Genomic DNA, 144,179 nt, shown 5'->3' on the forward strand with positions numbered 1-144,179 from the left:
GAGAGAGAGAGAGAGTGTGTGTGTGTGTGTGTGTGTGTGTGTGTGTAATTCACTGAATCCAGTTTGTGCTGCTCATATACTCATGGATGTGGGTCTGTCCACTGGACTGTAGGTCAACCTTCCAGGGGCCACACCCCGAAAGAGACTCTTTCTTCTCCAGAAACCATCAACTGTCCACAAGATCAGGGTTGGGGCTCCTAAGCCACTGTGCCTCCATGCTGAGACGTTTCCTGGCTCGATCCTGTGGAGGTGGCCCCAGGGCTATGAGTTCATGAGTGCAGCTTTCCTTTCATGTCTGGAAGACACTGTTTCACTCCAGACCTCCCTGACCTCTGACTCTTATGATCTTTCCATTCCCTTACCCCATCATCCCTGAGCCTTAGGGTGGGGGAGTGACATAAATGTCCTGTTCATGGTTGAGCACTCACACAGAGTCTCTGCACTTGGACCAGTTGTTAGTTTCTGAGTTAGCCTCTGTCCACTGCACAAATAAACTTCTCCAAGGTCTCAGAGCTTCACTAATCTATGGGTAAAGAGATAAAAATTTAGAGAGCAGTTTGATATTATGTTTATTTAGCAAAATAATAGTAGTAGATTTGTTCTTGGCCCCATGAGTCTCCCAACCTTGGGCTCTTGGCCTGATTTCCAGTACCAGGTATATGTTACCTCCTATGGGGCAGGTCTGAAATACAATCAGAGAGTGGTTGGTTACCCCATGGCATTTGTGCCACTCTTGCCCCACTGCTTGTTATTGTAGCTCTCAGGATTTACAGCTGGGTAAGACCCTTGGTGACTTTTCTCCCCCAGAAGCCTGCATGGCCTCTTCTAGTACTGTGAAAGATAGCCAGCAGGTTGATGGTCAGCTTCCTGGTCAGTACCAGCTTGATTTTCTGCATGTCCTGTGATCAAGGTATGTGGAGGTGTCAGTAAAAGGGTCTTATCATAAAGTTCTGGTGAGCAGCTAAGTAGTAGATTGTATTGTTTTGGGGTCTCTAGGATACCCCTGACCAACAGCTTATCTTACACTTGATGTTGGGCTTTTTGTTTTCGTGACCTATGGCTTATAGAAGGAACATTATCCCCTGTATCCAGTACCTACAATTGAACTCTTTTATATGAATATTCATTTTTCATGTATGTTTGCATGTTTTATTTGTGTAGATATGTATGCTTGTGTGTACCTCAGGAATTTGTGTATTTGAGACAGGGTCTCCCAACTGGAACTGAGGGCCAACTGATTAGGCAAGGCTGGCTGGCCAGCAAACTCCAAAGATGTTCTCTGGCTTGTCACATGGGGGTTTGGGGGAGGAAAGAGGTCAAACTCTAGACCTTAGTCTTGAACAATGGGCACTTCACTGACTGAGCTATTTCCCCACCCCTAGTCAATTGTTTATGTTGTAAAAATTCTACAGTCTTTGCTTTCAAGGAGAGAAACACCAGTTTTCATGACCTGTATTGTCCCTGCTCCTGTTGTTACCAAGAAGGCTTTGCTCTGTTGTCCCTGCATGGATGGATTTCTAAAACATAGTGGCATCTACCCTGACTTATGTATTGGTTAACATGAATCATCAGTCTTTGGAGTTAGTCTGGAGGAATAACTGGTCTGATGAATATTGACATTGTTCTCAGAACCACATGAACCCATTATTTCAGAGAACCAAGGAGACAAGAGTCCAGAAATTCAATCCCATGTTATTTGGAGGGCTATTTTGGACTTTTCAGAGTTGACTCAACTAATTCTGAGTTGTGAGCAAGGATAGAAGTAGCATAAAATAGGTGACACAGGCAGGATCATGGTTGTCTCCTGAGAAGAATGGCCATGGGAGGGTTTACTGTGTTATTCACATGGAGTTGGAAGAGTCTAGCCATGAATGCTGCTGGCACTTTAAATCAGACAGACTAGGTAGGATAGAGGCCTAACTGTGTTTCACAGGCCATGAGACTCCACCAGATACAAAATCTCTTTCTGTTATTTTCTCTCTCTGAGTTGGCATCTATTCATAGACTTGAGAAGACACCTCTAACTGATATGCCCACACGCCATGGGCATGCCAGCATGGTATTATTACTGAAAACAACAATGATCTAGAAAGTTATCCATCTGTGCCTTTTCTTAAAAAACTTTGCAGGCTAAATTACTTTTTATTCACATTATTAAAAGACTATTAGGCAAGAAGCTGGTTCCTTCCAGAGTAGTCCTGTGAGAGGAGGGCTAGTTAATTGGTTCCAGGAAGTGAAACATCAGGAAGGCTGATGGTACTTGATGTTGTGGTCATTTTGTCTAGCAGACAGGAGAGCAGAGATGGTACAAATTTGAGAAGTTCTTGGCCATGTTAATCTTGCTTCTCTAAATTCAGTGAGACAAGAGGAAGGACTGTTCCTGGATCCTCTGCTCCACCACAGAAGCTGACATCCATGTGCAATGGAGCTGTTTCACTTTCGGGATACCCAGTATGTAGGGTCTTTCCATCGGTGGTTTGGAGGGTTCAGGAAAGCTGCTCTGGAGATCTTGGAGGGAAGGGACTTTCATCAAAGCAGGCCTGACCTTTCAGGGTCCTGAACCCAGCAATGGAGGGAAAAGACAGACAATGGCAGCTTCAGAAGGTCCCTAGAAACAGGGCAAAGTTGGACATATGTGACCTCCGACTGTCATGGCTTCACATTTTCAGGATGGCTTCCCAGTGCCACCGAAGTGTGGGAATTAGCCATCCATCAGAATGAAGCCTTGACTGAAGACATATATAGCATTAGCTTAAAAAAAAATGCCGTTCTACAGCATTTTGCCCGGAATACTTGGTAAGACTGGAATTACCTTAGGGAAGAAGCCCATTCCCTGAATTGTGTGTGGGGTTGTCTGTGTTTGGGGGAAGTTTTAGTTGTCTCGCACAGTCTTTGAATGGAACCCTTGGCTCCAGAAGTCTACAGCCCTGTGTCTTTAAGCATGCCATCTGGGTCATCTCTAGCCTCTCTTGCCAGGGCTATCAGTGGGCTGCATCGTCACCAGACTTGGTGCCTTGTCTTTTCTATTTGCATGGAACCTATACAAGTACTTGTTGACAGGGTCTCCTTTGCAGACACTGCACTCAGTGTTGGATGTCACAGGGATCACACTCTAGAGATAGATGGATACACAGCCAACATCATCATTCGAACTTCTTAACTTCTAATTTGCTCATATATTAAATAACAATAACAACTCAGCAACCACTTTGAAAGCATGCTCAGTATGAAAGGAACTCTGGCATATAAAGTAACTTCTTTCCTGGATTGAATGTACCTTTTATGGTACCCAGTGGCTCTCCGGGATCAATAAAAATGTTAGTGGTTAATGTTTGACTCTTTCACTGGAGGTGAAGGGAGAGGCTAGAGGAAGAGAGCAGGTAGAGGAAGTGTCTCCAGGGTTCTCTAGCTGCAGCAGGTGTCTCTACAGCTGAATGGAAGCCAACAACTTCTAAGCAGCATTTTCTTACTTGCAGAAAGGTAAGGGTGGATCATCCTCACCATTGTTTCAGTAACAATGTTTCAGTTTTAGGTGGTGGGGTGGCAGGCATGGAGGGGACTTGAGAAGGGCTGGATAAATGTATTCGTGAAGGTGCAGTGTGCAGAATTACTGGAAAAGGCACATTTTCCTGGTGTCGCTAGCTTTTGGGCAGGACACAGTTTCTTTCTCTAACGACTCCGTCTCATGAGTCTGTATTTCAGACATTCACTGGATGAAGTGGCTTTGGTTGAACTGAGCTTTGAGTGGAATTAAAGGAAATATTGGGTTCTCTGAAGTGTAAATGAGTATTAACAGCCATTAGCTGTAATTAGCATCTACAACTGGGCTGATGACCCTCTAGAACTCCAATGTAGAAATTGGAGTTAGAATCTTATTCTCATAAATTGAACGTTTCTCAGATGTCTTTGAAGATTGTTCTGTCTACTTTTCAGAGAAGATGAATCCAGTGTCTGATTCTTAGGACTGACTGGGACATGGTGGGAAGGGGTGGCAGAGGAGAAAGGAGAAAGTACTAGAATAAAAATTAAAGAGAGAGAACTAGTCCTGCCTTACAGTCCAGAAAGGGAGGCTGCTGTGTTGCTGTGTGTGTGTGTGTGTGTGTGTGTGTGTGTGTGTGTGTGTGTGTGTAACCTTCTGGTTCTCCTCATGGCTTATGAGGGATTCTTGAGATGTCATATGTCACTTGGATTCTTTGCAGTTGTGGTCATGGCCTGTGTTTCTTGATTACAGGTGACTTTGTAGGGATGAAACAGGCTCCCTATAGTAGGGTGTGCCAAGCTAAGCAGACTGTTTGGGCAATGCCTTCTCTGATACTTTTTTCCCTTTATTTTTCTATAAGAATGTAAGTTCAAGCCAGGTTTGTTTAAGAGAAGAGAATATACATTCAGATGACAAGGAGAAGAGGCACCATTGAGGTTTTCTAAAGAAATAAAAGGAATCCTTTCCCCGAGAGTCTACAGTTTGCTGTGGGGCAGATACTTCATGAGTCTCTGGGGTTAGTCAGTTGGGTTGGGCCAGTTTTCTCAGTGACTGACTAGAGTACATGAGGCAGAACATTTATGCCCTCTGAACCCTAATCTTTTCCATTTAGATAACAGATAACCTGCCTAAATGGGGGGCCATGAGGAACACATGCACAGGTAAAGTGTTTACTGCAAGGGTAGACCCTCAGTGAATGTTGACCTCTTTTCCAGGAGAAAGCCGGGTGACTGAACCAGGTAGGGCTGAGGTGTTGCTGTTTGCTTTGTAGGAAAAACAAGACAAGCCCAATGATGCACAGGAAAGAGTCTTTCTAGATGGGCACTTGCTATGTAGTGCAGTTTGTGGCTCTCCTGCATGCTGGGATGATAGCGTGTAACACCACAACCTTCTAGAAAGATCACCCTACATCACACACACACACACACACACACACACACGCACACGCACACACACACGCACACGCACACACACACACACACGCACACACACACAAGCACGTGTACACACACACATAGAGCTATGCTAAGAACCCATGTTCTACTGTCAAAGGAAGGATCTAGAAAGAAAACATGCTCCACTTCCATGTCTAGAGAGCTGAGTCTGGGAAGCAATGCTGAGCATTGTTTTGTTCCTTTCTCACAAGATAAACATGCAATAGGAGTGGAAACATTTGTTTATTTGTTGGCATAAAATTGTGTTCATTCAGAAATCTCTGGTGTTTAATTTAGAATGGGTTTAGCCTTTCTGTGGCCTACCCACCTCAGCTTGACCTGGCTCAGTTATCCCGACCTTCTCCTGGAAAAGAAGTCAACATTCACAGAGTGAATGCCCTTGCAGTAAACAAGGAAAGACATAGAGAATTTTCTCGGGGGCAGATCCATCTGCCATTTGTAAGTTGTGAGAACAAACAGGAATATTTACTTCACTTTGACATATGTTAACTTAATGCAATCAGATAGTCACCCAGTAGCTCAATTATTAATATGTAGTAATTATATAAAAATTATAAAAACAGATATTTTGTGTAAGCGATATGTAACAGATTAATCTGTGCTTGGCAGTGGCATAGGTGGTGAAAGAAAGCCTGAATCTTTCTTAAAAGTATTCTGTAATGATAACAATTTAAATTTTACCCAAGATGTTCAGATTCAATCATTTCTTACCATATTCAAATGATTGTGACTTGTAGTTATGTTTTCTCTCTCTCTGATGCTAGGGATTAACTCCAGGGCCACATGCAGGTAGGCAAGTGCCACATGCAGCTTTTGAGTCAAGGGAATCAGAATGCCTGATCTCTGTTCTGGAGATGTTTAAAGATGAGCATCTTTCTCTCATGCATGCTGCCTAGCTTATGGTTCCTTCCCTGATCTCTGCATTCAGTCAATAAAACCTTTCCTCAACTTCCCTGAGTTTAGTTTCCTGCCTTGTATGATAGTGGGACCCATATCACAGGGTTGTTGTATTTAAACAAATAGATTTTCCAAAGTGCTTAGCTTTAGCAAATGTTTAGTAAACGCACACTTTAAAAGACACTCAATTCATTATAAAGCTTTTAGGGTTAGGTACCCTTCGTTAGGCAGAATGAAGTTAAATTCATTTTTGCTTTCTCTCTTCTGCATAGTCATCAGTTAGATTAACTACCGAAGGGAGACTGTTAGCCTCTTACACTTGAGCATGACTACCTGTTTGCCTGCCTATATATTAGGCAAATTAACTAGTACAATAGCAAATGGTGACTTTTTTTTTTTTTTTTTTACATCCTCCAATGTCTCCATCCTGTGGAATTTAGATTAACTCCTATTGAATTTTGGAAGCCAGCATGTGTGATCTTAGGCTTTATCCACACGAAAAAATGCTGCTTCCCGCAAAAGAAACCTTCATTAAAAAAATCAAGCCATCTTTTATGAGATACAGCGATCCCTACCTCTGTCTTTAGGTCAGAGAGGACCCTCACTGTAGGGGCCTACTATGTATGGAGTCCTTCTTACCCCCTTCCAGGGAACCTGGACTATAACCTGCTCACATCAGGAAATGCAGGGCTAAGTCCTGTCTCCTGGAGTAAGATAGTTGAGAAGCATATTGCTATGCCCACATCAAAGTCTGCATCCCTCTGATGACTTGGGATGCCTTTCCTGGGGCTAGATTATTAGATACTTTCTCCAATAGTTACATTTCTGTTGCTGTGATAAAATATCAAGACAGCTTAGAAGGAAGTGTTTATTGGAGTTTATGGTTTCAGAGAGAGGGAGTCCATAATGGGAGGGGTAGGTGGGGCTTGGCAACAGGCAGCAGGTAGGCATGGCAGCAGTAGCAAGGATCAGAAAGATCACATCTTCAACTGCAATATGAAGCAAAGATGGAAAGCAGGAAACAGCTGTGAACCTCAAGGCTCACCCTGAGTGAGTCGCTTCCTCTATCCAGGCTGTACCGTCTCCCCAAATAGTGACAACTTGGGATCGAATGTTCACATAACTCTGGGTTTCTCATTCAAGCCTCCACAGCTAGTATGTCTTGAGAGACTTGGAGTGGAGAGCCTTTCTTCACAGCTGGACCAATCCTTGTCTAATTTGTGGGCATGGTAGATGGAAAGAAAGCCAACCAGGAGACCATGAAAATGTTCCTCAAAATATTCCTGGGAGCTATATTATTTATCTAACAAAGGTAATTACATTAGTAATTCTATTATTCCTATTATTAATTATGTAAATTTAAATCATTTTAACTTTTCCAGGGGAATTATTTGTCTCCTTGTGAATTCATGTATTATATCATGAACCTACTGATAAAGTAATCACCTCCAATTTTGGATACCTAAGTCCAGATTCTAATATTCAGAGGCTAGATTATCCACACTATGAAGTTTAGTGAGACCAAAAAGCTTGTATGTGTTTGTGGGGTCTGGGGTAGATGTAGGGGTGTCTGCTCCCCTTCCTTCCTCTTTCCTTCTTTTCTTTTCCTTCGGCTCTAAGCAGACCACACTGCCACTTCCCACCTCAGGACTCATCAGTCAGCAGAACTCATTTGATGCCTGGGTGCTTGTTTCTAGCCTATTAAGAATTGCTTTAATTGGGTCCCTCATTTGTCAAGAGTGCAAACTGGTCAGCTCCTACTTAAGTGATGTAATTGGCGCCAATGATTTGTGAGCCAGAGCAGAAAGAAGGGCTTGGGTGACCTCAGCATGGCTTGGTGAACAATGGTGTGAGCCAACTTTTAATCTGATTTTTATTCATATCTGGCCTTGCCTTAAATTTATGCTGCTGTTAGCAATATACAACGCAGCTGTAAAACAAATGACATACAGTCTGTGCAGCACTGCTCAGTTGTGGAGGTATTACGAGTCCAGTCACATCCTTTTCTGCCCACACCACCCTGTGATAAACTAATCCAGTGTCCTTCTCCCACACCTTCCTTGCTTTTTGCATGGCTCCTTTCTCAGTGTTGGATGAGCTATTCCAAAGCTCATTGGTGTCACTCTCTTCCCTCAAAAACCCAACTGAAAAGGACCAGAGATGGTCGACCTTATTTCGGATTTGCTAGCACTTAGCTTTTCACCAGGTGTGAGTATGGATCAGTGTTCGCATGCTGAGTTTCTGTAGGTTTGGAAATTGGAGACTTAGAAAGTCCCTGCAATTACTCCAAGGAAGTAGAGAAATGGCAAGAGTGTCTTGAGCTGGTGGAAAGCCTTTGAGAAGTGTTAGAGACCAGCGAGAGAATTGCTCAGACTTGTGCTTTCAATGCCGCCTCGGGGATGTCCTCAGATGTATAATAACACGTTAGCACTGGGAAGTCTCCTTGGAGGCTCCCTCTGTCCTAGGATGGCAGCACCTTGTTGGTCAGGAATGAGTGGCTGAAACAGAATCCACCATCTCATGGTTCTGGAGCTCATGTCTAAGACCTAGGGGTCTACAGAGTTCCTTCTGAGGTCCACGGAGGAAATTCTGTTCCAGGCCACTCTCCGGTAGATGGCTGCCTTCACGTTCAAGAGATCTTCTTTCTTGTCTATGAATCTATGTTCAAATTTCCCATTTTTATAGGGACAGCAGCCATCTTGGGTTAAGGCCCATCCTGATGTCCTCATTTTAACTCCATTTTCCTTGAAGAATTGGAAATGAAGTCACATATTGAGGAAGTTGGGAGTTAGCACTCTGACATATGAACTTGGGAGAAAGATACATTATTCACCTAATCCCGTTGGGGCTTGGTTAAAGATTGAGAGGCTCCTGGGTGAGGCTCAGAGGGGATGTGAGGAAAGAACAATATACAAATACATTCTATACAAGAGTAAAATCTCTCAGACTGACACAGCTTTGGCCTTGGCATGGTGTGAGGTGTGTGTTAGGGCAGGTGAGTCACATCCGCTCAGGAAGAGGAGGAGCAGCCATAAAGTACAAGAAAACTCTTTTCAAATGTGTGGAAGGATATATAATGGGTGAAAGTGATGCTTTCAAGGTAGATGGCCTGGAAATGATCATGGCAGTGTGACCTTGGCCAAGTCTCTTAATCTCTCAGACTTTTGCCATTTGATATTTTCATCTTAAATGCATGTGGTATCTGCTTCATAGGGTTCCGCTGAAGAAAATCATAAGATAATTCATAGCAAAGTCTCAGCGCCATGTGGCTTGTTTCCAGTAAGTGCCGACCACCTTTGTGTTGTGATCCTACTCAGTTTGCAGGGATGTCTGTGGCTTCTGGGCTGTGGTGGACTCTGTGGAGGCACCTCCCCTAGAGAGATCCACATTCAAGGTCAAGGTCCTGATAAGCCACCTCCTGGGTGAGGTGACTGAGGTCTACTGTTCAAAACTGGTTAAGAGCCCAGAGCCTTTGATCTCTGTCACTGCAGGTACGCTTGACCTTTCAGATAGTCACCATAGCAACTGTCTGAATTGATCTTTGCTCCTGAGGGAGACACTGACAACAGCAAAATTTCCAAGCAGATGGTCGGGTCAACCCTTCAGAGGAGATGCCATTGAGTTATTGGAAAGTCAGCTAAGCTCTGTCCAGGTGATATCTCCCTCCGAGTTGTCCTATGATGTGGGTGTCAGTGGCTTTAGACAGTGTCAGTGGTTGCCTGTCAGGGTCTGATATTCACCTAGTGAGTCATGCTCCCTCGAAGAGGAAGTAAAATCAAGACCCGTCTGAGAGAACAAAGTTCTTGGACATAATTCTCACATTGGTGTAGTTTGCTCTGAATCATTTGGGGGAAAGGCTTCAACTTGCTGTTCCATTTGCCTATTTGGAGGCTGTGAGAGATGTCTGGACCAGTAGTGTTTAAAGATCTGCTGAGAAGTGCAGACCACAGGGTAACACACCCCATCCCAGTATTAACCCTGACTCTCATCATTCTCGGGGATACTCTCACTGCCCTTTGCTTTAAGAGGAGTGACCAGGGCTAGAAGTCAGGGCAGAAGCCTGGCCCCAAACCAATCAGCCTCCAGAGTTAGTTCACATTTCTTACAACTTCATGATATGGAGGATTGCCCTCAGATAAATCATGACACTCTTACAAAGACATGGCAAGTGATTATTTCTACTTCCCACAGGAAACCATCCTGTGAGTGGTAATACTATATGCAAACGACAAGCAGATGGCTTTTCATCACTACCTGTTTGAACACCCTGGCAATGATGAGACATTCATTTTATTAGTGTTTTTATTTAATTATTATTTATCAATAAAATAATAAAATTAATATTTATTAATGATTTTTCTCTCATCCAACTTGTATTTCTTTGCAAAATTCAAGAGTCCAAAAAACCAGTTAAGTAAAAAGAGGATATTCCACCTGCTTCTCAACCATTTATTGGAGCAAAAATTTTACTGCATTTAACAGAGAAATAACCCCTTTCATCAATAAAAAATGAATTGCTGTACTATGCGTTAAGATTAGGCTTTAAATCTCAAATTAGTGAATAGTTATTTTATGAGAGTAATATTTATTCTGAAATCTTAAAGATGAAAACAAATTAATAGGCTTTCCACGTTAGACAATGACGAATCTGTAGAATTCAGCAAACATCTGTTGAGATCTTAATATATGTGAGTTACGGTATGAAGCACTCTGGAGGTTAAAAAAGATCTCTGCTCCACTGGATTTTATTTTTTTTAGTAGAAGCAGTAACACCAATAAATAAAGGATAGATAAATCAATCAATCAATCAATCAATAAATGATAAATAATGAGAATAGGAAGCTCGAAAGGAAGAGGCCTCTGTCTGGAGTCAAGGATGATTTCCTGAAGGAAGGAGAAGCAGGGCCTAGCTCCTTGTTTTGGAGTTTCTGGTATCCTAAGGAACATTTAAGAAGCCTGACTCAGTGTCTCTAAGTAAATGAGTGAGCTAGACCATCATCACCCTGCTGATGTGAGAAGCAGAGGAAGTATGAGAAAGGAGCTTACAACCAGGCTTTGTGAAGCAAATTCCTGCTGGTCATTGTCTATGCTTGTGGCTGGTGGGAGAGCAGGGAGTGCAGGGCACAGATCTAGTGATCTGGGCAAAGTGCACAGTGGCCAGGGTGTGGGGAGGGAGCGGTAGATAAGCCTGGTAGAGCTGGCGGAGCTTGTGAGGATCCTGGATAGGGAGGAATTTGAGGACTACAATGAAGAAAGCAGAGGTTGATAACTGGTCATGTGGATTTTGTTCCTGTAAAAAAGGCAGTTAAGCTTAAGAGTACACACCCCTCAGTAGCCATGAGGATCCCTTTGGTATCTAGGGCATCTACACCTACCAGATTCAGGTCCTTAGGGAAAAGGGTGTGATATTGTGTGTAACTACCCACCTCCTCCCATACATTCCAAACCAGCTTATGCTACCGAAATGCATAATTGGTTTTAATTTAAAAATAATTAACTTTAAAGGCTACTCCAGCTGTTTTCCTGTCAGTCTTCTGGACTGTGTTACTTTGCTCTATTGCCCACACCCCTTAAGATCCCTCCCTTCCCTTTCACAATTGCCTTTCTAATTTCATGACTTCTAATTTCAAACACAAATACATGAGCACATATACATGGACTGCTTTTGGGTTTTTTGTTTGTTTGTTTGTTTTGTTTTGAGACAGGGTTTCTCTGTGTAGTTTTGGAGACTGTCCTGGAACTCTCTCTGAAGACCAGGCTGGCCCCAAACTCAGAGATCCATCTGCCTCTGCCTCTGCCTCTGCCTCCCGAGTGCTGGGTTTAGAGGCGCGCACCACCCCAGCCCAGAGTATTGCATTTAAGGTTAGGTTTTGCACGTGAGAGAAAACATGCAGCGTTTGTCTTCCAGCTCTGCTGTACTTGGCTTGACATAATGATGTCTGGTCAGCCACTCATGGCAATCTTACTGGTCAGTACCACACTTCCTTCTGGGATGTCTCATCAGGCTGAATGCCTCATTCATTGTAAGTGCCATAGGAATCATTGGCATCTTGTCTTATTTTGGGAAGGATAAACAACTTTCTCATGTGTTTAATGCTGGCACATGCCCCCTGTCCATCTCCAATATTTTTTATCTGTGGCTACTTGAATCTGCAGGTTAGGAATTTGTGGATATATGGGCTGCTTGTATTTCCATTCCTACTATTCTAGACTATGGAAGACTCATATTTGTTTCAATGTTTTCCCAAATCAAATAAGCAGTCCTCAATAGTTAAAAAGCATGTCTTGTTTGTATTTAATTATAATGAATTTAATCTAAAATATTTGGCATGCCTACCAAATTTATTCTGTTACAAAAACTAAATTTTAAACAGTCAAGGAATTAATGAATCTAAGAGTCCAGAAGGACTTTAATTCGATCTTTTTCTTAAAATAGCCATGGAAACTTAAGAGTGGGTTATTTAATTTAGATGGTAATGTGAAAACTGTACATTGTATAAATGTCTCCACCTATGTGACTGTGTGTGTGTGTGTGTGTGCGTGTGCGTGTGTGTGTGTGTGTGTGTGTGTGTGTGTGTGTGTGTGTGTATGTGTTACTGCACATCACATAGAAGAAGGAATGGAAAGAAGTTTGGAGTTTGGAGTTCACCTACCTTGTGAGATGTCCACCCATGCCATTTCTTACCCAAGGGGCTTTAGGCAAACTGCTCAACTTTGAGCCCAATTTCCTTACCCATCACATTCCAGCAATTCCTTATTACTCCTTATTTCATGCTATGATTATGTAATCACTAGGTATTTTCCACATGAGGAAACTGGGTACAGAGCAGTGCGATTGTTTGCTTATGGTTGAAATAGGGCTGGGCTGCGTCCTGGGCGGCCTGGCCCTGTGCCACTGTCTGCCCCGCTCCATGCCAGCTTTAAGGACTTGTCACCAGAAGGTCTGAAGGTGATGACACATGTTTTTATCTCCCAGGGATTTTGTGAGACTAAAGTGGGATAGCATGTTCCTATTCTTAAGGGTATTTACATGTTTTGTAATGATTAAAGTTTTAATCACTTTTTTATGCTATTGATATTAGTAATACATATTCAATGTAGAAAACCTGTAGCAAATGAAAGGATGAACTAACCTGGCATCATTCATAATCCCTAGGTATAATAATAAGCTGGCTTGGAATTTTAGTGAAATGAATACATGCTTTGGTTCCTTGTTTGTTCTTTTAAATTTTATTTATTTTGACTTTGGCAGTCTGGTATTATAATAGGCAGCCATGTTCCCTAGCAGGCCAAGGGGGAATTTTATTTATATACTGGAATCAGTTAGTCATGACACATGTCAGGATGAAAGTTAAAATTTCTGTGAAATGTGAAGTTTTAAGGAGGCTGGGAAAATGGAATGTGTTCTTTTGGGGCAATCAAAAGCGCAGGCTGTAATAATATCCATAAGACCAAGGAGGCAGCTGGCGAGGTCTCCGAGGGTTGTAGACGGTCCTGGCTTCCTTGCACTTGAGGAATCTCATGTATTTGCAGCTTTGAACTATGAAAATTCTCTGACCCAGCTCTCCTGGCATCTGCCACCGTGCATCTCCTCATCTATGGGAACGAATAAATACCATAAAAAAACAAACAAAACACAGAGCAAAACTGAGGGAAGGAGATGTATTATGCCTATGATTTTGGATTCTCAGGGGAAGTGAGGCAACTGCAGAAGTGAAATTACAGAGCCCATTTGGAAACATTGACTGGTGCACTGCTAGAGATGGGGTGAGAAGCTTCTGGACGATTGGCCATTCCACACAGGGGATATCTGGCCTCTAAAGACCCTATTTTGCTAGGTGTGTGACAGGATGTTATCTGAAGATTCTGACTGTTGGAAAGACGTGACTTAACAGTCTGGTTAAGATACCCTTTATCTCTGGTTCCCTCACAGGAGTCCAAGTGAAGATAACAAGATGGCCTCCGCCTTGCTCCACTGCCTGTATCTCCTCACACTTTATTTGGTAAGCACAAAAGGAGTTTGTAGGATGTTTTATGATCCTTCTACTCCATACCATGGAAAGAATGGTTATTGACCCCTTTTTAAAAGGTATCCTATCAACATTAAGTCATTGTATAGAATGGATGTGCTATGTGCTCATGTAATGTAGCTAATGAAGTGACTATGAGCCCCATGTTACCCATCAGTTGAAGGAGACACGTTTTTTAGAAGGCAATAAACCATGTAACAGGCAAGGCTTAGCTCAATGTCTGTAGCTTTATTTGTTTATTTTTATACTGAGGCCCAAACCCAGGCCCTTGTACATAGACAAGGGTTATACCACTGAGCTACAGCCCTGAGTTTATGCTCTACACACCTTTCACCTGTTGCCTCTGGCTGAAGAGAGGAATTGCAGTGATGTGTCTATTATTTTTTATCACTTAATCTTAACTTTAAAATAATCATGAAAACCAGCCACAAAAGCACATCAGGAAACAATTTCCCTGTTTTTACCTTTCTATACTCTGTATTTTTATTTTCATAAATGGCTTGGAGGTTCCTAGTTAAATTTGTCTTCTGGTGTAGTATTGGCTGACGGGCTTTGAGCCTGCGTGGGACACAGAGGAAACTGGGCCCCAGCTGTTGAGTTTGGGCAGACAGCAGGGTACTGGCCTGCTTTGCTCACTCGGCTTTCTGAAGTGCAGAAGACTGACCACGTTTCACTGTCTTATGAAGCAAGATTTTAGGAGTATTGTTGCTTTTTTTCCATAAAAGGAAGTGTTTAGATTGCTGCACCTAAAATCCTGCTTCCTTTTTTTTCTGGTACCTCAAAGCAGTACACCAAAAAGCCCCCAAAGCCTCCTAGGGCCCATATAGTTTAAATTTTTTTAAATGTTTTTATTCACATACATTATACATAATGCATACATACATTTTAGCACATGTACATAATGTCTTTTGATCACTCCCTCATGCCTAATTTTTTTTTTAATGTTGTAAAATAGAAGCACACCAAGCCTTCCAGACCGAGGTGGGGACTGCTGCTCAGTTCTTAGGAGAACTCTCCCAGGACCACACCACACGTCCTTAGTTGACCCTTGCTCTTCCTAGCTTCTCAAACATCCTTTTCTACCTATGTTATCATAGGTGGACAGTAAAGTCTGAGCCAGGGTCAAATTTGTGGCTGCCACTTGCCCACAATAGGAAATGGACTGACCGAGTTGCTTTGGGCCGTAACTCTCTGTTTTCTGTCCTTTGGGGTCAAGGAGTAGCACAGCCTAGGCACTGAATAGGTAAGAGCCGTGAGTATCATGGCATTTCAAATGTCCAGCACCTAGAACCACATGGACCCTGACCTCCATAATGAAGGAGGTCATCTTAGCAGGGTTTGCAGCCTCAGCACCCGGCGCAGAGCTAGGAGAAGGGGTGGAAATGAAAGATGTGGCTGTGAATTAGGGAGCAGCATTGAGAGCTAAGAGAGAACCAACACTTGACTGCAGTGCTTTGCTGATGGTGTCTGAGAAGGTGACCTGTTTCTCTCTTTCTGGATGACAGTTGTCTTTTTACCCCTCCACCATGCCATCCATCTCAGCTCCGGTGGTGTGGTTTGGTGACTCATATTGTACACATTCATTTTGAAATCTTTATAGCCCCAATAGTCATATTAATGGGAGGGAAGACAGATTTGCTGCCCCGATACGAGGATGCAACTTTGAACCTTGGAACTACCTCTCCTTTCCTGTAGTGTGCTAGCTTGTCTGTATGTGCAAAGTGAAGCCTTGCTTGTGAGGCCTGTGGGCTAATGAAGTTTCCACTGGTGTGGGTAATTGCAAGGCTGATTGCTTGCTGGGTGGTCTCAGGGCCAAGCCTCAGAGTTAGCTGGTGGAGCCACAGAAAAATGCTGCCCTTGTCTTAGACCCACTGTAGTGACACTGGATGCCTAGGCCAGTTCTCCTTTCTCACCTTTCATAAGTAATGGAGCTGGAGAAGATGTGAAGAGAAGGAAAGGTTCCCAAAGGAAGGACGCTCAGAGAGGAGGAGGCAGCTAAAAGTCTAGAAAGTTATTATGGAAGTTAGAAATGCTTTTAGCTGCAAATAACAGGAAATTGGGCTTCAGAGCAACTTAAGTGGAGTGTTATTTCTCACAGATAAGAGGAAGTCCAAGTGATGAGCTCAGGGCAGAGTCAACCATACCATGGTATATCAGAGGTGGAAGTGTTTTTCTCTACTATTGTTTTAGCTGGTTTGTCTCCTCACAGCTCAGGTGACTGCTCCAGTTGCCGATACAGACCAATTGCCTTTCAGAGAACCATAGGGAAGTGTTAAATGCCAGCCATGCCTGTCTTTTCCCATTAGGAGACAAGCACCTCTTCATCTCCCTCCTCACCTCCCCATTCCTGTCAGGAACAAGAAGTTTGGGGCTCAGCCTCCATCTGCAAGGGAGCCTGGGAGAGAACCCTTGACTCTCCTACCTCTGTGGTGGGAGGCAGCAAAGAGACTGGCAGTGGCTGAGGGCAGCTCATCAGAGGAACTGCCACATGGAGGGGCAAGACGACCAAAATTCAAACTCTCTGTGTTTGTTTGTCACTGTCCTTTATTAGATGAGCAGGGTCAACTAGTCAAGATTGCATGGCTGAGGTGCAGTTTAGACCTCTGCCTGTCCCTTGGGCACTGTTTGGGTTGTTCCCAGGAGGAAGTAGCTTGGTGGTAAGCATCCACCTGTTCTCCCTGAAGACGGGAAACAAATCATCTTCCCTTCAAAACTTACATTAGTGTGTCTGACTGATCCTAACTTAACCCAGCCCACACCACCACACGATGGAGGCCCAGAGAGCATCTATAAGGAAGAGACACCACATCCTGATTATGACACTGAGTTCTGGTCTTGGGTGTAAGGCTGGGTGCCTCTCCACCCACTCTACTCTGCCCCATCTCCCTTCGGGAGCTGTAGTGATGGCAGCCATTGGCTATGGAATATTCTCCAGGGGTTGGGATGGTGGGAGTTACACCCTCAGGCACCCTCCTTACTACAACCAGCTTTCCTTCCATGACTTTTCACCCTCCGGTAGGCAATAATGCCTATGGGTTGAGACGGCTGGTTCCAGAGTTGTGGGTTCAAATCTAGCTTCCAGTTATTCTGTGGGCAAACAACTTTTCTACACCCTAGTCTCAACAGGGCTCACTGCACTACCCTTCCCCAGCAGGTAGGGTCATTGTCAGGATGAAATGTGTTAGGAGGGACTCCCATGAACACCAGCTTAGCAACTGTACACCTCCCTTACTTCCCAGCCTGGATTCCAGTGGCTGTGGAGGCTGCTTAGATGTCTAATGTCTTTGGACTTTAGAACCATGTGGGATCACTGTTTGAAGTAAACACTTCATGACTTTCTTATTTTTTAAATGAACATAAAGTGCTGGTCAATTGTGAGCTTGCTTTAGGCTTTTCTTAACACTGCAGTTCAGTTTGACCAGAATTCACTGTGTGACTATGGGCTGAATGAGCGTTATGCTAAACTATCCACATAGTCTCCCCGGCCCCCCACCCCCTTTAAACCCGACTGCCTTTGAGGCCACTCTAGACTTCAGGATGCTGGGCATGTGCCCCAGATGTTGTCAGAGGGTGTTAGAGGTGGTGGGAGGTGTTCCAAGAAGCTAGTGTAGCCGTGTATAACTGAGAAGGCAGAGTGGCTCCTGGGAGGCCGCACACTTGCTAAGTTAGGTTGCAGCATTAGGTCCCCCCGCCTGTCACACTCATGTTCCACCCTGGGCTTCATTTTTGGAAGCCTCCTGTGTAACATGGGAGTTGAATTCTCCCCGGGGGATGGCAGCTCTCATGGTCAAATGAGGAAAGGCAATGAGAAGCTCACGGCGGACTACTTCGACAGGACGTCCCTTAACGAAACTAGAAACTAGACCACTTCCCCCCTGACCCGCTTTACATTGTTTTCAGCCATTATGGAACCTCTGCTCCACACACTGTTTCTGGAAAGTCAAATAGTAAAACCGTAAGTGACACCCATACACTCACAGGAAGTGCTCATCTTCTCTTTCTTTATTAACAGGCAAGTGGATATGGCCAAGAAGGGAAGTTCAGCGGTCCCCTGAAGCCCATGACGTTCTCTATTTTTGAAGGCCAAGAACCAAGTCAGGTCATATACCAGGTAAAGGCTGCCTTTGATCTTAGCCATCTTGACTTCTCCTGCCCACAGTGGACCTTTGTTCCCAACTCTACTCAACATCAGGGAGTAACATGGAGGCTGGCAGTTCTTATCATCTATGATTCTTGGGGCTGAGTTGCGGAGGTGCGTGGGTGTAGTGCCCCATGAGTTGGATCTGGCATCCTCACACAGGCTCCTTAGTTACCTGTGGCCAGTTCTTCTGTTCCTTCCACAGGGATTTGGCCTTATGGATTCTGCCTCCGCCCTGAGTGGAAAAGGTACGATTTGGGGTGGTACTGGCCTCGTGACCATTAAGACATCTGCTCAATGAGCCTGGCCCGTGAGATGTTTGAAGGCGGGACTTCACTGTGTGGCACAGCCTGACCTCCCCTCTGCCCCTTCTGTACCTGGCTGATGTCCTTGCTGTGGGTTGCTCAAGGCATGCCGGACATGTTAGTCATCTTTTCCGTCACTGAGACAGTTTTCGTTTCATTTTCTGTTTCTGTGACAAATACCCTGACAAACCAACTTAAGGCAGGGAGGGTCTGCTTTGGCTCACAGCGCCAGACAGTATGTCGCCGTCAGGCTATGGAAGATGTGGCAGGAGGAGCAAGAGACCAGCTGGCCACATCACATCAATCCTTAAGTGGAGGAGAGAAAACAGGAAGTGGGGTCGGCTATAAAGCCTCAAAGCCCCATTCTAGTGACCCAGTGATGCACTTCCTCCAGTGAGCTCTACCTCCCAGAAGTTCCCATACACTTCCGGAACAGGGCCACCATCGTATACTGGATCCAGGAGCCTGTGGGTGGCATTTCATATTCCAGTCACAATAATGGGCAGCTACTGGGGATGGAGAGCGAATGACTTCGGGAGAATGGATTTTGACTCACGGTTTCAATCCGTGGTAACTTAGCTCCATTTTCTGGACCTGTGGCGAGGTAGGACATGGTGGAGGAAAGCTGCTTCGCTTGTGGCGGCAGGAAGCAGAGAGAGCAGGAAGGGTCCAGAGATAAGCTACACACTCTAGAGGTACTTGTCCAGTGACCCCTTCCTGTAAGTTCCTAAGCGCATTCAACAAATGAACTCATTAATGGGTTAGTCTGCTGATGATGTTCAGACCCTTATAACCCAGTCCCTCAATAGCATCACCAGCTGGGGACCAGGCCTTCAGCCCATGAGCCTTTGGGGGCAGGTGATTCATATTCAAGCCATAATTCTGGGAGGTGATTAGGCGCCCATGAAAAGCAGTAGGGGCTGGGAAGATGGCTCAGTTGATAAAGTGCTTGCCACAGAAGCATGAGGACCTGAGTTTGGATCCTCAGCATGCACACATATAAAAAGTCAGATAAAGTGCTCATACTTACAACACCACCACTGGAGAGACAGAGGTGGGACAATCCAGGAGTTTGCTGGCCCAGCAAGTCTTGCCAAATCAGTGAGCTCTAGGTTCAGTGAGAGACTCTGTCTTGAAAAATAGAGTATAGAGGGTCTAGGAAGATGGCTCGGTGGGTAAGGGTACTTGTTCTGCAAGCACAAAGACCTGAGTTTGAATCCTGAGCACCCACATAAAAAGCTGGATATGGCTGCATGTGCTTGTAACCCTAGCATTGGGGCAAGGGGTAGGCAGATCCTGAGACTGCACTGGCTGGCCAACCTGCCACAAATAGCAAGTTCTGGATCAGTGAGAGACTCTGTCCCAAGGCATTAAGGCAGATAGCATTAGGCAAAGGTACCCAGTGTGTTGTTCTGGCTTCTTTGTGTGTGTGCAGGGACATAGACACTGTGTACATACACACTCATGTACATGTACCACATAAGGCATGCATCATTGAAATAATGTGGAGAATAAGAGACTTCTGGTGTTGAACCCTTACCACCGCCCCCACACACACTCACACACCATCATGTACACTTGCGTTCACCATACACGCACACAGCATCGGAATGAGGAGTTAGGAACTTCGCTCTCAAGAGCACCAAAATGCCCCGGGAATGCGTCAGAAGGCCCTGGCAGAGCATTCTCTCTACAGATGGTCTTGTCCTCTCTCCCCACTGCAAGCATCTTTAACGTGGGACAAACAGCAGGGACCTTGGTGGGAATAGTTCGGCTCTTAGCTGTTCTGAAGGACACAGTGGTTTTACTCTGGTGCTGTTTTGCTCCCCTTCTCCCTCCCTGTTACAGAGTCAAGGAGGCCAGCTCATTTCCAACAAGTCTTAGAGGACACTTGAAATAAACACGCTGGAATCTGGGACAGGAACCATCCTTGCCCTCAGAGTCCGTGTTCGACAAGCTTTAACGGCATTGACAATTCACCAGTGTCCTGGACATCACAATGGACTTGACTTATTTCCGGTCAGAAAGCTCGCTCCTCTGGTTGCAAGCTGGCCAGGACCAGGGAGAACGCTGACTAGGCATCTCTAGTACAAGTCCTCCTCATTTCAGCCTTGTCAGGAGCGCCTGTCAGAGTCTCCCTAACATTCTTTACTCCTTTCCTCCATATACAATACTTTACAATCTGATCAGACATTTCCACACTGGGCATTTCATTCATTCAAGAAAATTAAGCATAAACAGAATGTCTGCTGCATACAAAGCACCATTCCAGGTGACAGGAGCATCAGTAATTCCTCACCTTGGTGAGCTCAGTGGTTAGAAGCAAAGCCAAGCATGCAAGAGTCTAGTGAGAGGCTGGCATTCAAAGGGCAGTAGAAGAAAGAGTGGTGAGTTTTATTTAGTTTTGAAATCAACAACACTTTTATGTATTTGTTATACAAAGTTTATATATACATATATACATATACATTGAATCGATTACTATATGTATCAGCTCAAATATCATTTTTGTGATTAAAGACTGTAAGAGCAGAAGTGATTTTCAAGGAAGGTGGTAGTGGATGAAGAGGCACGTTTCAGCATCTCCGAACTGAGTGAGTGTTGGAGTGAGGAGATACAGAAGGAAGTAGTCACTGGGGCAGCAGGAGCAGGTGGTAGAGCTGTTTAGCAAGAAGGTAATGGACAGTCCAGAGCTGAGGGGCGGGGCTGGGATGGACAGCCCAGAGCTGGGATGGACAGTCCAGAGCTGAGGGTGGGGGCTGGAATGGACAGCCCAGAGCTGGGATGGACAGTCCAGAGCTGAGGGTGGGGGTTGGGATGGACAATCCAGAGCTGGGATGGACAGTCCAGAGCTGAGGGGCGGGGCTGGGATGGACAGCCCAGAGCTGGGATGGACAGTCCAGAGCTGAGGGTGGGGGCTGGGATGGACAATCCAGAGCTGGGATGGACAGTCCAGAGCTGAGGGTGGGGGCTGAGATGGACAGTCCAGAGCTGAGATGGACAGTCCAGACTGGGATGGACAGTCCAGAGCTGAGGGTGGGAGCTGGTGAATATCAAAAGTCTGCAAGCAGCTGACTCAGCATAGAGTAGGTTGGCCCTTTTTTCTGTGTTTACTGCTAGGTACCACTTGTGATTGTCCAAGCTAACTTGGAGATCCTGATGAATACAGGCTGAAGGGGCAGAGTGGAAGGGTCTTGGGTGACTAAGATAGTCCAATGGGAAGCAACAGGGTACTGCTTGAGTGCAAAAGTGTTGATGTTTCTCCAAATCCATCCACTGAAACTCCATTCCCATGCGATGCTATCAAGAGTTAGTTTTCCTTAAGATTTTTTGGATGTTTATTTGTGTGTGAGTGTGTGTGTGATGTAGGACAGGCATGATGACCCAAGTGGATCCCTGGAACCCACGTAAAGGTGGAAGGAGGGAATCAGCTCCACGAAGGTGTCCTCTGACCCACACATGCATGTTGTTGCACACTTACCCCATCACATCATACAGATATACATACTCACACAAATAATACAATTAAAAATAAAATTATAATTCAGTGGTTTTCAGTGTGTCACAAAGCCATACTACTATTGTACCATCAAATATCAGGATATTTCACTAGCGCCAGGAAAAACCTTGTGCCATAAGTAATCCTTCTTTAGCCCTCCCCTGCCTCAGCTCCTGAAACCATGAATCAGCTTTCAGTTTCTATAGATTTGCCTACTGGGGCCTTCCATGTAAATGAAACCATACTACACGTGGCCCTCTGTGCATGGCTTCTTTTACATACCATAATGTTTCCAATGGTTATTCAAGTTATAGCATATATCTGAACTTCACTTTTGAATGACTGAGTATTGCAGTTATACCATATTTTGAGTACTCATATATCAGTCGATATACATTTGGGTGACTTTTTCTTATAGCTGTAAAGGACAAGCTACTATGGAGAATCATTCATGTACAACTTTTTGTGAGAACAAGTTTTCTATCCTTTTGGAGAAACATCAAATTTCAGGGTCATCATTTTTTCCTTTTATTAAAAATAGATTTTTTTTCTCACATAATATAATCCTTATTAAATTCCCCTCTCTACTCCTCCAAGTTTCTCCCCACTTCTCCTCTGATACATCCACACCCTTTCTGTCTCTCTTTAGAAAACAAACAAGGCTGGGCAGTGGCACATGCCTTTAATCCCAGCACTTGGGAGGCAGAGCCAGGCAGATCTCTGTGAGTTCAAGGTCAGCCTGGTCTACAGAGTGAGTTCCAGGACAGGAACCAAAACTCACAGAGAAACCCTGTCTTGAAAAAAAGAAAGAGAGAGAGAGAGAGAGAGAGAGAGAGAGAGAGAGAGAGAGAGAAAAGAAAGAAAGGAAGGAAGGAAGGAAGAAAGAAAACAAACAAACAAACAAACAAACAAACAAACAAACAGGAAGACCAGGCAGTAGTGTTGCATGCCTCTAATCCCAGCACCCTGGAGGCAGATCTCTGTGAGTTCCAGGCTAGCCCGGTCTATACAGCAAGTTCCAGGACAGCCAAGGCTACACAGTGAAACCCTGTCTCAAAAAAATCAAACAGTCTTCTAAGAGATAATAATGAAATGAAATAAGATTTAAAAAAAAAAACCTAACACATCAGAATTGGGAAAAACAAACAGAAGGAGAAGAGCCCGAGAGAGGGTCCAAACAAGAGAGCCACTCACTGGCACACTCAGGAGTCCCCTGAAACCGCATCTGTGGGGGAGAGAGCAAAACAGTACAGAACAGCCGGGACATGACACCTGAGACAAGGAACCTCCAAATACGCCACTGAGTCAGTTTTCGGTTGGCCATTTGCTGCTGATCATGCAGCCTACAGGCTCATCATTTTATGTTTTACTTTTTGATAATCTTCAAAATTTCCCTCGGTTAACTGAGTCATTTCACATTTCTGTTAGCATCGCCTGTCTGCACCTGCTGCGTTGCTATTATCTTTCTTTTTCATTATAGCTTTCCACGTGTTCACGATTTTGTGATGACTTATTTCTTTGTAGTTAAGGTTTGCTTTTCCCACTATGCTGGCTGGCTAGTTTTTTGTTTTTTGCTTTTGTTTCTTTAAATGTCAATTTGACACAAGCTAGGGTCATTTGGGAAGAAGGAAGAACAGAGAAAATGCATCCTAGGGTCAGCCTGTAGGTAAGCGTGTGGGGGCATTTTCTTGATTGATGACTGACATGGGGAGCCCAGCTCACTGTGGCCTGCACCACTCCTGGCCAAAGGTCCTGATTGGTGTAAGAAAGCAGGCTGAGCAAGCCACGGGGAATAAGACAGTGGGCAGCACTCTTCCATGGTCTGTGCATCAGTCCCCATTTCCAAGTTTCTGCCTTGAGTTTCTACCTACTGTGATACAAAAACATAGGCGAAATAAACCCTTTCCTCCCCAAGTAATGGTGCTTTATTATAGCAACAAAACTTTCAACACCTGAGGGCTAGTGGTGACTGAATGTGTTTTCACGGCTTTTTGTTTTCCTTGGTGAAATGTCTATTCAAATCTTTGCCCTTTTATTAAAGAGCATCACCCTATTTTTATTGTGGCAGTTCCATGTATTTCTTTCTGGGAACCCTCTCTTCTCATCTTGGTCTCCCCACATTCTGTAGACTCTGCTTTCATTGTTGAGTGGTTTTAATTGGTCTAATTGATTTTTCTTCTGTTCATGCTTTTGCTGAGACATCTCAGACCACTGCCTCCTTCAAGGCAAAGGAATTCTGTGTGTTTTTCTCAGTGCTCTCGAGTTTTACTTCCTACATTTAAGGCTTTGTGTGTTTTCAGTTTGTTTTGGTGTAGGCCGTGAGGTTGAAGTGGAGGCTGGGGTCCAACTTCCTCCATTAGCATTTGGGTATCTGGTCACTCCAGCACAAGTTTTGCAAACACTATTTTTGTTTTTTGTTTTTTTTTTTTCATTGTTAAATAAAGTTTATTCTAATGTAAAAAGAGTACCTGTAAATGATCGAAGTCCACAGCATACATCACTTATCTCTCCTTTAAAGTTCACTTTGACAACCCCCACTGGATATTATTGTTAGTCACTACATTATAGATTTAAATTTATCTTCAAATGATTCAAAGTATGAAACTATTTAACAGGCACCTTTTAAATAATTTCAATTCATTCCAAAGCCAATTATGCCTTATTTTTAGTCTCTTACAGAGACAGATTCCTAATAATTGTCTTTTTGTGCAATTTAATCATTTGCATTAATTCTGACTTTTTTTGAGATTATAATATAACTACATCATTTCTATCTTCCCTTTCCTCTTTCCAAACCCTCTCACATACCCCTCCCTACTCTCCTTCAATACGTTGACATCACTAGAAGACACAATCGCACAGTAAACTCCCTGATCTTACAATCTTACAATCTTTCCACCACATCTTCCACATGTTTCCTGAGCTTTAGGCATGGGAGTGGCCAACATTGTTCTTAACCAAATAGAATTACCCTGTCTTCAGGTTATGCTGCTCCTGGAAATACATCTGAAGGACTCTGTCTCACCAGAGACTTGTGCATCCATGTTTATGCTGGATTTTTTTTACAATGGCCGGGAAATGGACATCTAGGTTAGGTCCATTTCCACTTTGATTTAATCTTTAGCCTGTGGTTTATGAGAGCATGTTATTATTTCACATATTTGTAAATTCCCTAATTCTCCTTTATATTGATTTCTAATTTCATCCCACTGTGTAAGTGAAAATATTTTTTGTATGACTTGTATCCTGTAACATTTTTCAAGATTTTGTCACCTGGCATATGATTTATTCTGTAGAACACTCTGTATAATTTGATTTTGTTGGATGGAGTACTATGTTGGTGTCAGTTAGCTTCAAGTTTGTCTGTGGTGTTATTCAAGGCTCTTTCCTTGTTGAGTCCCTGTTTGTTCTATACATTCTTGAAAGTGAAGACTTGACTTTGTCAATGATGACAGTGTAATTGCCCTTAATCTTTCTGTCAACTCAGTCTTCAATGCATTTCAGGGACCATCATCAGGTACATAAATGTTTATAATAGCTATAGTTTCCTGGTATATTAACCCCGTATCTTGTCTTTCCTTTTGAATAGGATCTCATTCTGTATCTCAGGCTATCTTTAACTCACTCTGTAGCCCAGGTTAGCAAGTTCATGGCAATCACTTTTGCCTCATAAGTGCTGAGATTATGCATATGAGTCATCCTGCCTAGCTCTTATTTTTTATCTAAAACAACAAATGTCTTAAGCTCTACTTTGTCTGATGTCATAGCTTAATTTCACCCTCATTTGCAGAATTGTTTTATTTGGAGTAGAAGCCTTACTCATCCATCTTCCTGTAGTGTAGGAGTCCAGCTCCGACCTGTCGAAGGGTTCTTGGGGAGAGGAGAAAGGAATGAGGAAGTATTAGATAGAAATATAGATGCAGATGGAGAGAAAGACAGAGACATAAGATAGCTCCAGGAGGGCATTGGGTCAACACCCAGTCAGCTCGAGATTTATTCTAATGAGCTTTTTATACACTGCCAATGAGAGAAGCAAAAGTTCTCCTCTTTTCAAGATCAAAGCACAATGTACAGCCAAGTGTAGATGCTTCAAAACACCTGGTAACCACACCCCTGGCCAAATCATCCCATTATGCGGTCCTGCTGGGTAAAGCAAGCTCAGATTCTCTGACCTTGAGTAAGGTCTTACTAGAGAGCCTCTCTGGGCCCCCACACTGTAGCACTTGGGATGTGTTATTTCATTGCCTTTGACCTTATGGAAAATTCCCTTTGTTTCATTGAGAAGTTCTTGTGGGTCATGAGCCCTCAATTCACTAAAGTCCTTCCTGCTGGGTTCAAGCTGTTTTGTTTTTCACCTATTTGATTGTGGTGCATCTAGGACCACATGGCTTTGAGTTCATCCTTCCAGAGTTCACTGGGCTGCTTAGGTGTGTTTGTGAATGTTTTAGGTATTGTGTCTTCAAACAATCTGTGTCTCCTTTGACTCTCCCTCGCCTCGTGGGACTCTTACAGCACATGTGTGCATTTGCTCAATTTGCCCTCTGGCCTTTCCAGGCATCCACTTTTGTTGATACTCTTGTTTTCTTTCTGTGTTTTAAGGTAGATAATCCATTTTTGAGTTCTCTACTTTTTCTACTAGGTCAAATATATTTTTAATCTCCTTCAATTTTTTTTTTCCCCTGGAGCTGAGGACTGAACCCAGGGCCTTGTGCTTGCTAGGCAAGCGCTCTACCACTGACCTAAATCCTCAACCCCATCCTTCACATTTTTATTTTGGCTAATATGCTTTCAATTCCAGAATTCTTATATTTTCTTAAAACAAACTTTCTATGTCTGTATTTTCTACTTGGTAAGATGTTGTTTTCATACTTTCCCTAGTCCTCTAGAGATGGCTTCCCTTGGCTCTGGATCTATTTAAAATAGATCATTTAAGATTTTTTAGTAAGTTCAACATCAGGGCTTCTCCAGGAACAGTTTTTATATTTACAAAGTACAATCATGTTTTAGTTGTATGTCACACAGTCATTTGTTGAAGACTAGACATTTTGAATATATAATGTGGCAGTCTAGACACCCTCCTGCTCCTTCCCCAGAGCATACTGCTGCTGCTGCTTCTTTAGTGGCTTTTGTGAGCTGCATCTGCAAAGTCAGAATTCATTGTCATACTTGGCCACAGAAGTTCCTGCTCAGCTTGGTGCCCAGTTAATGACTGGATGGAGATTATTTTTGGTGCCCTGGACCAGTAAATCTCAGCCTTTCCCAACAGGCACTTTGAGCATGTTGGAGCACACCTTCTCTAGTGTGGTTGGCAGTTTACAGCTCTGCCTTTCCCTTCACGTCTGCCTGTGCAGAGTCTCAAAGTCAGCCCGAGGGGAGAGGCTAGTGCCTCCCCAGGCCTTTTCTGGCCATGCTGGCAGCTCTGCTAATGGATGATCCTCCAGGAGGTAAGGACAGCTCATTCTCCTGTGGACAACTCATTCTCCAGTGTTTCCTTTAAATGTTCCACCAGTTTCTCATCTGCTTCAGCTACAGTTCCTTCCTCAGCTTCGAAGAAGCCATGGCCGATAGTTCTTAAGATTATTTATTTTAAAAATATTTTTATTTATTCTTCGAATTTTTACATGTACAATGTATCTTGTAAGCAATGCATCTTAATCATATCTATCCCCTACTCCCTACTTTAATCCCAGGATTACTATCCCAACATATTTCCCAAACAATTCCATGTCCTCTTTTTAAATGTTTATTTTTTATTAATATTATTTTTAATCCCTGAATCCCATTAGTGATGCCCTTATATGTGTGCATAGTATGAGGTCTCCCACTAGGGCACAGGTGAGTTACCAGGGACCAGTCCTCTCCTAAGATTAGTAATTCCCTCCCCACAGCAGTGATCAACTGCCAATATTTCCTAAACTAGGGATGGGCTCCAGTAGCCCTTCCCCCACCCAAGACAGAACTTTAACTCAGTTCATGTGACCAACACCATGCCATGTCTAGAGACAGCGTTTCCCTTTTATCCCTCAGCGCTTACATTTTTTTTTTTTTCCTGCCTCTCTTCAGGGTTGTCCCCTAAGCCTTTGCGGGATATTTATTTATTCATGGCAGGGGCCTTGCGATGTAGCCCTTGGTTGGAGGTGCTCACTATATATCCTAAGCTGGCCTAAAACCTTGCAGCAATCCTTCTGCCTCAGCCTCCTGAGTGCTGAGATTGCAGGTGTGAATTACTGTGCCCACCAACTGCGGACGAGTCTTTTCAATAAGTGTTCAGGGGATATTCTAGTGAGTGAGCACCTACTCCAATTAAATAGGACAAGGGAGACTGGATAAGGCTGGTTCCCTGGGAGTGGCTTTGGGGGAGCCTGCCCCTCTGTCCTCTGCCCTCTGCCCTCTGTCCTCTGTCCCTCTGTCCTCTGTCATACTGTCCCTCTGTCACACTGCCCCTCTGTCTTCTGTCCCTCTGTCCTCTGTCACACTGTCCCTCTGTCCTCTGTCACACTGTCCCTCTGTCTCTCTGTCACACTGTCCCTCTGTCCTCTGTCACACTGTCCCTCTGTCCTCTGTCCCTCTGTCCTCTGTCCCTCTGTCCCTCTGTCCTCTGTCACACTGTCCCTCTGTCCTCTGTCCCTCTGTCCTCTGTCCCCTGTCACACTGTCCCTCTGTCCTCTGTCCATCTGTCCCTCTGTCCTCTGTCCCTCTGTCCCTCTGTCCTCTGTCCCTCTGTCAACACTGTCCCTCTGTCCTCTGTCCTCTGTCACACTGTCCCTCTGTCCTCTGTCCTCTGTCACACTGTCCCTCTGTCCTCTGTCTTCTGTCACACTGTCCCTCTGTCCCTCTCTCACACTGTCCCTCTGTCCTCTGTCTTCTGTCACACTGTCCCTCTGTCCCTCTGTCACACTGTCCCTCTGTCCTCTGTCCCTCTGTCCTCTGTCCCTCTGTCTCTCTGTCACACTGTTCCCTCTGTCACACTGTCCCCCTGTCCTCTGTCTCCCTGTCCTCCAGCACACTGTCTCTTCAGCCCTCTATCACACTCCACTGGTGAGGTCGTTGGTTCCCGTGACTACTTCTGATGTTCAGGAAGGCCAATGGTATAAGGAAGTCAAGCAGCAGTTTGGTGCTGTTGACATGTGGTCGGTTCTGGTTAATTCCAGATGTTCTGACAGTCTGTGGTTGATGTTGACAACTTTCTACCAACATTTTCATTCCCTCTACAGAGGAACATCAGCCTCACTACATCTTTCCCACTGACATCAGACTCATTTTAAAACACTCACACTGACAGGTCTAGGTTTTAATAAACCATGTCATATTAGCAAGAAAATTTGTAAACCCCTTTATCCATGCTGTTCTCACTTCATTCATACACCAGTTGCTCCTTGTATATTTTAAAATGTATTGTCTTGTTTGCTGACATGCACACTTTGGGTTCTGAGACAACCACAGCCTGGCTTTATTCTTTGGTACTTTTGTTATATACACAGTAACTGTACTGTACCTTGTCCTTCATAATGAAACTTTTGCTTTAAGAATTCACAGATTTGTCGATATCTGAGTTTTCAACTTTGCTAGTACAGGAAATAGCTCCTCTTATATCTAAGCATGTAATTCATGTTTAAAAATTCCAAGACAAATTTTGTATAACATTGTTTACTATCAAAGACTACTTTATGCTTCAAGTTTTTCCAGAGAGGTCATATAAATTATACCCATCAATAATATATGTATATCTTTATAATCTAACATCTGTGAGATATATTTAAAGTTATTAATGAAGTTGAACAACTTTTATATATTCTTAGTTCTATGTAAAATTCCTTTTTTTTGCTGTTGTTCTAAGAGGAGCTCCAACTGCCTCAGGAACAGTGGCTGACCAGTCTCCCACACCCTAAAAAGTCACCATGAGATTATCAGTCAGGAGTCTCTCCACTGCAGGCACTTAGAGGTCTTTTTCTTAACGCTGACTTGCATCTTCATCCTCGTCACAAATTTTAAAGAACTGAGTGGCATCTTTTTGTTCCAGCAATAAAGCTGGAATTTCTAATGTTTCTTAGATGCTGGTAACGTCATAGCTCTCAGATAGTCAGTGTGAAAAGGATCTTCAGCCTCAGATACATTCCCAGCATTGCAACCTTCCCTCAGCATGTTGAATATTGTGATACTTTATTAACCTTCCCTCAGTATGTTAAATATTGTGATACTTTATTAACCTTCCCTGAGTATGTTGAATATTGTGATACTTTATTAACCTTCCCTCAGTATGTTAAATATTGTGATACTTTATTAACCTTCCCTCAGTATGTTGAATATTGTGATACTTTATTAACCTTCCCTCAGTATGTTGAATATTGTGATACTCTATTGGGAGAAATGTGTTCTGAACGCTCCATAAAGAATGCACAAACAAGCTTTTAGCATACACTATAGTCAAGGGCTCAAGGTTTCTTATTCATCGTTTGTATAAATAAAAACTGAAATTGGCGACTTTTTGCAGATTCTACCACCTATGTTTCCTCAGAGCCTAATCTGTTTGCTTTTTTTTTCTCAGTTTAAGGCCAGCAGTCCAGCTGTGACTTTTGAACTAACGGGGGAGACAGATGGTATCTTCATGATAGAAGGGGATGGACTTCTGTACTACACCAGAGCCCTGGACAGAGAAACAAGGGCAGTTCATCATCTCCAGGTGAGCCCAGGCCAGTGGGGTGGAACTCCAGCCTCTGCAGCACCCTTGCTCCTGGAGTCCCCCAGCACCTTCTGAAGTAAGCGCACACTGCGATCCTCATATGACCTCCCTCCCTTCCTCCCACCTACCCTTCCTCCCTCCCTTCCTTCCTCCCCTCTAAAACCAACTGCAGAATGATGCGGCTTTTTGACCAGAGTAATCCAATTTACATGGCCAAAGTCCTCTGATGGCCATACTCATTCAGGCACTGGGACTGAAACCCAGCAATAAGCCTCTGGTGTGCACTGGTGCTTGGCCTGTGACTGTTGTGTGGACTCCACACCCATAATGCAGGCAGCATCAATGCTGGGCAGAGCCACTGGGGCCCCAGAATGCAGAAGGAACAGACAGTCAGAGGCCTACTGAAAATGCCCTTCCCTTTTCTTTTCCCCATAGCTTCCCAGTGGATGTCTGAATAGCTAGAAAGGCAGAGAGCTAACTGAAAAAGAGCAAGCAGGCACTGTCTCTCGCTTCCTGCCATGGGCTCTGTGGATTGACCACTGTGCCAGCTCTGAGGAGTCATGGCACACCATCATCTATAGCAGGGTGTGCCCTGGGTCCAGTAGCCTTCATGACTGGCTTAACGAATCGGACCCCTATTTTAGCAGCACACAATTTGGGCTTTTGTGGGTTCTTCTGCAGTCGCCAGGCCATTGATCTTTTTAGTTTTAAGTTCCTTTAAGTGGCATATGATCTCAAGTCCAGGGACGCTAAGGCAGTTTTCTTCTCTTCCACAACAGCTTGCAGCACTGGATTCTCACAGAGCTATCGTGGAGGGTCCAGTCCCCATCACCATAGAAGTCAAGGACATCAATGACAACCGACCCATGTTTCTCCAGTCAAGATATGAAGGCTCAGTGAGGCAGAACTCTCGCTCAGGTACTAGGCAGGAGCCTGAATATGTCTGTGACTGAGGAAAGGGTGTATGATCGAAGAGTGGGGTTGTGTGGCTGACAGTTGTCACTATCACTCCTTAAGAACTTACTCTCTTGTGTAAATTTCATAGTGATCTGAGTATTGTTTGATATTTCCTAGTGCTCTGGACCAGAGTGTCCCATCCTGGGCCCTGTTGAGTCTTGTGTGCTGTAGGATGCTGGAAACACTCCCCCACTCTAAGCTGTGACAATAAAAATGTCTGTAGGGGGCTGGAGAGATGGCTCAGTAAAAGCCCTTGCTGCTCTTCAGAGACCCTGAGTTGAGTTCCCAGCACTCATGCTGGGTGGCTCACAATCGCCTGTAACTAGTTCCAGGGGACCCAGTGCCTTCTGGCCTCTGTGGGCACCTACATTTGTGTGCAAATACTCACCCTTCCTACATAATCAAAAACAAAGTAACTCTTTAGAAGAGTCTCTAGAGCTTGCTAAATGTACTGTGAGAGGCAAAACTATGCTTCTTTTGCGAACTTTCAAATACCATATAGCTCTAGAATACTCAGGAATTGTCTGGAAAGAGGAGCTTGCTCCCCCATAGCTTGTGGGAAGCTTAGATCCACTGTGGTTCCTTTTCTTGTGGCTGTCCCCAGGTGTGGCCCACTCCTCCTCTTGATATTTCCATCCACTCATATCAAGAGGCTGTTTGTGTTACTCGACCCTTTCCTTTCCTCTGTCTTCAGTCACCCTTCAGGGAGAGCAGTACTGTCCCTGTCCCTGTCCCTGGGTGGCATACCAAAGACTCACTTGTAGACTTTGCTATATCAGAATCTTCCAGACAGTAACATCTTTTCTTTTCATGAATCAAATCTTCTAGAGAAGTGATTTTCAAAATTTGGGGACTCAGGACTTCTGTGTTAACTTACAGGTTGGGGGGAAGTTACACAAATTTCTAAACCTGTGAATTTTACCTAGTGGTATCCTAGTTGGTATTTAATAGCTGCTTCTGGGCTGAGTGAGAAGGAGAATGATTTGTGGCATTTGCAAGGTTTCATGGTACAAATACTCTACCATGGCCTATTTCAAATTACCAGTGCTGTTGATAAGTGAGTTTTATAGACCTTGGGTCTGGTTAGTTTTAGTGCATGGTGTTTTTATTTGCAACATTTTTATAATTAAGTTTATAAAAAAATTTAAAAGTAATCGACCAAAAATGTCCAAAACTTCAGAATTGTGCTCTCACAAGGTGACTCCAGTGTAGCACTGGTTAACATCTACCAGCACGCACTGTCTTAGAAATTAAAACAGTTTATTAAACAATTTAAAAGAACACAGAGAACTTAATGAAAAGTGTATTTTTCAAGACAAAAATAATTTTGTCATAGTGGGAAAAATGACATTGTTTTAATCTTAGCAATTTTTTTTCAATGTCTGGAGGGATAAAAAACAATTGGGTTAATGGTATATTTCTACATTCTTGCAGCTATCAGATGCTATTTTGGTTGAAGTAGCATGTGACAAAACCTAGCCTCATACAGATCTATAGTTTAGGAAAAGAATATTTTAATAGTTATTTCAGATATTGTGGAATTCTTTGATATGATATCAAAACTTGAAAAGTGGATATTTCTTACAGATAAGTAGCAGTTGTTAATGGTGTATTTTGTACTATTTTTTTTTTTTTACATTAAAACCCATCAAATTATCTTGGTCTTAAGTGGATCTTAAGTGGATGTGATTTCTAACATCATAAACTTCTTGAAATATGCCCAGGGATTCTCATAGGCTCCCAGACCATATGTTGAAGAAACCCTATTGCAGGGAGATGGAGCAAAATAAAGATTCATTTCTCCACTTAGGAACTTGGCACTTACACATTTCATCTCTGTGTCTCAGGAGGCACACTTGGATACAGATGGTTTAAGCTTTAATTCTCCTTTTTCATGTATGCTTTGTTACCAGGAAAGCCTTTCATGTACGTTAATGCTACAGACCTGGATGACCCAGCTACTCCCAATGGCCAGCTTTTTTATCAAATTGTCATCCAGCTTCCCACAATCAACAATGTTATGTACTTTCAGATCAACAATAAAACTGGGGCAATATCGCTTACCCAAGAAGGTAAGTCAAGGCCAGTCCTTCATGAATCTCAGTTAGAGAGAGGAAGGGCTGTCTGGAGACATTCCCTTTCTTCTTCTCCTCCTCTACTCACTTTAGGATCCCAGGAACTGGATCCAGTTAAGAATCCCTCCTACAATCTGGTGGTTTCAGTGAAGGACATGGGGGGCCAGAGTGAGAATTCCTTCAGTGACACCACATCTGTGGATATTACTGTGAGGGAGAACATCTGGAAAGCGCCAGAGACTGTGGAGATTACAGAAAACTCAACTGATCCTCATCCCATCAAAATCACCCAGGTAGTGTCATGTGACGTCTACAGCTAACTAAGAGCCGTACCTGTGGTGTGGAGACCTATCCTCATTGTCTTCAGTTATTGTTCTACTAGAAACACTTTGCATCATGTAATTAGAAAGCAAATTAAGTAACTAAGGCCCTACATCTCCGTTGTTTATCATCACCAGCAGAAAACTTACACACACACACACACACACACACACACACACACACACACACACAGAGTCAGGGAGGAGACTTCACTCACATTCACTTTAGGAGGAGATGCTGTGGTGTTTTATTGTTCACATCAAGCAGCATGAAATATGGCTGCTTTGTAGCGGGTTTTGTGACGCGTGGTAAACCCTCAGTACATGTTGTTAGTAGCAATATCAGAGAAGCAGGCTCTATCTATGTATCAGGTCTTACTATAGAGTACATTTTTTTGTTGTTTGTAAAATAACTCTAGGGACTGGCAGTTATTTTTAGCTCTGAAATCTTCCAGACTTAAATATTTGAGGGCATGCACCTCATGTATGCACCACGTGTCTCTACAGAACAAATGGAGAAAAGTCTAAGGTAGTGGTTCTCAACCTGTGAGTCAAGAGCCCTTTTGGGGTTGAATGACTTTCACAGGGGTCGAGTATCCGATATCACGCTTATCAGATATTTACATTACAATTTATAACAGTAGCAAAATTACAGTTTTGAGGTAGCAATGAAAATAATTTTATGGCCAGGGGTCACGACGACATGAGGAACAGTATTGAAGGGTTGCAGCGTTAGGAAGGTTGAGGACCACTGGTCTAAATCATCTTCTATTGATCTTAATTCATCTTGACTGTGGGTTCTAGAAGCATATCACACATCATGGTTTAGTCTTAGAGTATCCAGCTATGAAGTACGCTTTGCTTCCTAAGTGGATGTGACATCCAGTCAAAGTTCTGGAAGAAAACAACTCACAGACTCTTCCATGTGTTTGCAAGGATTTGCTTTAGGGAAGGAAGAATTCCCTTGTCTGCTTGTTTTTTAAAATTAGTTTAGTTTGAAAATGAAAAAACAATGTAACTCAGTTGTTCTAAGAAGTCATGCACGCAGAGTTGTGAGAAATTGCGAAGTGGGAAGCAAGATCTATTTCCTTCTCAGTCCGTTTGTCCATACACATCTTTTCTCAGCATTCACTTTGGCCACGCAGGTGCAGTGGAATGACCCAGGTGCTCAATATTCCTTAATCCACAAGGAGAAGCTGCCACAGTTCCCGTTCTCAATTGATCAGGAAGGAAATATTTATGTCACTCAGCCCTTGGACCGAGAGGAAAAGGACTCAGTAAGTAAAATGGAAAGTTTCACAGGCTATCGCCTGTGACAGATCCTATGTCTGCTTACAGTTGAGGACAAAATTAACTGTGCATTGAAAAACCTGCGTTCTAGATCCTAGAAGTTTATGGGTTCTTAAAGACATGATAATTTGATAGCTTTCCCACAAGCCCACCCATTTTCCTCCCCTCCCCATTTCTCAGTACTAAGTACCTGACACTAAGGACAGTGAAGCAGCTATTTCTCTACCTGTTAAGGTGGACGGTGAAGGAGTCTTAACACTGATCTTGATATTGCAGCATGTCTTCTTTGCAACTGCCAAGGATGAGAATGGAAGACCACTTGCATTCCCACTGGAGATCCATGTGAAAGTTATCGACATTAATGACAACCCACCGACATGTCCGTCTAAAATGACTGTATTTGAAGTCCAGGAGAATGAAAGAGTGGGTAAGAAATGAGAGCTGTCCGATGCTGGGAGCCTGTCTTCCTTAATGCTTCTGGACCCCCTTCTAGCCTGGAGTGTCAGGCAGCTCTATTCTGCAGCCCATTGTCCACATCTAGTGCAACACAGAGATGGAAGGTACCTGAGAGTCACACAGGTACAGTGTTTTGGAATAAACAGTGTCTCTAGTCCTCTTAAGGTGGGACTTTTATAACTGCACCAGCACCATTGTTTTAATGACAGTTACCCTCAGTACTACTGTCACTGTACAGCAGAATCCTATGTACATGTCCAGGAGTGTCCCTTGCAAGATTTCCCTTCAGTTATCTTATTTGACCGCTAAACAACTCACTGTACAGAGATAAAACTTCTTCTAACTTGATAAAGAACTTGATCATTTATGTCCACAGTCAGATAACCCACAACGAGTAGGCAACACCAAGTTCAGCTTACCCCCGAGTCTCCCTTTCTAGAAAGCCAAGGGTAACTGAGGAAGCTGGCCATTGAAGCTGAGCCCCGGGCTTAGCTGTCCTCTTGATCTTCCAGTGTTTGAGAAAACTATCTCTCCTGAGAGATTTAGGTTTGTATGGGAACAACACTGTAAGAGTGTTAGTGGTTTCTGAGTTTGTTGTCTCTTCCCCGGATTCAGGACTTTGGTCTTTTGCCTTCTTGGAGTTGAGCCATTGAGTAGGCTGGTGTTTCTCGTGTGTTTGAGTGGTGTGCTTTCTAGATTCGTGAGACTGGCGACTTTCTGTCCTTGTGGTGGAGCCTACCTGTCTAGGGATGGGTGTTCTCACCATGTCTTTGGATGCTTCTCCTCTGGCTGCTCACAGCTTTGACACAGCACCTGCTTTCCTGGTGGCTTGGTGGGTTTTCCTGCCTTGTGGTCCTTCTTTTCCACCCAGGGTTGGATGTCACATAGAGGTTGCTATCCGTGTGTCCTGGGGTGGTCTTCTTTGCTTCATTTATTGCAATTCTTGCTTCAATGGGAAGGGTTAAATCATAGCTTGAAAGATTTCAGTAGATCTAAGAAATAAAGGGACAACTGTATAATGGTGTAGTACATAGTTGTAGTACAGGCAACAAACACTTTAATGAAATCAGGGATGGTCTGTGGTGCCGAATAAAAGTGGAAAAGCTGTACAGACCTTTGTAGATGATACCGCGTGTCGGGTTGCACACACGTTATATTTGTTGTCTATTGCCACATAACAAATTGTCCCCAAATTTAGCAGTTTAAAATGACAGACACTCATCACGTCAGTTTCTGTGACTCATGAACCTGATTGAAGTTCAGTTTGGGCCTCTGATTCAGAGGGACAGGAAGAGGGAGGGAGACAGAGAGCATCAATGTGGAAGTCACAGCATTTCTCTAACCTGATCTCAGAGGTGACATCCCAACACTTGGGCCACATCCGTCTCATCAGGATTAAGTATTGGGCTCCACTCACAATGAGAAGGCAGAAGCTGTGGAGCTCGTCGAGGAGTGTCGGGGCCATTTGAGGCTGCCTAACTCATACGGGAAGAGGATAGTGTAGTTTTCTTAGACTGGTGATGTCATTGTTAGTAACATAAATTGTTCAGGGGCTCAGTATGTTTCCTGTTTCTTAGAAGTGAGAATTTATTTTGTAAAAGTGCTTCATGAAGTCTTTAAAGGAAGAGGAACTCTATTATAAATCCCCTAGAGACATTTTCTATATGCAGCTCGTGGGAGGCTTAGACAATGAGCTTGCTGCTCAGTTCAGCTCTCAAGACACGCACAAGTAGAAACACTAACACACAAATCACCAATTTATTTCTCCTAAGGTCACAGTGTCCTCTTTGGTGTCTAGATACAGTCAGTATCGTATTGGGCTTGTATTCCCAAGTCTTAGTAGTATTAACTGTAATTCCTGAATCCTACCTGGGACCAAGACCAGAAATTGTAGGCTCCCCTGAAGTCTCTCACTTTAAAATATTCCTAGATGCTCTCAAGTGTTTCTGTGTAAGTCCCTGAATCAGCGTGGGTTGCCCTTTGTCTTGGCTTGAGTTCCTCAGAGGCAGGGTACACCTTTCACTTCCGGTTCATCCAGAGCCCCCCTGCTCTCACCAAAGGATGTCTGTGATGCCAACAGTCCTCACTCTACCTCTGGCAGCTGGAAGTTTCCTGTGGGGAGAATAGCCTCACATTCTTAGCATGGCATGTACTTGCGTAGAGGAAATGTTCAAAATGCCCTTCTTGGGAGAACACATGTTGCCACAAAGTTTCCCCAGTTGTGATGCATCTGGAAAGAAGCAGCTGCTGCTACATGAGTACAGATTCTTAGTGGTCCCTGAGTCCGGCCCACATGTGCTGTGGGTGCCCGGTACCACTGCAGATACAGCATTCCCCTTTCTGTCCTCTGAAACCCAACCCAGTGTAAGCCAGTGGAGTAAACTGATGTAAGTGAAGGGTGTAATCCAATCCAAACAATGGCATTCAATTCAATAAATCTCAAGTGGGATTTGTACTATGTGTAAGGAAACCCATTCCCACTTTATGGATCTAGATGACCCCCAAACCTATCAGAACTTTCCCAAAGCTGGTAGGACATAGAATCATACCCACAGACCTCTAGAGCTCCTGGGCCAAAACACTCACAGACATGGAATACACGGGGCCATAGCTTGTGGCGTGTGTGTGTGTGTGTGTGTGTGTGTGTGTGTGTGTGTGTGAGAGAGAGAGAGAGAGAGAGAGAGAGAGAGAGAGAGAGAGAGACCCCTCCTTTCTCAAAGCAAACAAAAGAACAACAAATAAAAAAACAAGGTGGGTAGCTGCTGAGGAATGATGCTAAGGTTGCCCACTGACTTCCACATCCACATGTAAGTACACATACACCAACAGACACACAGGCATGTAGGGTGAGGACTCAATGGTGAGCCTTAATCTAATCTGACTGGAGTTCCTGTGATAAATTTGGATGCCAAGGTACAGAGAGAAAACACACAGAGAGGAAGAAATAGCCAGGGAGCCAGCTTGGAGGAGGGCAGCCTTGTCAACACTTGAGTTCATGTTTCCAATCTCCAGGACTCTGAGAAAGCAGGTTTTTGTTAATCTCTCAATCCATAGTACTTTAGGCCAGCATTGGCTAACTAACCTATCCCAGTGTTCAACCAATCAGACCATGGAAAAATGCAAGGTGCTAAAATAATTCTAAACGTCTGTTCCTTACCCCAGATAGTTCCCTGCATTTTCTCAGAAGCAGCTTTGTGAATCGTCCAGAGCTGACGTGAGTGGTTGTCCTTTGCTCTCCACAGGTAGCAGCATCGGGTTCTTTACTGCCCATGACATCGATGAGGCAAACACGGCCAACAGTATTTTGAAGTACAGACTTGCAGACCAAACCCCAAAAGTTCCCTCAGACGGACTCTTTCTCATTCAAGAATACGAGGGAAAGGTCCAGTTAGGGAAGCAGTCCTTGAAGAAGCAGGACAATCCTCAATACAACTTAACAGTGGAGGTGTCTGACAAAGGTGAGTCCTGCCCCTGCTCTGGTTAGTAGACCCGGTAATCTTCCTTCTACTTTAGTTTCGAGAGGCCGTTCTCATGCCAGTAGAATCCTCTGATTCCTTTGTGAATCTGAGAAACCCAGATGTGGCTGTTGCTCAGGCAACATTTTGTTGCTTTGGTCCTCTGAGAACCAGGAGTCAAGGGGGATTCAGCGACCATCTCTCTCAAAGGGGATGCCTATGAGGAGAATGGAAAGGGAGCTCTGTACTCTTGGAGATCACCAACCAGACAGCAACATTAGCTTGGTCACGACCGGAGGAGCACTGATGGCTCCGGACCAGGACCAGGAGCTGTCTGGAACTCTGCAGTGTGTTATCTCTGGGGATGGGCCTGTCTTTGCATCACTACTGGCTCCGTAACGGGCTGGGGGCAGCCTATGGCAGATGCGGCTTTGGTGCAAATGCAGCATTGGTCACAGCATACCAGAGCAGCACCAGGCTGTTGGTCTAGTTGTTAAGAGTCTGCCAGGCACAGTTTCATGGCCACCGTAACCACACAACAGGAACGCAGATCCCCTCTCCTCATCCTTGCTGTCAGCCTTAGAGTATCTGTGATGTTAGTGGTGGAGAGTGTGTCCTGGAGAGTTCTGCTTTTTCTTGTCAGCTTCTAAGTGCCTGCTAGACAATACAGGGAGACACTTTTCCTCAATCCTTGTATACTGTCAAAGCAGGCAGTTCTTAACCTCTGTTGGACAGAGGAGTCTTTAAGGATCTCATGGAAATTTCCCAATCTCAGACACATCTCCACATCCACAGACAAATGTGCCACTATTTCTGAGGCATTAGGTTCGTAGGAGGTAACTGCTCCATGAAATACTTCTGTAATTGTTTTCTGAGGACCACAGCTTACATAGATGTGGAAGAGAAAAGAATATTGGTCTATATGTATTTCCCATTTTTTGCTTTTCTGTGGGTGTTGATATCCTGGGAGAACTTAAGTTTAGCAGGCTCTAACATAAAATGCCTGTCTGTCAAGTTCCCAGGGAAGCTAGTAACTTGATGCATAATGCGGGTCTGAAGCTGTTTGGCACTCTGTTAAAAGGTGCAGTTAGGTGATTATAATAAATCTCCCTCCCCATGGTGAAGTGGCAGGTCCACACTGTCAGCTACCCATGCTTTCAGTGTCTGATCACCACACAAGGCGTCAGGGATGCCCAGATGAGCAAGACCCAGTGTCTGCCCCTAAGGGAGTCAAGAAAGGTGGACACGCACATCAGTAAGCTGTAGGGACACATACAAGGGGTACATTCATGGACAAGGGGGAGAACAGGTAAGGCTGTCAGAGGTTAGTTTACCTAACCTCCAAGTTTAGGTGAGCAGGTTTTGAAGGATAACTTACAGAAGAGTGGGGATTCTGTTTGCAAAGGCATCAGAGTCCGTAGTAGTTTGAAAATGTAAGCGTATAAGGGGAGCTGGAGAGACGGCTCAGTGGTCAAAAGCTCTCACTGTTCTTCCAGAGGGACCCTGTTTGGTTCCTAGAACCCACAGTGGGTGGCTCACAACTGCCCATGTGACTCTAGTTCAGAGGATCCAGCATCCTCCGCTGGTCTCTACAGGTGTCCGTGTCCAAACAAGTAAGGGCTGTCACATGCATCTGTAATCTCGGTACTGGGGAGTTCGAGACAGCAAATGTTTCCTCAGGGCTCATGCCTATTTGTCATGTTCCAGGCCAGTGAGAGACCCCATATCAAGAAGAAAAAGGTGGATAGTACCTGAGGAATGACACCTGAGCTCTCTCTCCCTCTCTCTCTCTCTCTCTCTCTCTCTCTCACACACACACACACACACACACACACACACACACACACACAAGCACATGTTCACACACATTCATGAATAAGAAGGAGGAGCCTGGTAAGCAGAAAACTCATCACTGTCCCAAACAAGGCTTCTGCAGAGACTAGAGCCAGTAAGCTCAGAGCCTTGAACCAACCCATTTCTATCTGTAAATGTTCTGGGGATCAGCTCCAACTGTCATCGATATCTGTTTGGTTATAAACAGGTTAGAAATTATATTCCGTTTCTTGGGCAATGCATTGAGCACAAGCTCTGGGGTGACTACATGGGTAGATCAGTGAGGACAACAGCTGGAAGTGAAAGGCTTTCTCAAAGGGGGTGGCCAATATAGTTAAAGGACGCACAGTTAAGGGAAGCTAGCAGGTATGATGTGTGTGGGGGGGGGGGCGGGGGTGAGTGGGGACGTTCACCCTGAATCCTGAAAGGACTTCAGGAGACGGGAAGACCTGTGCTCATAGACAGGGATGAGGGACACAGCACCACTTTCTTCTGTCCTTCCTCCCATCTCCTGCCAGCCCCCACTGGCAGAACCTAGCTGTTAGCGGGAGGACAAGGACATCATTGAAGAGGTTGGTCCAGCCTGGATCTGAGCACAGAGCAGAGTAAAAAGCTAGCACAGAATTCTGGCTCTACTATCAGCCATGTGACCTTAAGCAGGCTTCCTAAAGTCTCTACTTCCTGGCTTCTGCATTTAAAAAGTGAATGAGGATGATAATGGTACACACATTATGAAGTAACCATGTCAAGAGATGACAAGGCCTGTCACACAGGCTTGGGACACACAGAACACTAACATTCGTGTTGGGGTGAGGACCTTGGTTTTGTTGTTCTCCACATTGTGTAGATAAGCTGACGGGCACAGAGACATACAATGACACTCCCATGTTCTCACATCTCTGGTGTATGGAAGAGCCAGAATTCAAATAATGGGGTCCCAAATCCCAGTGCATTGTATTATAGTTCAAAAGATGGCAGCATCCTTCTTCCCCAATAAATTACTCTCCTCTGTCATTCTGGCTTCCTCCTAGACAGCCTCCCACACCTGTCAGCTATGCTCATCTTAGACCTAGTATCCAACTGCTGATTCTAACCAGTCTTTGATTTGTCACGCCCCCTCAAAGCCCTTTCCCCGGGGTTCTGTGAGCTACCTCTCAGCCTCCCTTGGAGGTGAATCATGACTTTCTCCCTTACTTGGAGGAGAGGAAAGCTGGTGGCCTTGACCCTCTCCCCTGTGTTGGAAGGGACTATCTGGGCGGATGTACTCTGAGAAGGAAAGACAGCCCGTGGGATAGTCAGTAGCATTTCTGTAAGGGACAGTGTCGCTTTGGACTTCAGAGACTTCGAAGCATACACCTGTCCCAGAAGGGAGGCTGCTTCACAGAAAAACAGCCATCTTGCACGGCGGAAAAGCCCTCCCTCGAATGGGGCAGTGGGAAGCTCAGGAAAGCATCTCAGGGCCCAGTCTGGCTTCCACCCCCTCTTGATGACCTGCTTGTGGGTGAAGTGGGGAGCAGAGCAGCTTCCATTCACATGAAGTGTGAAATTGTGGCAGTGGCTGTCACATCATTTGCCATTTTTTTTTAACCAAGTCCTGATGCTAATGCATGATTTCCAGTGTGAATTCTGTGGTATGACTTTGGTTTTCAGATTTCAAGACCCTCTGTTCTGTGCAAGTCAATGTTATTGATATCAACGACCAGATTCCCATCTTTGAAGTATCAGACGTGAGTAGATGTCACCATTTGTTTTATCTTTAGTTTTATCATATTACTGAACCCTTAATTTGAATAAAAACACAAAGTACCAGGTCAATGCATGAACAGAAACCAGGTACCATCTTCAGCATAAATCCTCAGGGATGCTAGGATGTACTGATAGTACCTGGGAATGTCTGCTCATAAACTCCTGCTAGCAACTCATTTATTCCAAAGGCTGCTTAAAATCTACAGCCAGAGTCTTCTTCAGATTGAAAGGTGAATGGCTGGCTTGTGGATTGTCATAGAGTTTGCATGCAACACACAGTAGGTAGAGAGCTACTTAATCTTCTCCAAGCATTTAGCGTAAAATATTAGCATCAGAAATACGAACAACTTTAACTCATTTTGTATTTAACCAGGTAAGAGGAAAGGGCAAGGGAAAAAAATCTCTGGCTTAAGCCTAGAAAGAATGTGTTCCATATATTTGTGATAATTTGAATTGGGCGTAGAGTAAGAAGTATCAATATAGAAAGGCCATCAAGGCAAATGCTGTAGTCATGGCATGACATTATCATTGCTCCCTTAAAAGGGATGTCTTGATTTATTTAGCTCAAGGGAGCGTGAAGACCATTTGACTAGCGTGTTATGTTAGAAGTCAGTTTTGAGGCAGTCCAGAGCCCTCTGATGATGTTCATAAATCAAAACAGGGACAAAGCTGTGACAAAGAAGGGAATTGATTTATGGTAGGGCTCAGTACCATAAGAAGTGTGATGGGATATATCTTGTCTAACAGGCACTGAGGTTAAGCAAGCATGAAATAAAGAACTCATTTCTTCTCAGCCTCCATCCTCTAGGGCATTTTATCCCTTCCCAGTGTTGCGTCTTCCTGCATTTCACCAGACTGTGGTCAAGCAGATTGAGCAGAATTCTGCAGTGGGGACTTTAAAAGCTTGGAGATGCAAACCTGGCTGGAGAGGAAGTGGGCTTTCTTATTCTGTTGCCAACATCATCTCTTGCACCCTGTCTGTTACCATTTTGAGATCATGATGTGGGAAGAATAGGCTTCAGGGGAACCAGAATGCTTTATGGGAGAGTGAGGAGCATGGGTTTTGGAGGTTTGGGTTTTATCACACCTTGTTGGCCTGGGTGGGGGTGACCATGATCGCCCATAGCTCTTCTGCCAAATGTCACTGGTAGGTTTGCTGCCTCTAGGGTATTTTGCTGCTCATTTTTCACAAGCACTGTGTACCAGGCATTCAGGGGCTTTACATGTATCATCTCTCTTAAAATGGTAGGTTACATTTTCCCATTAGACAAGTGATCAAGCCCATGTCTAAAGAAATGTGATAACTACATCATTCAACTAACAAAAAGCAAGTTTAGGATCAGTGGCCAACTCTGACTTCAGTGTTTTGAGCTCTTAATCTTTATTGCTTAGTTGATTCAAGAATTAGAAGTATCTGTCACATCATAGGCATTTCACATATTATGGCTATTCTATCATCATTATTCAAATAATTATAGTTATTAAGCATGCTGGGTGTTGGAGGGGAAATCTATTTTAGAATCCTTCTAGAATGTCTAAGATGTTATGTTTCTTGGTGTAGACTTCAGTTCATGAGTACAAACGCTGTTAAAAGCAACTGTATTGTGTTCATCAGGAGGAAAGCTGTGCCTGGTGTTAGTGGCAGCTGTGACCTCAGCCCTGAACCCAGGGACACTTGTGCTTTGGCAGTTAAGCTCATTGACAGTGGACATTGTGTTTCCTTTCCCTCCCCGTTTCTCCCTCAGTATGGAAACATGACTCTCCCTGAAGACACAGCCATCGGATCCACCATCTTAGTCATCCAAGCCACGGATGCTGACGAGCCCTTTACAGGGAGCTCTAAAATCCTGTACAAGATCGTACAGGGAGATGCTGAGGGAAGACTGGAAGTCACCACAGACCCCCAGACCAATGCAGGATACGTCAAGATTAAAAAGGTAGAGAGCTCACTTAATGGTTTTTATTAATTAGATTTATTCATTTATTTTTATATCCCGACTGCAGTTTCCCCACCCTGTCCTCCTCCCATCCCTCCCCCCCCATCCCCTTTGCCCCCTCCATTCACTTCTCTGTTTCTGTTCAGAAAGGGGCAGGTTTCCCATGAGTATCAACACAGCATGGCTTATCAAGTTCCAGTCTAAGTTCTTCCCCTTGTATTAGCGCTGGGCAAAGGGACTAGAGTGTTAGCACAGCCCCTGCTACCACTGCGAGGAGTCCTACAGGTAGACCTAGCTTCTCACGGGACCTAGGTTGGTCCCATGCAGGCTCCCAGACTCTGTGAGCTCTTATGAGCCCAGGTTAGTTGTTTCTGTGGGCTCCCTTGTGATGACCTTGACCCTCCCCTCCCGCCCAGCAGAATTCCCTGAGCTTGGCCCAGTGCTTGGCTGTGGGTCTCTGCATCTGTTTCTATCAGTTGCTGGGTGAGCCTCTCTGATGACAATCAATCTAAGAGTATAGCAGAATCTCGTTAGGCATCATTACATTGAATTTTTTCTCCAATCATGTTTGATTCTATCCCAGGTCTCTGGACCATCTAGCCTCTGAGTCCGGGCCCTCCAGGCAGTGTCAGGGGTGGGCTCACTCTGTGGTGACCAGTCATTGGTTGGCCATGCCCACAATCTCCGCACCACCATTTAATCCTCTCCACTCCCTACATATCCCATAGGCAGGACATACTGTAGGTCAAAGATTATGTGGCTGGGCTGGTGTCTGAATCCCTCCACTGGAAGTTCCTGCCTGGTCACAGGAGATGGCCAGTTCAGGCTACACATCTGCTATTGCTAGGAGACTTAGCTGGGGTCATCCTGACCCCTCATGTTCCCATCTTCTCCTACCCCCAGTCCACCCACAAGATATCCTCTATTTCCTCTTCCCAGGGAGAACTATCCTCCCCACCTTGGGCCATCCTTGTTACTTAGCCTGTCTGGGTCTGTGGATTGTAGCCTGGTCATCCTTTACTTTACAGCTAATATCCACTTATGAGTGAATACATACCATGATTGTCTTTCTGGGTCTGGGTTACCTCACTCAGGATAATTTTTTCTAGCTCCATCCATTTGCCTTCAGATTTCATGATATCATTTTTTCTTTTTTAAACAACTGAGTAGTACTCCATTGTACAAATGCACCACATTGTCTTTATCCATTCTTTAGTTGAGCGACATCTAGGTTGTTTCCAGGTTCTGGCTATTATGAATAATGCTGCTATGGACATAGCTGAGCAACACTTAATGATTACAAAGTAAATTGATCTACGTGTGATTGTGTCAAGACCAATAAGGCAAGGTGACATAGTTGCAGTGACCTCTCAGGGATGGCAGTGGATTCCTGGCACATTTTGTCATTCTTGCCCCCTGAAAGAAAGTCAAGGTACAAGTTGTAATCTCTCATTAACTGACCAAGTATTTAATATTGCCAGTTGGGATTCATAAATACAGTATGAAAAAAATTTTAAATATAAGCATGTCTCACTTTATATTACATTTTTTATAAAACTTTTATATTAAAATTTCTTTATCTGAAATTAAGGGACTCTATATATTTCTAAATCTAGCAGCCATGTGGAGTAGGGTAGGGCTAGCATGTGGGTTCACTCCCCCTTTAGGAGGAAAACTCTGATACCAGTGTACCTGGCACAGACTTCTGTTTAATAGGATGGAGGATTGTGAGTTCCTTTCAGGGTTTGATGGACAAGTCTGTTTTTTAACCCCGATCTATCCTTGCTTTGTAAGTGGAGTCCTAGGCTGGAGGTGCCATTCTGGGGAGTCTAGCAAGTGAGGTCTGGTCACCCCTCTGTCAAAACAAACAGTATCAGTGGTGAGAGGCAGGAAAGAGTTTGAACCAGCAGCTGTATGGGGAAACAAATGAGGTTAGGAATTCAGTCCACCTTTGGAGAACTGACTTGAGCTTTAGGTTTACATAGAGGAGAGGACAGGGTGAGAGGCGTGCATAATTAAGTCCTGGTCACTGGAGGGACTAGCTGGTACTCATGTGATGATATCTCCAGCTTGGGGCTGATCTGTTTGCAGTCTACTGTTCCTAGATTCTAAGGTGGCTGTGGCTGTAGGGTTAGGACAGTGACTGGCATTTTCAGACGTCTTTTGGGACAATTTGGAACTGGATGCTGTAAAAACCTGGCAGGAAGATGCCTCAATTCCTCTTCTATTTGTACCTTGAGTGAGGATGGGATTTTAGATTCATTTCTTACTTTTAAGTGGTGTGTGTGTGTGTGTGTGTGTGTGTGTGTGTGTGTGACTGCAAATGTCCATGAAGGACAGAAGAGGTCATCCAGGGTGGGTATTGGAAATCAAACTAAGGTCCTCCGCAGAAGTTTAACTGCTAAATCACTCTAGCTCCAGGGATGGGGCTGTAGATGCAGGCTCCTTAAGTGATTAGCATGCCCACAATGAAGCTCTAGATGCAGGCTCCTTAAGTGATTAGCATATCCCTACTCAGAGCTAAGCAGGAAGGTGACCTGAAGTTTTAAGACAGAAGACACAGATGTGAAATGGAAAAGGGATGGCAGACTTTTATCCTGCTTTTAGCTAGCCTGTGAGTCCAAATGAGGGCTCAATGTTTTCACCAAGAGGAGCTTGGAAGAACTGCAACTCCATCCTTCACGGCATTGCCCTGCTTTCCTCATTTCTAGAAAGACTGGAGAGTTTGGAGATAAAGTAGTAATTCATAGTTCCCACTTCTTTTTCCAGGGTCCCTTTAACTTTCCCTCAGCCTACTCACTATGAACCTGAGTCTTGATTCCTTCTTCTGTAGCTGCTGAATTTGTGTTAGAACTCATAAAGGGTTTACCAGATGTCTCATTTGGAGCCAACACACACATCATCCAATAGATGTTGAGCTGAAGCACTTTTCACAGAGGTTTCAAACCTTCTGGTTAAATGGAGAGAGGTTCAACAGAGAACCTGCTGAAATACTGCCTGTTGGTTAGGGCTACAAAAGAAAAGCCCAGGATAGTTTGGAACTAGAGTAATGGAAAGCCGAAAGCAAATGCCGAAAGTGAAGGCCAAGTAGAGCAGTTGCACAGAAAAGGCAAAGAGCAAAGGTAAAGGTGATCGTGTCTCTGAGCCGAGCCACAGGCCAGCACCTGATGTTTGAATGTGAAATAGTGCCCACAGTCTTGTGTGTTTGGACACTTTACTCTTAGGCTGGTGGTGCCATCTTGCAAGGTTGTAGAACCTCCAGGAGGTGAAGCGTTGCTGGAGGCAGTGGTTCACTAGGGCCAGAGCTAAGAAGTTTTATAGCCCAGCCTTCTTGGCTACCCAGTTCTTTGCTTTCTGGCTGCAGACAGGACATGGCCAGCCACACTTTCCGTGCTGTGGTGATGTGCCTCTCCTTAAGCAGTGAGCTCAAATGGGTCCCTCCTCCCTTACGTTGCCTCTTGTCCAGTATTTGGTCACAGCAACAAGAAAAGATTGCACGGTGGTCACTCACACCCCATGTGATGAAGGGGCCCACTGGGCTCAGCAGAGCTCAGGGTGTAACTCCCAGAGCCTGTTGAAGTCTGACATGTGGAGAAGGAGCTTCCCTTCCATTCCTGGCCAGCTCCACAGAGAGCGAACCTGGGAAGGATGAGGGAAGGGGTGGCCTGCCAAGCATGGTGGTGTGATTTTGTTTCTCCTCTGCCACTTTAGGCTGTTAGGGAAGCTAGGGGGATGCTTGTCCTACTAAACAACTGCCATATGTCATTTTTTTCTTTGTGATATCTTACCATGTACCAATCCCAGCTAACTTGACCATGTGTGGTTGGATCCTTCTGTAGGGGAGGGCTATAGTTATCCTTCTGCATAAACCTTATATGAGGTGGGATTATAGTGGCCACTCACCAAAGTCTTCTCATCCTTATTTTGTATGTTGCTGTACTTCCCATGTCTAGAATATCGCTTGACATATGATACACGAAGATATTAAGTATTGCTTGACTGAATGAATAATTGAAATTTGTTTCATGTGCAATTACTAATAGTCACATAAGCACCTGCTGAACTTGCATGTTAGGGTCCTGAAGTCTCAGCTCTCTGTTCCCCAGGCACTGTGACAACGGAACCCGAATGACAGAATTTGGCAGGCTAATCACTGAAAGGTAATCTCAGAACACAGCTGGAGTCCTGGAAGGCTGACAGGCACCAACTGTACCAGAGGCTTAAACTCCTGTTTGCAATGATCAAGAGAGATACTGCATTTTTAACCCAACTAAGTTCTTAAACACACTCTTCCCCATAGCACCAAGCATATTTCTGCAAGAGTGTTTTGCCAATGGGCAAACACGGTGCTGATGGACAGGGTAGCTGGAGGCTTCTGTGGCTTCCTCTGGAGCAGGGACCTTAGATTAGGGTCTTTGAAGTGCTAAGCAAAACAAACCCTCAGGGATGGAGTTTTGCTTAGGATGTACCACTTTTAGCCCATCAGATGTAGCAAAGCATGAGACAAATGTATATATTCATATTTTGTATGTTGGAGTGTGGATTTGGTGTAAGTGTATGGTGTATACACATATGTGAGGGTGCATCCAGGAGGCCAGAGGAGGGTGTTGAGCAGCCTGCTGTATTACTTGCCTTCTTATTCCCTTGAGACAAGGTCTCTCACTGAGCCTGGAGGTAGGCTGGCAGCCAGCAAGCCCCACAGATATCCCTGTCTCCAGCGACATACATGGCCATGCCTAGCTCCCTCCCCACCTTTTATTAACATGGGCACTGGAGATTGGAGCTCAGTTTCTTGTTCAGCAAGCACTGTTACCCACTAAGCCATCTCCGTACCCTCACCCACTTTGAGTGATTTTGCCAAAGCGGCTTACACTGGTTACAAACTCCACAAGGTGGTTTCTTAAGAACAGCTCAGTCTTGCTTGTATGCTCTTGTTTGTGGCTATATCAAGGGGCCAATTGGCTTCAGTCACTTTTAAACGTCAGTCACTTTGGGGTGTGATTAAACACACCCTTGAACCAGGGGCTGCACCACAGCCTCTTCAGAGGAAAGCCCAGAAACCAGGGATTTTGAAAAGCTTCCTATGCAATGCTCTGGAGTCACGGGGCCTTGGATGATCATGCTCTCAGGGCTCAGCTGGTGTCAGTAATGAGGAATGGTGTTTGTTATTGTTTATTATCTTAGTACTTCCTGGTACACCAGTATTTCTCCTGAGACCTCCTTTCTTGAAATTCGGAGTTTGCTTTGGTTTTTATTTTTATGTATTTTTTTTTTTTTTTGCCCCTTTCCCACTATGGGCAGTCCTTTTGAATTCTTGAGTCATGGATGTTTTAACTAGTTCAGGCATCAGCTGGAAAGCCGGTATGCACATGGTTTCTATGTATCGAAAATGTGAAATGTCCTGTCCTGGACCCTTACTCTTAGCATGTTGTCTGTTTCCAGATAGAATCTAAATACCTAGCTTGACCTTTAAGGCAGTCGGGCGCAGAGGGGGAGTCTGGACAAAGGCAGGTTTTCTGCTTGTCTGATGAACGTGTCCCCGTGGGTCTCTTAACTTGGCTTTCAACTACCATGAAAGCCTGCATGGATGGATTCAGCAGTGTTTGTTGAGAGTTGCTAATTAGTGCCTTCCATTCAAACTTTTCATGGTGTTGCAGCAGGGCTGCTTGGGTGGTAGTCTGATGTGAAGGCTAAGCAGAGAGTATAGCCACTCAGCAGTAAACTCCCTTTGTTTCTTGTCTCTCTATTCACTAAGTACTGAGGGAACACTTCTGAAACCCAACCTGACCTTACAGGTCAAGAATAAAGCCTCACGCCTTTGGCTTGATGTCTAGTATTCTATGCCATCTTTCTCTTTCAGCCTTGTGTGATCTGTTCCAGAACCACAGCTCCTCTTCATCTGTAGACACAGGCTTTCATCGCCTTACCCCTGTAGCTCTAGGGCCGGAGTGGTGGGTGGAAAAGCTAGGCAGGAGACTCAAGGCTTGTGTGGTGACCAGAAAGAAAGGCTTCATTTGCCTAGGTGTGTAGACAGCTGTGATGTCTACTTGAGACTGGGGTAGAGCCACAACTGTGGCAGGCTGGTTATCAAGTTCGAGTCCCATCCATTTCTGTCTTCTTGTGTTGACTTTCTAGGGGGTTCTTCCTTCCTGCTGTGTTTACTGGGCTCTTACCTTAGCTGGACACCATTGTAGTGACCCTCTGGGATTTGGAGTGAGTCCCAGGATTTCTGAGCACACAAGAGTCCTATTAAACCATTGATCATTAGATCAACGAGCCTTTGATGCCCAGCAGCCAATGGGCACTTATTTCTATGAACAGCCTCTCCTTTTATTAATCAAATGTCATTGCTTCCTATGTTTTCCTGCAAGTGACCCTGACTGATGATTCTCTCTCCCAGGATTCTCATTGTGCTTATGAATTAGGGGTTTAGTTGTCAGAATATGTGCATGGGTGAGGGATTTCTCGGGGGAAAGGATGGTCTCTATAATTTTCTCTCCATTGAAACTGTCAAGGCTCAAGCCTTATCTGTGTATCCTCCAGCTGCTATACTATGGGTACTGTGTGTCAGAAAGATGGGAAGTGAGAAGAACACGCTACAGTTCATCCTCTCACAGAGCCGACGGCCAGTGAAACAAAGTAGTAACACAGCTAAAGCCCTGGCTTGGGTGCTGTGCAGCTGCAGAGGAGGTGAAGCTTGTCTGTTTCAGGCTCGATGGTGGGATGAGGGAAAGGGATGAGGAGAACAGTATCGATCAACTCCTGGGGGAGAATTCCTTTGCTGTCAGGATGGTAGGCTGAGTCAATGCATCGTGTGTCTGTCTGTTGCTCCACGAGTGAATATCATGACCTGTGTAGCTGCTGAGAAAATGACATAAGGTCAGGCCCAGATGTCTCAAGTCCTCCAGAGCCGCGTGTCTAGATAAAGTCACGGCTGCTGCTTCCTCCATTTGTAGCTTTTGGCTTTGCTTTGGTCCTCCCTAGTTTTTGAGGTTTAGGTCCTTTTGAGGATCTGACCAGCTGACTGGGGCCAGCAAGATGGCCCGGTGGATGAAGGCACTTACTCCACAAGCCTGACAACCCGTTTGACCTTTTGGACCCACGTGGGAAAGGAGTGAACAGACTCCACACGTTGTCTTTTGATCTTGGTACATGTATCATGCATGTATGCACCAGCATGCATATACACATACATACAAACAAATAATGGGATTTTAAAAGCCCGTATGTCCTCATCCTAAAATAAGGAGCGTGTGCGCACGTGCGTGCACACACAGACACACACACAGTATTGAGATTTCAGTTTTCAGGGGTTTAGAGTCCTATGGGATCCTCGAGTCCAGAGATAGTGGCCTATGGCAGGGGTTATCACCTCTTCTTGGTCTTTCTCCTCTTATAGAACTATGGAATTTTGCTTAGAGGGGGACATGAAGTCCCATAGGGCCAATTGTTCATAAGATAGCTAAGTCTTCCTGTGCTGGCACATGGCCTATGCTTGAAAACTTCCAGAATTGGGAATGGATCACTTTCTGAATCAACTCTTTCTTTCTTAGGTAGCCTGCTGGTTAGATTATCCCACACATAAGCCATGTGGAATGGCTTATTGCTGGTCCTCTCTGGCCATGTGGAATGGGAACACATTCTCTTCCTGTCATGGCCTCCATTCCCCCGCTCCTAGAATCTCTTACCTCGAGTCTTGGTTCTGAATTCCTCATACCATGTGGACATCTCTGTTGTATGAATATTTTTCTAGCTGCCCTTGCCTGAGGAGAATAAAGATTTTGCTGAGGGATGAGCAGGTGCCCCAGGGTTGAATGAATCCAAGGAGGGCTGTGTTAGAGTCCCTCTTTCAGGACAGTCCATGGAGACACTCAGTGCCCTGATTACACCCGAAGTAAAGTTGTGTTTTTGGTTTTTCCCTGTGGTTCTCTTGAGAAGTAGGTTTAGGTTAAGACTGCATGAGTTTTGAAGAAATGAATCCTTTAGGGGGCAATTCACTCCAAGGTTAACTTCCCTCTTTTTTCCCCTCTTCCACAGCCTCTTGATTTTGAAACCGAACCAGTTGCCAGCATTGTGTTCCAAGCAGAAAACCCTGAGCCGCTGGTGCCCAATGTAATGTACAACGCTAGTTCTTTTGCCTCATTCAAGCTGTTTGTGACGGATGTGAACGAAGTGCCTGTATTTCCCCAACTTATATTCCAAGCGAAAGTCAGAGAGGATGCTGCTGTAGGCACTAAAGTGGGCAACGTGACTGCCAGGGATCCTGAAGGCCTGCCTGTGAGGTATGGGACAGCAGAGCTGTGTGGGCCTGCTTGCATGCCACAGCTACAGCCAGGGAGCTAAGGCCGTCTGGGAAGTAGAGAAGCATCATGTATTGGCTTCAGGACCAATGGAGCAGAAATCAGAAGCAAGGTCTCTGGCTTTGATTCAGTTTTTCAGACATGTGGCATCAAGTGCCATTCTGTCCCTTTGTTGCAGGCCTTAGCTGAGATCTAGTAAAGTCAGGAGGTGCCCCCACCCAAGATTGGGTGAGCCACGGCCAGTTCCCGGGTCTGAACTGTTGGGATTCTGGAGAAGGCTCCTGAGGGAAAGTGGACTGGAATTGTAGAGAGGTAAAAGCCCAAGTGAGTTGAGAAGGCCACCTTACAGGCCAAAGGGATTGTCTTAGATGTAGGGACCTTGGGCTCCCCATTCCCCGGAGAGCTAGTCTGGGATAGTAAGACTCATGCCTCTCATTCCCAGAGGGGCTAGTTCTCAAGGTGAGATTCTAACCAATGTGTAAATATTCCTATCTCAGCCATTCTCAATCTCCCCCCCACACATTTTTTGGTGCAACAGCCCCCACATACATTTGCCTCAATAATATACATTAATTAATTTGCTTACTGCATGCACATATACGCATTTGTATAATACCCATATGATCTTAAAGATCACATGGTTAGTAAGCATAGACAGGACTTGAACTCAGGTCTTCTGCTTGCCTTGTACAATACTGTCCAGAACGTATATGGCAAACAAATACTTCAGCATGACTAGCTGGTGCATGTAGTTTCAAAGGACCAGTTTTTAATCTTCTCTACACACTTGAGTGAAGTCTTACTTCCTATTGAGCTATCCTATAGACACTAAGGTTCAGTTATATGACTTAACTGATGGTCTTGCATGGAGTGTGCTACTAGTCTGCTTACTAGAACACAGTGTAAAGCAGGTAACTTTATTTTTAAGAGAGGCAGTTTATTTAGCTCACAGCTCTGGACATTTATGGAGACAGTACCAGCATAGGCAGGTGTGACGGCCTTGCACAATTATTAGCCAACAGCACCACCAGTAAAGGGAAAGAATCACATTGCAGACAGGGATCTGGAGCCGCTGAGGTCTTACAAGACCCAAGGACAGCCCATTTGGCCCTACCTCTCAAAGGTCCTGCACATGACAAACTCACCACCTGAGAATGCGGCTTCTAACATGAGGACTTTTTTGGGCAACAAAGTTACCAAGGAGTGAGGGTTATACTGCATTATTCAGTGTAGAAATGATGCTATACATCCGAGTCACAAGTCATGATGAGATCCAAAGTATCTAAATTCACAGCCTATTATTATCTAAGAGAAGTCTCTGCCTCCTTCAAAAATATTGGTTGTAATTAAAAGATAAAATAAATTAATATACTTAATGGCCAGAGGTATGTGCATGTCAGCACAGAGAAAAAAAAGCATTTAAAGAATTTCCCCTGGTGGGTCAAAAACTGGTATAGAACATAAAACCGCAGAGTTGCAGTCAGAAGATTAGGAGGGTGAAGGGAGACAAAGAAGGGATGTTCTATAAGATATGTTTCTAGACAGCACATGAATGAAGAATAATCAAGCCAGCCCAGATGCACAGACTCCAAAGTTGTGGACTGAGAAGTTAAAAACTCTCCAGCTGCGTAAACTAGATGAGTCCATCAGCACCAGTAGACCCAATCTAGCCCAACTTCAATCAGCATAGACCCCATTGCTGACACAGATCAGAGCCAAGCATTTCTGACTACTTCCAGTGTGGTCCAAAGCATTGCTGTCTCTGTTTAGAACCCAGCCTTTCCCACCAGCCCCTACCTACCCCATTTGAGTCAACTTGTGCACTGCCATCTGCAGAGGCTTTAAAACAAAGCAAGCCGATTGTCCAGCTCCTCTTCAGATCCTGCCGGGGCTTCTCACTTCTGTCAGGGTGAGAGCCCAACTACAAGGAGCTTATGTTTATCACCCACACACAAACATGAATGCAGTACAACTTGACACATACAACATGCTAAAAATACACTGAGGGAAATGAATTTGACTAAATATAATTTTAATCACTCCTATTCCTGGACATGTGGGCTAACAGAATTTTAAAAACTGTAGATGATGTTTTGAAGCCATGCATGTATGTGGTTCTTTAATTCCTATTAAATTTTTATTCAATTGACATTTCCAGCAGTGGGAATAAGTGGTGTCCAGTTATAGACGGTTCTGATGTAACACTTTACTCACCGGTTTTCCTCAGGCAAGACTTGTTTCTCTCAAATTGTCTTTCTACGTCTACCAATAAGTCCTCTTGAAGACAGTTTCATCCAGGTCACTTTTCCACTCAGAACAGCTTGGTGGCTGCCTCTGGCTTCTATGCTCTGGCTCCCCCAGTCTCCATGGCCTCATCTTCCCCATCCACTGCTGCCCACGCAGGTTGGTGCAGTGTGCATGCACCAGCCTGGTCTTGGTCCCTCTGTTCTGGCTTGTGTATCTTTGAGGCACATTTTTGTTCATGTCAACATCTCCTTCCGAAGCTTCTCTCAGTCCATTCAACCTTGTTGTGATTCCAGCACGTACACTGTATCTACCACACTTTACTGGAATTACCCATTCCAGTAAAGACCACTTCAGTCAACTTTGACCTTGGTCCTGTCCACTGAAGTTAATGTAGGGGGTGCTGTACTGGAAGGTTTCAGAAGACACTCACTTCACTTTGACATCTGTGATTGCTAGGAAAGTATAAGCTTTTTGCCAGAGTTTGCCAGTCTGCCATGCACAATAAAACAATCACATAACCATGCTGTCCAGCGGTGGTTCTCAACCTTCCTAATGCTGTGGCCCTTTAATACAGTTCCTCATGTTGTGGTGACCCCTAAACATAAAATTTCCGTTGCTGCCTCTTAACTGTAATTTTGCTACTGTTATGAATCGCAATGTAAATATCTGTGTTTTTCAATGGTCTTAGGCGATTTCTTAGGGGTCATTTGACACCCAAGGGGTGGTGATCTGCACATTGAGACCAGCTGCTGTAGAGCAGCTCTTCTTCCAAAGAGCTATGTAAATGTGATGCTGACTTGGTGACTCTGCTCCATGGTAATCCAAATGATAATGTTATATAGTAGTATAAATGCACAGACTGTCTTTTGTTTTCATTCAAAGTAACATTTTCTTCTGCGCTTCCCTTTACGAAGTTATTCACTGAGTGGTGATAAGAGAGGTTGGCTTAAAATGGACTCCGTCACTGGCGAGATATTCGTCGCGGCTCCGCTGGACAGGGAAACAGAAAGTCTGTATCGGGTACAAGTGGTGGCCACTGAAATAGGTGAGCAAAACCAAGCCAAACCAGGATATTAGGAAAAACATCAATAAAAATAAGAGGGAGGGCAAGAGAATTGATGAGGTTAAAAATCAGTGCTTAGTATAACCATAAAGACGGGTGAGACAGGCACAGAGGTGTGCGTGTATGCGTGCGCGTGTGCGTGTGCACGTAGTTCTTAATGACTGTGTTAGAGAACACCTATGCCAATATGGGCTTCTACCAACAGAGTTTCCCTGAGGCTGGAGAGTATTAGAGATGCTGCCAGCTCTGGTTTTCTGCAGGGCCTAGAGCCTCTTCTAGTAAAGTTCTAGAGTCCTTAGCTAACCTCACTCACCACCTCCTCAAAGGAGATTGAGGGCTTCTACCAAACAGGAAATTCAAGGCCCACTGAGCCTTAAATTACAGCCCTCACTGCTCATGCTGTTTTGGAGCAGAAGATTCTTTATGCAAGGCTGTCTACCAGAAAGCTCATGTGGTAGTGACCTGGAGTCCATCTTTGGGGATCCTGATTCAGCAGGTATCAGGGGACCTGGGTATCTGCTGTTCAGGTGAGGCAAGGTGGACTTTTGAAAGAGATGACAATTGCACAGATATGCCAGGATGTTTGAGCCATCCCTGCACAATCCTTGCATCCTATTTAATTCATTCAGTTGTGATACGAGCTGTCTACTCACTCTGAACATGGAGTTCCAGGAAAATGTTCAGATTAAAGTAAAGATAACTCACAGGAATAGTATGCGAACCAGGAATTAAGGCTGGTAATTAAAACATTGAGTGTCTTTAAATGGAATTTTCCATCTTGCAGTAGGAATTCTGTTGATCTTATGTTGATTAGCTAGTAATGTATCTGCTTAGCTTATTAAAAAGGATGAGAGTAGAACAAATTACTACCAAACAAATACAGTTTTAGACCAAAAATAATAAACTTTAAAAATACAAAGCCCTAAATTAGAGGCAGACACAGGGAGCAGAGAAAGGAATCATAAAAATGTATGGGAAAAGATGGAGAAGACCAGAGTGTCCATAGTCCCAGCGAGCAGACACGGAGCAGCAGGCTGTTGTTGGAAGGGAAGTACAAGTGGACAGGCCTTTGCTGAGACAGGCAGCTCTGCTTCTGTCGCTGGCTGTGCATCCCACTGTCAGGTTGTCTATGTTCAATTGGTGATTTAAAAGCTCCCAGTAAGTCCGAGGGAGGTTTCTGGCTAAACCTTGACACCATGCCCTCCCCCTGAACCCACGAGAATCAACACTTCACTTTGCACGAGTTTCGTAAGTGGTTCTCACATTTTAGAAGTTTCATGGATTGTGACCATGAGCCAAAATCCTGTTACATTTTCAGTTGTTGGCACTGAAATCATAATGTAAATAGACCAAACAACTTCAAGGACTTCAGGGGACTCGTCTTTGCTTTAAGAACAGCCAGAGACATTTCTGTGAAGACAAGCAAGAAAATGAGGCTTCCTGGAACCGAAGCAGGAACCAGAAAAGAGCTTAGGGGACCGGAAGTAGTCCAGCCATTGATGTGCTGTCTGTCTGAGGTTAGGTGAGGACAGTCGGAGTCAACTACACCACACTGGACCTCCTGTGTGCTTCTGTTACTGCCCAAACTTTATGCATAAACCAAAGCACTGAGAAACTGATTTACCCAAGAGCACACGGCTACCAATGGGTCACATGACAGACGACATGTGTGCAACCATTTGCTGTTTTTGTTTACACATGAGACCTTCACAAATCCACAAGCTTCTCAGCTGAAAGCAAATGAAGCTTAGAAAGCTGAGGTAGGATACTTAAGGCAATGGGAAGTGATGGAGAGTTCGGTTGGTAGTCTCCTGGACTAGTGACCTCTCTAGTGTGCATTAGCTGTGTGAACTTAGCTAAGTTACACAGCTTCTGAGTGTCACTGTTACACACACACACACACACACACACACACACACACACACACATACACACACCGTTAGTATTACCACTTAAACATTTAAAACATTTTTATTACATTCTATTTGTGTGTGTGTGTGTGTGTGTGTGTGTGTGTGTGTGTGTGTGTGTATACACATCAAAGATCAATTTATAGGAGTTAGTTCTCCTTCCTCCACATGGCTTTCAGGGATTAAACCCATGTTACCAGGTCTGGCAGGAAGTGCCTTCAGCCACTGAGTCATCTTAGAGGTTCCATTTAAACATTTTTACCAGTACTAAAATTAGGTCTGCAATTCTAAATGCATCTTTCTACTACTTTAATAGACCTGACCATTTAAATATTGATTCTTTTAAGGGAAAGAGAAACATGCTTCCAGGTGAAGGGTGATGATAATGCTTGGAATGATGTTCTAACCTTTCAATTTCTCAGGTGGGTCCTCTTTGAGCTCCACGGTGGATTTCCACCTGGCACTCACGGATGTGAATGACAACCCCCCACGCTTGGCGAAGGACTACACAGGCTTGTTCTTTTGCCATCCCCTCAGTGCCACTGAGGGTCTCATCTTTGGGGTGACTGATGATGACCAGCAGTCACTTTGGAGGTCCCAGTTTACATTTGCCCTTGGCAGAGAAAGCTTACAGAACGACTGGGAAGTTTCCAAAATCAATGGTGAGTTTTCAAATGTACAAGGAGAAAAAATCAGTGATGGATGAAGGAATAATGGCCCCCTCCCTTGGCTGGCTTTATAACTCAACTCAGAATTTTCTTCTTGCTCCAAGAAAGCAGTTCATGCTCTGGAAACACACAGGAGAAGTCTTCAAAGCCCCAGGCTTTGTGGGAAGGGAAATTTGACACCCCACATCCTGGTTGGTGTACATGGATAGATGGACAATTTGAACAATTGTAAATTTCCAATGAAGCCTGAGAAACAGATTTTATAATAAATTTTATTCAAACACAATTAACATACAGCAAATTACAGTTGATCAATGTGTACAACTTTATAATAGTATCTATCTTTCCATATATATCATTACATATATAAGATCAGCACAATTAAGTCGATATTTTGCCACTCTTAAATTTTTATCTTACCTTATTTTTTATTACCCCTGCCCACCCCATTAAGCCTACCCTGTTTTCTCAGCCAGCGACCAACCTTTCTGTTGCTACAAATCTATGTTATTTGTGTAATTTCTTATACTTTCATCTTCTTTCACTCAGTATGATTATTTGGGGATGCATTCTTGTTTCGTGTTCCAGACAGAGCTTCATTTCTTCATTGTGCAATAATAATAAGACAATTTAGCGTTCATGCTCTCGAAGACTGTTAGTTTCTGGGCACACATGTGGACAGGTGTTTGGTAGGAGCATGCTCTTTCCTGTTTCTTAGTTGAACACCAAGGAGTTGAATGACTGCATCATATAGAAGGTTAATACTTTGCTAGTTAAGAAAAGGTCAAACTATTTCCCAGTTTGTTCTTTTCATTTTACGTTCCCAGCAATGCATGAGAACCTCAGCTGGTCCAGCATCCTCCTCAGTGCATCTGCTATGCTTAGTTATTTTTAGCCTCTAGTGGGTGGACATCAGTCTCTATTGTATTTTTGACGGGTATTTCCCTAGTGACTAATGTTCGAAGCCTCTCCACATAAAAAGTGTGGTGAGCTGCCTGCCATCCATACATCAGGGAAGCAGCTGATCAAGTATTGTTCCCAGATTGTTGGTGTCTTCAACTTCTATTGTTGAACTGTAGGTGACTGTGTGTGTGTGTGTGTGTGTGTGTGTGTGTGTGTGTGTGTGTGTGTATGTGTGTGTGTGTGTGTGGTGTGTACGCGTTGTGTACTTTATCAGGAAATTGAATTTTTATAACAATATCTTCTCCTTTTTAAAGATTTACTTTTTATTATATATGTGTGCTTTGTGAATGTGCACTGTGTGTGCAGGCAAGTGACTGTAGGGTCAGAAAAGGGCATCAGAGCCCTCGGAACTGGAGTTACAGTGCTTGGGAGGCAACATGGTGTGCTGGAAACCGACTCTGGTCCTTTGTAAGAGCAGTAAGCACTCTAAATAGCTGAGTCACTGCTCCAGCTCCTATTGCAGTATCTTCTAAACAGCAAATTTGTAAAAATATTAAAACCAGAGTTATTGATTTCTTATATAATCTGTGATTTTTAAATGTGCCTACTCTTTTCTGAAGAGAAACAGAGGAGGAGTAGAAGGAGGCATTATCTTGAAAATCTCAGAAAAATTCAAGTGGAAAAAATCCCTATCTTATAGTACTGTATTGTTTGATTACTATAGCTCCATATAAGACCAGAAATCAGGTGGTATCAGTTTTTAAAACTTGTTTCATCCATTCTAGGTGTTTTGCATTTCAGTGCAAATATCAGCATGAAGTTTGTCTATTTCTAGCAAAATAAATCTGTTGAGATTGGGCTTAGATTCCTCCGAATCTGTAGGGGTGTTCGGGGGTTGGGGGTGCCCTCAATTCATGAACACAATGTGGGTCTCCACTTACTGAGGTCTTCTTTAATTTCTTTCAGCAACGTATCTTAACTTTCAGTGTGTAGCTCTGAAATGACAAAAACTATCTGCTCTTTTAAATAGTGTTTTAAGATTTACATTTGTATACATCTCTAGGGTCTAGACACAATCGGTGATTTTTAGATATTATTCTCATATGACAACTCATTGACATTGTGCACTAATTATTACAGTCTGTGGATCCCGTCGGCTTTCTACATAGGCTGCGTTGTCTATAACAGATAGCTTTGCTACTTCCCTTCCAGTCTTGCTTTAGTACTGGATAATATTGAGTTCAGTCAGAGGAGTTGAAGAAGTACTGAAAACCCAGGTGCTTGCCTTGTTCTCTTAGTGCAGAGGGCAAGTTGCCCATCTTCACAGTAAGTATGTTTTTAGATGATCTGTATCTGATACTTTGGCTTTCTACCTACAACTCGCTGAGATCTGTTTCTCTTCGTATGATTAAGTTGGAGGTTTTTGTCAGCAATTGGGTGGGTTATATAGACTTTTATCTTAGTATTGCTGGGATTATATCTATTTGATGAAATTTTACATAATTTTGAATTTAATTTGTTAAAATTAAGTCTTTTTGCATTTATATTAATAAATCTATATAAATTGACCTGTATTTTTCCTTACAAAGCTTTTAAAAATCCATTTTTGATATCAGCGACTGCTAATCTAATAGAGTAAGTTAGAGGTGTTCTACCAATTCAATTATCTGGAAGCCTATGTGTGTCAAGTTGGCAGCCTTTCTTCCTTAAAATCTGGGAGAATTTATTTGCTGATGAATACATTTAAGATCAGAAAGCTTTTTTCGGTGGAAAATTTAACTGTATACTTCATTTCTTTGTTATATAAGTCTATTCAATTACACATTGCTTCTTGGTTGAGATTGCTAGTCTGTAGTTTTCAAATATTTGCCTAGTTCATTTTGTTTGTCTAATTCATTGGCATACAATTACTGATGACATTCTATTCTCATTATCTATAGATGTATAGTGTTATCAGTTCATTCTGATGTTTCTTTCCTAATCAAGTAGGGGACAGGTTTATTTATTTTGTTCATAGCGTCAAAGAACCAGCGTTTGGATATCAGCTTGCCCTGTGTCTTGTGTGTTCTTGCCTGGGCCTATACTTTCCTTACTCATCCACTGTGCTTTACTAGTTCCTATTTTATGCTTACTAGGGTGGAGTCTATGGCAGATAATTTGGGGTTTTTTCCTTGTTAAGATAGGCACGTAGTGCCATAGACTATCTCAGGGTTACTATACCTTCATTCCATTGTTTAGGAAACTACAGGATTATCTTTTGTGTCCTATGGGTGACTTAGAAATATGTCTACAAATATTTTGCAAATGTACTTTTTTTTTTTTTTTTTGAGCTTAGGATCAAAACCAGGGCCTTGTGCTTGCTAGGCAAGCGCTCTACCACTGAGCTAAATTCCCAACCCTGCAAATGTACATTCTTTTTTCCCTGTTTCCTTGGTGTGCTTCACTTTGGGTAGTTTCTACTTCAGTGTCTTTAGGCTACTGATTTTTCTATCATATTCTGTTCTCCATTTATTCCATCGAGAATATTTTTCACATCAAAACATTTTAGTTGTCAATGCCACCAGTTAATTTGGGTCTTTTTTGGTAGTATTCATTTCTATATGTCACAGTTTTAAATGTCTAACTTCTTGAATATACGATTATTTTCTTGTCCTCATCCATTCTATCACATATTTAATTGGTTAGGTTTTTCTTTTATTATTCTAGCACGTTGACAATTTTTTATTAAATGTAGGGCATTTTTCAATTTCTGCAAATATTGAGTTTTATTCTGAACTGTAAAGTTTGGTTAGCAATTAGAAAAATCAGTCCTGGCCCTGCCTGAGCTTAATGGAGCCCCTAAGAGCTTAGCTGGATACTTTCATGAGCTATAGTGTTTTGGGGTTTGCTTCTGGGAGCAGGAACCCACCCTGTGTGAATTCGAAGGACTCTTCCCTTGTTCTTTCTTTTTCTTTTTCTTCTCTCATAGAATATATCCCCACAGCAGCCTCTTCCTCCCACTCTCCCCCTCTCTCCTCCCCTCTTCCCCTTTCTCCCCCCTCTTCCCCTCTCTCCTCCCCTCTTCCCCTCTCTCTCCCCTCTTCCCCTCTCTCCCCCCTCTTCCCCTCTCTCCCCCCTCTTCCCCTCTCTCCCCCTTCTTCCCCTCTCTCCTCCCCTCTTCCCCAGATCCACTGCTCCTCCATTGCCCTTCAGAAAAGAGCAGGCCTCCCAGGGATATCAACCCAGGACAGTGTAACAAGATGCAGCAAGACTAGGTACAAATCCTGTATCAAGACTGGACAAGGCAACCCAGTGGGAGGAAAAGGGTCCCACAAGCAGACAGTGGCTCTTTCCTGGGCTCAGGAAGTTCATTTGTGTGCATACCCTAACACTTACCTGAAGACTTGGGGACTCTCTAATTTAATTACTTGGAAATTTTACTCACTGTGTGTGCTCTTTGCATACATTTGAAGGGGATGGGCAGGCCAGATGTTGACCTGTCTTTCTCAATTGCTCACCACTGTTTTTTAAACTTTTATTTTTCTCTCCTACCTTACATTCCTACCTCAGTTTCTCTCCTCTCACTCCTTCCAGCCCCTCCCTCCCCTCCCCTCTCCCCTAGATCAGCTCCCCTCCATTTGAGCAGGCTTCTGGGAATATTCACCAAACATGGCATAATAAGTTACAATAAGACTAGGCACAAACCCTCATATCACAGCTGGATGTGGCAACTCGGTAGGTGGAGAAGGGTCCCAAAGGGTCCAAAGTATAAGTGAAAGTGTCAGAGACACCCCTACTCCCATTGTTGGGGGTCTCATAAGAACACCAAGCTCCACAAGCTAAGACTCCATGTTTGCACTTTAGTCACCATGAGCCCTGCTTAGTTGGCTCTGGGCTGTGCTTCCTTTCATTGCTGTGGGTCTCAGCATCTGCTCCCATTGGTTGCTGGATGACACTCCTCTGATGACAACTGGGCCAGGCACTGATCTGTGAGGGCAGGGGGATGTCATTAGGAATCATTTCATTGACTTTTTTTTGCCACTCCCCACCTTGTTTTTTTGAGCCAGGGTCTCTCATTGAACCTGAAGCTTATGGACTGGGTAGGGCTGGCCAATGAACTCCAAGGATCCACCAGTCTCTACCCCCTTTCCTCTTCACTTCCCTGCCCAAGTCACAGGCACACTGCCATGCCTGGCTCTTTAAGAATCAGAACTCAGGTTCTCATGCTTGCACAGCAAGAACTTTGCTCTCTGAGCAGTTTCAGCCTCAAGAGGCCTCTCTAGATCCACAGAGCACATGTGTGCATACTATTCACCCCCACCCCTCCTGTGGACTACAGTTTTGTGTGTCCTCTCCTTATTGAAGTTGCAATATGAAGTTAAGCCTGAGTTCCTCTTCCTTGCAAAGAGATTAAAGAGCTAACAGCAGGCTGGAGGCAGTTGTTGGATTTATGCCATTTATCTTTCTCCCATTAACACCCACTGTCTCCATATATCTATCTGTTATTTTCATTATTCTTGGTTGGATGCTAAGCCTAGATCTTCTTATTCCAGCTTTGCTAGGAATAGAAATTTAAGCCATAATAATTAAATGCAAAAATCTTGTCTCTGGTTTGGAAATTTTCTGAGCATATAGGTGAATAGATTTTGTGTGTGTGTGTGTGTGTGTGTATTCATCTACTAGCTAAAACTTGTAATCAAAAAGTCAGTGTTTAATGAAGCTTTCATACTGACAGCTGCTGTCACAACAATGAAAAGTGTGAGGTACTAGATAAATAAATTCCCAGCCACAGCTCCGGGAAGTGACACTGGCCTGTTGCTTCAGTCTCTTATAACTTAAAGAGTTTTCTTTCTGTAGTCTGTGTTGTGGCTTGTGTTTTCCTGTTTGATCTTTCTGCTGATGATTTTTTCTGCAGACAGCACTTTGCCCTCCTTTGGAGCCATTCTAGTATTCCTAAATGCAAAGACATTGTGATGTGCCTGGATGCATTTTGTGCAGACATAAGTTATGGTGCTGCTGGCCAGGAGTTCAAAGTCAGTGACTTAATACATGTTAATAAGGTAGCTTTCAACAGAAACATGCAGGAAACAAGTTTACACATTTATCACTTGATTAAAACATTGTGATTAAAGGTCATAGGAACTTATACCTTATATTTCTCTAAGGAGCAAAAGTTCAGTATTTATTAATTCAGTGTTTGGGACAAATTTATAGAATTTTGGTTCTACCATGAAACTATGAATTCAAAGCATAAAGGATGGCTTTATTTTTTTAAATTAGTTCTTTGAGAATATTGTTCAATGTATTTTGATTGTTTAACTTAATACTATGTTGGTTTATAAAGATAATAGTGCCAGGTTCTCCTGCTAGAATTTATGAGATGTCTAGCCACAGGTTCTTGGCCCCAGGACCCAATAGCAGTGCTAGGTGTGGGTTCCATCTCATGAAGTGGCCTTAAATCCAATTAGAAAGTGCTTGGGTACCCCCTGACATCCATGCCATTACTGTACCAGTGAGCATGGCATGCCAGATTGGTTGTTATTGTAGCAAAGGGTCCACAACTGGGTAAAATTGATAATTGGAAATATTTTCTCCTCTGAAATTGTGCACAGTACCTTCTATTTATGAAAGCTATCCAGTAGGCATTAAGATTCCAGGTGAATACTAGATTTATTTCTTCATGTTCCATGACTTAAATATGTGGTATATATCCAACAACAGGATCTCACTATTAAGTTCTGGATAGTAACCAAGGGCACTGGCAATAGCCTGTAATGTTTGGTAGTCTATAAGGCATCACTGACAAACAACTCCAATAGTGGTAACACATTCCTGATACTAGGATTTTTATTTGTTAGATTATAATGTCTAGTAAGAGTATTATTACCCTATTATGGGTTATATCCATTTCAAATCTTTATATATATTTATGTATATATAAAAAGCTTTTATAATAGCAGGTTTCCATATATATGACTTAAAGAAAAACTCAACCAACAAACTAATCCCAGATTTACAAATACCAACATAGAAACAAAAACAGCATGAAAAAAAACCTGTCTAGTTCCAAAAATACAAATTTCATAGTAATGGTTCCTAATAAAAATGACATGGAAGGATATCCAGACAGAGAATTAAAAATAAGGACTATAACTATGTTCAAACAACTCAAAGACCAAGAGCTGAAAGAAACAAGGAAATCTGTCTAAGATATGAATATAGAGTCTGAATCCTGAAGAAAACCCAACCAAATGGAAATAAAAACCTCAGTGAAAGCCTCATTGATAGACGGATCGTGCCAAAAGCAGAGTCGGGGTGGAAGACAAAGCAGAGGAGTTGGAAAGAGAGGTTGATGAGAGAGTTTTTTCAGATGAACAAAACATGGGAGAGTTTGGGCATAGTATCTGAAGAACTAAACTTTGAATTGTGGACATAGAAGGAGAATATCATAGCACACTCACAGAAAATATCTTCGGTAAAACAATAGGAGAAAATATCCCAAGAATAGTGAGAGAGATGTCCATCCAGGTTCAGGAGACTACAGAACACCAAACAAATTGGACCAAAAAGAAATTATTTACGACATATTATAGTTAAAAACATATTAAACACACATAACAAAGAAAAAGTATTGAGTTGCAAAAGAGAAAGGTCAAAATCATTTATAAGGGCAGGTTCCACATGTATTTCAAGTCTTAAAAGACAACTCTCAACTGGTACTATTGTGCCCAGCCACACTATCTACTGAAATTGAAGGAGAAACAAAGACTTTCCATGATAAAAGAGATGAAAGGAATTCATGACTACCCAGCCAGCTCTACAGAGGGTACTAGAAGGAATACTTCAATCTAAAGAGAAGGATGAATACAATACACCCACGCTGTCATAAGGAACAACTAGACAATGCCTAGACATGTAATAAAAAGAGATAGGGGAAAAAAACACACAAGATCAACAAGATGACAGGAATTAGCATATAATATTCAATAATAATCATGATTACTAACCATCTCAATTCTTCAATAAAAAGGCATAGACTAACAGATCAGATTAGAAAATGAGATACATTTTTTGATGCTTCTAAGAAATAAGCCTCATCATTGGTGACAGATACAGTCTCAGGCTAGAACAAGAGAAATCACATCCCAACTAAGTGGAACCAAGAAACAAGCAGGTGTAGCTATTCTTTTTTGTTTCTTTCTTTTTGTTTTTCAAGGCAGGGTTTCTCTGTGTAGCTTTGGAGCCTGTCCTGGAACTCTTTCTATAGATCAGGCTGTCCTTGAACTCACAGAGATCTGCCTGCCTCTGCCTCCCAAGTGCTGGGATTAAAGGTGTGTGCCACCACTGCCTGGCAGGTGTAGCTATGTTAATATCTGGCAGAATAGACTTCAAACTAATAGTAGTCAGAAGAGTTAGGGTAGTGGATTTCATGCTCATTAAAGAAAAACCCACCAAGAAGCTATTATAACTCTATATATCTGTGCACCAAACACAGGGACACCTGACTTCATAAAAGACATACTATTAGATCTAAAACCACACATTGATCCCAGCACAGTGAAAGATAAACTCAGTACCACTCGAATTAATAGACAATTCATAAAGACTTAGAGTTAAATGTCATCATAAATCAAATAGACCCAACAGAGAATATTCCAACTAAATGCTAAATAATATACATTCTTCTCAGCAGCCCACAGAACTTTCTAGAAAATTGGCTACATATTGGAGCATAAAGGAAGTCTTAACACAGATGGGAAAAATTGAAATTGCATCTGGCATTCTATCTGACCACAATAGGATAAAGATGGACACCAATGGCAGTAGAACCTAGAGAAAGTACATACATTCATAGAAAGTAAACACAGTACTAAATGGTAATGGGTCAAGAAGGAAATCAAGAAGAAAAAACTAAAAATCTCTATAACTGAGTGAAAAAGAAAACACAACACACCAAAATCTATGGGGCACAGCGAAAGGCAGTTCCAGGAGGAAAGTTTATAGTACTAAGTGACTTTATCAAAATTAAAAATTTTAAAAAATGAGATTGATGTACCTTGGAAAAGAACAATTAACACCCCAAAACATAGATGAGAAGATGGCATACAGAGATGACTCAGGGACACCCAACACACCCAAAAAGTAGATAAGAAGATGGGATACAGATATGACTCAACAGTCCAGAATCAAAACCAGGGTTTGATTCCCATTGCTGATATGGTAGCTCACAACATTCTGTAACTCCAGACCCAGGGGACCCAGTTCCCTCTTCTGGCCTCTGTGCTCACTGCATGAATGTGGTACACAGACAAACTGCAGGCCAAACACCCACACATAAAAAATAAAAGGCGAAAAAAGACAGGAGAGGGTAATTAAAATCAGGGCTGAAGTCAAGGGAAGAAATGAAAGCTAACAAGATTGACCTTTTACTAAATTAGCCAAAAGAAAGAGAGGACCCAAATTAATAAAATTAGATATGCAAAAGAAGCATTACAACAGACACCGAGGAAACAGAGAATCACAAGGACATACTAAAAAAAAGTTCCACCAAACTGGAATCTAAGAGAAACTGATGAATTCATAGATATATGACCTACCAAAGCTAATTCAAGAAAAAATGAATAAGTTGAGCCTTAACATCAAATGAGACAGAAGCACTAAATAAAAATATTCCAACAACAACAAAAAGTGCCCAGGGCCAGGTGGATTCAGCACAGAATTCTGTAAGACCTTTGCAGAACCTACAGCAATATTCAAGTTATTCCACAAAATCTTTAAAAATTGAAAATGTTCCATTTTCTATGAAGCCAATACTACCCTGATGCAAAAGCCATTCAAAGACACAACCAGTATCTCTGATGAACATGGACACAAAAAATTCTCAGTAAAATACTTGGAAACCAAACTCAAGAACACATGAAAGGCACACTGATGAAGTCTGCTTCATTCTAGAGATTTGGGGATGGTTTCACATATGTAAATCAATAAGCAGCATATAAGTAGGCTCAAGGACAAAACCCAATAATCACCTCATTAGATGCAGAAAGGCCATTGACAAAATCCAGCATCCCTTCATGATAAAAGGCCTAGAGAATCTAAGAATACAGGAGCACATCTCAGTATAGCAAAGGCAATACACAGCATGCCCACAGCCAACATCATGCTAAATGGAGAAAAACTTGAATCATTTTCACTAAAATCAGGAATAAGACAAGGATGTCTGGCCCTCCCCCAACTCCTGTTCAATAATAGTACTTGTAAAGTCTTAGAGCAATAAGACAGAAGAAGATAAAGTGATACAAAAAGGCAAGGAGGAAGATAAATGATGTTTTAGTCTATTTTTTAAAGGTAAGTGACATGGAAAATTATAAGTTCAATTAATCAAAGTATTACCTATATCAGACTATTTTCCAGTCTATCTGACTATATACAATTCAAAAATGAGCTTTATTCCTGTTGAGCAAGGGTTTTGAATTCATTTTCTCCCTGTTCTGACAGGCACACATGCTAGACTCTCCACCAAGCACACAAGCTTTGAAGAACGAGTTTATGAAATCCCAATACTCCTCAATGATGGGGGCCAGCCGCCCATGGAAGGCACTGTCTTCCTATCAGGTAGGCACTTTGCATAGGTAACATGGAATATCTGTTATCATGACAGGTTAAGGGGTACTTGTATTTAAAGTGGGATTCAGCAACTATTTACTTGAAAACTTATCCTACCAAATACTGGTCTGCTTTTTAGTTACTTTCTGCAAGTGTGTGGAAGGAAGCTGTTTCCGGCCACCAGGCAGCCATGATGGGATACCCACTGTGGGCATGGCAGTTGGTATACTTCTGACAACCTTTCTGGTCATTGGTGAGTATGACTTCTAGGAGCCAAGGATTCTTGTTGCTGACTTGAATGTTAGTTTATTGTATCATCTTACTTAGGGGTTTCATGACTTGGGTACTAACTGAGGTTATATAACCAGGCAATCATGTTGAAGTGTCCTGGTCAGGAGGTACTATGTCAGAAGAACCCCTCCTTCTGTAATTTCAATCCTTAAATTTTCTGCTGACATGTATACTATAAGACTCTTTGTATTAATCAGCCTTTCTTTAGTAGTAACAAATACCTGAGATAGTCAACTTGACAAAATGTTTCTTTTTGGCTTGTGGTTTCAGAGGTTCTAATCCATGACTGATTGGCTTGTTGCTTCAGAGTCTATGCCAAGGCAGTTCTTCATTGAGCAAAGCTGCTCACCTCCCAGTTGGGAAGAAATGAGAGAGAAAGGGGCTAGAGTCCTACTGTACCCTTTGAGGGCACGTCTTCAAGAGGGCTAGGGGAGACTCCTGCATTGAAGTTCTTACCTGGTAATGCTGAAGTTGGGATCAGTGGAGCACATTCAAGATTGAAATCCTATCAAGCTTTACAAACAAATTGCTGTATTTTGAGCCTGGTTACCAAGCTATTTTTCTGAAGGAGAAAGACGTGCAGTCTCTATACTCTTCTGTGTCAGGCACTGGGCTTGTTGGATTGGTATTGTGATGGTCAAGGCCTGCATGATCCTTTATTCAGAGAGGTCATGGGCTCTTCTGCCCATGTTGGAATAGGTAGGAGTGTTGGCTTTGAAGAGAAGATGCTGTGACACCTGAAATGTTGCCGAGTTTTGCTTTGTGTTTGTTGTGGTGGTGGTTATTTATTTATTTTTTTATGACTCTGGCTCTTTATAATCCAGAGTGACCACTGCATCACAGCCTTGACACTCTACCTAGCTGGATAGCAGTCAGTCCCTCTTGTAGCGCCTTGCCTCCCACAATAGCTATGCTGTCTCTTTGGCTGTCCTCAGTGGTTAATTAGAAAGATACTTGAGTATTCACATGCACATGACTGAATGGCTTAACACAGTCTCATGCTATCTTCTGGAATAATTCCCATTCCCCCTTTCTTTAAAGTCTTCTCAGCTATTCCCTTTATATCTAGACAGTTGTTCTCATGTTACAAGCTGTCATACTGGACTTTAACACAGGGCTCTGAAAGGACTCTCCTTTCCTCCTCGTGCTCTTCAGTGCAAACTCCTTATGACATGGGTGACATGCGAAGGCCCTGGCAGCCTGGCTGCTACTCACTTTATCATGCATGGTGACTGGGTGACCTCCTTGAGAACCACTGTCTGCTGTATATACTTCATACCAACAGAGATGAATTTCCTTTCTTTTGAGAGAGGGACTTTCTTTGTAGTTAATTCTGGCAGGCAATCCTCCTGCCTCAGTTTGAGAGGTAGATATTTCAGATATTATTTACCTAACTCCTTCTGCCTTTATGCCTTTCATTGTTTTTCCTACCCTCCTTGAAAGGATTGAGTTCATGCACCAAGTTGCAATTTTTTTCACACAGTCTTATTTCTATGATCCTACTCTAAGTTAAAGAATGGGGAGTTTTGAGGATATGTAGAAATAGAATTAATAGGCCTTTTTATGTCATCCCCTTATTATTTTCAGATTGGAGTGTGTGAATTATTACAAGATTGTTAGCAAGTTTCTGACCATCTAGTCTTCTCCACCAGGGTGCCTTCTGTAATTACTGATGAGCAATTTCTTTAAAGTAACTCCCCCTTTTCCTAGTGGGCTCTAGTAGTTCAGATTAGTGCTAAAAAGTACAACGTGATCCTATAACAGTTCAGAGAGGTAGGAGAAATCAGAAAGTTCAGGCAGTCCACTCAAGGTCCTTCAGGATGGCTGGCCCTGTTAGGAAGGTACCCAAGGTGTGGATTTGACAAGTGTTTACCACTAGGCTGCATGCCAACCCTTACTGTGAAATTAAAATGGTTTTTAAATCATAAAATGATGCATGTTTGGTAGGTACCATGAAAGTAAGCTCTAGGTAGGTGGGCAGTTCTGACAGCTCCCTGATTCTGATTCAAACCCTTTCTCTAGGGAAGAAAAACTAGAATCAATATTTGGGGACATACAAAGTTCAGACACTTATCCACATACTTTTCCCTCAGAGGAGTTAGGACATTGGCTCCTCTGTTTCCCAGTAGAGATCCTGTCAGCTTCCAGATTAGTTACAACTTGAGATTTCCTACACATTGATAGCAAGTGAGCCCAGAGTTCCATACTCGCTAGAGCGAAGCACCGTCAATCCCACAATGGAGGTTCACAGGTCGTTCTCCACTAAGACACTGGGACTGTGTGAGGACAGTGACAGCCTGCACTTGTCTGACCCCGCGTTTTCTCTTTCCAGGTATAATCTTAGCAGTTGTGTTCATCCGCATGAAGAAAGATGAAGGAAAAGACAACACTGAAAATCCTCAGTCTCCTGAAGCTAGACCTCTGAGAAGCTGAATTTGAAAAGAAATGGTCAAGTTTATGCACCAAGTGCTACATCAATGCCTCAGCTGTTTAATTTCATTCAAAATGTGAACTATAATTGGTAGAGTTTATGTATCATGTGCTATATCAAGGCCCCAGCTGTTTAATCTCACAATTTCATCCAAAATGTGAACTATAATTTGATAGCATGCCACTCTTGTCTTGTAATATTTTATACTGCTTAGATATTTTATGTGCTGTAGACATTAGAGTTATTTTCCATTTCCCATGACATTTTCCTCTTCCACAAAAGGCTTAGCTACATAACCTAAACTTTCCACTCTGGGGAAGATGGGCTGACTATGCTTTCTGTACATTGTTGCTTCCGAGACCTCTCAGTTCTCCATCACCAAACTTCCCAGACTCCGTTTCTTCTTTTTCCATTCCATCCATGTCCCTTCATCTTTTGGTGTTCCATTGAATTTAGAATATGTCACACAAAAGAACAAAGTGAAGCCCCAGGAAGAAGACAAGTGGGCAGCTGTGTTCCTGAGCACAAACAACAGCTTCTCTGTGTTATTAACCATCTGTAATGGAGGTCCTCCAACTTGGCAATGGCACAGACCCTGGGGAGGTATTAAATACAGTTACTCCATTTCCAGAGAGTTTGACTTCACAGACCTGGGCACAGGAACTGACGAGCTGTCTGGGTTTACTCACTGCTATATGCTTACATACATGCTGCACATGTTTTATTTGTATGTTGAAGTTTTGTTATATATTTATCACATGGAGGAAACAAGGAAGCGTGGAGGTGGTGAAGAAAATCAGAAATAAATGATGGTTTCAGTTGTTTTTATTCCCCTGATCTATGTGTTTTATTTAATTTGTGTGTGTGTGTGTGTGTGTGTGTGTGTGTGTGTGTGTGTGTGTAGAGAGAGAGAGAGAGAGAGGCAGGTAGGTCCAGAAAGCAATGGTTATTGTTTTTCAGAAGTTTCTGCCGCCTATGGAGTAAGTGAAGAGGAATGGTGGATAAACTTTAAATCACTGCATGCCTCACCTTCCAGGCACAGGGAACCCTGGCAGGTGCTGTCCAGACTTCCCACAGACATACTGGGACTTGGGGAAGGCAGAGGCTCTGCCAAGGAGAAAGTCGTCCCTCCACCTAAGAGATCCTTCATCCACTAGCAGCCTGGATCATTCTGCCACCTCCAAACCCGTGAACCCCATGATGTAGCACAAGAGGCACTGGCTCCCCCATTCCTGCTGTTCCCTTGCTGTGGATATCACTCTGTGTAAATAAAATTCTGATTGGCCAGTGGCCAGGCAGGAAGTATAGGTGGGACAGCAGAGAAGAGAATGCTGGGAAGTAGAAGGCTGGGGGGAGACACCGCCAGCCGCTGCCATGGAAAGCAACGTGTAAAGACACTGGTAAGCCACAAGCCATGTGGCAAAGTATAGATTAACAGAAATGGGTTAATTTAAGATAGAAGTAGATAACAAGAAGCCTGCCACAGCCATACAGTTTCTAAACAATGTAAGTCTCTGTGTGCTTTCTTGGTTGGGTCTGAGCGTCTGTGGGCCTGGTGGGTAAGAAAGATTTGTCCTGACTGGGCCAGGCAGGAAAACTCTAACCACAAATGGCGCCCAACGTGTTGGCAAGAGTTTCCACCTAAAACTTGACAAAAAAGATTCTAAAACGGAGCTAAAAACAGCTTCCTAGTTGTCTCTCTCAAGTTAGCGGCAGCCTGCCAGTTTGAGCTACTATGGCGGGTTCCTGGCATGTGCGTCTGACCTGCAGTGCGGCGGGAATGAGGAATCTACAAGCAGCACTTTACTCTGCTGAATGGTGGATTTAGCCTTTGCTAGTTTAAGAAAAAAAAATGTTTCTGGGCTATGCACTGCTTTGATAGAACTGCTTCTGATAGTTGATGGTACACATGGCTCCAGACCCAGAGCTGGCGATAAAGTGTACCACCGCCATGTTGGGAAGCTGAGGTGGGCGGAGCCAGCAGCCACAGAGGTGTTTCAATCTTACAAAGATGGATATTACACAGAGAATCTGGTTTGTCTTGTCTTTGGGATTTTTAACTGCAGAAAAAGATTTGATCGTAAAAGCTGTTGAGTTAAACAAATATGTAAATTTTAAAGGTACCTTGACTTCAAAATTTGGATATAAGGATATGTTGCTTTGGAAAAGAGTCTCTGCTTTTGTTTCCACAGAAAGCCAGAGGCTATGGATTTGTTCCAGATTAAGATACATCAGGTTTGATCAGCCAAGACCACCTGAAAAGTCTCCAATGATACCATAGCCCAGATGATCCGACATCCAGAATGGTTTCAAGGCAACTGGCTCAGAGGTTCACTCTAATGGACTACTCCATAATCCTAAAAATTTCTTTGTGTCCCCATAAGATGCAGCGCCCCCCTCCAGCAGGAAGTAGTAAGAAAAACTACGCCCACATTCCCAAAATTATCAAGCTGGCTTTGGAGATGGAATTGGCTCACTCCTTCTCTAAACCCAGACATATTGCTAAAAGAAAAGGTTAAGAGATTCTTGTGTCCCAAATCAGAAGAGCCCTCTGGTGTGGGACAGAGAAAAACCAATATTTTTCTTTAAAGCAGGGTGATTATAAATGCGATCTCTTTCTAAAGATAAAAAGGGGATATGATATCGATATGAGAGGATGAAAGGGTAGGTTAATGAACTTACTTCTAAAAGAGCAACAACTCATTTAAAATGTTTTACATTGGTATAGACTTTAGTCTATTGATACAAACTTAAAGTTAATTTTGTTATACTGTGTGTATATTTCTACTCTTGTTTAAGATATTATGTTTGTACAGCTCATTTAAAATTGTAATGGATAATTAAAAATAGATTAATAATTAATCATTTGGATAATCATACTTGTAGCCATGTTAGATAAGTCTTCTAGATATACAGAGAGATATTTCAGATAGACAGGTAATCCTCAAACACTTCAAAGGTCTACAGAATATGGCATTTAAAATATTTTTAAAATTTAGACTTTCTGGACAGTGAGACATGTCTGCTCCTGGCAGCACCGATTTACTTCAGAGAGGAGGATGGGCATTGAAGACACTTCATATGGAGTTTATCTTCATCTTGGCAAAAATAGCCATTTGGGCAAGAAACTGTTCTTGCTTGGACTGCTTGATTGACTGGACATGCAGGACCCATAGAAAGGTGACCACTAAACTTTGCTTGACAAAATGGTCCTTCAGGTTCCTGCTTCGCAGAGGAAACTGCCAGACATTCTACAGGACACTGAAAGAAGTGACCGAGAGACTCTAGCCCTGTGGGGTGAAGACAAATGCCCCAACTTTACAAAGGAACATTAGGTGACTGTCCAGGCTGCCAGCTGTCTCTGTCTACTCTTGCAAGACTCCTGAAAAATGCTTGCATCCTTCTCCCGGTTCTCAGGTAATATTATATCCTTCTGAGGTCTTTGATATGGTTGAAGACTAGATAGTTATAATTTCCTCACTTATGATAAAAGATAAGTTAGATATAAAACCTTAGACTCACAAATATAAGATAGATAGGATATCTTCTTTAATATTGTAACTGTAATTCTTGCTTGATAATTGTTTTGTTATATGTAATTGTACTATGTAAAAGTTAAAACCTTCCTTAAAAAAAAAAAAGAAAAGGGGAAGTGCTGTGGATATCACTCTGTGTAAATAAAATTCTGATTGGCCAGTGGCCAGGCAGGAAGTATAGGTGGGACAGCAGAGAAGAGAATGCTGGGAAGTAGAAGGCTGGGGGGAGACACCGCCAGCCGCCGCCATGGAAAGCAACGTGTAAAGACACTGGTAAGCCACAAGGCATGTGGCAAAGTATAGACTAACAGAAATGGGTTAATTTAAGATAGAAGTAGATAACAAGAAGCCTGCCACAACCATATAGTTTGTAAACAATGTAAGTTTCTGTGTGCTTTCTTGGTTGGGTCTGAGCGACTGTGGGACTGGCAGGTAAGAGAGATTTGTCCTGACTGGGCCAGGCAGGAAAACTCTAACAACAGTTCCCTGGTAGGTCAGACCAAGCAACCCAGTGGCCATGTCTCTCTTCATCAGAAGAGACTCTCAAATGATCCTTTCCATGCACTTAGAGAAGTGACAATTTAATATCCTTGACAATGTTTTCAAAGGGATCGTTTTCCTTCTCGTTTTTCCAGACAGGGTTTCTTTGTGTAGTTGTGGTGCCTGTCCTGGAACTCACTCTGTAGACCAGGCTGGCCTCAAACTCACAGAGATCTGCCTAGCTCTGCCTCCTAAGTGCTGGGATTAAAAGTGTGCGTTACCACCGCCTGGCAGGGATAGTTTTATAATACAATGATACAATGACCTCCTATTTTATTGATTTATTCATGTCAGGATTTTCTCACCCAGCATGGTGTAGCTCCATTTAACATTTCTAGGTGACTTGCTGAGGACCTGCTATGTGTCAGTCCTTTGTTAGCTATCTGGGCTCTTAAGGCCATGGGGATAGCTTTCTAAAGTGACTTTGGGGACTAAGGACTTAACGATGATGGCTAAAATACAAATAATAGTTCAGGTTTCCATATGTTATCTGTCCTGAAAGTCGCTGATGTCTTTGGAGAGAAACTGAAGGCCCCCTTTCCCGGGAGTTCCTCACCTAGCTGAGGGGACAGTGGGGCAGGAAAGTCACAGGATGGCAGACTTCTGCAGCCAGTGCTCATCTGACCCAGGGGAGCATTTTCGGGTTTGTCCTTGCAACAGCTGGGTTCATGCGGCTGGCTACAATCCAAGGCTCCGTTTGGAAGAGAAGGGGCTGTGTACAGGGGAGGTGGAACAAAAATAGCACACATGTTTACCCTGCATTTGCAGTCACTCTTAAATTAAGACCAAGGCTGAGAGGAAACTTTGGTATTTTGGGTAGCATAAAATAACACTGCCTCTCTGGAACTTGGCCGAGAGTAGATCCCAAAGGTAGAATTTCCTGGGATCTGCTCATCACAGCCAAACGTGTTTATGGCTTTGGTTCATGGGGGCATTGAGAATCGAGAAGTTTGTTGGAGGAGCTTGATCAGGCACAGGTCAGGAAGGGGAGGCCCTGGCTAATGTTCTCCCTTCTGCAAGGAGATCTCTGATGGCTTCATGAGCATACAGGGAGGGAGGAGGGATTTGCATGTAAACAAATATGACTAGTCAGTACCTGCTGAAATCCTAGTAGTCTTTCTTGAACATTGGGCCCCAAACTTCCACAGTATTTAAATTTATTACAGCTGTCTATCCCTCTTCTCAGGCTAGCTTCTTTGGCAGGGCTAGTCACACCCATGCAAAAAACTTTGAAATTGTTATTTGGACTCCAGAAGGTACCAGTATGCTCTAGGGGGCTCTTTAATAGGCCAGTCTGGCCCTTCAAGCAGCAGAAGCTGTAGAGAGCAAGAATCCACAGAGAAAGGACTGCTGGAGATACACAGGTCTTTAGGATTAGGTAGGAGGAAGGGTCATCAGGAGTCCCAGGCCATCACATAGTTCTAAGACTGAACTAGACGTATATAGAATCCCACTATAAAATGGTCTATTGTGAGACCACTGCTGGGAAGAAATCATTCAGCTCAAGGATGACCATGGTCCCAAAGTTATAGCAGAAGAGACCACTAACTTGCTGGCAAAGTCTGTCTGTCTGTCTGTCTGCCCTCCTCCCCACTTTGCTGTTTTTTGTTGTTGTTGTTGGAATGTATGTGTGTAGTATGCATCTGTCCTCAATCATTCTTCGTCTTATTTGAAGCAGGGTCTCCCACTAACTTGAAGTTCATAAATTGATACAGGGTCTCTCACTGAACCTGAAGCTCATGAGAAACCCCCAAGAAAGTGCCCTTCTTAGAGCTATTTTGTAGGTAGGGAATTGTGGCTCAAAGGTTAAGGCATTTCACCAAAGTACATAAGCTTGAGGTCAGAATAAAGATTGACAGCATGGCTCAGTCCACCTTTCAGAAGAGAGTTAATGACAAGTTCCACTCTCCATCCAAACTGTTCTTGTCCACTGAACTCTCTGTTTCCTAGGGAAGCCTGAGTGAGGGGAGACCCAGAAGAGTCTGGGGTTGAGTGGTGGGCAGACATTTCTGGAAGTACCAACACATGACTGTGACCTGTCAGTCATTTCCATTGCCTAGTTTCTCAAGCCAAGCTCGGTGCTGGATGCCAGGACTGTTCAAGTCTTAGCTGAACATCAGGCATCAAATGAAGTATAGTGCTGGGTTCTTTTGCTGGCCTGCCTGCTCTGATCCTCTCCACCTCTTGCCGCCTCTCTGTGGCTCACCAGTCTTCAGCCCCTCTGCCCATCTGCTGCTTCCTGGAAGTCATGCTCTTTCCATTTCTATTCCTATTCAGTGTGTCTCTGCCTGCAATATTCTTCCTCCTTCCAGTCCCTCATGTGGTGTTTCTGTTCAGATCTTGGTATACAGATTGCCTCTTCAGAGAAATCCTTCCTGTCCTTTTCTAGGATAGCACATTGTGAATTTCTTTCCTATGGCATTCCATAGGGTGTAATTACATCTTGTAATAGTTTGCATCTTTGGGTCAGGGGCCTTGCTGGCTGTCATCTCCCAGAAGGAAGCATGGTGCCTGTCTTATACAAGGAATACTATTGGGAATTAACAGCTGGCTTAGTTTATTTGATGGCGGGGATGGAGAGATGGCTCAGTCTGTAATGTGTTTGTCATGCTAGCATGAGGACCTGGGGTTTGATTGCCAGAACTCATAAGAACCTGGCCACGGCTGTGTGCTTATACTCCCACCACTGTGGAGGTGAAGACATCTCAGCAGCCAGCCTAGCCTGACTGGCGAAGTCCAGGCTATTGAGAGACCCTGCCTCAAAACCAAGATGGCACTTGAGGAACAACAGCTGAAGTTGTCCTCTGACCTCCATGTGCATGTGTACACATGACAGATGGCCCCACAATGCACCTGCACACACGAACACAAAGAATCTGATTATAGGGTCAAGATGTACATGTGACACAGGAAGCAATGTGATTGAAAGTGTGTGCTAAACTGCCAGGATACCTTACACTTGTAAACATCATGGGCAGATTCCAGAATTAGGGGTGGCCAGCTCTCTCAAGCCTGCTGGTCAGGGAAAAACATCCCACGAGGGATAAAAGGTAGTTTTCTGTTCCCTGTGGGTTTGAGATGCCTTCATTATTTGGATCCATCCTGGCTTCCATAATCACCCGAGTCCTCCTTTCCTTGATTGAACATGAGGCTAAGACCACAAAGACATATCTGGCTCCTTCTAGTGCAGTTTTGGGGATTCCCTTGAGAAAGCACAGAGTTGAACTTGCGTGAGGTCCTTGGCACAGGAAGGAGAACATTCTGGAAACATAATTATAGATGTTCTCACTCTTATGTCACATGACAAAGCAAGTCCCTGTGTCCAGAAAAGACTCTCATGTGACTGCATTTTGGAATTCATTCAAGTGTTTAGAAATATTGATAGACCTCACCAATTACAGTCTATTCTGTGAATCCTTTTTTAAAAAAATTCCATTTAACACAGAAATGTGCTTCTGCTGTTTTGGGTTTTCTATATCGTAGATGTTGAAGGTAAGAAAAAGTCAAGATTTATCATCTGTGATGTACTGGCTGGTGCTCAGCACACAGTCATCGCCCTCAATTATCCAGAGAGATAAAGAGTGCCTCTTTACAGCCCTTCAGGTCTTTCTGTCACCATTATTAGTTCATGGGTTTGCCTCCCAGACCCCACCCATCAATTCACATTCTGAGCTGCTGAGGGTAGGAGGTCATGATTCATCATCTTTGTGAACTTTCCATGGACTCCTTGTGAATCTTCATTTGGTTTTTCAAGACAGGGTTTCTTTGTGTAGACTCAGCTGTCCTGGAATTTGATTCTGTAGCTCAGGCTGGCCTCCAGCTAACAGAGATCCACCTGCCTCTGCCTCCTGAGTGCTGGGATTAAGGGGGTGTGCTACCACAACACCAAGGTAGAATCTTTAATCTGATAGCTACCTGATGAACACAGAATGAAGCTGGAGGATTCCAAGACCTCAGAGAAGTGATGTTCTTGCCCTCTTGACTATGGTAGATTGTTTCTAGTCATTCAGTTTAAAGTTGTCATCTGTTAACCATTTGCTATATATAGTTTGAATCTGAAGTGTCTCTAAAGGCCACGAGTTGAAAGCTCACTCTACAGCCTGTGGCACTATCGGGAGATGGCAGATTAGGAAGTAGGCCTAATGGAAAGAATTAGATGTGTGCCCTCGAAGGAGATATTGCGACCTTGTCTCTTCCTCCCATTTTAACAATTCCTGCACACCATAAGGTGAGCAGCTTTGTTCTCTGTTCCACAGTGCACTTCCTGCCATAGACCCCCAAACATCAAAGCCAGTGGACAACAGATTGAACCCTCAGAGAAGCCAAAATAAACCTGTCTCCATTTTAAGTTGATTTCCTCAGTTATTTTGTTACATTGATGGAAAACTGGTTAAAATGCCATATAACCCCAAACCTGCCATGCTTGTCAAAGACAACTAGAGAAGAAATCTTAACTGATTTGTGTTTCAATTTCAGCATCTTTTCCTTATCCCAAATTAGACCAGACTGTACAAAAGCGAAAAGAATGAGCCCAAAATAACTTTCAGCTGGACTAGAACAATTCACAGCTCCTAACAAAATCTCACTGCTTTTAGAAGCTTCTGGCTATTCCAGAGTTTGAAGGGAATATTAACTGCTACATTTTGGCCAAGACAAAATCATTTGACAGAGCTAGGAATGAGCTCATTTAGGTACATGTTTTCTGGAACTCTGCCCTGAATGATTTTCCTTTGGACATATGTTCAGTACCTTAAAATAGCTTAATATTAGTAATACTCATAGGGTTTTTCCTTAATTAAATAAAATGTAGAATACAGGGGAAACATGGCAAAATGCTTAGGGTGAGGAAAGGAGAGAGAAAAGAGACCAAGGAAGTGAGCACTCTGCAGTGCAGGTGATGCCTGCTGTCAGTGGTGCCATACCCAGAAAGCTCTCAGTGGGCAGGCTGTTTGCCCCAGTCAGCTAACAAGCCTGTTCGAATTTCCACAGCTTGACCCATGAATGACCTTTATTACTTTCCTATCCCTAAGAAGCAATCACAACAACTTCTAAAGCTTTAAATGTTCCCGTTTAGTTTGTAGCCCTATCTGGTCTTTGTGTGTAATTTTGGATGTACCTAAATTCTGGGTTCAAGGATTCTTTCAGTGAATGATCAGTTCATATTCACTGTGATGTTTGCCCATCTTGGGTCACTCTTATCTCTGGTATTTTACCACAATCAGAGCCTCATCCTAAGACAAACCATTAAACATCATCATAAAAACCCATCTCTGTGAGGTCCAGCTGTGGGACAGGAGAGGGAGTTAGTAAAGGCTACTCAACAGCTGGGAACAGTCAGTGGAGTGCAACAAAATTCATAAACCATGTTAAGAGTTTTGGTGCCCTGGAAAAAGCTCCCAAATGTTACAGTTATTAAATTAGTTGCCTTAAATCACTTTCAGATGAACAAATTCGGGACAAACATTACCAACTTTTTAAACTGAATCATATGTTCCAAGAGCAAAATGGAAAACAGAAAAAAAGATGAATAATCCTACCTCCCCACCTGCTTCTGAAGATGCTGTCAGATTGGGTAGTGGCAGGATGGGGTAGCAGACATTTCAGGTGTGTCTTCCTTTGGGGGCTACAGTCTGAATATATACAAACTTCAGACCACTGATTCAAAGAAATCTAATCTTTAAGATGGTTGTGTCATCTAAAGTGATGGATTTCAGAGTCTCTAATACATGTTGGTTGATCAGTAAATGTTTATTTAATTGAGTATATGAACTATAACTTCTGGAGAAGAGGATAAGGTGAGGATATACTTTGAAAACTCTGGGAGTTTGTCCTAGTGATATGACTGGAGTACATGTCTGGAGACAGTGACTGAATGCTCCCAGACTGTAGCGCTGTTGGCACTGACAATGTTCGGGCAGCAGCAATGGGCCTGGGCTCCTTCCTTCTGTCTGAGAAGTCCATTGATGCTGGCACAGAGGAGCATGATGTGATGTTGCTTTATCATGGTCTAACAGCAACAAGGGGCGGGCCAGCAGACTCAAGGGCAGACCCAGAAGACATCACTGCCCAAAGGACCCGTGAATGTCTCCATAGAGTTAATCTATACTTTGGTCTCTTAATTCACGACTTTAAGGTTTGGTAGGACAGTTCCAATCTAGCGCTGGCTGTGGTGGTATAACAGTAATCAATACTGTGAGGTAGAAGCAGGAGGATCAGGATCAGGCCAGCTACATAGCTATGTCAAGGCTGGTCTGGACTACATGAAACCTATTTTCAAAACCAAAAATAAAGAAAATTCTGATAAATTCCAATCTAGTTTGATTAAAGAGACAAAATAGGTAACAGGTTGTGAAAATCCAGTAGTTTTCAAATTGTGATTCCCTCTCCTTGGTGTGTCTCATTTATCTTATTTACCTACCTCTTTTTTTTTTAATTGAGAATTTCACATATGAATAGGTGTGTTGACCAACGCCCCATCCACTTCCCTCCAGTTCCCCCTCAGCACTTTCTCCTCACCTCCTATTTCTTCACCCCGCCCCCATGGAGTTGACTCTGCTGTCTGTATGTGCACAGGTATGGGACTGTCTACCGGAACATGTGCAGGCTCTCAGGGGCCACATCCCTGAAGAAAATATACCCTCCCTCCCCCGCAGCCATCAATTCCCAGGAGCATCTCTCCCCTGTTCACGCTGAGATTTTGACCCTTTTGTGGTTTTGTTTTCTTAAAGAAATGGTATTTGCTTTAAATTCACTTTCTCTTAAAAAGACACCCAGAGAGAGACTTTGAGACTCCCTTAGCAGTTCCTGTAACAATGCAGTTACTCTGAGTCAGGAAACAGGTTAACAGAAGCCTTTGACACCTGCCTTTTGAGGCTTCCTGTTACCAGGGTGCTGAGGGGGGAATTGGGAGTGTTATAAACACAGGTGAACTCCCTACCATGGAGCCACATCCCCAGTCTGATTCTCCAAAACTAGTATTGTAAACTCACCCAGTACTCCCAAACCCAAAGGACACCACAGACCACTATAATGAAGTTCTAGAAAGATTAATGATGAGACTGAAATTTAAAGGTGGGTTGGGGGTGGAGGGTAAGGGGTGGGAGGTAGGAGGTGGGGGCATGGGCAAGAACAAATATACAGTCTTGGCATCAGAAACCATGCTGATGGAAATTTTTTAACGTTGAAATAAAACCTATAATTTAGAATTTTATGTTCAGAAAAAAACAAACAAAAAACCCAAAACCCACCAACCAACTTTCAATAATAAGAATAAAGTAAAGCTGAAACAGAAGATAAGGAATTTGTTACCAATAGTATTTCTACCAGAAATACTAAAAATTGTTAAAATAATATTTGGGAGGCAAAAGGAAAAAAATCATACCTGACGGAGTTTGGCTCTACACAGGTGTGGTGGTTATTTCATGTTCCACCTTGACTAGGTTAGACATGTCACTTGACTAGGTTAGGCAATCCTCAGATCTCTGGTCAAAACATTGTTTTTGAGTGTGTCTCTGGGGATATTTATGGGAAGGTTAATATTTAAATCTGTTGACAAAGACTAGTGGCCTCACCACTGTGGTTAGGGATCATCTAACTGTGAGCTAGAAAGGCAGAGGGAGGGTGCACATGTTCCTTCTGCCTGGGGCCGCTGTCTTCTCTTGCCCTCAGACAATGCTTCCTGGGCATTTGACTTCAGCTAGGATTTATGCCAGTGTCTCCCTTGGGGTCCTACACTTCTGATTTTGGCTAGAAGGACACACTGCTTTCCAGGACAAGCAGTTTACGGATAGCAAGTGCCAGACTCCATAATCAGAAGAGCCAATCTTTACAGTTTATCTCTTCCCATAGATTATATATGTCCTATTGGTGCTGAATCTCTGAAGAACCATGAATATTACAACAGGGATGAAATATACTGGGTATAGCAAATATGTGCATAAACATGAGAGACTTCTAATTTTTTTCTTTGAAGCAAAATATTGGCTATTTGAAACAAAGTTACATAGTTTGGATTCATGATGTATAACAATAAAATGTATGAGAAAGTAATATAAGAGGACACCCGGTGATAGAGTATATTGGTAAGGGACCTTATGCATAAGATGGTATAATATTATGTGAAAGATGCTGTAAGTTGGCAGTGCTTAGTCTAAACCTCATGATGTGGGAGTCCCTGCTGTGTTATAAGGCAACACATTACTCACATTTGTGGTGATACTGCTGTATACAAACCCACTGCAGTGCTAGTTTTGTAAGAGAATAACAATACAGTTATATACAGCACACTGTACTGGAATTTAAGTATGATAAGGTATGTACTATATCTTATCATTAAGACATGTTTATATTACTCATAAAAACATTTACTACACCAGCACCGCACATGTGCATCTTATGTTTGCTGTATTTTTCAATATATAAAGAGGCTATATGAAGTGATTTTTTTTAAAAGGAGGGGAAAATACAAAGTATAAATGGAGAAAATAGAAAGCACATAGTCAAATGGTAGCTTTAAACTCAACTATATTCATTATTAGAAAAATACTCAAAGAAGTACAATTAGCATATGGTTAAAAAGAAGGCCTCCTCATATGGCTAAAAGAATTGTACCTCAAGAAGTTGTAATCATTGCAAATATTTATGAACTAAGTGTTACTGTACCCAATTTCATAAAATACACTGGTGACAGAGAGGCCACAGTACAATATCAGTTGGTGGCTCCATGCTCTGCAATAGTCATTGAGACAAAAATAATCAGCAAAGAAACGTCAGACTACTCTGATGGACATAGTAGACATCACTGAGTGTTTGACAACTCAATGCCTACACATTACACATTTGTCTCAGCAGTCTATGAAACATTTTCAGAATAGATCATATTTTAGGTCACAAATTTCAAGTCAAAATAAATATTATAAAAGCCTAAAATCATTTTTACGAGCTCTTAGTGAAATAAAATAAGAAATCAGCATTACAAAAGCAGCTTCGGAGTTTAACCATGTGCTCCTGAACATTCAGTGGCTAGTGCGTGGGGGCGGGGTGGAAATGCAAAGACAGCCTGGTGGCACCTGTAGCACTCAGTGAAGGCATAGCTGAGAAGTTTCTGTCTGAGTGCCTATGTCAGAAAAATCAGAGGTTTTAGATGATCTAGTCTCAAGGTCACAGAAGAACAGGAACATGCCAAATACCATAGAAGGAAATATGATAAGTGTTCAGATGGAGAAGAACGAAACAGAGGCCATTAGAACATGACAATAGATCAGGGAAACAAACTATGTCTCCCGAAAAGAGAGAAAACTGACCCTTAGTCCAGAAAGCCAAAAGGCAGAGAACAGCCAAATTAGTAATGTCAACATGAAGAGGTGACGTGCCAACATGTATCACCGAACCCAGTGAGACGTCAGGTTCTACTCTGAACATGTAATGAGACTGGAATAGTAATAAAACGTCTCCCAACCAAGACAAGTTCAGGATTACATGGATTTATTGATGAACTCTATCAGACCCTTGGAGAGCAGACAAATACATGCTGCTACAAAGGACTACTTTACTATGTATAAAATACTTTTTAAAAAGCTGATTAAGAATGGAGGGCTGGAGGGACAGTACAGTTGGATAGTATGAGCTGCTGAATCTTGTGTGGAAAATAGTTTTGTTTCTTTAAACAGTTTTTACTCACTTGCAACCATATACAGTCATGGTAGGAGACTATGTCATATAGTGTATATACCCCATTGACCAGAAGAAAAAAAAATATCAGACAAGGCAAAGGCGGGGGTGGGGGGTGGGGGGGGAATGTACCCATTTAGCCCTTCTCTTGACTGATGGTAACATCTTAGTGCCATTCCTTAGCATGAACAAACCTAGGTTTGATATCATACAGTAGCAATAGTAACAACAGAAACACCACCTGACAAAGATGGATTCGAGAGAGGGAAGCATATGGAAGCATCAGACTCTCCTTTGGTCAGTAGCTGGAGGCCTTGTACAGCAGAATCTTTATGTGTAGGCTATGAGTCTCGGTGATACATAATGGAATTCATTCACTATTCATTTTAGCATGGTGAGGACTGGCACATTGGAATTTTTAGAGGAATATGCACTGAGATGGAGAGAGTTTTCAGATGAGCAGCAGCACATATCTAGATAGTTTCTAACAGGAACCTGTGTTGATACTTTATGTGAAGGAATCTTAGTTTGTGACTCATTTGCAAATCCCATGACCCATGCTGCTTTTCATGTGATAAACCACCCAGACATCAAGAAAAACTTCCTATTTAGCAGATATTTGTGGTCAAGGTTTAGAGATTTTGCCCATAAATGGCTTCTACTCTATTCATTTAGAAAGAAACAAATGCTCACAAAATTCCACAGGACAGCTACCACCCAGGAGAAACCATGGCCACCCAGGGGCAGGCAAGTCCAAGGAGCAGAACTGAGCTAGCCCACCACTTGCAGGAGGGAAGGATAAGCAAGGATGTGGTGCCCACATATCCTGGTGCCTTGCTTTTCTTTCTTGGAGTCTGGAGCAGTTAGCTCACGGTTCTAGTTAGTTTCTTAATAAAAAGACAGTCCTGTCATTATCCAGTCCTTGCATTTTCTAGCTGGCTGGGTTAACACTAGTGAAGGAATTTAAACGTGTAAGTTCCTAATGTGTAAAATGAATATAATAGCCCCTTGCCAATAATGATGAAATAGTAAGCATTTATTGAGAGCTTATTGAATACAGAACATTGTTCTAGGCATTTCCAGTGTGTTAAGCTCACTTAACCTTTACAGTTCTATGGTGTAGAGTACTTTATCATCATCACTCTTATTGTTCAGTGTTAAATAAAGAAACTGAAGATGGTGTGGGAAAGACAAACAGACCATGCAAGCTAGACATTGGGGTCTACTGTGGAGAATTAAATCAAGCTGAGGAGGGGAATGAAAGCTGAGTTCTGCTGCCAAGGGGAGTTGTGATGCACTGTGAAGAGTGTCCCTGCAACAGGATTTCCCAACCCTTCCTAAACAGCCCACAGTGCTCTAAGCCTATTGTTTTTGTTTCATAACCAGAGAGGCATTAGCTAGCTTTCTCCACTGCAGATAACCCCGCTCTATTAATATGGTCTCTTAGGACGTTTTTCCATTACCCTAGATGTACTTAATGCTAATCCCACCCTGATTTCCTCTTTTGCCAAGCTTAATTTTATGCATCTGTACTCATATTGCCTCCAACCCTGTTTAAAGCTTTCCACTGAGTTCCCATTTCTTCAAAGATGTTTCTTGCAATCAAAGAGATTTAGTCTTCAGATGAACTTCTACAGAAATCATTTGAAAAGATTTTTCCTTTCTTTATGACAACTATCCAGCAAAATTTTGTATTGCTGCTGTTAAAAACCGATGTCAGGGATAGTCTTGTGATTTGCAGTATCTTCAGAAACATGGCTCCCTCTCTCCCAAGGCCTCTTTCCTCCAAACCAGGCTGCCTCTCCGTGGGTCCTCCCCTCATCCCTCCATTCTGTTCTCCCTGTACCCTCTGCTTCACTAGCTCTTACATCCTTCTTCCCACTCAACTCCACTCCCTATCATGCTGCTGGTTCCTCTAGCCTTCATCCCATGTCACTTCCTGCAGCGGTCCATCCTCTCTGGTGTCACTACTTGTAGTTCAGCTTCATCCCTGCCTCAGTCACATCAACCTCAAGAATCCCCTCTCTTCGGTGACCCGTGACCCATTTGTTGGCCAGTAACCCTAGCTTTGCCTTCATCATCCAAGTAGCATCTGGTGCTGTGGACTCTCCTCTTCCTTTCGGATATCATTCTCCTACAAAAGGTGACTCCTTCAAGCAGCCGTCCTGGATATCCCCAACGAGGGGCAGTGCCTTATGCCCTGCAATGCTGTGTCTTCATTATACTGTCCTTGTAGAGTGCAGCAGTGATCCTAGCAGGCAGTGGCTTGTTTTTGCTTCATCTCCCATCCCCACATAAACACACAGCCTGGAACAGATGCAGAACCTATGCATGTGCCCCCAGTATTCATTTGCTGACACCTCCTTCATGCACAGAGCAGGCATGTTAGGTTTGAAACTCCTTGATAAACCTACCGAGGCAACTGAGCAGAGGGAGGAAGGGTTTCTCAAAGTTCATCCTCAGCTTTGCCCCCAGCTTCCACTGGGTCACCTTGATGAGGTCATGATGACTAGAAAGCTGATTCATATGTCTGAGCTCCCTGTAGCCATCCTGGATCTGGAAAAGAATGCTTCCTCTAAGAAGCCATCTGGGAATGCTTCACCCTGAAAAATCCCTCCATTTTCTGTGCCCCAGCATGCTACTGGGCTAATGCATTACTCCTACTTTCCAACACTCCCTACACAACCATAGACAGCTTTGGTTGTGCCTCCATCCTGCCAGGGTTACCTCTATACAAGCCCTCAATGCATTTTATAAGTACTTACCTTTATTCTTATGATTATCAGCCTGGGGATGATAAGCAGAGAAGGTAGAAGGGAGAAGAGGGGAGAAGGATGACTACTAGAGAGAGTAGCTGATGTCTGTTACCAGGGCTGGCTCTCTGGACAAGTGTTACCCTGGTAGAGAGGCTCGGTGCTGACAGAAGCATCTTAAGGAGTCTGGACAGAACTATCTGACAGCCCAGAAGAAACAGGGTGGCCAATGGGACAAAGCATGTCCTTCTGGCTTTGCAAAGAACTTTTGCACCCTCTGCCTGCAGAGGCTTGGAGGCTTGAACATAGGGAGCCAGCACTCTTGGACTGGGTGATGGCATCTGCTATGGCAGGGGAAACTTACTACGCTGAAGGCTGTGTGGATGATGTGGCATAGAAAAAACCTGTCAGAATAAATGTGCATGTCAGCCACTGGCTGAAAGCACCTGTGACACATCTTATGGGGCTCCAGAAACAAGTAGGAAACATCTCCCTTAGGTGACACACACAATGCTATGAGACCATTCATAATGTTATCATAGCAGAGCCTCTGAAAAAGATGTTCAAAGGCTGACAAGTGTGTTTCCTTCTTGCATCCCTGGAGATAACTTAGTTTGTGATGAATCTCATAAGTCACAAAACATTGAGACTTAATGTAAGTATACACTCCTCAGAACCCCTGAGCCCAGTATTCACTAAAATGGCACAAGAAACTTAAGATTGTATTTGCTTATGGCATTCAATGAGAGTAATGAATGTGCAGTGACTTACCTTCAGCAGCAATGCATGCTGTCTTTAAGCACACATTCCTTGGTGCTTTTAACAAAGATACCAGCACAGAAGTGACTTAAGTGAAAAGTCAACTTTTGTCTCAGGTGAAAGTTTAGGACCTGGTCTAGGATGCTACAGCAGGTCCACATCCCGTAGCACCCTGGTTGATAGAAAATCACAACATGTCCACACGGTTGGGCTTTCCCGGCGAACCGCCTAGTTATTTCCAGTTCAAAATAGCCATTTCCAGGTCAGAACATCTCGCATGGCTAGGACTCTGTGGCTTTACATTGTTGCATAAAGTGCGCGCGGCCATGTAATCTACGTGCATGTGTGGAGTAGCCACATGCGGTCCTGTACACATGCGCAGCTCACTCTTTAAAAAGCCGGCGCCATTTTGCACAGGTCTCTCTTCTCTTCTCTCCTCTCTCTCCTCCTCGTCTCTCCTCTCCTCACTCACGTGTGTGCTTCACACAGGCCTGTCACCTCTATCCTCTATCCTATATTAATAAACAGCTCTTCTGTGGATTTGTCGTGTTCGGGACGTGTTCCTCGCAGGGTAAGAGCGCCAAAATAAATAACTAACACTGGTTCCTTCTACTCTGCAGCTTTGAAAGAATCACACTTGACTTCCATCCCACAGTTCTAGGTGGTGACTCCAACTCCTGTCGTTTGGTCTGCATCCCAAATGACAAGACAGAAAATTAAAGCCGGGCAAGGTAGGGGTGGGGTAGGTGGTATTGCATCATCCAGAATTTTGTTATAGGGTTACATGGAGCTGCAAAGGATTCTCAGAAGTACAGGGTTTATCTTGATAATCATATACTCAGTTAAAGGTTTTACAACTTTGAAATAAGGGGGAGAATCAATATTGGATTTCAACTATCAGTTCATCATATGACATCTGCCCCCAATGGGCTGGAAACTCACTGTGGGCCAGGCTGGGGCCAACCAGATTTATCAAGCATTTATGCAATATAATACATAATTGGCAGTCCTTAAGCCAGACCTGCTGTGAGATCTTGCTCTGGCCACCTGTGGAAAGTATATGCAAGCTAACCCTTATAGAACCTTGAGTTTTCTAAATCAAACCTACTATGGTTCACTGAGCGAGTCAGCCTAGACTTCAGCCAATCTTCAGGAATCTTTAGATTTTTTAGAAATCCATGCCAATAACAGGTATGTAGTGGTATTTGTTCCCCCATGACCTTGAGCCATAGGGCCTGAAGGAGTTGGTGCTTCCTGCTGTTGTATATGACCTCTTAGAAGGAGGAAAGAGGGGTCACATGTCTATTCTCCCTGCTGCCTGCCTGTGAGGTAGATTCACTCCCCATCAGATCAGAGGACAACTTCAGCTGTCTACTTCATTCTATATTCATGAGTGTATTTCCTCAATTTATATCTTAATAAATCCTTATTATCCATTAAACAGACTTGCATGCATTGATTTTAAAAAGTGCACCCTACATGGGGTACAAACCCGGGACCCTGAGATTAAGAGTTTAATGCTTTACCGACTGAGCTAGCCAGTTGTGAGCTAGCCATAATAGCAAACAGTATAAGCCTCTCAGACCTACTGCTGATCTGTTCTAGGTAACACCCCTACATTGACAAAGCCTGTCTTCTAAACCTAGGAAACAGGCAGATGTGTAAATGCATAGCTTTATTTCTTTTGCAAATGAAACTCAGACCATCCCTTTCTCTCAGGCCTAGTGGTATTGCAGAGCTATTGACTCAGAACAAAAAGGTTTTTTGCATAACCAGGTGGAGTGAAGACTAGGAGAATTCCTGACTCTGGGTTAGGGTTAAAGTGGCCTGGCCAAAGGAGAAAGTGGCAAGGAAAAGTTTTTGCAGATTGTAGGTGGATTTGAGTCAGATCAAGGAAAGGAGGGAAAGATGGGAATCAGGGGAACAGAGGACAAAGTTGAGATTGATAGCAGAAGAGCTTAGATAGGGCTATGAGAGGACAGGAAGAGAAGAGACAGTAAGGAGCTGAGTGTGAGGATGGAACTGAAGCTGTGTAAATAGAATTTTCTCTTAGAGAAATAAAGTGGACGGAGAAAAGAGAACCATGTACTTAGAGTCTTTTCCCTCAAACTACCCCATGCTGGCTGTAGTGCCTTCACCAGGACTCTGGGAAAAATCTTCCCAGGAGAAGTAGATGACAGGAAATAATCAAGTTGAAGTCTGAAATCAATAAAATAGAAACAAAGAGAACAATACAAAGAATCAATGAAACAAAGAGTCAGTCCTTTGAGAAAATCAACAAGATAGACAAACCATTATCCAAACTAACCAAAAGTCAGAGAGACAATATTCAAATTAACAAAATCAGAAATCAAAGAGGGACATAACAATAGACACTGAGGAAATCCAGAGAATCATTAGGTTGTACTGTGAAAAACTGTGCTCCACAAAATTGGAAAAATCTAAAAGAAATGGACAATTTCCTATATAGGTACCTAATACCAAGATTAAATCAAGACCAGATAAGCAATTTAATAGACCTATGACCCCTAAGGAAATAGAAGCCATTATTAAAAGTCTCCCAATAACAACAACAACAACAACAACAAGCCCAGGGCCAGATGGTTTCAGCGCAGAATTCTACCAGAATTTCAAAGAAGAAGTTATACCAATACTCTTCAAATTGTTCCACACTATAGAAACAGAAAGAACACTGCCAAATTCTTTTTATGAGGCTACAGTTACCCTGATGCCCAAACCACCCAAAGATGCAACAAAGAAAGAGAATTACAGACCAATCTTCCTCATGAACATTGATGCAAAAATAATAGCAAACCAATTCCAAGAACACATTTAAAAAAAATCATCCACCATGATCAAGTAGGCTTCATCCCAGAGATGCATGAATGGTTCAACATATGAAAATCTATCAATGTAATCCACCTTATAAACAAACTGAAAGAAAAAAAAAACCCACATGATCATTTCATTAGATGCTGAAAAAAGCTTTCAACAAAATCCAACACCCCTTGGAGAGATCAGGAATATAAGGAACACACCCAACCATAATAAAGGCAATATATAGCAAGCTGACAGCCAATATCAAACTAAATGGAGAGAAATTCAAAGTGATTCCACCAAAATCAGGAACAAGACAATGCTGTCCACTCTCTCCATATCTATTAAATATAATACTTGAAGTTCTAGCTAGAGCAATAAGACAACAAAAGGAGATCAAGGGGATACAAATTGGAAAAGAAGAAGTCAAACTTTCACTATTTGCAAATGATATGATAGTATACATAAGTGACCCCCCCAAAATTCTACCAAGGAACTCCTACAGCTGATAAACACCTTCAGTAATGTGGTAGGATACAAGATTAACTCAAAAAAATCAGTAGCTCTTGTATATACAAATGATAAATGGGCTGAGAGAGAAATCAGAGAAACAACACCCTTTACAATAGCCATAAATAATATAAAATATCTTGGGGTAACTCTAATCAAACAAGGGAAAGACCTGTATACAAAAACTTGAAGTCTTTGAAGAAAGACATAGAAGATATCAGAAAACAGAAAGCTCTCCCATGCTCTTGGATAGGTAGGATTAACATAGTAAAAATGGCAATCTTACCAAAAGCAATCTATAGATTCAATGCAATCCCCATCAAAATCCCAACAAAATTCTTCACAGCCTGGGAAGGACAATACTCAACTTCATATGGAAAAACAAAAAAACCCAGGATAGCTAAAACAATCCTATGGAATAAAGGAACTTCCTGAGGTATCACCATCCCTGACTTCAAGCTCTACTATAGAGCTATAATAATAAAAACAGATTGCTATTGGCAAGAAAACAGACATATTGATCAATAAAATCGAATTGAAGACCCCGACATTAATCCACACACCTAGGAACACCTGATTTTTGACAATGAAGCCAAAATTGTACAATGGAAAACAGAAAGCATCTTCAACAAATGGTGCTGGCATAACTGGATGTCAATGTGTAGAAGGCTGCAAATAGATCCATATCTGTCACCATGCACAAAACTCAAGTCCAAGTAGATCAAAGATCTCAACATAAATCCAGTTATACTGAATCTGATAGAAGAGAATGTAGGAAGTAGTCTTGAACACATTGGCACAGGAGATCACTTCTTAAATATAACACCAGTAGCATAGACACTGAGGAAACAATTAATAAATGGGACCTCCTGAAACTGAGAAGCTTCAGTAAGACAAAGGACACAGTCAGTAAGACAAAACAGCAGCCTACAGAATGGGAAAAGATCTTCACCAACCCCACATCTGACATAGGGCTGATATCCAGAGTATATAAAGAACTCAAAGAAACTAGACATCAAAATACCAAATAATCCAATTAAAGAATGTTACAGATATAAACAGAGAATTCTCAACAGAAGAATCTCAACACAGCCAGAAGACATTTAAAGAATTGCTCAACATCCTTAGCCACCAGAGAAATGCAAATCAAAACAACTTGAGATACTGTCTTACACTTGTCAGAATGGCTATGATCAAAAACACTGATGACAGCTGATGCTGGAGAGGTTGTGGAGTAACACTCTTCCACTGCTGGAGGGAGTACAAACTTGTACAGCCATTTTGGAAATCAATATGGCAGTTTCTCAGAAAATTGGGAATCAATCTACATCAAGACCCAGCAATACCACTCCTGGGCATATACCCAAAGGATTCTCAATCATACCACAAGGACACTTGCTCAACTATATTCATAGCAGCTTTATTCATAGGTCAGAACCTGAAACAACCTAGATGCCCCTCAACTAAAGAATGGATAAAGAAAATGTGGTATATTTACTCAAGGATTAAAATAAAATAAAACAAAATAATGAAATTTGCAGGCCAATTGATGGAACTAGAAAAAAAAAAAAAAAAAAAAAAAAACATCCTGCGTGAGGTAAACCAGACCCAGAAAGACAAACATGGTATGTACTCACTCATCAGTGGATATTAGATGTAAAGCAAAGGATAACCAGACTACAATCCACAACCTTAGAGAAACTAGGTAATAAGGAGGATCCTAAGAGGGACACATGGATTGCCCTGGGAGAAAAAAAAATAGATAAGATTTCCTGGGTAAACTGAGTGGGTGGGAGATGGGAGGGGAAGGGATATGAGAACAGGAGGGAATAGTATGGCCAAGTAGGGGAAGAGACAGAGACAGAGAGCAATGAAAGTGATATCTTGATAGAGGGAGCCATTATGGAGTTAGGGAGAAACTTGGTGCTAGGGAAATTCTCAGGAATCCACAAGGATAACCCCAGCTAAGACTGGAGAAGGTGCCTGAACTAGCCTTCCCCTGTAATCAGATTGGTGACTACCCTAATTGTCATCATAGAGCCTTCATCCAGTGACTGATGGAAGCAGATGCAGAGATCCACAGCTAGGCACTGGGCTGAATACCTGGAATTCAGTTGAAGAGAGGGAGGAGGGATTATGTGGGAGAAGGGAGCAAGATCATGATGGGGAAACCCACAGAGACAGATGACCTGAGCTAGTGGGAGCTCAGACTGCAGACTGACAGCTGGGGATCCCTCATGGGACCAAACTAGGCCCTCTGAATGAGGGTGACAGTTGTGTGGCTTGATCTGTTTGTGGAGCCCCTGGCAATGGGTGGCATCAGGATTTATCCCTAGTGCACAAACTCACTTTTTTGGAGCTCATTCCCTATGGTGGAATATTTTGTTCAGCCTATATGAGGTGTGAGGGCTTGAGCCTGCCCTTTCTTGATCTGCCAGACTTTGTTGACTCTCCATGGGAGGTCTTACCCTCTCTGAGGAGTGGATGGGGGGAGGTGGTGGTGGGAGCAGGAGGAGGGGAGGGAGGGGGGAACTGTGGTTGGTATGTAAAATGAAAAAAAAAATTAATACAAAAAATGGGGGCAAATTTATAACTCAGTTGGATTATTCAAAGAATCATAATAACTAAGGTCATATCAGAAAAGCACTTTGTATATAGAAAAATGCTGCAGAAATATATTGTTAATATAGTGAGAGTGGTTAATGTCCTTTAAAAACAGTGGTTCTCAACCTTCCTAATGCTGCAACCCTTTAATACAGTTCCTCATGCTGTGGTAACCCCCAATCATAAAATTATTTTTGTTGCTATTTCATAACTATAACTTTGCCATTGTTATAAATCATAATATAAATATCTGATATGCAGGATATCTGGTATGTGAACCCTATGAAAGGGTTGTTCTACCCCCAAGGGAGTCTCAAACCACAGGTTGAGAAGAACCAGTGCTTTAGAAGACCCATGGAGGTCCTCTCTTTTATTGCCCTACCCAAAGACTTAGGGGGTCTGTCTCAGGCTTCCCATCTGATGAGAAGTCAGATCCTTCCCTCTGGTGTTCCAGTCCCTTGAATGTCTGGACCAGTGTTGCCCTAGCTTGCCATTCTCAGATCTGTTAGCAGGTTAGAACTTGTAGAGACATGGCTTTGAACTCTGTCCTTGCTGGTGGAGGCTTTGCATAAGTTACTTAGCTCCCTGATTTGATATGCACATGGAGAAGATGATAACAGTGCCTCATCAGGCAGGATGAGTTTGCCTACAAGCAGCAGAAGTATTCAACTCAAGTTGACTAAATCTGGAAAGAAACAAACAAAATGACATGAACAGACATCTAGAACCCAGTGGCTCACAGGTGTGGCTCCGGAATTTATTCCCTTCTTCTGGCTCTGCCAGGTTCCAGACACCAAAGGTAAATGAAACTTTCTGAGACAACTCCAGGGGCAACCTCCTATCATCTCACTGCACAAGTGAGAGGCACACGTGCCTGCTCTCAAGCCAGCCGCCAGGATGGAGGAGAGATTGCCCTGTATGAATCAGGCACAGTATACAGTGGGAATGCATTTAGTCTGCCCAAGGCTATACTAGGCCTTGTACTAGTATACTCAAAGCTTAGCTGTTGGTTTTGGTTCCCAATAGTCACCCACATTGAGGAAAAGACTACATACACACACACACACACACACACACACACACACACACACACACACACAGAGAGAGAGAGAGAGAGAGAGAGAGAGAGAGAGAGAGAGAGAACACCAATTTCTCAAAAGTTTGTATATTGGGGTAAGAATTCTCAACTTGTTTCTGTCTTGCCCATAGTAATGTGACAACTTATAGTAAAGATGGAACAAAAGCCAGGGTTATACATATGGAGATTCAGCTGTGAGTATTAGAAACCAGAACTGGTGGCTTTGGGGAAAGACATTTCCCATCCTAGCACAGTAGCCTGTTTCCTAGGGTTCTGGTATGAGTGTTTCATCAGGCTGATGGCAGAGATAGAGGAAATAAGACAGTGAGCACTCAACAAGTGGAATTAGCTATAGTACTGGTCTCTTCCTTTCTTGTACCAATCCCTCTCCATCCTGGCTCCAGTTCCCTTAAGACTCAGGAAGGTGACCATAGAGCCATTCCAAAGAGCAGTGGCTTCCAGTATCAGTAAGAATTATGGGACAATACTTTAAATCAAAAAGGATTTTTTAAAAAGGCCACCTTTAGATCACAGCCATCCAGAATGTTCAAATGCTGATCACAGATGTCCTCCTGGCAGCTGGAAGATTCTGGCTCTAGCGGCCCCATTTGGGAGGAGAAGGACTGCACCTGTTCTTGAGGTGACTGGCCAGCAGCAGCTTGCTCTGTTTTCTTTTTCACCCCACTAGACCCTTCCTGCTGCTTCTGTGTGAGCATGTGAAACCACCTGCCATGGCCACAGTATCCTTTTTGACAGTTATTTTGAGCAGCACTGTGAGTAAAACAGGGATAACTGATAAAAGAAGTCAAAGGATTTCTTTACTGTTTATTATCAGTGAGATCTATGCACAATTATCATAAGACAAAATGGGGTATCCAAACTGAGTCACCAACCACCACGGCTGTTGCCACTGCTGTTGCTGCTACCCACTCATTCCACATTCAAAAGTGCCACCCATCCCCTGGCCTCACCTTTTCTTTTGGTCACATCCAATGAAAACCCTGCCTCTTGGACCAAAACACTTCTTCCAATTAGCTATCAGACTGGTGACAGACTTCCCTGATATAGATATAATAGAAAGTTAATTTTGTTATACTTTGTGTATATTTCTACTCGTGTTTAAAGTATTATGTTTGTATAGCTCATTTAAAATTATAATGGATAATTAAAAATAGATTAATAATTAATCATCTATGATAATCATACTTGTAGCCATGTTAATTAAGTCTTCTAGGTATACATAGAGATATTTCAGATAGATAGGTAATCTTCAAATACTTCAAAGACCTACAGAATGGCATTTAAAATATTTTAAAAATTTAGACTTTCTGGACAGTGAGACATGTCTGCTCCTGGCAGCACCGATTTACTTCAGAGAGGAGGATGGGCATTAAAGACACTTCATATCTTATCTTCACCTTGACAAAAATAGCCATTTGGACAAGAAACTGTTCTTGCCTGGACTGCTTTGATCAACTGGACATGCAGGACCCATAAAAAGGTGACCACTGAACTTTGCTTGACAAAATGGTCCTTCAGGTTCCTGCTTCGCAGAGGAAACTGCCAGACATTCTACAGGACACTGAGAGAAATGACCAAGAGACTCTAGCCCTGTGGGCTAAAGACAAATGCCCCAACTTTACAAAGGAACATTAGGTGACTGTCCAGGCTGCCAGCTGTCTCTGTCTACCCTACAAGACTCCCAAAAGTTGCTTACATCCTTCTCCCAGTTCTCAGGTAATATTATATCCTTCTGAAGTCTTTGATGTGGTTGAAGACTAGATAGTTATAATTTCCTTAGTTGTGATAAAAGATAAGTTAGATATAAAACCTTAGACTCACAAATATAAGATAGATAGGATATCTTCCTTAATATTGTAACTGTAATTCTTGCTTAATAATTGTTTTGTTATATGTAATTGTACTATGTAAAAGTTAAAATCTTCCTTAAAAAAAAGAAAAGGGGAAGTGCTGTGGATATTGCTCTGTGTAAATAAAGTTCTGATTGGCCAGTGGCCAGGCAGGAAGTATAGGCGGGACAAGAGAGAAGAGAATTCTGGGAGGTGGAAGGCTGGAGGGAGAGGCTACCAGCCATGACCATGACAAGGAAGATGTAAGGTAATGGTAAGCCATGAGTCATGTGGCAAAGTATAGATTAATAGACAATGGTAGGCCTGAGCTAATGACCAAGCAGTTTAAATAATATGAATATCTGTATATTTATTTTATAAGTGGGTTGTTGGACTAACAAAGCTTGGCAGGGGCTAGAGAGAAGCTCTCCAACTACACTTCCCATAACATTTCCCCTTTTTTTTCTAATTAAAAAGGAAGGGTTCTAACTCTAACCTAATAAAACTATATATAATAAGAATTATTATTAAGTATTGTCCAGAAGAATGGAAAGATATGACCTTAACAAAAATGAAACTACATACAAGAACAATTATTAAGTAAGAAATACATTATAAATTGCAGTCCATAGGTAATTGACAAATTACTCCAATAGCTGTCCTCTCCTGAAGAGTCTAAAGTTTTGTTCCTAATATATCCTTTGCCAAGATTTGGGAAAACTGTTTACTGTAATTGTCTAGTCTTCAATCCCATCAGAGACCTGAGAAGGAAAATAATATTACCCAAGTAAGCAAGAAGTGCAAACAAGCGACTTCCAAAAACATGTGCGAAATGACAGAAACAGCAGGCTGCCTGGACAGTCACCAAGTTCCCTCTGCAATGTTGGGGCATCCACCTTCAGCCTACAGGCCTAGCATCTCTGACAGACCCTTTTCAGAAGCAGGAAATTTTGAAGGACTGCCATCTTGGCAAAGTTTGACAGTCACTTTTCTTTGGGTTCTGCTTGTCCAGATGGGACAGCATACTCACTGTCAGCAGTGGAGGCAAGGGGAGTTTCTTGCCCTAAGGGCTAGCTTGTGCCACAAAGAAAGCAAACTCCATAAGGAGTGTCTTTGGTGCCCATCATTCTGTTTAGAAGTAGATTGGTACCACATATCATGTCAAGAAAAGTCTAAGTTATTAAAACACTTTAAATGCCATATTCTGTAGGTCTTGGAAGTGTTTGAAGAAACATATCTCTGTATACCTAGAAAACCTAAATACCATGACTATAAGTTTGATAAATATGGGTAACTGTATTTCTTCATTATCTTATATAGCTTTTAAGGACTAAACTTCACATTGCATAAATAAACAAGCTGTATAGGTATGAGCTGTATATGTAATACCTTAAGCAAAAATAGAAACAGATGTACAGTATAAGGACAATAACCTCAAGTTCGTAACAATATACAAAAAATCTTAAACAGAAGTAGAAACATATATACAGTATAACAAAAAATAACCTCAAATTTGTATCACTATACAAAAATATCTTAAACAGAAATAGAAACATATACACAATATAACAAAATTAACCTTAAATTTGTATCAATATATAAGAATACATACCAATTTAAATTATTTAAAACTAGTAGTTGCTTTTTAAATCTGAAAGTAGATTTAGTAATCTACCTTTTTATTCTATCACATCTATCCCCCTTTTTTCTTTTCTGAACAAGACTCCTGAATCTAATCTTTTTTGTTCAGCCCCATATCCTATTAAAACTTGTAACCAACCCCCTTATAAGATGATAAATATCCATAACGCTGATGAAGACCAAAAACCACTCATCCCACCTCTCGGGAAAGTGGATGTTGTGTTCTTAAATTACTTTCTTCTGTCTGGGGGGGGGGGCAATGGCATCTTTAGGGGACCCTGAAAAAACTGAAACAATGGTCAAGTCTTGTGAGGACTAGCTGCATCATTTGATCTCAGCCAGCCACCTTGAAATTGTCCTGAGCAGTTTGTAGTCTAAAGCCAATCTTTGGGTGGTGTTTGTCAGCTTAACGGCGTTGTTATAATCCAGGTAGAATTGTTGTGGGGCTTATTCATCTTGTTGGAGACTTCAGAGATCGCAGTTAGGAAAGTTTATTGTTCACCACAGAAAACTTAAACATTTTAAAGTCATATACTGTAAATCTTAGGGAGGTTAAAGGATAATGGTCTACTAAATACATCCGGGATATCCAGGCTTAATTTCTAAATACCTGTTTAATCTCAATTCTGAAATCACGTACAGGAAGCTACTTGAAGTCTAAGATTAAAATTGGTTAGTGCTTATAATATCATCAATATCAAAATAGAAAGTTTAAGTCTTGAGATAGTATTTATACTAAAAACAGTTTTAAAGAGTCAAAGCAAATTTGAGGGGAAGAGATTAGCAACAATATGACAGTCCCTGGATTTTGGTTTTCTCTGTCCCATACCAGGTTCTGATATGAGACAGAGACTTTGAATTTCCCTTCAACAGCATGCTCGGGTTTAACGAAGGAGAGAGGCACACTCCTACTCCAAAGTCAGCTTCAGTTTTTAATTGAGTCAGGACTACAGAAAGATCTCCTGTTTAACGTGACTGTAGAGACCAACAAAAACAGACATTTCAAAAGGTATAAAACTTTACCCCGTTGGAAGTATTTATACAGTTAGGCCAGATCAATCCTTTTCTTGGTAGTTTTTTGGATAGCTCTCCCTTCTTCTTTAGATACTTTATTTTTCCAAAGGTAATGTTGTCAAAATTAATCTGATATAGTTTTTATTGGCTTTCAGTCCTTGAATCGTAAGTCTGGGTGTCAGGGTCAGGCCCATTATTCAAGAGGAGGAAAAGGGGGAGAGTGGGTACTCTGAAAATAGCAGAGATGCTGTTTTTACGGCTCATTCTTGGATATTGGTTTCCACATTAGAACATTCCAAAGTATAAACTTTTTTTCTTCATAAGACCATCTGGCTCAGAAGTTTATGCTTAAGGCCATACACTCTTAATGTTTTCCAGGGCAGGGCAAAGAGTTTCAAGAACAGTATCAGGGAATAATTCCTTGATGATATCAAGATTAACCCTTGTAAGACACGGACACACACACACACACACACACACACACACACACACACACACACACACACACTTGAATGCACACACAGCCTGTTTCAAGAGTGGCCAAGAAGGACAGCATTGAAAGCTCTGCTCACACTTCCAAGCCCTGAAGGGAATCAGGGAAGGCAACTGGTTGGTTTGAAAACAAAGGAATCTACAGCAGACTCGTGAGATAAAGCATTATCTGATAATCTGGGGCTTCTACCCTCCACAGGCCAAGAGCTAAACCAACTTTTTAACTATTCAAAACAAGTCAATTTGGAGAATTAACATGTTTATTTTCTATTAAAAAGGAAAATGAGAAATTACCAACAGCCAGGATTTATGACATGCGTCAGGCACTATGCTAGCTATTTTATTCAAAATATTTAATCTTCCTGATACTCATATAAGGCAGATAATCACACTGTATTCAAAAGACTTCAAAGCATTTCACTCAACAGTTTACACAATTTTAAACTTAAATGGTTAAATGTCGGGCCAGTGAGGAGGCTCAGCAGGTAAGGACATTTGCTGCCAAGGCTGGGGACCTGAGTTCAATCCCTAAGACCTACATGCAGGAAGGAGAGAACTGGCTCCAGCAAGTTGTTCTCTGACATAAACACAGTCATTTTAAAATTCAAGTGTCCATTTCTGTGGTCTTTGAGTACAGACTAGAGGGCAAAGGTTTTCCCGGCGTCACCTGGGATCTCAGAAAGTTGAGCCCAGTGACGCAGGTAAGTGTCGCAGGCTGACTCAGTGCACACAGGTCCTCACTTACCTGCAGTAGGCTCGGGTCTAACAGGAAGCTCATAAAAACAACCAGGATGGGACCGCCCTGACAGAAAAAGACAAACGGACAAACACACTTCTACAGTCCAGTTCCAGGGTGCAGTGACAAGCCTGGCTGGTGGCTGCATCTTGTTGACATTTCTCAGTAAATACTTCACATCCGAGTTCTCTTCCTCAGATGATTCTCAGGGGCCTGAGGTTTTGGTTGGTTACAAGCAGCATCCTTCTAGTTCAGAAATAATCCCCACACATCATAACACCTACTAGTTGCTCATACTTGATTGGTGAAGCAATCTTGGACATTGTCATCTTGCTGGAAAATTCTACCACAAACACATTTTTCTTAAAAATGTCTCTGACTTTTTTTTAACTTTGAAAAAATGCATGCTTATTTCATAAAAATTAAAATGAATAAAGAGAAAACACTTTCTGTAGGAAGCACAGCATAGGGTAAGCAGTGGAAAAACCAGCTGTCAGTCACGTGGGCTGATTTTCTTCACCTGAGGAAATGAATGAGGCATGGGCACCCAGAAGGCTGGAGTGGATGCTGTCTGACACCCTCACTAGGTTAGAACTTTTGCCCTTCTACAGAGCCAGCCTTCCTGGATCCCTAAACATCCTGAGCACTGCTTAGGCTCTAGTACTGAGCCTGGTCCCCTAGTGAACAGAAGCTATCTTTATGAAAGAAGCCCCATATACTCTGCACCCTCCACAATAGAACCCATTTTTATGCTTAGTGCAAATCCTTCCTCTAGGCCCCAGCCCTGAGACTATTTATCAGCCAACAGAACTCATTCTTATTATGAGGGTCACGGGTGCTCTGCTCCTGTGGGGAGTTTCTGTGTAATCGTGCTCTGTGTGGTAACTGTCACGTGGAAACCTTGTCCAAAGCTCTGCTGTGTTTAGATATGTCAGAAGAGTAAACCAGGACATTTTGATCCAGTCCGACTGACCAAGGCCAGCTGTACCAAGTTTTCATTCTTGTCTCCTCACGATTTGCTTTCCTGCCAGGGGTGATACCAACAAGGACCCCACAACAACTTCAACCCTGCCTGCTGAATTAACACAAGTCCTCATACAGTGCGAACTACTTTCTAACCTTCCTTCTATTTAACATTATTTGAGTAAGTTTTTTTTCTTCTCATGCCTATAAGGATGACTATCTCTAAGGGCAATACCCCACTAGGTGTGCACAGCTATTTTGATATATTAAGTAAAAGGCGTTTGTCCATGTCATGTATTCTGAAGCCTTCACAATAGGGCAGACACTGAAACAGCTGATTGGAAGAATTTTTAAAAATTTAATATGACTGTTTTCCTAATGTATGTCAAACACCGGTTTGGTGGCTTTTCTGGCAGAAGGCCATGCTTCATTCTTACCATGTTAACTGGTTGGTATTGCTGGGATTCTGTGTCTACAGCCTAGCTGTCTCTTCAACACTAAAGGAAATATGAGAAACATCTGTCAGAGCCAAAGCTTTCCACTCTGTTTGCCGTTGTTTGCTGACCCATCTACTGGGCCACAGAGCATCATTCCCTAGGTGGCCCACATACAAGACTTGCTCCTTCAGTGGACTGTCCTATTCTGAAACCATCCTTTGTCACCTGGGAGACTTCTGGCAGCCTCCCCACTTTCCTTCTTCCTACATTTCAATGTATTGTTAATCCCAAAGATTCAGGAGAAAGACCACCAACCCAAATTATCACTGTCCAATTAATTAAAGCAAGCTTTTTTCCTTGAGGCGGGGTTCCAGAGGTCAGCATTAGATATGAGGAAGACAAGGCTTTTATAGTTCAGGAGTAGGGGGTTTCCAAATGGGGGATTTGGTAGGCAAAATAGGCAGGGTTACAGGAGCAGGACATTCAAGTCAGTCCTAACGACCTTTTGAAAGGAAGACGTGGTTGCCGTTTCTGGAAACAGGTGGTCCAGGACCATTAGAAGTTACGGTTACAGCTGGGGCCCATCCCAATCCTTGAGAAAGAGGCATTTAATCACAAACAGGAACGAGCTTAGTTTGTCTTGACTAAGATATCTTTTAAGCCTAAGATGGAGGCACCTGGTTCTTCATTACGTGTGCTTCTCAGCACAGTCTGAGGCTGGTGAAAGAAATGGAGGGCAGGGTCGGGAAGAACAGGAGAAATTTTCTAGAACTTTCAGCAAGAGACTCAAAATCACTGTGTGGCACAAAGCCACATGCTGTAAGCAGCAGTATGGAACCCCCCCACCCCCCACCCCGACACAGTGTGGACCCACACAGTGCAGGCCACCCCACACAGGGGTATTCTGTGAGTTCTCTCTTACACTCAAGGTACACAGGCGGTGATTGGCTCTCTGACCCTCTCAGTACACATTTCTGAGGAGAAATGAACAGTGGGCCACAGTTTTTCCTGTTTTTGACCCCAAAGGAAAGACTATCTTGATCTATGCTGGCACTTACTCTCTGCCTGATGCCAGAACAAAGCAGTTGTTGAAGAGATTTCTGTCAGCTAGTCCTTGGGCGACTTGTAGTGGGATAGATGAGTCAGCAGCAAAGCCTGCTGTGTGTGTGTGTGTGTGTGTGTGTGTGTGTGTGTGTGTGTGTGTGTAAACATAGATGTGAAGGATTTGTGCATGCTAGAGCTACGTTTCTCCCAGACACCTACCCCAGGGTCTAGTGTCTGTCTGCAGGCTAGGAAGCCTATCATCCCTGGCTTGGTCTTCATTCTGGCTAAGCATCTTACCCTTGCCTCACATTCATGCTTATGTGCATAGATGACGTGTGTTGCACACATGTGGAGGATGGGGGACCACTTTGAGGAGTCGGGTTGTTCCTTCTGGGGTTGAACTCAGGATGGAAAGATGTGTGGGAGGTGCAGTTACCTACTGAGCCGTTGTTGCTGTTGTTGTTGTGGGTGGTGGTGGTGTGTGTACACACCTGTGTGCTCTCCCCACATTTCTAACCTCCATCCTGGCTTCTCTTAGTTCCGGAGCTCTGCCTTGACTCTGCCATTTCCTGGGTTGAACAGGATTTTAGCAATGGCCAGTGACTCGTATTTGGTCCGTGTCATACTTGGCTCTTGTCATTGCCACTTTCTCCAACCTTCGCCTGCCACTCTAGGCTGCACGTCTACCCCTCTACCCTCACCTAGTCATGGGCCCAAACACCCCACTTTCTGCTGTCCTCTAGCCGTCCAAAGCTGTACTGCAGAATCTTAAGGTAGAAGTCACTTCTGGGGGCTGGACTTCCTTTTAGTAAGGTTTGGTATCCAGGTACCTATCCTTGCTCAGCTGCTTTCCTTCAGGGCTGAGACTTTCCTGCACACATGCTCCAAGCCATCCCAGATGATCCAGAATCTTCCACAGAAATCCTAACAGTTTTGAGGTTGATTTTCAAGTATACTACACACCCATAATCCAAGTCTAGTGCTTCTAAAACTTTCCAGACTCCTGGAGGAACTGTTAAAACACAGATTCCTGTCCCCCACCCCCCCAAAAAAAATGTCTGATTCAGTAGGTCTGGGGTGGGGCCCGGGAATCTGCATGTCTAACAAGTTCTTGGGAGCTGCTGCTATCTCTGGAGCCCAGAGTATGCTTCCCTCCCCATCTACCTAGAGAAGGGGTGGGACAGATGGACATTTGCCCAAGGTGAGACCAAGATTCAGTGTCATTGTCTAAAGCACAGAGTACAGACCTGTAATAAGACAGTAAGTTGTCCATTGTATTGAGAAATGTTTTTCTGTATCTAGAAATCTAGCCCTTTTTTTAGTAAATAAGGACGACGGTTCAAACTTGAAGCACTTAGCACACAGGCTTGTCTGCAGAATAGAGGAACTGTCCTTCCTATGGTCTAACCTGTGGCTCCCATAAGCCTTGGGATAGTTATGACTATGGCATTGCACACATTGTACTTTTACTTAAACATCAGAAGACATCTCCCCCCCCCCATCTGTGTGTGTGTGTGTGTGTGTGTGTGTGTGTTGGGAACCCTATTGTGCAGATCTCTCTCTCTTTTTTTTTTTTTTGGTTTTTTGAGACAGGGTTTCTCTGTGTAGCTTTGCACCTTTCCTGGAACTCGCTTTGGAGGCCAGGCTGGCCTCCAATTTATAGAGATCCTCCTGCCTCTGCCTCCCGAGTGCTGGGATTAAAGGCGTGCGCCGCCGCCGCCGCCGCCGCCGCCGCCACCACTATTGTGCAGATCTTGTGTTAACTTTATAGATGACACTATTGTGTAGCAAAATGTCAGAAGGTTGGGTGCACCCGAGTCTGACAGAATCAGAAGCAAGGAGAAAAAGATAGGGAAGAAGCTTTACTGATTTCTAGACCCAGAGACTGTAGGAACAAGATACGAGAGGAGAGAAGCATGGCTTCCTGCTTTCCCTTTCTGAGCTGTGGCCTTGGATGCAAGATAAATTGAGAGACTTGCCAAAGGCAGAGATACTCGAGGAAGACCAGAGTCTGTCTGGAACACTCTGGGAACAGCTGCATCAACTTGAACGCATGCCATGACACTTTGTAGTTCTGGAGAGCTTACATGGAACGTTATAAACATTGAAGACATTGGTCATGAGAGTAGAGTCACGGAAAGGACTCATTTAAAAACCACCACTGACCAGACCCCATAGGAAGGCCCCAAGTGAGGATCACTGAGGGCTATCTACGGGTTCACTTGTACCTGAAAAAGCCAATGGAGGCTGATGCAGGCAGCTGGTGCTACCTGACCCCAGCAAACTGTGGGAGGTTAATGGACACAGGGAGTCTCTGGCCCCAGACTCTCCTATAGACGTAACTAGTGCACAAGGATCAGTTGCCAGTGGACGAGGGGAGGTGGGAATGCTCTGTAGCCTATTCAGTGTCTTTATGCACATTAAAACAAGGCAAATAGATACCCCTGTCTGAACTGTCCAGTGGGAAGAGGTCCCTCTTCTCTACATGACTCAACTGTCGCTGGTCAAGGCTGGGCACACAAGGTTGAAGGCCCCACTTCAGCCATATCACAGCAAGTTCAAGGTACAAATGGATAATGACTCGGTGTCTGGCCCAGACTCATCTCTGCTACATCCTTTAAACGCTGTCTTAGTGAGTTAGGAGGAACAAGGGCCACACAAGCACATTCTTATTCCAGTAAGGCACTTTCTACCCGAGTGGACTATGGAAGTGACCAAGCAGAATGAATGCACTAGGCTTTAACCTCAGCTGCCATTTGATCATTCCCCAACCCCCTTGGAGAAAAGGGCTTGGGAGAAAGGTCACACTGTGGATGGAGATCGTTTGCCAAGAGGGCTGCAAACCTCTTGGCCCCATGAGCATGGTGCTCTTCCAGTCTCATGTAAAGACTATTTTCTCCTGCTTTAGAAAGGTGTGGCCATCTGACCTTCTTTGACCAATGAGATGTAAGTAAACATGAAAGAAGCAGGATTTGTCTCTTTCCCACTGGCTTTCCCTGAAGGGTGCCTTTTGCCTTCTTTTATTGTGCATCAAGACTTTGTGTGTGCTAGCACACGTGCCAACAGGCTTGAGAAGGCAAAGGCTCAGTCCGACGACACCTGCCTCCTTGGACGCCTTCACACTGGAAGACTTGAGCTGACTCCCACACAGCTGCTACCCCACCACCCTTGAGTTTTCCTCTGGACAAGTGCAAGGTTGTCCAATAGTTTGCAGATGTTCCCATCACAGCTGAAGAAAGGCTCCTGCCCTCGCCTTCTGAGGACAAACAGCTACCAACCAGACTCCAAACAACCCAACCCACTTAAAACTCCGACTCCATCCTCTGTCTCTTTGAGAAGTATTCTGACGCAAGGAAGGCCATGAGATCGCCAGGAGGACAGTGGCCCTGCTTCCCAGTCTCTGAGTTATGAATCTAAAAACCCTCCCAGCTGGCAGTCAGGGCCCTCCTGTGCTTGGCACTGATCCACCCTCGACACACTTATGTAATTTTTTCACCTGGCTTTGGTTGCGCTGGACTTCATGGGTCACTTTAAATCCCACAGTCCCCTCTGCAAATGGGGCTGGAGTTCTGCTCTCTCCCAACGCTTTACTAAATAAAATCCAGTTTTACTGCTCTTAAATAACGAATGCCCAAAAGGACTGAGGATGCATCACAGTGGTAGAGTGCTTGCCTAATACTGAAAGGCCCTGGATTCAATCCCCAGCCCTGCAAAACAAACCCATTAATGTGGCTTTGCTTATCCTCCAAAGGCCTCAGCTGTGCACAGTCATCCTCTGTCAGCTGAGAGCCCAGGATCTGAGGCAGGGGTGGGAGGAGATGCAGGAGTGGGAGTGTGGGAGAGGGGGTGGGGGTGGGGGTTGTCTTAGGCAATGGAGTGCTGATCAAGCCAGCTCAGAGCTACCACTCAATGTATAACAAATATTCGATGAATAATAAAATTAGTTGTTTGAATCCACTAAACTTTAGGCTGCTATGTTATACGGTAGAAGATGGATTTTAGATTATCTTTTCCCTGAAAATTCATGTTATGCAGCAAATTACATCTGTAGTTTCATTTTACTTACTATGATCTCAAGAATCCAACTAAAAGCCCCAAATTTGGAGTTGGCAAGATGGCTCGGTGGTTAAGGTGTCTGCTGCAAACCTGAGTTCAATGCCCGGGACCTGTATGAGAGCCGACTGTGCAAGTTGTCCGTCTGACTCCCATACATGTGTGACAGAGAATGTGTGTACCCCATACCCCATCATCCACACAAATAATGTAACAAAACAAAATTTAAGTATGTAAATTAAATTAGCAAGTGTGTGTGGGGGGGATTGTCTGGGGGGGGGACTGGGGGTCTGGGGTGTTAGACTGAATAACAAAGTGCAAGTAGATACTTTGTATCATTAAACTGCTTGCTAGACAAAAGTCGTAGGGCTTCCAAGGGACAATGAGGCCCCGCTCTGGGCGAAACTGGCTAGAAGAATGCAGAACACTCTCTGAGCCTGTCTTGGTCTGTTGGATCTGTGTAACAAAGAGTCACAAATTAGGTAGTTTATAAACTACAGAAATTTGTGTATGACAGTTCCAGAAGCTGTTCAGGATCAAGGTCCAGTAGCTTTGGTGTCTGGTGAGGACTTTTGGCCTGGCCCACAGTCGATGCTGTTTTCTTATTTGATGAAAGGAAATAGAAAGCTCTCTGGGGCCTCTTTTATAAAGCATGATCCCATGCAGGAGGATGCTGCCTCTCAGCCTAATCACCTCTTAAAAGGCCCCAGTTCCTGATAACCATCATCCTTAGGATTAAGATTCCATGGTTTTGATTTGGGGAGCTGGGGCCATGTACATACAGGCCATAACAATGACTATGTATGATTTATTTTAGATTTTCTTGAAGGTTCTCACAGACTTATAGCACATGAGTATATTGCAAGCAGGTGCAATACGAGTGCTTATGCAGCTGATATCTATCAATTTGTAGATAGTAAGCACCGAGTTCACCAATGGCTAACATAGATGGTCTCCAGATTTCCCCAGTAGAATGGTTAGCCTGCCTCCCTAGCAATGGGAAGCACTTTCAGAGGCAGAGAGAATACCATCATGCTGATTGCTGCATAGGAAATAGAAGTTTCCTGCCACAATGAAAAGGAAAGATTAAGAAATTTATACTGGATCAATTGCCTGTCTGCCAACAGTAAGGCAAGGACACAGCCTTGTTGTGTCCTGACTCTGCCAATCAACACCTGTGTGTGTTTCTCATATCTATCTGGCAGGCTGTGATCTTAAACCTTACATTTTACTGTAATTGATTTTCTGGTAAAAATACATGTATTTCATTTTTTCTTGGAGATTCTTATAGACCTATACACACAGATGCATTACAAGCAGATGCAAGATGGCTATGTCTTAGATACTTTTCTGTTGGCATGAAAAAGCACCATGATTATGGCATTTATAAAAGAAAGCTTTCAATGGGGGCTTGCTTTCAGTTTCAGAGAGTTAGAGTGCAGAAACATCATGGTGTGGAATATGGCTGCAGGCAGGTAGGCATGGTACTGGAGAAGTAACTGAGATCTTCCATCTGACCCACAAGTAAGAGGCAGGCAGAGAGGGGAGGGAGGGAGAGAGAACACTAACTGGGAGTGGCTTTTTAAACCTTAAAGCCTGCCTCCAGTGACACATTTCCTGCAACAAAGCTACACCTCCTAATCCTTCCCAAACAGTTCCACTAACTGCAGAAGGGGTGTTCAAGTATATGAGACTATGTAGGCCATTCTCATTCAAACCAGCACTGACTATAAGCAACTAACTCCTTGTAACCTGTTATTACTATACACTCATTTTAAAAAAAGTTTTTCTTATTTTCCCTTTTACATACCAACCCCTGTTCTGCCTCCATCCCCTTCCCCGGCTCCCCCCACCTACCTCCACCCCATCCCACATTCCCTCCTCATAGAGGGTAAGGCCTCTCTGGGTAGTCAACACAGGCTGGCATACCAAGTTGGGGGCAGACCTAGCCCCTCCTCCTTGCATCAAGGCTGAGTAAGTCATCCCACCATGGAGAATGGGCTCTAAAAAGCCAGCTGGTATACCCAGGATAAGTCCTGGTCCCATTGCCTATACTATACACTACCATACACTAATTTTTACCAATGACCAACTTAAATGGCTTCCATTCCCAGTACATTGACTAGTCTCCCTCCCTTGCACTGGGAAGGGCTTTCAGGAGCAGGAGAGAATGTAGGAACTGCAGAGAATGAAATAGGTCTGCTTTGTTGCTGTAGGGTTGTTTGTTTGGAAGGCCTCGTGCATGCTAGGCAAATGCTCTACCCTTGATCTGCAGCTACAGCTGCAGCCAAACACAATTTTACAAATGTAGTGAGTTACATTAATCACATCTGAAGTTCTAGAAAGACTCGTCTAAAAATAAGTCATTAATCTGCTGACTAGTTTAGAGAGACACTGATGGCAATGGCTGGAAATCTTACCTGCTAGAAGGTGTTTTGGTGGCTTCTGTAAGAAGCCTGTGACCTGGAGAATTTGTGACTTGGAGCATCAGTGAGCTGATTCAATTGACCAGTAAGTTTGGAAAAGCTGTCCATGAAATGATTCAGCTGATATCAAAGATGTCAGAAACCTGACAAGGAACAGACATTTTTTTTCCAGTTCAGGAAAGCCATGAACCAGTATCTGGAAGGCACATTGATCTGAAATGCTGACTTTGTAAGCAAGAAACCCCCACAAGTTGGCAAAGCAGGAGACTACTAACAATACAAGCATTGGCATATGATACATAATTTGTAAGTCACTTGCTTTCTGATTATATTCCTTTTTTAAAATAAAAATTCTTATTTCATTTTTAATTACATATTTATGTGTGGCTGGGTGGGTATGTGCAGGTGCTCATGGAGACCAGAAGAAGATGTCAGATCCCCTGGAGCTGGAATTACAGGTAGTTGTGAGCCACCGGTCACGGGTGCTAGGAACTGAACTTGGGTCCTGTGTTAGAGCAGTATTTGATCTTAATGGCTGAGCTCCCTCTCTAGCCCCTTGCAAAGGTTCTTTACAGCATAACTAAAATGTCCACTGCATTCAGAATTTAAAGGTCATTTTTATAGCGTCATTTTCCATGAATCTACTGCTCTGTGCCTTTTGATGGCTGCCAAACTTGGCATGTGTTTGCTGAGCACCTACTGTCCTGCATGGTAGAGCTCGGGACCCAGGTAACACGATAAAATGGAGAGAGGCACAAACCTCTGTGAGACAGGAGAAGCCACTTCTGTATTTATTCTACCCTTAATTCCTAACAGATGTGAACCTGTCAAGCGTTTGTGAATCTGTTTTGTTGTCAAGGAAACAGAGAGACAGAAACCGATTTTGCTTCTCTGACATTATTCCCAGTGCCCTCTTCATCCACTCTAACAGCAGTCATTGATACTCACTTTCTCATTTCATGTTCACACGAGCCAGAGGTTTAAAGAGATTTGTCCACTCCACACTGAGTGCCTGCTGGTTCCTAGGTTTTGGGAATAGAAAGATGAAGACACAGCCCTACTTTCAAAGAGTTTTAACCTAATTTACAAGTGACTGCATAAAGTGTTAGAGCTGGCGAAGGCTTGGTTGGGAGTAGTGGCAGCATCGGTATTCCAGAATGCCAATAGGCATTCACTCATGCATGCAGCCACTTGCTTACTGGTGAGGTTCTGGATCAGGTAATGCAATCAGGAAGTCACCAAGGAATAGGCTCTGGCCTTCCCTATCTGCTCGGCATTCCTAGTTCCAGACCACAGCCAACAAGGCAAACTCTGGTTTGCCAGGAATGCTCTCACTCAGTTCTGAGGCAAATAAGTACCCTTTCCTGGTCAGAAAACCCCCAGCAGCATCCCCATCCACTGCTGGAGAGAGCCACCAGCTCCATCCCCCACTCTTGCTTCTTCACCAGGGCTGTTTGCAAGATGCCAGGGACTTAGCGTTGACTTTCCTTATTTATTCTTGTCTCCTTGAGTTTTTGCTTATGTGTGCTTTCCAGTTTCCAAAGTGGTGAAAGATACATTGTTTTTTCTTTCTTCTTATAAGGGCAGTTTATTGCAGATCTAACTTACAGGAATACCATTTTAAACAAGAGATTGCCACAGAGGTGGCATCTACTTTCATCCAGAGTTGTCCTTATGCTGCTAGAGCCATCAGTTTGGACCTCAGGGATTTGTCTAACCCAAGGAAGATTGCAGCAAATGTTATTTTTGCCTGGGTCTTTACATATTTAGGAGGGCATTTAAGATTGTTTAAACATAGACTAAATCCATTCATTTGAGTAGGCATTTTAAGGTCTACTGGAGTGTAACTGTAAATGATGGAACCTCCCAGGCTTGAGGTTAATGGGTAAGTGGTGATGATCAGGGCAGACTGTACTTTCTGGTAAACAGGCTTAATTGGAAGGGAGGTTGTTTAGTATTGTGTGAAGAACAGGACAGGCAATCCTTTCTGAAGAGGGTCAGATAGTAAATATTTTAGGCTTTGCAGGGGCATACAGTCATTGTCACAACTACCTAATATCTTTGCAGCATGATAGCATCCATGGAAAATAGCAAAGAAATGGTAGAAATTATTTTGTGATAAAACTTTATTTATAAAAACAGTGGGCCAAATTTGCATCTACCATAGTTTACTCTTTCTTGGTTCAGAAAATTTCCTGAGCTGTTGGAATGGCTGCTCATTCACCTCCAGGTTCTGTCTCTGACTTTGATAATCTATGAATCCTCCAAGTTGTAGCTCATCTATAAAGTAAGGATAAAAAAGTAACTGCATTGTAGGATTCTGAGGTTGAGAGGATGGGACTCACGTTGGATAGTGGCTGACTCCTAGTAAGAACTCAATGTTAACCATTGCTGCTTAGCTAGGAATGCACTCAGAAGACTCCAACAAAGGCACACAGGAAGACAACAGTCATAGGAGAGAAGGCAGGAGCCTCAAACTGTAGTGCTTTGCAAACAAACTCTCCTCCAAGAGGGAGGGTTGAGCAAGGTCCTTCTGAAGAGGTATGTTGATAGGATAAAAGGGCAGATTATTGAATCTACTCTTAAAAAAAAGATACAGATATGATAGGGTAAAAGGGTAGATTATTGAATCTACTCTGAAAAAAGATATAGAAATGATAGGATAAAGGGTAGATTATTGAATCTACTCTGAAAAGAAAAAAAGGGAAGATATAGATATGATGAGGTGAAAAGGGTAGATTATTGAATCTACTTTTAAAAAGCAACTACTGGTTTTAAATATTTTACATTGGATTGGATTTTTGTATATTGTATACAAATTTTATATATTGATACAAATTTGAGATTAATTTTGTTAGAAAATACTGTACATACATTTTAAACCTTGTTTAAGGTATTGTACCTATACAATTCATTTAATAACAATGTAATGCAAATTGCTAGTCCTTGAAAGTTATTATTACAAACTATTTAGGATAATAAGGAAATGAAGGTTAGTAATTAGCCATCTATTACAATCAAACTTGTAAGTCGTATTGGGTATGTTATCAAGGTCAAACAGTGTAGCCTGAAGGTTTCTCTGGTCCTGCCCAGCTCCAAGCCAGATAATGGGACTAATCCACAGAGTCTATTTAATGATCAGAGGAATTTATTTGGGGGTAGACTCACAACCACAAGAGATTTATCATAGCGTCTGGAGAAGCTAAGCTATGTCCCACGCTGAAGGGATTGGTCCAAGATCTCAGCATCCAAAACCACAAGGTAGCCCAGGTCTTAAGAGTCCCCAGTGGCCACCTCCCAGGGGCAGGTACCTCAAGGTCATAGGCAGGTGTAACAACTACAGCTGCCCTGCTAAGGGCAGTGCTTCAGGGCTCAAACAGCCACCCACTACAAAACATATATTTTAGACAGGTTGTCTTTAAACACTTCAGAGACATATAGAGTATGGATTTTAGGTGTTTTAATAACACAGGTTCTTTTTTTTATGACAATAAGACATGTCTTCTCCTGGTAGCACCAATCTACTTCAGAGAAGATGATGGGCATTGAAGGAACTCCATATGGAGTTTACTTTCTTTGTGGGAAGTTACCCACTAGTCAAGAAAGTGCCCTTGCCTCGACTGCCCAAATGGGGCAAGGAGGACAAAAGAAAGGATTGCTGAACTTTGCCAAGACAAGTTGGGACAGTCTTTCAGAATATCCTGCTTCACAGATGAGTCTGTCAGATACACTAGTCCTATAGGCCAAAGATGGATGCCACAACACTGCAGAGGAATACTGGGTTACTGTTCAGGCATCTAGCTGTTTCTGTCATTCCTCATAATTTTTGGAAGTTGCTTGCTTGCAATTCCTGCATCCTCAGTTAATATTATTTCCTTCTTGGGTCTCTGAGGGAGTGGAAGATTAGATAGTTATATAGTTATACTTTTCCTTGTTTACCAGACTCAGAAAAGAAACTTACTAAAGAGATATAAAGTGTATATGGCTGAGAGATACCAGGAGATAGTTTTAGATGGTAATGCAAGTTAGGATAGAAAGTGAATTAGGCACAAGAATTTGGACTCACCAAGACAGCGTAAATAATGGACTTTTTCCTCTGAATTTGTCAAATGTTAATGGATTAGATGTTATTGATGTAGTTATTGCCTGTATGTATTATATATAGTTCATGTACTTATTATATACAGTTTTTCTTATATTAGTTATAATCTTTTTTATATTTTAGACAAAAAGGGGGAATGTGGTGATATTTCGTGTATGCTCTAACAAATAAATTTTGCCTGAAGATCAGAGGGTAAAGCCAGCCACTAGTTAGCCATAGAGACCAGGCAGTGGTGGCACACACCTTTAATCCCAGCACTTGGGAGGCAAAGGCAGACAGATCTCTGTGAGTTCAAGGCCACCCTGGGCTACATAAGATTGATCCAGTCTAAAAGAGATAGAGTCAGGCAGTGGTGGCACACACCTTTAATCCCAACACTCAGAACCACATACCTTTGATCTTAGCACTAGGGAGGTTGAGACAAGAAGTGATATGGCTGGGCAGAGAAAGGAATATAAGGTGGGAGGAGACAGGAACTCAATCCCTTTTGGTTGAGGATTTTGTAGAGGTAAGAACTAGTGGATGACTGCTCTGCTTCTCTGATCTTTCAGCTTTCATCCTAATATCTGACTCTAGGTTTTTATTAATAAGACCAATTAGGGTTCATGCTACAGTCTGTAAAGACCAGGTGGCTCTTGAGGCTTTCTCTGACCTTCTCAAATGTGATTGGCTTTCACTCCATTCCTTTTATGCTTCATGTCACCTGTCAGTGACTTTGGAGACAGCCCCAAGGTAGGAACAGTCAACACTCCCACTTCATGTGTTCCTTTCTTCAGGGTCCTGGGATATACAGCAGGGCTGAGCCATGCTGCCATTCGTGTTGTTGGCGAATGGCTTTTGAGTTTAAGGCTCAGGGTTGGTAGAGTCAGCTCAACTTTGAGAGCCACAAGCTCACCTGTCCAGTACTGTTTGGATGGAGTTTGGGGAGGATCTTCTTCAAATGAGGCTAATACTCTCTTGTGCAGCAGTTCCTCCATTGGATTCCTTGAGCATTCTGAGAGTCAAGGATGACTTTCTGTAATGCCTGTAGCTTCCTTCCTTCCTTCCTTCCTTCCTTCCTTCCTTCCTTCCTTCCTTCCTTCTTTCTTTCTTTCTTTCTTTCTTTCTTTCTTTCTTTCTTTCTTTCTGACAAAAGATCTCAATATGTTTTCTTGGCTGGCTGGGAACTCACTATGTGGACCAGGATGGCTTCAAACTCACAGAGATCCACCTGCCTCCCTCTTCCAGATGGAATAAGTTCAGGAAGTAAAGGCATGTACCATCATAACCAGGTTTTAGTAGACACTTGATTATTAATGGACAGTCTCATAGGAATGAAAAACTAGCTAAAACCTAAAAGTTCCACAAACAGAATTCAGCAATTCTATGGTAGACTGAAGCCTCACCACTGTACATAGACCCAGATAAAGAGAGTGAGGGCAAGCCAGATTGCCAGCTTTCCATCCTCCATACTATAGGCATTCTCCATCTACTTTCTGGCATGGTACAGAATGGCAATGCCACATAAGGACACGGCTGCCATCCACCTCAGTTTTAACAGACACAGATCAATGGGCCCTGGCATCTGGTCCATCTCTTATTTGTATTGCTTTTGAAAGCCTAGAGTATAGAACGCCAAAAAGCCCTGCAACAAAATGTGCTTTTGGCTTTGGCCAAATTTCCTTCAATTGTCTGCCTCTATGGTGAGTCATTCCAGACTAGAGGTGGAGAGAGTCGGGACAAAGGCCTCCTTCCAAAGGGCTAACATCCTAGCTCTTTGTGCAACCCGGGCACTGCCACAGAATTGGAGACAGACAGAAGGAAGGAGACAATGAGGGTCTGAGAGGGACAAGATAAACGCGTCCTTGTCCACAGACAAGCACAGTGTCAGATGCTGATGTGTATAGTCATGCTGACTCCCTGTAAGAAGGCCTTCCTTCTAGAGCACTTCCCATAAATACTAGCTGTCTTGGCAATAGCCAAGATATTATCAACCTCCATAGTTCTGTCCCTGGCTTAGGCTAACCCCCACAGCAGCCAGCATTTGCTAGGTTGGCTTTCTCCAGACTCAAGCTTTTCCTGCCACAGGAGAAACATGCACTTGTTAATTCTCCTTTGGAGGCTCTCTTCTTTCTCATACTCCCCTGCTCTGGCCTTTCAGGGTGACAAATCAGTATCTGGGTCTCAGTGAAGCTTTTTCCCTTCAGAAAAGTCTTCTCTCTCAGTCTGAAGTTTTTGTCAAGAATTTTGTCAAGTTTTCTCAACTTTTTTTTAACCTCAGTTTGTAATTACATGCTTTTTAGAGATAAAACAATAGTTAATACTGTGAGTGGCTTGTCTCTACCTTGGCACAGTTACTGCCTCTGGAGAAAGCTATTATGTTAACCACCAATGCCTACTAGGTATATGACTGGTATACCACTCTCTAGTTCTGAGCCTCAGTGTTTGCATCTGTACAATGAGGATTAGAATAGTGTCTCCCTTGTAGAGGTTGGGAGGATTAAGTGAAACTTTGAGCCAGCTACCAGAAAGGCCAGCTACCTTTATCAGGGACAACAGCATGTAAACATGCTCTGGGGCACTCATGTTACTGTATCTTGCTTTTGATTTTGAATTTCTTCTTCCATAGACCTCCACTTTGGCCACTTAGGACTCTTGGTCCCAGCCAACTGGTTCTCCTGCCAGTGTGACTCATTTCTTCAGTCCTGCTCTTCTGTGGCTAAAGCTAACCCTGAAACTACAGGCTCTGGCTCTAGTCCCCACTGTGACCACTGCAGAGGAATGAAGAGAAGCCCCGAGATCAGTCGGTCACCTATCTCTGACCTTGGACACCACCATCTATGGGCCAGAAGTGAGTAAGCTGTGGAGCTGACAGGGCAGTTCTTCTGCGGTCCCTGACACCGCTCCCCAGTACGGATGTTTCCTAAGCCCTTACCTTGTTCTAAATCCAGGACTGGAGACTGTCCTGAGAAGGGGACGTTGAGGAGAATTATACGGGTAGTGCTTTCTATTATAATAATTCTTCTAAAACAGATTACTAATTTGTTGTGCATTACTGCATGATCAGTGTTTGCTGTAGATAGTTTCTAACCGTAGCAACAGTGTAAGTGCATATGGCTGAAAGGGTTCACCCTCATTAGAAGGTTTGGACTTGTTAAAAAGCTCTCCTCTAACCTACACATATTCATATATCCCACCCCTTCTGGGAGGTACCCACACTATATTGAGTGTCCTAGAAAAATATTCAATTTATGCAAATATATGCATTATACACCCCCCCTTTTTTTTTTACAAATGATATAATACAGTCCTGCATAACATAATGACTAATGAAGCATTGTTTTTTTTCATTTTTAAAGATGACTGAAGAGACAAAAACATGTAAAATACCATTTGCCAAACTGCAGTCTTCTGTATGAATCATTCTTCCCAACACAATCAAATTCTACCACTTAAGAAAAGGTCATTATTTTAAAGCCAGACTCTGGATTTCAGTAGGGATTGATAGAGCAGGCACACAATGGGCACTTCTTGCTGGCATTATCATTAACGTTATGGCAGGAAGGCTTCAAGGAGGAGCAGGGGATTCACGTCTGTTCTGCCACTGTCCCCACATACACAGGAATCAGTCTATAGTGCTAGATTTAGAGGGACTGGTTTTTACTTATTTTCTTTGAGTATTACTTTTCTTCCAAGAACCACCAACCACTACCACTCTTTGTTCCTAGCATATGACATGAGGTCCGCCTTGTCACCCTCTTTTAATTCCCCTGTGGCCCTGCGCTTGTCTGTGTGGGTGCATTTGTCACATGTGTGCAGGTGGCAGCAGATCTCCTGGAGATGGAATGACAGATAGTTGCTTGGGAGCCACCTGATATGAGTTCCGGGAACCCAACTCAGGTCTTCTGGAAGAGCAGCCAATGCTCTCAATAGCCGAGCCATGGCTCCAGCCTCCTCAGTCATCTTCTCCCATAATGCTTTGCTTCGGTATTTGTGTCTTGTCTTTTGTTTGTATATTAATTATGGTTTCTGAATTTACATATTTGTGTGTTTTTATGTGTATATATTTCTGTTTTTTCTTTTAGAAATTCTATTTTTTGTTTGTTTTCTTGTTTGTTTTCTTTTTTAATATATTTATTTATTAAAATTTTTTCATTTTACATACCAACCCCAGTTTCCCCTTCCCTATCCTCCTGCCTCCTCACCTCCCTCCCACTCTACCTCCATCCACTCCTCAAAGTAGTCAAATGGTAGTCAACAAAGTCTGGCATACCAAGTTGAAGGATAGCCTAGCCCCTCCCCATTGTATCAAGGTTGAGCAAGGTATCCCACCGTAGGGAATGGGCTCCAAAAAGCCAGCACCTGGGATAAGTCCTGGTCCTGCTGCCAGGGACCCCACAAACAGATCAAGCCACACAACTGTCACCCACATTCAGCGGGCCTAGTTTGGTCCCATGCAGGTTCCTGAACTGTCAGTCCAGAGTCAGTGAGCTCCATCTGGCACCAGTCAGCTGTCTCTGTGGGTTTCTCCATCATGATCTTGATCCCTTCTTCTTCTTCTTCTTCTTCTTCTTCTTCTTCTTCTTCTTCTTCTTCTTCTCCTCCTCCTCCTCCTCCTTCTTCTTCTTCTTCTTCTTCTTCTTCTTTTTGAATGCTGAATGCTGTTTATTAAAGGAGGGAGGAGGTCTTAAATACAGGCTTACAGTACAATGGGAGAACCCTGGAGGGCAGATTTTTTGTTTGTTTGTTTGTTTTAGAGCTGAGGATCGAACCCCGGGCCTTGCTCTTGCTAGGCAAGTGCTCTACCACTGAGCTAAATCCCCAACCCCACTTCTGATGTTTTACAATCTTGCATCTAAGCTGTTAAAGCCCAATAAGCTGGATACACAGACAAGGAGTTTCCCTTAAGCATTCAGGAGTGTGGAATCTCGCAAGGAATTAGCATAGGGAAGATATCAAGGTCAAGGTAGGCAAGCAATGCAACAGTTACCCAAAACATGGGCCAGGGACCTACAGGTCCCCCCCCCCCATACTAAAAAATGAGCTCCTGACTTAGGTTGTGTGGGACGTCAACAGGTCACCTTACCCATCATGGAGACACCTGTCCAGGCCACACAGGCATTCTGTCTTAGGTTGGTGAATGCCCCCCCCCAGGAATTATCCATCTCTGAATATTCATTATTGTACAGGCTCAATTGTGTGAGAGCTGCAGAGTTGACTGTTGCCAAAGATCTCTAAGTGGCACTGGGCTTGCAATCTGTGTGTTTGACACAGAAAAGACCAACAGAAGTCTTAACCCACCCATAGCCAGTACGCTAAAGGCAACTGAGCCATTCCCTTCCTTAATGAGCCTTACTGCAAATTGGAGTCCTTGTAAGATGGTATCCCGAGAGCAAATGGAACTTGAGCCAATTGAAATATATATAACTATTGATTTAAATTTGTCATGCCCAATAGAATGAAAGATTAACTGTGGTAGCTACTTTTGCTGCCAGGGTCTCCACTGTGCTAGCTGTAGTAACCAATTATGAAATGGCAATCCCAGAAACAGTAGTAGCGGTGGTTGTCACTGTTATAACAGCAACAATGGCAGCAGTGATGTCAAATACTCTTCTGAAGTGTGTGGGCATCCATTGGCACGGACACAAGTCCAGGAACATGAACCGCTGAGGCCCATTTTTCTTGATCCCAGCATGAATTGAGCTGGCAGCTCTGCAAAAGAGCAACTAAGAACCATAAAGGCAAAACAGGCAGCTCATAAGCATCAGAACTAATGGTCTCATAATTGCTACATTCAGACTCACAAATTTTAAGGTATCTTCAAAGGGGACTAAATGAATTTCAGGAGGCCAAAAAATGTTGCATAGAGCCACTCCTGAGAAGTAGGTACTACTCCAGCATGAATAGGATTGTGAGAATGAAAATGCTTAGCTGGCATGCTACCGTTAATAAATGGAAGCCAGTGACCTTCAGTGTTATCCTTAATCTCCTAGGTGTCTGGGTGACACGTTCACAAACATACTTGAAAAAGCAGTTACCGTACATTACCTTCTGGAGAATCCAACCACATGGCTGCATTTCCTAGGGTTACGTTAATGCTTGTCAAAGCCGGCCCTATTGGGCTTTCAATCCCCATTGGCATTGGAAAGGGAGAGTTTTTCACAAAGGCCCAATAGGTTTCCGCCATATTGGGCTTCAGCTGCAGCCACAGGGCGCACTCAGCAGTGCTAAGAAACCTAATGAGGAATCTCATTGTTTTGTTTCCTAAAGAAAAGAGAAAGAGAAAGGAAGAGCATGGAGTTGTTGTAGGTGGGAAGGTGAGGGGGAATCTGGGAGGAGTTGGGGGAGGGGAAACCATGATCACAGTATAGTGCATGAAAAAAATTTGTTTAAAAAAGTATATAAAAATGTAGTCAACTATAATATTTTAAGACCCTGCTGTCTTTTATACTCATTGAATTGTCAACTTATTTATATACATTAAAATATATGCTTTAATTTAAAAAAGTCAACTAATTAAAAAAAACTTCCAAATTTAAGTGAAATAGGCAGCCAACAATTGCCTTAAAGCTCTGCTATAGGATTCAGGAAACACAGGACCCAATGCAGGCAAGAAATGAAAAGAATAACTGGAGTGGGAAGCAATATCTAATACACTGTCTCCACAGCAGGCTGCAAGAAAGCAGGGATGAAGACGAGGGCAGAGAGTTGTCTGCAAGGGACCCATGTGTAATGATTAAGTTACCTGACATGTTTGGCCACCCTGAGAGCAAACCTCAGAGTAAACCTGCCTATAAATTGATGATAAACACACGAAAAACTACTAAGCACCCAAAATGGAACGACCTAAATTAACTCCCGGAAAAACAAAAGTTTTGCCGGAAAGGAAAATGAATAAACAATGCCCTTGCAGCCATAAAAATTGTAAACACAAAAGAGTAATTTCACCACAGTTTGAGTATAAATACACACAGAAGACAGAAGGATTGGAAATTGAGATCCCAGAGGTTTAAAATGAAGCTTATTTTCGAGAGTATGAAAAATCTGGTGAAGTATAAAATTGAAAACTACAAGAAGTATCTGTGAAATCATATTACACAGAAGTTCCCCAATACATAGACAACAGGAGCTAGAAATAGAGCTCAGTGGTGGAGCCCTTGCCTGGCATTCATGAGGCCCTGGGTTCAATCCCCCACACCCTTCTCATCTCCCACACAGGATTGCCACATATTCCGGTAATCCTATTCCTGGATGGTTATGGAAAAGATTTGAATGAAAAAACTTAACAAGATGTTTCTAGCCTCACGGTCATCATAGTTTTTTCCATAATATCTTAAGTGGAAGCAACCTGAAATGTCTAAACATACACTGGAACATTATGCAGCCTTAAGAATGAAAGCTCCCCATCATATATTATAGCATAGATTAAACCAAAGACACCATACTAAGAGAAATAAGCTGTTTGTCAGAAACAGACAAACCCTGCCCAATCCCACTTTCAGGAGGTATGGAAAGAGCCAAACTAGTGGAAACAATAAGAACAGAGAGGTGTGGTTGCTAGAAGCAGGGCAGAGGGAGAAATGGAAAGTTGTTCAATAGATAGTTTTAGTTTTGCAGGATGGAAACATTTCAAAGATCTTTTGCCCAACCATATGAATGCAGCAGTGTTCTGAGTTGTGGAATGGATGATAGTTAGGGGATAAATTTTGTTTGTTTTTAACCACAGTTTGGAAAGCACTCAAGCTGCACAGTTAAGACATGGACAAATTCTGGGTATAAATTATGTATTAGTAAGTTTGAAAAGGGAAACAAAAGACAAAAAGGAAGAAATGACATGTCATTTAGAGAAATATGCCAGAAGAAACAGCTGTGTACAGGTCATCTCTGTGGTCGAGGCCATGTGAGGCCAGGGTGACTGTTTTACGTCACAAACCTTTGAATGTAGAATGTGTCACCCACAAAAAAATTCAATTAAAATTCATTCAGGGATGTGAGAAAACATTAAAGTTCCAGTGGATAATGGGTCAAAGTTACTATTCAAGAAGGAAATACAAACAGCTAATGAAAGAAACCTGGTAAGTGTTCAGACACACATCTCACCAAAGAAATTGTGTGGTACTAGATTTTTGGTTGTTTTGTTTTTTAAATAAAAGTAGAGAACTGCCTCCTAAACCAGCATCCTCTGTGGTGTGTAGACTGAGGGAGGTCCTGTGCTGTGCGCTGTTGGCACAAGTGTCTTGGAGATAACTTGGGAACATGTGTTAGCATCCTGGAAGTTGTTCCTGCCCTTTCACCAGTGGCTCCATTTCAGGTGTTAAAAATGGTAGAAGTTTAAAATTACATGTGAATGGCGGAGCAGTACACTGCTGTCCCCCAATGTTTTGTTATAGTCATTAAAAAAAAATACATGTTGAAGAACATATGACGAACTCGCATCCATCATCCATCTAACATTCAATCTGTGATAACAGTTTGCCCTGTTGGAAAGTAAGTTGCCAGGAAAACAGAATTTGTAAGTTTTCTCTCCCATGTGGAATGTAGATTCATTTTTAAAGACGTGAATAGGAGGAGGACTAGTTGGAAACAGGAAGGGGATCAGCAGGAGGGGGCTGGGGACAAGAGAGAGAAATGGATAGAATCAGAGTGTATTACATACAGATATGAAAACAGCATAATGAAACCCACAATTTTATAGTTAATACACGTTAATCTTAAAGGGTTGCAAATTATCAACATCATGACACTTTCTCTGCTGAAATACCTTCCATGCATGCTCTTACAAAAGCAAAGGTTATATATGACAGTAAAGAAATTGGTGGAGATTGTAAGATAATTAATTATGCATGTGTAAAATGTGTTGGTGGTAGACTTTAGTTACCTTGAAAAAGCTTATGGACTTTTGTCAGATAAATAAAGCAAAAGTCAAATTATGTAACTTCAATTTAAAATAGCAGTAGTTAACAGGGTTTTGCCTGGACATTAGAATAATAGATAATTTTCTCTCCCAATGCATGTGTATGACTCATGTGTTCATTAGCTCTTACTTACACATGTTATATATGTTTATTTTCCTATAAAAATTCTCAATGAAAATTATAGTTTTGTTTCTAGTTAGAGATGTAATTGTCAGCACACATTTACCAGACAGGCTCTCTTCCTGCCCTCTGCAGAGCATTGCATCCCCACAGCTAATGTGCTCTCTGAGATCAAACAGCCTGGAGGAGCTTGAGCCTGACAATCTCCTCCAGCTCTTGTTGACCATCTGCCATAGAGAGGAGTGATGATTGCACATCATTTACCAGAAAATAAGAGTTAGCTCCTATCTGGGTCAATCCAAGATTGCATTCCTAACTGTCTTTCTAGCTTCTAATGGCTTTAGAAATTGTCCTGAATTCTAGCTTGTGGCGAACTTAACTGCTAAGAAGAGCTGGCTGCCTGAGTGTTGTGCCGGGAGCACCGGGACTCAGCTTTGTGGTCTAAACCACACGGGTGGAGCTCTCAATGAAGCAGCTGCCTTACTTCCTTCTTCCTGGAGGTCACCCCTCATCCATGCTCCTGTGAGTAACACCCCCAAAACACAGTGGTTCTCCAATCTAGACGTGGGTGGATTTATTTCTTTGGTCTATTGTTGGTACCCACCTGAGTTTAATAGAATTTTGTTCACAGCTCCCAAATAAAGTCGTGAAACACTGGGGTTGGTAAGTGTGACCTTGTCTCATTCAGCAGGACTAGTGCACGCACCCCGTGGCAGGGACAGCACTGTTGTCCCTGTGTTTTGTGCATTCCACAGACAACATTCTGCACAGAAACTGCATAATGGGTGAGGCTCATGGACCGGTGCCTTCTCCACAGCCAGTCTCTATTCTCTGCTCTTCCTCCGAGGCCCACCAGCTCACAAAGCCACTCAGTCATTAATGACAAGATTGTGTTCCTTGAATGGCAGACTGGTTTGGGGTCCAGTGGTTGGGTCTTTTTCAAAAATAGAAAATGGACATCAGACTCGTGTGTGTCAGAGCCTTCAGGGCATCTTCGCAGCTGAAGGGGTAACGTGGGACCGGAAGCCAGGTCATGATTTAGAAGGAAGCAGACATACATGAAAATCAGTCATAACTCATCACACTTGAACACCAGGGCTGCTGTAGTGTCAGAGCATGTCGGGTTGAAATGAATGTTTCCCGTGACAAAATGGGAGAAATAATTACCCTGCAGCTTCCCTGGTGACAGCACTATGGAAACCAAGTGACCTGCCTCAGCCAGCCTGTGACTAACAGGAACTGAATGGGAAAGGCATGACTTTGCAAAAGAAAAATCAAAGATAGGATAGTAATAAAATAAAATTTATGAACATTTTCTCCCCAAAACCATAATATAATTTTTCTTTGCTGAGAGCCATGCTACACAGGGTTAGGCTGTCAGGAATTAAATATCTCAAACTTTTTGTTTTTTAGTTTGTTTTTTTTTTTGTTTTTGTTTTGAGACAAGATCTTGCTTTATACCCTGGATGTCCTGAAACTCATGGGATAGCCCATGCTTGTCTGGAAGTCACTATATAACCCAGGCTGGCCTGGAAGTCATGGTGTAGCCCAGGCTGGCCTGGAACTCTGGAGTAGCCCAGGCTGGCTAGAACTTGTGGTAATTCCCCCGTCTCATCTTCTTGGGTGTTAGGATGACAGGGGTGAACCACCATGCTTGGCTTTAAACTTTGACTACTATTGGTGTCTGACCAGAGAGCTGAGCAAAGTGAACTTGTAGCTTTAGATTCTAATGAAAAGCAGAAAACAAAACAATAGCAGTGCCCCATTAGCTGGTTCTTATCACACTGTTCATAATCACAGATGGGCCCCCAGAGTCTGGAGAAAGCTTGGGGGCTCTGGAAGTAGCTGGCCCTGTACTACTGGGCAGGAGTATACTCCTAATTGGCACCTTCTAACTGTTTCCATCCTCTGATTGCCTTTGACCTCTAGAGTAATCTGAAATCAGCTGATGTTTTGCTGTGGAAAGTTCTGTTCTTGGGACTATGCCCAGGCTTTGGATATGGAAGAATTGTTTGCATCTCTTGCTTACAACTAACTCCCTACACACATTGTAAAACTTCTAGATCAGGGCACTTTAGTTCATCCCACTAAAGTAAATAAATAAATTGAAATCAACAAAGGAAGTTGATTTCCCACAGTGATTCGGGATGGAGGGAAGCCAGGAAAGCCAATGACCTGGGGCAGAGCAGAAGGTGGCCATCTTCCATTGCTCTGAGGGAGGCTTTCCTTTTCACTGCTGTCTTCAGATGCTCAGATCAGACACTTGCTTGGGTGGTGAACAGAGGAGGCAATGGCACTGAGATTAGTTCTCCCTGAAGCATGCTACCAAAGTGGTAAATTGAGTCATGGAAGACCATCTGCTCAGGTTTGAATGTTCCCAACAGAACTCAGAGTGGAAACTCAAGCTCCATGGGGAGGTGTTTGGAGCAGGTCCCCGGTGGGATACTTAGGAGGTAACTGGTCCTCACGGCCCTGCTTCTGTGAGTGGAATAACCTATTCATACATAGAGATCATAGAAGTTTTCCTCACAGGGTAAGAGTGCCAAATAACTAACATTCTGGTGCCATGATGGAACGGGTGCTTCCGGGCGCCCTGTGCCTGGAAGCCTGGGAACCAGGGACTCTGCTCCCTACGTGACAGACCACTGTCCATTTGCCTGGCTGCACAACCTTGCACCCAACACCGCTCCTCTGATTGGTGAGTTTTCCACTTTTCGGCTAGCATAAACGTTTTTCTGAATCCATGAGTGTCTGGCGCCTCACTGAGTATTCTTGAAACCAGGGGAACCCCCAGTCACGGTCTTCACTGGCTACAGTCAGCCCCTATGACAGGCCTAAATTTCTAGCCATCTCCCACGTCTGCAGCTCTGCAGCTTGAGATATTTCTCACAATTGGACCACTACCATCGGGTGCGTCCTGGGGCTGTGTGAAGCCGGCACATTTTTCAAGGACAGAGTGGTTAGACGTTAAGGATTCCTGGGGAAGCCTTGCTTCATACAGCTGATGAGCAAGGAAGCGGCTTGCTTATGCCCGGATCCGTCCTTGGCCTCGTGGATGCCTGGGGGTCTAGACTCCAGATCACATTTTTTTTTTTTTTAATTTTTCTGCCTCTCCACTGCAGACATGGGAAATAAGGCTTCCAACCCCATCAGTCCTTCCTCTCCCTTAGGCTGTCTTCTTGAAGCTTTACTTAAAGATTCCTAAGCTTATCTGTCTCTGTACTGAGAGATGGCCCAGGTATGCTTTACAAAATAACAAAAAATCCCGATATTTTGTGGGAGTTATCTAATTTCAGCCAGCGAACAGGCAAATGGAAAGAGCTGCTCCCTATCTTAGCTTTCTTCTCAGTGTTAAACTGTCTCTTCTGGACTCCTTCTCTCCTGCTCATGTGTAGTGGGTAGCCATCCCAGCATTGGCCTGGAAGTTCCAACCCCCACTGAGGCTTCGATAATGATCACGCCCACAAGGCAGGGCGGAGGAGGAAGCAGAAGACCAAGGATCGGGAGGAGGTCTCTCTCTCTTGGTTCCGGGACCCTGGACGCTGGAGGTAGACTGAGCAGAGTTCTCCAGAGAACACCGCTGGACTGCGCTATACCTTTGCCAGACCCTGCAACCTACCCCTTCATTTGTAAGTTACCCCACAAAATAAACCTCCCTTTTAACTATGTGGAGTGGCCTTAATAATTTCAGCAATACTCATGTGCTCCTAGCTATGCCTAAACTGGAAGATTCTCTGACTCTGGAATCTCTGACTCTAGATGCTGCTAATGAACCTCCACCTATCCGACCTCTGGCTCCCACTCCTACTCCTAGGGCATCCGTTCCTTCAGCTCCTCTTCCGGATTCTTCTTCCTTGGCAGCGGCCATTTCCAAAGGCCCTGCTCTGGCTCCGGCTCCAACTTTCACTCCCCCTTCTCTCTTCCCTCTGCGAGGTCTCTCTGTCCCTCTGTCTCTCCCTCTCTCTCTCTCTCAATAAAGCTCTAGAAAGGGAACCATGGCTTGTGATTCTTCCGCCAACCAGCACGCACCTCCAGCTGGCCGCCGCGGGTGGTGGCCAGCCATGAGAAGCACAGCTTTCCACTACTGATCCGCCATGATTTTTCACAGTGAGTCTGCTGTTTTAATGGCTGAATTCTGAGCTATATCTTTGCGACAGACACCCCGGGGGTTGTCCTCGGGCTGTGCTGGCAATGGCAGGCACATTTTTGCTCCCAACGAGAAGGAGCAAAAATGGCGTCTGGGGTCTACCAGGTGGACCAATGGCAGGTCTTCCCTTCCCTTGATGAAGAGACGGGGGAACTGAACTGATCTTAGATCTTACTTCATTCTCGGGATGCCTGAGTTGAAGTCTGACCCCAGTTTGCTTTTTTTTTTTTTTTTCATTTTTTATTTTCCACTCAGCTACAGCCACGGGACAAAGGGGTGGATACCACCCACTTACATTGGCGGATGGGGCAGGTACCGGTAAATCTGGCCGCTTAACAGCTTTGCGGTACCGGTAAACCTGATTTCGTAACAGTGTGGTGGGTACTTCTTCCAGCAAACGGGAAAATAAGAGTTGCTTTATCTCCAAGCTTTCTGCTAAAGCTCTAAACCCTTTCCTTCCCCACTTCTGTGTCAGCCATGTGCAACCTTTTCTGTCTGACTTCTACGCCGGCAGTGGGCAGGCTCAAATGCGTCAGGCTTGGGTGGTTTCTAAGACTCTTGCCCTAACTCACCTTAACTCCACCCACTCATTCTCAAACTGCCTTGAGGAGCAGATGGGTCTAAAAGCAGCTGAGATCTAAACAATTAAGTTTACAATAATCAGGATGGCTCCTAAGCAAAAAAAAAAAAAAAAAAAAAAAAAAATCAGCTTATAGCCTCAGGCAAGTCTTCCAAAAGGATTGGTTTACAGTCTGCCTACTGGCAGATCTTCCAAAAGCTGTCCTTAAGCCACCAATCATCAGGAAAAAAAATTCAGGACCCGGAGTAAAATCTGTCTCTTGTTCCTAGCTAAAAGTTAAGTATCTGGAGAGCAAGGTTCCTGACCCAACAGGCAAAAGAGTCATCTGTGGCATTTAAGGTGTGCCAGAGAAGAGATAAGAGCCCAAAAGCAAAATTGCCAAGTGCTGGCACTCGCTGACTCCTGAAAGCTGTTGGGTCCCTGTTTTAAGTGAAAAAGGCCATGGGCTAGCAAATGCCCTGCCAGGCCATCAACAGCCTTGTTAAAGGTGCTGCCTAGAAAGACACCAGTCAGCTGACTGCCCCCAGGCACCAAGACACATGGGTACATCAAGCTAAGACCTCCAGCAAACTTGGCTGAAGACACAGCAGCAAACCTAGAACTCAGCAGGGAAACAATCCATTTCTTTCCTTCTGGACACCAGAGCCATTGACTCAGTCCTGGGAGTTTTAGGATGTCATTTCTCCTTTCTATTGTCGGGTACAGGGACAGCCTTACCAGATTTTTTTTTTACCTCACCAGATTTAATTGTACTTTCAGAGTTAATTAATGAAAAAGATTTCCAACTAAGATAAGAGCTCATTGTCTCATTTCAAAGTTACCGCCTTTGTTTCTCATGTACATACAGACAGGGCCATGATCTTATTCTTGTCCCTAATTAAAAAAATATAAGTTTTCATGCATTCTCAAGCTTCAGAGGACACCAGGATCCACTGCCTTGTCACCAATTCCAGAGGAGTAAGGTATCATTCCTTCCTTTCCCAACTAGGGCCACACAGAGCCAGAGGCAAAAGGGATCATCAAAATATCTAGGCGGTAAGGATATAATAGTCTATCACTGTTCAATACTCAGCACCTGATCACCTGTGTTTCCTAAATGCTAAACTAATAAAACAAACAGGTGCCTTAAATAAACTACCTTGAATAAGGCTTGTCTCAGGTAAAAATTAAGCAGAGTACTAAAACATCACAGCCACCTTTTTAACATGTCTCCATCCGGACAGGCCAGATCTACCTCAGATAAATGTCAACTCCAAAAATAAAATAATAATGAGTCTTTTCTCTAAGCTTTTATGTCACCAGTATCTTGTTAGACAGAAGGTTCCCAGACACAACATGAAGGACGGACAGCTGCAGGACAAGGCATGACAGAACTTCATCCCAGGACCAGCCACACCATAAAGGATGGACACAGCTGCAGGACTTCATCCCAGGATTTCAGGAGCCAGCTTCCCCATTTCCCCTCAAGGACCAATAGACACCCACCATCCAGCCTAAAGCAGTCTTTGAGAGAAACGGCACCCCACACCCACTCATCCACATTTTTTTCTTTTTTTAGAGAAAAACAAGTCAGGAATGATATGAAGTCACAACATGCCCACACAGTTGGGCTTGCCCAGCGGACTACCTAGTTATTTCAGGTTCAAAATAGCCATTTCTGGGTCAAAACGTCTCGAGTGACTAGGACTCCATGGTTTTTGCATGGTTGTGTAAAGTGCGCACAGCCATGTAATCTACGTGCATGTGTGGAGTAGCCACATGTGTTCCTGTACGCATGCGCGGCCCACCCTTTATAAAGCCGGCACCATTTTTGCACAGGTCCCCCCCTTTCTCTTGACCATGTGTGTTTCCCACAGGCCTGTCACGTCTGTCTCTTCCTATCCTGTATTAATAAAAAACTCTTCTGTGGATTTGTCGTGTTTTGGGACGTGTTCCTCTTGGGGAAAGGGCACCAAATACCTAACAAGGAGTCTGTCTTGAGATTCAGTTTGGCTCTGTTTGTGATGTCCTCTGTCACCTTGAGGATCCTCAGAGAGTCCCCACCAGCAAGAAGGTTCTCAGAGGATGGGGTTCTTGGACCTTGAACCTCCTACTTCTACAGCCATAAGCTTAACGGGCCTTTATTCTCTTTAAATTCTCGACTCTGTGGTATCAAGTTAGAGCAACAGGAAATGGACTAAGCTATGACTCGCGCCTAGCTGAGTCTCTTCTTCAGTGGCAGAGGAACTGGTCATGGCCAGGTTAGAAGAAAATCTACAATCTCTTAGGAGCCATGAAGAGCCAGTTTTTTTCTTTCTTTTCCTTTTCTTTCCTCTTTCGGTTTTTTTAGTACTAGGGATTAAACCTAGGGCTTCACACATGCTGGGCCAGCTCTCTCCCACGGAGCTATGCTCTAGCCTTCTTGTATGATTTGTAAAGACGGAGTCCTGCTAAGTTTCTCAGACTGTTCTTGAACTTAGATCTCCTGCCTTGCCTCCCAGGCAGTTTGGATGACAGGTCTGAGACAGGCCCAGCACATGAAGGGGCATTTCTGCCTTTTGCTGTCAACTAGAGGGCAATGAAGCCTGAGATGTGCCGGTGGACTCAGAGGTGGCTGGGGCTGAGGACTCTCCTCTGTTCCCAGTACTTGCTCCCAGACGGAGAGCCCTTTACTGTCATTCCATAGAACAATATTTCTCTAGGTTAATTAGCATTAGAATCCTGGAAGGGCTCACTCAGAGTGGCTAACTAGACCAGCAGGGTGAGAACTAACAATTTGCTAACTAGTTCCCAAGCTACACAGGCGCCACAGTCCAGAGGCCACAGCAGCCTAGAATTCAGACCTGCCTTAGGCTATGACAACACAACACAATACTTGGGTTTCTCTTACAGATGGTGCATTTCAGGGCAGCTGGATATATACCTTTAAAGCTTTACTTTGAATCCTCAAAAAGTGATAAAATCATTAAACTATCCCAGAAATACATGACTTGTTTTATAAATTAGCAATAAGGAATTTAAAGATTTTAATTTGTCAGAGAAGAAGCCACAGTCAATAACTAAATTCAAAGGTAGTTTGGTGCCTGGTGCTATCTCTTGGTGGAACTCTGGAGAGAGGGAAGCCCTCAGAGGGGCCTAGGCCTGGGAGCCTGTTCACTCACCACAATGGTCCTGGGAGGAGGAGGAAAGTTTCAGCAAACCAGAGTTGGGAGGCAAATGCCCCAGAGAGAAAGTAACACAGACAGATGTGCTGGTGGGCCAAATGGGGCCTTTGTGCAGAACAGGGAGATAGTCAGATGGCTTGGGAGCTGCCGAATATATGGCCACTGGTGGACACCAAAGGGTTTTAAGCAGGAAGGGTGCAGCTGGAGCCAGAGCTTAGACATCGAAGAGTGCGGGGCCAGGGGTAGCAGGAAGGAGGGAGAAGGCATTGCACACACCACTGCAAAGTTCAGAGAACGGGGTCACAAAGAATGACCTTGTAGTGGAGACAGGGCTGGGGTAGGGAGGGTTACGTTTACCCCAAAGTCTGTACAGTTCACTCTATGTGAGAGGTGAGGATATGGGTCAAAGCGCATGACTCTAGCCAATGTTTTACTCAAGAAATTTAATCAAAATTTAGTTGGTGTCATTTGGAGCTGTTATTCTGCATAGGGCTAGATATTTCAAGAGAACAAATTTAATAGAAGTTTAGTCACAATTTCTAGGGATCTATCTTCACCATAAGCAAGTACCAAGTAGCCTTGAATATGAGATTTTTAAGGCTTTTTGTTTTTTTTCATAAAAGCATCACAATGAGGTTGTTGTTGTTGTTGTTGTTGTTGTTTTGATAGGGACCACACGAATATTTAGAAAATGACTCTTAAATTTCTACCAAGTCTCAAACAAATTGGTATTTGGGACTTGAGATAAATTCTAATTGTCAAACTATTGTATACTTGTGTCTTAAAGTGGACTTAGCTGAAAATAAAGTCTGTGTGCTTTTAACAATGGCTCTGCATGGTTAGGAAGTGATGTTCCTCTTGTCAAAGACTGTGGTCCAAAGGGAACTCAAGGAGTTTGTATGAGATCAAGGGGGAGAAGAAGAAACATTTCTGCACTATGAGATCTGGGTACCAAATCAATACATGCAAAGAGCAGGCATTTATTTATCCCGCCTACATTGCTGAGATGGTCTTGCGCTGCTCAGAACCTCCTCCAAGTTTCTCAGTGCTGCTGTGTTCAGATGCTCGTGGTATTAGAAGAGCTTGGCGTGGAAGAAGACTTAGCACCCGCCAGCTCCTTCACCTCTTCTGTGTGCATTAGTGGCTTATCTGTCCTTGGTTCTCTAGACCCCCGTGAGTTGTCTGTTTTCTGTGCTTCTATAGGGAGCCACTACGTGTTAAGGAGGCACAACAGCCCACCTTATTCTAGTCCATATGAGCCCTCTTGGGTTTTCCTGCCCTGTGGTTCTATTTCACAGAAGCTATGCCTAGCTCACACTCTGCAACACGGCGGGGTGGGCTAGTTAGACTGGGACTACCCAGTCAGCGTTCCTAACTTTGCCCAAGAGGCTGTGCTCTTCGGGAAACCATGCTCTGCTTCACCAAGTGGCAGAATACCCACCAGGTGCAGGGCAGAGCTACACAGAGAAAGAATGCAGGCCGCAGCCTTAGAAGGGCCAGTGGCACACAGCAGCTAAAGCAGGTCCATGCATGTGGCCGCTCTGGTAAGTAAACACTTTGCTCTTTCATTTACTTGTTAATTGACTGAGGTTCTGGGATAGAAACCAGGCCCTTGTGCATGATAGGCAAATGCTGTACTACTAAGCCACATTCTCAGCTCTGAAGGATGGATTCTAATCAGACAATAGGGATTGTTATTATCATTATTATTATTATTGTTGTTGTTACTATAATTCTAACCTGCACTTCTGCCTTTCCACGCCCAGCTCCTCAGCGGGCTGTCTAGGCCAGAGAGGGTGCGTACATGGATGCTAGTGCTCTTAGGTGTGATCAGGCAGGAAAGTTCCTGTTTGGGTTACTCCTTCAGTCTGAAGATGTAAAGGAGCTGACAGATGTAAGTGCTTGGGCCAAGGCTATGAGTTACACTCAGGTCGATCATTCATCAGGGGAGCCCAGAGCTGATGCTAGTCCAGAAGGAATCAGGGGAAAAAAAGGCTTCTTTGTATAGCCTCCAAGTATCTGAAAGCAGGAAGGTAAAAGATTTGGGCTTGGGGGTCAGGTCAACAAGGCTTATATCTCAGTTTGCCATTATGACCTTCTTCATATATAATAAATGAATGAATGACTTATAAGATATGACTTCATACAAATAAATATATGAATGACTTCATACCAATCACATTTGCATTTCAGTTTGCCATTATGAACCATAATACAATGAATGACTTCATACCAATCACATCTAGTAATTGTCCAATCTTGGGTATATTCATGAACTCTTTTGGTTCTTATTTCTTTGGATCAAAGGGAAATTTGTACAGATTAAAAATAACTTTAAAATAATTATGTAAAATGGTTGGAGAACATGATCTGGCCTATGACTGGTACTCTAGGGGTGTCAATTATTATTGTGTGTATTACAGCTTTTGATCATGTACAACTAATGCATCTATCAAGTGAGTCCTATGCTGTAGAACAATGTACCCTTGTACTTAGCACACTGAGCACATCACACTGTCCTTGACAAGCTCCTAGAAGGCCCTCCTCTCCCCAATGCCTGGAAACAACAAAAATAAATGTTAAGTCAGAGTGGGAATGAATTTATCAGCTGAATCAGACTGAGAAGAGATGAAATAAGAAGCTCTTGAGAGGAAAACAAACAGGCAGAGCTGCTGACCACCACGGTGCTTCCTGTGGTCTCAGCGCCGAGGAACGGCTCAGAGGGGCCGCACAGAGCAGCCCACAGCCTTGGCTGGATACACAGAACTCTTGGCTTCATCACCCTCAGCAGAACATGTGCCATTGCCAAGACCAAAGAAGGTACTGCCTGGTTTTCTGGCCTCTCTGAGTGAAGAACTAAAATGAAAGGATGTTGTGGGAGACAGCGCCGTTACCCCTCAGGCCCCATCCAGAAACTCAGTCCCTTTCCCAGGAAGCAGTGTTACAGATGTCTTGTGAGTCTTCTCAAATGCATCTGTGCATAATCAAGCAAAATCCTCTTTCATACAAAGGAGGGGTTTGGAGGGAAGAGAAGGGGGAAATTATATTATATTATTATTGATTATATTATAATCTTAGAAATAAAATAAAATTTAAAATAAAAATAAATTGTGAATGAGGAAAAATAACAGAATATGTATTGTCCTGCACAACTATTTCGCCTGCAATGTACCTTGGTAATCCTATCAGTAGTTCATTGATGTGTCCAATTTTCCTAGGGTTGCTCAGGGAACATCCTGGAAGAGGAGGTAGGAGGACTGTAAGAGCCAGAGGACCAGGAACGATGCTGTGAGACTGTGTTCCCTAGAAATGAGAGGGAAGCTTCACCCATGACACCCCAACAGCATGCTGCCTAACAAGACCTGAAGTGGTACACCACCAAAGATCTGCTCACATGGAAAGAGGAAATCTCATGGGGCAACAACCCTGGACAAAGAGCCACAGGTGACTAAGGAATAGCAAGGGAAATAAATAATCCTCCTCAGGGATGAGGGCCCTAACTGGTGGTCAGCCCTAAATCATATACATACAAGCAACACTGGATGGACTAAGCGATGTGATTATACTTTAATGAAAATTTTCCAAACCTTTATTACTGCCATATTTCTTATCTGTAGCGATAGAATGTAAAATGTCTATTAGTGTCTTTTAATCATATGAGGATCACACATAGAAGCGATTCTCTGGTACCAGGTCGGGGCACTGCACTGTTGCTAAAATTCCTTCCCTGGTGGAGATGTAAGCAATGTCTACACTTCCTCTTCAGGTCCCAAGAACAAACTGAGGTATAGGATTCCAGCAGAGTTCCCTGGGGGAGCCAATGAGTTTAGTAGGCTTCTTTACAGAGCTAGGGGTGTTTATGGGCAGGAGCACAGGTGACCTTAGAGCAGACACAGGCAGGTCTGAAGGGATGTTGGCTTCCCTGTGGCTGCGCAGATGGAGCACCCTCTCCTCACTCTTCCTGACCTGTGTACTCCAGCCTCTCCCCCAACACCACATGTAATTAGGACAGAATTGTAGACAACTGTTTGGGACAGGTAACTAGATACTCAGGTGAGGTTCCCATGATCCTCTTGTCCCCCTCCTTCTGAGAGTGAAGGTAGGTTATCAGTAATCCCACCTTTTTGTGATCTGAGAGCAGGTCCAGCAGAACTCCTGATGCTGGCACTTTCTCTTTGAGGGTAATCCTGTACAAAAGACACATCCCTGTGCTGTGGGTATGGTGCCAATAGCTCAAGTTACACCCTCTTCCAGAGTGTCATTTTATCTAGGAGGTTACCCACAATACCCCAGAGACCTTGACAGACTCAGACCAACACTGTAGTATGGTACACACTCTAGCTCCCACTGTATAAAGTGGGGGGTTTCAGCACCAGATGTATAAAATCAGGGCATGTATAAAACCACTCCAAGATATGGTTGAGAAGATGGTTTTTATAGTAGATATGATAGACAGTACAGCCAGAGGCTTCCGGGAGAGTCCAGAGCAGGGAGAGAAAGTAGTAGACTAAACATGGTCAAAAGAATGACCCGCGCCATGGTGGGTGGCGGGGCAGGAAAGGAACGTAAGAAAGATGGGGTGGGGGGAAGCTTAGAGAGGTGGCAAAGGAGAGGAAGAAAGAGAGTGCATGGCCCAAATGGCAGGGTTATAGAGGAATGAGAAGCTGGGAGAAGGGAAGCCCATGAGCTGGAGAAGTTTAGGGCAGGGGTGAGGTGATAAGAGCTAAGAGGAGCCTGGATGCCAGGCAGCATGGACTCTATACCAGGTACTGGCTAGGCTGGAGGCCAGCATCTCTTTGGTATGCTAATAGGCATCACAGTTAGCCATTTGTCCTAAGTTGCTTTTGGACCTGATACCCACCAGGATCAGCATATACCACAACCTCTCTGGGTGTGTTCCACTCACTTTTCCTGAGACAATACCCTAGTGCTCTCCATCTCTGTTCCAGCCTCTACTTTTAGGGCCCAATGTAAGATAGTTTCTCCTTCAGGAAAAAAAAGCATATACAGCTACTCAGAGGAACTTTAGAGAGAAATTCAGAAAACTCGAAGGCCTTCCAAGTTCCACATAGCAAAGCTTTGTATGGTGTAACACACAGCTTTAATCCTTTGCAAACAGATGCCACTGCACATATGAAATTCTATCCAACCATTTCCTCTGTATGCCAGCTTCTCTGTTTTTGTCTCAGTTGATGTCAATATGATTAATGTTCTTTAGGGCATCAAGTACTTAATCAATACTCAGACTTTTCACAATTTGTGGGTAAGAACTAAAAAGCTTTACTTCAAAATAGTCTTCATTCTCAAATGTTGTGGCACAGGGTGTTCTTAGCTCTAGGAAAATGGTGGAATAAGAGTGTTTTCCAACTTACCTTACTGTCCTGCTGTCCTTTAGAGAATAAATGTAATGTTTTCTCAGTTCGAGGGGAAATAGATACAAAATACCTTAGAAGTTCATAGAATTCTGGGGTACACATTTTGGTGGAATTCACCGATTTATGTTTCCTAACTTTCAAAAGTTTACTCTCCCCTATTGTGAAGTACTGAGGATTCAGCCCAGAGCCTTGAGCAACTGGGCAAGTGCTCTACCACAGAGTGACATCCTAAGCCCCGTCTCTCATCTTGAAACAGATTATAGCTATGTTACCCAGGCTGGTCTTGAACTTTTGATCCTCATGCTTATCTATGTCTCATGACTAACTGGGATTTCCATCATGCCTGTCTGAAAAATGTCTTACTTTATAACTAGGAAACTCAAAAGCCAGATTCCACTGAGTATAATGAGTCGAACAGACAGATCATGAAGAATAACTTGACTTTAACTAACTGTGGTATAATAAGTATATTTGTCTTTCCCCCTAGTTATGGCCATAGGAGTCTTCAAACTCTTCCAGTCTCTTTAGTAGTAGGAAAAGTCTTTCACTGACATATACATGAAAGGAGTCATTGATAAGCTGCATTTTATGAGACTTCTGCAAAAGATCCTGTCAAGGGACCGAAAATGCAAATTACTGTGTGTAAAAAATATTTGCAGAAGTCATATCTAATTTAAAAAAAAAGATTGTGATCCAAAATATGCAAAGAACTCTCAAAGTCAACAACAAGTAAACAAACAATCCAATTAAAACAGAAGACAAGTACTTCACCATGGGAGAGACACAGATGACAAAATCAGCACAGGAGAAGGTGCCTGCCACTGTGCCGTAAGGGACACACACACACACACACACACACACACACGCACGCACGCACGCACGCACGCACGCACATGCACGCACACAACAACAACAAGCATTGCCACCTCATACCTGTTAGAAAGGTTCAAGAGGCCAAACAATGCTGGTTTGTCACAGGAACCCTCATTCATTATTGGTGAGAAGGCAAAAGAGTATGGTCACTTTAGAAAACAGTTGGGCAGCTTCTCCCAAAACCAAACCTACTCTTCCTCATAAGATGCAGAGATCACACTCCTTGGTAGCCTACCAAGTAAACAGAAACTCAATGTCCAGTTGAAAACCCACACACAGATATTTGTAGAATTAGCTTTATTCCTAACTGCTCAGGTTTAGAAGCAATCAAGATATCCATCCTTCCATAGCTGAATGGTGTGGAAATAAAGATAAGCCAAATGGAAAAGCAAATAATAGTTACTCTGGACTTGGCACAAAAGAGCAGATACTCGAAGGTGGGAAAGAGTAGGAAGTCTTCTAGGGAGGCAGGTCCCAGTGGGAAGCTGTTGGTGTGGTAGAAGTGGGGTGTCCTATGTGACTAGTTAGGGATGCATATTTATCTTTTTCTTTCTCGAGACAGGGTTTCTCTGTAGCTTTGGAGCCTGTCCTGGACTAGCTCTGTAGACCAGGCTGGCCTCGAACTCACAGAGATCCACCTGCCTCTGCCTCCCGAGTGCTGGGATAACAGGCGTGCGCCACCATCTCCTGGCTGCATATTTATCTTTCCTGGTTGGTACCAACCAGGAAGCAGGAACAGATAAAGAAGCTGTCAACCATTGGTCATGTCCTGGGCATGTGAGGCCAATAGCAGAAGTTATTGTTAATCTTCCTGGATTGCAACAAGAGAGCAATCTAGCTTTGTGACCAGCGTCAAGCTGGCTTTCACGGCTGTTTGTTCTTGTAATAAAGGAGCTGGTTTCCAGGACAGGTTGCTGCAGGTCAAGGATCAAAGCTCAATTTTTATAAAATATATGGTGACTGTTTAAATATTCAGTTTCTCAATGGACAAAGTATGACACATTCAGACAATGGAACACTGGTTAGTGCTAAAAAGAAATGAATTGTCAAGCTGTGAGAAGACATGGAGGCAAGTGAAATACATATTGCTGAGTGGAGAAAATGGGTTTGGAAAAGCACATACTGTACCATTCCAACTATAATAATATTCTGCAAATGGCAAAACTATGGAGACAGCAAAAAGATCACTGATTGCCAGGGATTGGGCACAGGGAGATGGACAGGCAGAGGTCAGAGGGTTTTCAGGGCAGGGAAACTCTGTGATGTTGATGGTGGGTACATGTTATTGAGTATTCATACAGAAAGTATACAACCACAAGTGCACCCTAACTCTGATGGCTATTCTTGGTTTTCAACTTGACTACATCTGGAATTAACTAAAACCCAAGTGGATGGGTACACTTATGAAGGATTCTTGGACTTTCCATTGGGAGACAGGCATTGTTGCAAAGGTTGGAACATAACCAAAAAGCCACTCTAATAAATCCCATATATGTGTCGGTTCTGTTTCTCTAGAGAACCCTGACTAAAACAAGTAAACTATGGAAGGGACGGCAGTGACGTGGCAACATCTGCTCATTGCTCTCTGCGGGGATGGACTCCTGGGGCTGCAGGGACAGCAGGGACTATGTGGGAAACATCTTACTTTCTGTTTGTTTTTGCCATGATCCTAAAACTGCTCTTAAAACAGTCCATCCAGAAGGGAAAAGACGTTAGAACTAGACAGTGAGGGCGGGTGCACAGTGTTGTGAATGCACCAAATGTTATGGAGTTGGGGACCCTAAAGTGGCTAGTTTTTATGTTATGTGGATTCTGCCTTGGTTTGAAAACTGGGCAGCACTGAACACAGACACATAATGTACAGTCTCATTTGTGCCTGAGCAGGTCATTGCTGAGACCCGGATGTATTTGGGCCTTCTGGAGTCCTGCCTTGGAAGGGTGATGGAATTTCCATTCTGACTTTTCCCTGGCATAACCGTTTGTCTCTGTCCTCCAGTCCTCTGGGTCAACATGCCTCAACAACAGGACACTGCAGGCTCCAGGAAGTTCTACCAACTGGGGGGAGGGAGGTTACGATTATGGGTGGGGACAGTCACCACTTACACCAGAACCTTGCTCTGGCTTTCCTGCAGGCTCTGTGTCTTATCACCTTCCTCCCATGTGTGCTCACACAGTTTCACTGACAGCTCAGGAGGAAATGGAATCAGCACAGGACCAGGATCCCAGCTTGGGCTTTTGACCTTTCCCAGCTCTGTCCCTCCTGGCCAGTCTCCAGGCAAAGATGTCCCCAGAACTCAACCTATCACCTTGCTGCTGGTCTGTTCCTCAGAACAGAAACGATGTTTCAAGTCTCTTTCCCAGAAATTGTGGAACATCCCCTGTTCACACATCTCGTAACTCTTCCCTTTTCTCCTCACTGGCCCATAAAAAAACCAAAGTCAGAGGTCAGCAAAGCCAGGAGGAGCTGATTGTACAAACATGTCACTTTACAGAAGAAAACATGAAGAAAAAAATCAAACCTCTAAACAGAGTCCAACCTCGCCAGCTGACTGAGAAATTCCAAACACAACTTCCATTGTACACCCACTGGATTAACCAAACCAACAAAGGCTTAATAATGCCAACTCTTGGCAGGATGTGGAACAAGTGGTGCTCTATGATGGGCATTTTAGAATTCAATGCAGGTCTCCTGGACCTAGCTCCCAGGTCACTTTGGTCTTGAGTGTTTATATTCTTACCTGAGCCCTTCTGTGGTCACCCTGTATCTTCTCCGTCCTCCTGTTTCTCCTCCTGCTCTTACTATCCTCTCAAAAGGTAGTGATGCAAGGGAGAGGCCCAAAATGGGATTTTACACATTGGCTCAGATCTCTTGTTACCCAAGGTTTGGGTTTGTTACCTAGTTACCAGAAGAGTCTGGCTGGGGCTCTGAGAAAATTTGACACTGAAAACTTAAAAATGCCAGATGTAGGCCAATGTTTAGACAAGCCCGGCAGATGAAGCATCCCAGCGTTGGAAAGCTGAACTAGTAAGAGCCCCACTCCAAACCCCCAAAGCTTTGCCCGTGCTTCTGCCAGGCCTGGTGTTTTCTTCCCAAGTCATTGGCCTACAGATAGGCAACACACTTGTGTTCTGCCAAACTCTGCCCACCCACCTCTGGTTAAGTGTCAAGTAACCGTGTGACCCAGAGCGGTCTTCACAGTCTACTAAGTTAGGAAACAGGCAAACGTGTCTTTCTCTAGGAAAAGAGGAAGGAGCAAGGAGAGATCAATCCTCAGAAGAACAAATAGTCGCAGTAGGTCAGCAACACATTTGAATCACTCTAGGCCTGTGATTTCCAATTTTCAATGGGCATAGGATTGTCTGTGGTGGGGCTGGTGGGCAAAAGCTGGATGATCATGTTCCTCCTTACCTCAGACATCTCCCTGCTAGCCACAGGTTTCAAACCTCAAGGTTATTCAGATATAGTCAGTCCTTGGTACTCACAAGCTTCACATCTGCAAAAAAAGCTGGCTAGCTGTGGGTTGAAGACATTCTAAAACAAAATTGTACCTGCCTGGAGTATGTACAGACTTTTCCCTCTAAATAATGCATCATAATGGCTATTCACATAGCAAGGACATTGCATAGTCATTACAAATGACTTGGAGATGATTTGAAGTAAGTAGGCTTGGGAAATGTGAGTAGGCTCTATGAAAATAATGCTTTCTATAAGGGACTGGAACTTCAATAAATGTGGGTATCTACAGGGAGCCCCAGAACAAATCCCATGAGGATACTAATGAGCAACTGTATGCGGGTGGTGGTGTAGCAATGTACCTAAGTCAGAGCCTGCATTGCTAGGCATACCGCTTTGAAAGGTATTCTTCAGAATCGACCCCAGCATCACAAGATTGCTTCTCTCCTGCCAAGTGGGCTTTCAAAGAAAACCTCCATATTTGTTTATGTCAATGCTGGAATGGGTCAGAGGCATTTTTCATGTCCTAAGAAACAGGATCACCATGAATGCCTTCAGGGTGACTACTGGGAAGAGCATGGGAGCAGAGGTTGTAATTTTGAATAGGACAGAGTTTTCAACTGCATTAGAGAGGTAACATCTGAGGGACACTGAGGCAGATAGAAAGAAGCCTGGTGGTTGTAATGCAAGTTCAGGGAGACCCTGCTTAGTGTGAGGAAGGCCTGGGAAAGCAGAAGCAGGCCCTGGAACATGAGAAGAAACAGAACTTGGTAGAAGGCTTGGGGATCCTGCCTGGGTGCTCAGGACAGCAGGAACAGCTCTGGAGCCTGGTTGCTGTAGGCTACAAGAAGGGACTTAGGGGGGCTTTGGAAATTAGGTCTGGTTTCTGTTATAGCTTTTTTAAAAAAATCAGGATCTAGAGGAAATACTTTCCCTTTAAAGTGGGGTGGTTTAGACTGAACCATTTTATGGAAGAATTCTTGACTACATGGATCCCTAAACCAAGAACAGGACCATCTAGTACAGTTTTAAGTTGTGTTTTGTGGAGCTCCAAAGACCTCAGGGTTCTGTGAGGGACCTAGAGAAGACAGTGAGAGACAAGAACTTTAGTGACACCAGGTAGCTGTTTAAAGGGCTGCCCCTCTCTCCTCACGGACAAAACTCTGGTTGGCATCCAGAAAACAGAGAAATAAGAAGACTGCTTGTTCCTACCAGGCACTCTTAGAAGAGCATTGTATGAACCCAGTTTTCACCAACTTTATTAGCTGGCCGGTGACTACACTGGGTGTCTGGGACCAGAATGCCACCCCAAGCCTTTCTTGGGGGAGTTCACATCCTAGGTTGACACACCTCAGTTAACAAGCACAATTAGCCCAAAATGGAGCTACAGAAGCCAAAACGCAAGGTTAGTAAGTTTAGGGACTTTCCAGAACCGTGGACTTTGATGGATTAGGTTTTTGTTTTTGTTTTGGCAGGTGGTGCTACCCATGTGCTGGTTTCCAAGGCCTGCATGGTATGTCCATCATGGCATCATGTGTGCTAAGGTCTGGGGGTCCGCCACAGCAGCCTGTGTATAGAGATCAGATGAGAACTTGGTGAAGTCAGTTCTGAGATTGAATTCAGGCCCTCAGGCTCCCATGATGAGCCTATTACCCACTGAGCAACCTCCCTGGTCTTCTGTTTTCCACTAATGAGGAAAAGAGCCCTCAGAAGCCCAGGAACCTGACCGAGGTCACTGGGTCCAAGTGGTACAGCCAAGACTCACCTCAGCTACAGAACCGTGCTTTGCTTAGTGTCAGAGTACCTCACTGCTACGTCTCCCCTCAAGGCTGTGTCTGTGAGCATCCCAGAGTTCCACTGGCCATTCAAAAGAAGCCCAAGTCCTCTCCTCTTAGAGTTCAACCAGAGTTCCTCCAACTGCAGTCCAGAGGCACAAGCCCCTCCTTTGTGGCTGGGGTCCACTGCCTTCCATGTTGCTTCAGCTGAATAGCAAGCAAGGGCTTAGGCTCCAATCCGGTACAGCCATGTCTGCACAGCACCTCATCAGGAGACCTCCTCAAAGGCCATACAGACAGTGTGTGCCTTTTCTGGCCAGCCATCCTGCCTCACTGGCTTTCTCCAGGCTGAAATCACAGAGTCACAGCACAGGGACCCACTAAAAGTCCAGAGGGGTGGCCCCAGGACAGAACAGAGCTCTGGCCCTTTCTCTAGCTCAGATATCCTCTCCTGCTCTGTCAAGGAAGGTCTTTCCAAATCCTTCCTTTAGCAAAGAGACGCCCTCCCAGTTTCTCCACCCAGCTCACTATCTCTCCAGAGGAGAGCTACCCTTCATCCTCCTTGTCCTGGGCCCTGCAGCTCACTTCCACAGCACTTCTGAAAGAGGAGGGGGACGTTTTGCTCTCTCATTCTAGCAACTTGTTCTAGATTGTATTGGGTTGTCCAAGGCTGTCTGCACTTTGAGGTGGGGCTTCAGAGGGCCCTGAGCCTACTCAGAAGAACCCGATCGTGTCCTGCAGCCAGCCGGGCCTCCCCTTGGGAGGAGGGTTGTGAGCAGCCCGAGGAGAGCGCCAGTGACTGTTTTCTTCTGGAGACACACAACTACACAACAGAAGAGGCTT

The 144,179-nt window shown here is 43.4% G+C and overlaps 1 protein-coding gene across 1 annotated transcript; it reads left to right on the plus strand.

Moving 5' to 3' along the window:
- The first annotated feature begins 3,355 nt into the window (after window positions 1–3,355).
- On the plus strand, window positions 3,356–72,779 carry Cdh17 (cadherin 17). The gene is made up of 18 exons (XM_036179992.1): window positions 3,356–3,480; window positions 13,766–13,835; window positions 17,875–17,973; window positions 30,350–30,484; window positions 31,264–31,402; window positions 33,355–33,513; window positions 33,610–33,809; window positions 34,982–35,113; window positions 35,403–35,553; window positions 38,825–39,040; window positions 42,521–42,597; window positions 44,362–44,553; window positions 52,591–52,835; window positions 56,015–56,145; window positions 58,496–58,735; window positions 69,122–69,238; window positions 69,369–69,482; window positions 71,853–72,779. The coding sequence occupies exons 2-18, from the start codon at window positions 13,788–13,790 to the stop codon at window positions 71,951–71,953; spliced, it is 2,496 nt and encodes an 831-aa protein (XP_036035885.1). The 5' UTR covers window positions 3,356–3,480; window positions 13,766–13,787; the 3' UTR covers window positions 71,954–72,779.
- The last annotated feature ends 71,400 nt before the right edge of the window (window positions 72,780–144,179 follow it).

The sequence above is a fragment of the Onychomys torridus genome, chromosome 2 (genome assembly GCF_903995425.1).
Source record: "Onychomys torridus chromosome 2, mOncTor1.1, whole genome shotgun sequence".
In the NCBI taxonomy this organism is placed as follows: domain Eukaryota; kingdom Metazoa; phylum Chordata; class Mammalia; order Rodentia; family Cricetidae; genus Onychomys; species Onychomys torridus.

Coding starts and splice junctions, on each gene's coding strand:
- Cdh17 (XM_036179992.1), top strand. CDS start 13,788: ATGGCCTCCGCCTTGCTCCACTGCCTGTATCTCCTCACACTTTATTTG. Junction 35,114..35,402: donor ACCGAGAGGAAAAGGACTCA/GTAAGTAAAATG, acceptor TTGATATTGCAG/CATGTCTTCTTTGCAACTGC. Junction 39,041..42,520: donor AGTGGAGGTGTCTGACAAAG/GTGAGTCCTGCC, acceptor TTTGGTTTTCAG/ATTTCAAGACCCTCTGTTCT.